Source organism: Clarias gariepinus, chromosome 16, assembly GCF_024256425.1.
Source record: "Clarias gariepinus isolate MV-2021 ecotype Netherlands chromosome 16, CGAR_prim_01v2, whole genome shotgun sequence".
Classification (NCBI taxonomy): Eukaryota; Metazoa; Chordata; class Actinopteri; order Siluriformes; family Clariidae; genus Clarias; species Clarias gariepinus.
Genome location: NC_071115.1, coordinates 10954530 through 11098708, shown reverse-complemented (window position 1 = coordinate 11098708; position 144179 = coordinate 10954530). Strand labels below are relative to the sequence as shown.

The 144179-nt window shown below is 38.1% G+C and overlaps 4 protein-coding genes across 7 annotated transcripts; all 4 read right to left on the bottom strand.

Moving 5' to 3' along the window:
• Positions 1-25631: 25631 nt before the first annotated feature.
• On the bottom strand, positions 25632-73250 carry mrc2 (mannose receptor, C type 2). The gene is made up of 29 exons (XM_053514653.1): positions 73045-73250; positions 56696-57124; positions 48272-48445; positions 46831-46995; positions 46510-46623; positions 46150-46293; positions 45541-45732; positions 45300-45454; positions 41667-41771; positions 40377-40492; positions 39474-39622; positions 38086-38303; positions 37614-37756; positions 37407-37494; positions 37135-37264; positions 36996-37028; positions 34934-35097; positions 34627-34795; positions 34339-34481; positions 33915-34029; positions 33305-33465; positions 31613-31721; positions 31211-31449; positions 30941-31106; positions 29952-30101; positions 28761-28880; positions 28351-28530; positions 27083-27106; positions 25632-26923 (listed from the first exon to the last, which is right to left on the bottom strand). Exons 1-29 carry the CDS (start codon positions 73151-73153, stop codon positions 26703-26705), a joined length of 4425 nt encoding a protein of 1474 aa, XP_053370628.1. The 5' UTR covers positions 73154-73250; the 3' UTR covers positions 25632-26702.
• A 5914-nt stretch (positions 73251-79164) lies between these two features.
• On the bottom strand, positions 79165-96471 carry tlk2 (tousled-like kinase 2). Of its 4 annotated transcripts, none has more exons than XM_053514691.1 (21): positions 95813-96471; positions 94691-94773; positions 93097-93168; positions 91947-92013; positions 91678-91721; positions 90685-90783; positions 90329-90433; positions 90117-90209; positions 88885-88995; positions 88661-88797; positions 86752-86904; positions 86575-86641; positions 86337-86434; positions 85680-85761; positions 84589-84680; positions 83706-83795; positions 83256-83425; positions 81408-81543; positions 81146-81257; positions 80749-80856; positions 79165-80601 (listed from the first exon to the last, which is right to left on the bottom strand). In XM_053514691.1, the coding sequence occupies exons 2-21, from the start codon at positions 94769-94771 to the stop codon at positions 80428-80430; spliced, it is 2091 nt and encodes a 696-aa protein (XP_053370666.1). In that variant the 5' UTR covers positions 94772-94773; positions 95813-96471; the 3' UTR covers positions 79165-80427. The 4 variants fall into 4 exon arrangements, with proteins under 4 accessions (XP_053370666.1, XP_053370667.1, XP_053370668.1 ...); XM_053514692.1 differs by having other exon boundaries at positions 95903-96471; XM_053514693.1 differs by lacking the exon at positions 95813-96471 and adding an exon at positions 95405-95756.
• Positions 96472-99725: 3254 nt separating this feature from the next.
• On the bottom strand, positions 99726-114753 carry mettl2a (methyltransferase 2A, methylcytidine). The gene is made up of 9 exons (XM_053514026.1): positions 114630-114753; positions 108604-108692; positions 108257-108519; positions 108088-108137; positions 107641-107701; positions 104508-104647; positions 102553-102659; positions 102397-102462; positions 99726-100996 (listed from the first exon to the last, which is right to left on the bottom strand). The coding sequence occupies exons 1-9, from the start codon at positions 114740-114742 to the stop codon at positions 100821-100823; spliced, it is 1065 nt and encodes a 354-aa protein (XP_053370001.1). The 5' UTR covers positions 114743-114753; the 3' UTR covers positions 99726-100820.
• A 6803-nt stretch (positions 114754-121556) lies between these two features.
• On the bottom strand, positions 121557-140039 carry itgb3a (integrin beta 3a). The gene is made up of 15 exons (XM_053515150.1): positions 139761-140039; positions 139105-139190; positions 137347-137551; positions 136650-136902; positions 136185-136356; positions 134727-134888; positions 134419-134514; positions 134157-134246; positions 133550-133684; positions 131553-131982; positions 126276-126498; positions 126052-126155; positions 125504-125623; positions 123989-124155; positions 121557-122307 (listed from the first exon to the last, which is right to left on the bottom strand). The coding sequence occupies exons 1-15, from the start codon at positions 139825-139827 to the stop codon at positions 122239-122241; spliced, it is 2379 nt and encodes a 792-aa protein (XP_053371125.1). The 5' UTR covers positions 139828-140039; the 3' UTR covers positions 121557-122238.
• Positions 140040-144179: the final 4140 nt, after the last annotated feature.

Sequence of the window (144179 nt, the reverse complement as noted above, 5' to 3'; positions counted from 1 at the left end):
TTCTTTAAAACCCATTGTATATGACCTGACACATGCTAGTGGATCATCATTCCACTGCCAGCATTGAAAGTTGGCAAAAAATCTCCATAAGTAACGATAGGAATAACATTTATATCATTAAATTTTTTTTAAATAAACTTTTGCTGTACCAAAACAAAGCATAAATACTTAATAATTTATTATTTATATTACAGTTATATTAAATCAAATAAAAAGTCTGTGTATTAAATTTGATACTGTGGTGCTTTATTCTTGAAAGTCCATGGCACATTTTTTGTGATGTAATCTGCAGTATATTATGCATACCACAATACAAGCATAAACTATTTTGGTTATTGTATTTAATCTAATTATTAACTGAAATGCCATCTTAAAATAGATTTTTAATATTTTTACAATAACAGTTCCCCTGAAATTGTAATTGTTATGCTATATTGAACAATTTATGTGTGTATTTTGAGATAATGAGAGTGTATTTTCACATAATGGTTCCCAGATCAGCCATTGTTAAAGCATATTTGATACTGTGGCAAAAACACAAACTGCCTGAAATGTTCTATATGTTCAAAATGTTATGGGCAAAGTTTGTTTTTGCATCTAAAATGAACATTGTTGTGATGAAAAAAAGTTGCCAAAAACGCCAAATGTATCAAAAGGGATACAAAAAATCTCATACAAGATGATATTTTGGATTTTGTTAAAGGGGCTAATACACATCAGTTCCAAAAAAAAATAAATTTTTGGATATTTTTTAAGACCTGAGGATATCCTAAATAGGTCTTCAACGAAATAGCTTCTAGTCCTGAAAGAAGGATGACTGTGAGAGTTGAGACCCAGGCGAAAAGGAAAAATCTTATCATCTGTACTGTATGTGGCTGGAGTGTCGGAAAACCTAAAAAGGATTTTTTGTTAAGCATAACATACTAGTTCAAACCCACCAACACACTAAGATGAGATTTGTCCTTCCCAAAGACCACACACCAAAACAAAAGAGGAGTAATGTAATATATGTGGTCCAATGCAGTGAAGAGTTTTCAGAGGCCTACATTGTGGAGACAAAACAACCTCTTCATAAAAGGATGCATCAACAAGCCTGGATCAACAGTATACCTTCATCTGAAGAACAACGTGAAGAACACGTTGGAGAATCAAAATGTAAAAATTTTGAACAGATATTATTAGATGGTTCAAGAGAGATGGCGAAAAAAGCCATTTATGTGCAGATAAAACATCCTTCTCTCAACAGAGGTGGACATTTTTGACACAACCTGTCTAATATTTTCCTGCTGCCCAAGGAAGATTCAGATTCACAGGTGCACCAAGAAAGCCACACTTAAGGACTCCACTTACTCTCTCTGGTCCTTACACCTTAATGACTCTCCCTAATCTCTCTCCATTGTCTTCCTAACAGCTCTCTAACAACCCTCCCTTCTATTCTCACCTTCTCCATTGTTCACACAATAAGCCTTTTCAGATAGGAGATGATCCTTTGATCTTGGAGGACTCAAATATGAGGAACTTACCAACGTACCTTAGACTGAAGAAGCTACTTGGATGAGTAGCTAAACGCATCTACCCGAACAAGACTGTCCAGTTGACATAACTCAGAGAACCGCACCTGGATGACTGAGAATCTTCACAGACAAGCATTTGGAATGTCATGTGAGTAATATCCCTGCTGCACCCTTAAAATATGCTGTAGTAAGGCAAGACATTACAGATATTTTTACAAATAGTGTTTGTATAGGATTTAAAAAAAAATCTAATTAAATCTGTGTAAATTTGCATACTTCAACATAAAATCAACATGTTCCATTTGGATGATGATGATGGAACTAAAATTTGTTGTTGAAATCATTTTCATTATTATTTAATGAAGGGAAAAAGCATCCAACTGTCAAGAACTAACCTGGAGTGACCAGAAGACGTAGCTTTAGCGGTTAGCCCTTTGTTGCGTGAATGGTAAACCCAAACGCGGACGAACACGAGTGAGCAGGATAATCACGCTATTTGATCTAAGGACTCTCACGAATGGGGAGCAAGGGAAAGACACAATCTAACCCGCGTCCTATAAATACACACTCGATCAGGATTTTAAACCAAGAAGGTGAGTACTCACGGTTTGAAGAAATCCGACGTAGCATCGGCGACTCAATGACTGAGCGAGGTGCTATGGTTTGTTTACCTCTTTTATACTTCCTGGTTCGCGACCGCTTAACTTCCGGGTCCTAGTGCTGGTCGCGTTCCGAGTGTGCATGACAGTACCCCCCTGTCCAGGACCGGCTCCGGACGGTCCTGCGGTGGAGGATACCCTGTGACGGTAGTCCCGGATGAGCTCGGGGTCGAGGATGAAGCGTGCTGGAACCCAAGACCGCTCCTCGGGGCCGTAGCCTTCCCAATCGACCAAGTATTGGGTGCCTCTGCCCCGAGGCCGCGAATCAAGGATCCGTCGCACGGTGTAGGCGGGACCGCCGTCAATGATTCGGGGAGGAGGAGCAGGGCGGGTGGGTGGAACCATGGGTGAAGTGGTGAAGGGTTTCAGTTGTGAAATATGGAATACTGGATGGATCCGGAGCGCCGCAGGCAGCTGGAGCCGGTAGGTGACAGGGTTGATCTGTAGATTGATGCGGTATGGGCCGATGAACCTTGGTGAAAGTTTCCGGGATTCTGTGTGGAGATGGAGGTTCTTGGTTGAGAGCCAGACCTTGTCACCTACTTTGAACAACTGTCCCGGAGGGTGCCGACGGCGATGTTGGGTGATGTAGCTGGCGTTGGTCTGTTGGATGGCACGGTTGGCTTGCCTCCATAGCCGTCGACACCTACGGACCAACTGTTGGGCCGAGGGTACGTCAACCTCCGGTTCCTGATGGGTGAACATCGGAGGTTGGAAACCATAGCATACCTCAAATGGGCTCAAGTTGGTGGCAGAGGAGACGTGAAGGTTGTGAGACAGCTCAGCCCATGTGAGGTAGCGGGCCCAGGAGCGCTGGTGGTCGGACACGAAGCATCTCAGGTAGCGCTCCAGTTGTTGGTTGGTCCGTTCCGTCTGACCATTAGTCTGGGGGTGGTATCCGGAGGACAGACTAGTGGTGGAGTTGATCGGACGGCAGAAGGCCTTCCAGAACCGGGCGGTGAACTGGGGCCCTCTGTCCGAGACGATGTCTTTGGGGAACCCATGCAGACGGACTACGTGTTCCAATATCAGCTCTGCGGTGACCTTAGCTGATGGGAGTCCGGTGAGGGCCACCAGGTGAGCTGCCTTGGAGAACCGGTCGACGATCGTGAGGATGGTGTTTTTCCCTTCGGAAACCGGCAGGCCTGTGATGAAATCCAAAGCGATGTGCGTCCAGGGTCGTCGAGGAACGGGAAGAGGTTGGAGCTCTCCGGGGGTTGGTCGGTTGGTATCCTTAGCCCTGGCGCACACCGGGCACGCCCGAACGAACTCCTCGATGTCCTTCTTCATGGAGGGCCACCAGAACGCCCGTTTCACGAACTGTAAGGTTCTTCGATTTCCCGGGTGTCCGGCCACGGGCGATGAGTGACCCCACTGGAGGACCTCAGCTCTTAGTGGTTGGGGCACGAAGAGTCGTCCAGGCGGTGCCCCTGCCGGCCCGGCCTCCGCAGCTTGAGCCTGGCGAACCCTTGTCTCGAGATCCCACTGGAGAGGTGCCACGATGCGTGAAGTGGGTAGGACAGGCACGGGGTCCGCCCGGGGGGGCGTCTTCCTCCTGTTGTCGCGATAGGGCGTCCGCCTTGGTGTTCTTCGATCCCGGGCGGTATGATAGATGGAAGTCGAACTGTTCGAAGAATAGTGCCCACCATGCCTGTCGGGGATTGAGTTGCTTGAGGTTTCGGATGGTTCCGTGGCGAAGAGCGTTGGTGATGTACTCTTCCATCGCCTGCGTCTCGGTCGCTGACAGGGAGTAGAGGTGGCCGCGGGGGGGAACTGAACCCGGCTGGAGCTCTATGGCCAGATCGTAGGGACGATGAGGTGGAAGGTGGGTGGCTCTCCTTTTACAAAAGACTCCAGCCAGGTCACGATAGGCAGGTGGAATGGCGTTGATGTCGACATCGGGGGCCTCGGACTCCGTGGAACACGTCCCAGCCGGGGCCTGTAGGCAAAGTTCAGTGCAGGTCGGTCCCCACTGGAGGATTCGGTTCTGGTTCCAGGAGATGAGGGGGTCATGCTGCAGCAGCCACGGGTATCCGAGGATGATGGGAGGAGATGAGATGGAGGTGAGGTGAAATTGAAGCTGTTCCTGATGTTGGTCGATTATGAATGTGATTGGTTGGGTCTGGTGGGTGATGGGACTGGATGAGAGGGGCCGACCGTCGACTGAAGTGATGTGAACCGGCTGGGATAACGCCTCGATCTTCATCCCCAATTCTTTGGCGTAAGTTGAGTCAATGAAGTTACCAGCGGCACCGGAGTCGATGAACGCGGTACTTCGGACTCGTTTGTGGCCAAATTGGAGAGTTACCTGGACCGTGAGACGTGAGATGGTGGCGTTGATCGTGGTGGAGAGGTGGAGAGGGCTGAGCGTTTCCCGGACGAATTAGACAGATCGCCCGGTGATGTGCCGCTGACCCACAATAGGCGCACAACCCCTCTCTGTACCGTCGTTCGCGTTCCGCCACGGTCAGGGAGGCGCGTCCTAGTTGCATGGGTTCCCCGGCTCCGGTGTCAACCACGGCAGGAGGTGGAGATCCGACAGATCCGGTAGTGGGGGTGGTGAGAGCAGTAGGTGGTCGTGGCGTGGTGTAGGAGAAGGTGGGTGCAGGCGGCAGGGTCCTAGGGGCTGGCTTCGGGCGAGAGAGGATGCGTTGGTCGATGCGGAGGGAGAGCTGGATCATCCCCTCCAGGGTAGCAGGAAGCTCCCGCCCGGCGAGCTCGTCTTTGATACGTGGAGCCAGTCCCTCGTAGAAGGATGTCCGGAGCGCGGCGTCTCCCCAGTCGGTCTGCACGGCGAGGGTCCGAAACTCAGCAGCGTACCGGCTCACGGACGATCCTCCCTGCCGCAGATGGTAGAGCTTGGTGTCGGTCTCCACCTCGCCCGCTGGGTGTTCAAATGTGAGTCTGAGTTGGCGGGTGAACTCATTATATGAGTGCGCGGTGTCTGAATCCGCCCGGAGAACTGCCGTGGCCCACTCAGCTGCCTGCCCGGATAGCAACGAGACCAGAAGCACGATGCGTAGCCGATCGGTGGAGTACCTGGCGGCATTAAACTCAAACACCAGATCAAGCGATGTTAAAAACACATTACACTTTCCGTCCGTGCCATCCCATTTATCAGGAAGTGCCAGAAATACATCCGAAGGAGGGGGGGGCGGCGCCGCGGCCGCCGCGACGGGAGAACGGCTAGCCGCGCTATCCACAGCCGCCCGGAGATCCGCGTTCTCCTGCCGGAGCTCCGCGACCTCGCGGCGCAAGGCCGCGACGTCTTGGAGGTCCCGGCGCAGATTAGCGATCTCCCCAGTTAGCGTGTTGATAAGCTTGGCGTGCTGATCTACCACGTCGCAGAGGTGCGCGTAGTCCGCTGGGTTCACCGCAGAAGGCTCAGTCATTCTGTCAAGAACTAACCTGGAGTGACCAGAAGACGTAGCTTTAGCGGTTAGCCCTTTGTTGCGTGAATGGTAAACCCAAACGCGGACGAACACGAGTGAGCAGGATAATCACGCTATTTGATCTAAGGACTCTCACGAATGGGGAGCAAGGGAAAGACACAATCTAACCCGCGTCCTATAAATACACACTCGATCAGGATTTTAAACCAAGAAGGTGAGTACTCACGGTTTGAAGAAATCCGACGTAGCATCGGCGACTCAATGACTGAGCGAGGTGCTATGGTTTGTTTACCTCTTTTATACTTCCTGGTTCGCGACCGCTTAACTTCCGGGTCCTAGTGCTGGTCGCGTTCCGAGTGTGCATGACACCAACCCCACCATAATAAAATATATTTTTATCTTGTATGTAATAGTATACAGTATATAGTACATACATAGTAATTTTATTTTATTTTTTTACTAAATCAATGGTCGACCTTTACTATACAATCTTCCAATTCCACTGGATCCTTCATCCAGTGGAATTCAGATATTTTTTGACATGCAGTATGACGTTTTGGCCCGACAGCTTTGGTGTACACTGCCTGGCCAAAAATAATAATAATAAAAATCACACCTTTTAAGATTTTACTGAACTGCCATTAGTTTTGATTATAGCACATGATGTGATAACTAATTAATGTATGAAAAAAACCCACTCGACAATTTAAGTCCTGGAATACGCATGTGTCATCAGGGAAGAAAATAAAAAAAACTGGCCTGGCAACCTGGTCCTTCAGTACATTCAAGTTGTGAGCTGACTTTTCTTCATTTTATTGCCACATAATGTTGCTGAGTCTAGACCTGACCAATGGAAGTAACCCCAGATCATAACACTACCCCCAGAGGCTTGTACAGTAGGCACTGTGCATGACGGGGCATCACTTTATGCACTTCCCTTTTCACCCTTGACACACACATCACTCTGAAATAAGGTCAATCTGGACTCATCGGATCACATGACAATCTCCAATCTAAAGTCCATTCTTTATGCCCAATGCTCCTCTAACAAGTGGTTTTCTAATGGTCACACAGTTGTTTAGGCCCAGTCTTGTTACATTGTGAATGTGATAATGCTCTTAATTTCACTCCCTCTCTCTCTCTCTCTCTGCCTTTTTAAATAATGCAACTTCAAGCATTTAACCTCCATTTATGATTTTTATTTACCATGTTTCTCCCACAAAGTTGATAATTCAGCACTATATATATATTAATTAAACAGGTTTTAACAATGTGTTGCATAGATCTTAACCAGATTTTAATGAATCAATAATAAATTCGGCAATTCTTAATATATCAAGAAACGTATTCAGTTTTTAAATAAGATAAAAATGTATATTAAAAAGGTATAACTGGACATTTACTAGTGGCACTCTTTACAGCAAATATTCAGTCTTAATAAATATATTACAGTCCGTTATCTCTTGAAAAAATTGTTTCTGCACATGTGGCATGGTTTTGTGAAGGCAGGGGGTAGATGAGGTTGGCAGCATCAGCCATGAACCAGCAGAGCATCACAGCTCACACTGAGAGTAAGAGGATTACTCTGTGTGTACAGTATTTGTGTCTCCATCCTGTGCCCTGAGCATACACATGAACACACATGCACGCACGCACACACACACACACACACACACACACCTTATACCTCCTTTTTTTTTTGTCTGACAGTTGAACTCAAGGAGCCCATAAACCACACACTGACAAAGCAACATCCGCTCAGACACAAACACACACACCTTCCTTACCCACCTACCTGGAAAGACCGTGTGACTTGTCTGGCACACACATTGCACCTGCCGACAGGTCGCTAATAAAAACAACAAAAAGTGTGTGTCACTGCATTGTCCACAAACACCATGGTCACTATTGTGTCCATTGATTTTGCGCTTTTTCTCGTCTGCACGCAGCACACGTACAGTGAGTGTTCATCTGAGGAAAAGTCTGTGACGCATGGGTCGAATCCAAACTTGCCCTTTATTCTGTGTTTCAAATTAGAGAGTAGAGAAGGACTGTTTGTGCTTCTTAATATATCTGTTGAAGCGTTTGATTTCAGAACAAGTACGTCAATGGAGAAGTGTGTGTTCTCTGGGTTTAAACCTCTCATATGTGTACTGCTTTCTTCTTCGTGGAAAATTAGAAATTGTTGTTGCCAAGGAAACTTTCAAGCAGTAGGTAAGTGCATGTGTGTGCGCATGTGTGTGTGTGTGCTCTGAAGTCACAGAGTTCAAAAAAAAAAAAAAAAAAATGACGAAAAGTGATCAAAATGTTTCCTGACTTTAGGTATATAAGCTGCTTTTTCACCCTAATCAGGATAAGCTGAAACACTGCATATGGAAGTGGGAAAAGCGTTTCTCAGCTGAGTATGCCCCTCTCCAGCTCATCACTTCGGGAGATTACACCAGAGCAGGGTTGTGCCCCGATCCGTATCGTTTGTCACACAGTGCACTCTTTTGGACAGCAGTACTAACTAAATGTTGTGCGTCTTGTCTGGCGCCTAGGACAAAGGTCACGAGGAGGTCAGCATACTGAGCAAGCTTTTTATACTAAAGCCGACTGTCTTTATTTTATTTCTTTATTTATTTTATGTCCATAGTAGTTCTGGATCTAAGATTCAGACTGTAAAGATTGTAATAATTTAGCATGGGAACTAGAAAATAAACAGCTAAATTGAGTCTCTCCATGATTACGCTAAATTAACATGCTGCATAACTACTGTAGACACGGATAAATGTAAGTTCAAGCAGTGAACAGAGGTGTTAGACACTGTGTTACTATTGCATACTCTGTTTTGTCTTAAGCAATTCCATGTTTAATGCCTAGCTCCCCAAAAAAGAAATTTGTTTTGTTTAATACAACTAAATATGGTGGTTACGGCAATGATCCGTGATCCGACGATCTGGGAGCCAAATTCAAACACTTTTGTTACCATCACTTCATGGGGGTAAGGCGAGTCACCAATGATTTGCTTTCATGCCTCATGGCACAGGGTTAAAGTCAGCGCTGCTGCTATTAAATCTATGAAAGATAATGTCTATACAAGACCACAACTAGCCGAGTCCAAAGTCAAGTCCAAATGAAAGAAATGCTGAAAACAAATCATAGTCGAGGCCAAACCTTAATTTTAAAAAGTTGGCTTCATTTGTGCGCTGCACTAATGACTATGCCATGTTGCCAGGGGAAGCTCTGTCATTATGCACTACTTATTAGATGTTCACAGGTTCAAACCTCAGCAACACCAAGCTGCCACTGGTGGGCTGTTGTTACCCATTAACTGCTCAGATTGTATGATGAGATAAATGTAAGTCATTCTGCATAAGGGGGGCTGCCAAATGCCAGAAATGTAAACGCAACATGATCTAAAAAAGGATTAACTTGTTTTGCAGGCAAAAAACTAAGACAAAACACACACACTCCTATAAATCCATGACTCAAGTGTAAATGCCAGGACAATACAAGTCAATAATACAGAAAACATTCATACTGGACTCGGATCGTACAGAACGACTCTCCAGGGTGCAGCTCTAACTATGGCATGCTTCGTATTTATTGCAGTAAAACAGTGCAACAATAATGGGTTAGACTGAAGGTCTAAGGGCAGCGGTCAAACTCCCTAAAGTAAACCAAGTGCATGGAATTGAACATTTCTATTAAGCTTCATCTTACTAAGTTAGTGTTAGAATGTTTTTTAATCATTTGCATGCTACTGCAATCGGTTTGACACAAAAATAATGTGGTACTATACGTAAGTTCTTGTGAAGATTTTATACTTCCATAATTAAGCGTATCGATTTCATATCTATGACTATAATGCATTATCACAAATGATTTCCTCTGAAAGGATGTGTTACGCAGATTTAATGGAACACCACTGTATATTAAATCATTGGATGAAACTCGGTTTCGAACTTCTGCCCTTAGACCTCTATTATGTAACCAGTAAGGAACAAGGTTTTCAATTCTTTCCTCAGTGAAAAAGAAAAGTGTCAAAATTCCTTTTCATGATTATTGCACCCAGACAACAAAAGCTGTACAGGTTTAAAAAAAATAAAAATAAATACCAGGGCGTAGCTTTTAAACATGTGAACTGTAACTGCAGTGACTTCTAAGGGGGAAAAAAACATGCACTTGCTGTTTCTGAGTCTCCTCTCAGAGCAGGCCACGTTCAGCATCTGTAGTTAACAAGTGTAGCACTCACACTCCAGCTAGTGTTGAAAGCAATCATCGGTTCATTTTCAGTCTGCAGTGTGATAAGAGGCAGCACTGTGAAGCACAGTAGCATCTGTTACTAGGGCTGACACATAAAAAACACACATACGCAAATGTTTGGCTGCTGTACATTAGAGTACACGACCAGGTGCTGTGTGAGCGGGTGTCTGGCAGCACATCCCGCTTCTTGTCCCTGTCCGTCACAGCTATTAGCCAATCAGCTGTCACGCGCCTGGTGATTGACACAGCAGGAGTGCAGACACTGTCTCGGATCAGCCAAAAACCTGCTGCTTTACAGTATGCCTTTCTGCCCTTTGAAAACAAACAGAAATGCTCGGTGACAATATGAACTCTCCGATATATTTGTCTGGATTTTGCTCTCCTTGTCTGTTAATGAAAGCGAACTCACTCTCCCTTTCTCACTCTCTCTCACAGCTGCCAGTCAGCCAGCAAATCTCAGAAGGCAACAAGGCACCAGGGAAATCAGTCAAAATTCACACCTATATTAAACACACATGCTTCTTGCCGCACAAATGCATGCACACACACACACACACATGGTAGGGTTGGCTCTAAATTTCCAGGGATGAGCTGAGGCAGATACACTAATGTCTTTTGTACAGTATGTGACTGGTCTGGATTTTAAAATGGCAACTGCAACATTGCAACGGTGGACAGCAGCTGTCTGGACAACACACACACACACGTAGGCACACAGACACCCCTACCCTTCTGCCTTTCCAGCACAATCAGAGTGCTGTATCTCCTTAAATGTCCTTAAATGATCCCCAGTAATGATCCAATAATGTCGTAATGTACAAAGCCGTAAGCAGTTTTAATCGAGTTTGCATTGTGATGTTCTGGGTTTATCCGTGTTGCTTTAAAGCAGGAGATTTAATAGCATGTAACAAGTGCAACCACTACGATTCACCCTCTGGCATGAGCAAACAAATCAACATCTTAACTTGAATCTTATTCACACCAAAAAGCTTTGATCTGTACCCAATGTGACCTCGTGCCGTCTACCCAGTTGGAAGATACGGTGCAGAAGTTAGCTGAACATCCTGTTGTCTGTCCGTCTTCTGTTCTTTGCAGACAGGTATGTTTTATGCTGTTGTAATACATTCACTTTAAGATTTGACATGTTATGTGTTTTATGATGCTTTTTCAGGACTGTGTATTTCAACAATAATGTTGTAAAAATCCAAATAACTTTACAGATCTTCATGTAAAGGGTTTAAACAATGTTTTCCATGCATGTTCAATTAACCATAATCAATTAATTAACATGCACCTGTGGAATGGTCGTTAAGACCTTAACAGCTTACAGAAAGTAGGCATTTAAGGTCACAGTTCTAAAAACGCAGGACACTAAAGAGACTTGTCTACCCACTGTGAAAAACACCCAAAGAAAGATGCCCAGGGTCCCTGCTCATCTGCGTGAACGTGCATTAGGCATGCTGCAGGGAGGCATGAGGACTGCTGATGTGGCTGGGGCAATAAATTGCCATGTCCGCACTGTGAGACGCCTAAGACGGCGCTACAGGGAGACAGGAAGGACAGCTGATCATCCTCGCAGTGGAAGACCATGTGTAACAACACCTGTACAGGATCGGTACATCCGAATATCACACCTGCGTGACAGGTACAGGATGGCCACAACAACTGCCCGAGTCACACCAGGAACACACAATCCCTCCATCAGTGCTCAGACTGTCCGCAATAGGCAGTCCATGAGGAGGAGATGCACTGCAGTACTTCAAGCAGCTGGTGGCCACACCAGATACTGACTGGTACTTTATGTCTTATGGTGTTGACTCTTTTAGTGTTCATACAAATATTTACACATTACTAAAAGTAAAAACAGTTGAAAGTAAGAGGATGTTTCTTTTTTTGCTGAGTATATAATCAAAATGTGAGGATAGACATACTGTTAAACATACAGTACAGGCCTTTTCTTTAAAAAAAATCTGTATATATTTTTCTTTTGTAGATTTAATATTGGTATTTTAGTGGAAATAATTGAAGAAAAACCCCAACAACAAATACAGTATGTATTCTTGTCTCATGAATCCTTGTCTATGTAATCACATGAAAAATTGGTTTAACTTTCTGTTAGACTTTTTTAAATTTTTTATTCTGTTTCTTATTCGATGTTTAGTGCATAATAATGTGTTTAATATAGTGGCCATAATTAGATCATTTGTTCTTTCTTGTAAAACGCCAACATAAAAAAAACAGGCAAAAAGCTGCTTTTCAAAATTTTGCTATGTAGAGATAAATTTAGATTCATAATGAACAAGCCAGAGGCGACGTGATCAAAGAAAGATTCCTGAAAGAACACAAGGAAGATATATCGAAGGAACTAGCTTCATAAAGGAATCCATGCACTGCTGGGGATTATAAATCTCTACTTTGTAGATCCATAACTGTACACTATGAAGTCAAACAGTATGTTGAAAAAGATTTCCAGTGCAAGCATCATAGTCTTTCTGGAGTAAGATTGACTAAAGAAAGGTTGAAGTTTTTCAAAGTATAAATCTTCAAAGTATCTTTTTGGAGAAAATCCCACATTTAAAATGTATGTATGTATAAAAAACGTATTTTGTGCAAAGGGCAAGTGGGTAAGACTTCTTGATTGGCAATAAAAAAAGCAATTGTAAATGCAATTTTGGATTAAAAATACCACTATGATTTTAAATCTTACCTCCTGTTACACTGCTCTATGAAAGTCATGGCAGGCATGTTGATTTCTGATCACAAAAACAGAAACTGGATAAAAGAGGGGAAAATTGGCTTGTGTCCAGTGTAATTCTGGTCGTATTCTGTGTCACGCAGCTATCGTTCGATTCTCGTGCCCCAACCCAACATCCGCAGACACCAAGCACTTACAGTAGTTTATAACATTTTGGGGTTGTGAGCTTTTAACTACTAAAGGACACTGGCAAAGATAGCCGTCATGCATCCCATAAGACATAAACATGTATAGTTTGAATTGCTCAAGGTGTCTAAATGATAAAATATTATAAGTTCCAAATCTAATGCATGCCTTTTCCTTTTTAAATGATTTTGTCTTTGTGCATTTACTGACCTGGTTATCCAGGGCAAGTGCCGTCTTCATTAGTGACTCAAATGACCCGATGGATCATGGGATATGTAGTCTCCAGTAAGATACATATATTTACATATACATTTTACATATTTACTGTACATATATTTCATCCATCCATCTAAAAACCTTTGTAGTCCAACTATAAACCATGGAGTCCAATGGTGTTTACCGTTGTAATTATTCTCGTTGTACGACACTCAAAGGACCTATTTTGGTTGTACTGTAGATAACCATTCCCACACTACAGGCAATTTGGAAGCACTAGTTAGACCAAGCATGGGAGAACATGTTTATATATTATTTACTTTTTCAAGGTTCAGTTATGTATTATCTTAATACTGTTTCCCTTAGTGTGTATTTTAAACTAACACTTTCTCCATAGCAAATAAATTATTTCTTAAAATGATACCTTTTGTAGGACAAGGTGCAGTGATGCAGTGTTTTAGGATTTGAATTTTTGCTATGCTCTCTGTGACTCTGCTCCATATTACATAGAGTTTAATCAGCTTTTTTTCCTCCTAGAGAGCAAACATTGTTACAGCTCCTAATTCTGTCTTTCACAACAAAATAATCCCTTTTACATCGTGTCCTCCACTGCAGTTCTTATGTTCTCTCTCTCTCTCTCTCTCTCTCTCTCTCTGTAAAATGCTCAGTAAGAAAAGGCTGCCTTGTCAGGCAATTTATGACAACAATGGAGCATCCATCATCACACGCAAACTCACACTTGTAGCAAGATGGTCTTATTTACATTTACATTTACATTTAGGCATTTGGCAGACGCTCTTATCCAGAGCGACTTACAAAAAGTGCTTTAATGTTTACAACATTGGATACATACTTACACTGGGTTAACTAGGTTAATAACTAAGTACCATTAGTCCAACACATCTGAGTTTTTTTTTTTTTTTTTTTTTGGGGGGGGGGGGGGGGGGGGTTAGTCCAAATACTGGAGAAACAGATGCGTCTTGAGTCGTCGTTTAAAGATAGTCAAAGTCTCTGATGTACGGACATCTAGAGGAAGTTCATTCCACCACCTAGGTGCCAGAACAGAAAAGAGCCTGGATGAATGCCGCCCTCGATCCCTGAGAGATGGTGGGATGAGGCGAGCAGTGCTGGAGGATCGGAGGGAACGTGGTGCAGTTCGTGGTGTAATTAGCGCAGAGAGGTAAGTGGGTGCTGGGCCATTTTTAGCCTTGTAGGCAAGCATCAGTGTTTTGAATTTGATGCGGGCAGCTACAGGAAGCCAGTGCAGGGAGCGGAGGAGTGGGGTGGTGTGGGAAAACTTGGGAAGGTTAAAAACGAGTCGTGCTGCTGCATTCTGGATCAGTTGCAGAGGACGAATCGTGGACAAAGGCAGGCCTGCCAGGAGCGAGTTGCAGTAGTCCAGTCTTGAAATAACGAGGGACTGAACAAGCACCTGAGTAGCCTGTGAAGAAAGAAATGGGCGAATTCTTCTGATATTGTAAAGAAGAAATCGACAAGAGCGAGTAAGGTTAGCGATGTGTGGGGAAAATGACAGATGATTGTCCACGGTTACCCCAAGATTGCGGGCAGTGGTTGAGGGAGTGATTTGGTTGTTGTCCATGGATATCACAAGGTCTTGACCTGGAGATGAGTCACAAGGGATAAACAACAGTTCAGTTTTACTGAGATTAAGCTTCAGCTGATGAGCAGCCATCCAAAAAGAGATGTCTGCCAGACATGCTGAGATCCGGGTGGAAACCTGAGTGTCAGAGGGAGGAAAGGAGAGAACAAGTTGAGTGTCGTCTGCATAACAGTGGTATGAGAATCCATGCGATAATATGACCTTACCAAGAGACCGGGTATAGAGGGAGAACAGAAGAGGACCAAGTACTGAGCCCTGCGGGACACCAGTAGAGAGTCTACGTGGGGCAGATGTAGATCCCCTCCATGTTACCTCATATGACCTTTCTTTTAGGTAAGAAGCAAACCATTGCCACGCTGTTCCACAAATTCCAAGGCTTGTTAATGCATAAGGTATATGGTATATATATATATATATATATATATATGGTATGTATATATATATATATATATATATATAGATAAGGTTAATGCAAATTTGTTTACGAGTCAGGCCTTGGAAAAATTCTGACGAAATCCTATTTTAAGAATATTTTAATGAGAATTCTGTGGTGAACAACTGGAGTCACCAAACTAAATAGCGTTTATTAAAGTACTTTAAAGCCATGTTTATGATTGCAACTTTCTCAGTTGTGTTAAGCATTTGATACAGTTTTATGATGAGGCACGTAACACCTGCTTAAGTAATAACAGCCAACTAACATAATAAACCACAAGCATAATACAAAACTGTGGCTTTTGATATAATGATCCTACAAACTTAATACACTTCCCAACAACTATTATGCTTGTGGGAAATATACTGTATAATGTTTATGGGATCATTACATTAAAAGCAGAAGATTTGTGTTACATTTGTGTTTAATTATCTTTGTTGGCCATTATTATTTTGGTGGGTGTTAAAAGGTGCTAAGGAGGCTGATGATTTTACTCATGATCTCTAACAGTCTTTGCCAATTTAAAAAGATTTTGTGTGCAACAAAATTCAACACTTTTTTAACTTTAATTTGCTGCCAGTTTAAATCAGTGCAAAATAAAACAATCTAAGCATGAGTTGTGGATAATCACAACTGGAGTAACCAGCCTGGATAGTATTTATTAAAGTGCTCTAAAACCCATGTTCATGATTCCAACTTACTCAGTGGTGTTTATAAAGATCAAGAAGATAAAATATGTACATTTGATACATTTCACCTACTAAACTATTGGCTATAGCGCAAAACTAACCTGTGCAACTTAACACCTCATTTGATAAGATGAGGCGGCACATTTATTAGTCCAACAGGCGAATAAAGACAGCAGGTTGCTGCACTAAAAAAAAGTAGTAGCTAATTTAATGTAATTATTTACTAGCTATTATTACTGGGTAACTAGTTAAATGCATTATACATGATTTACTTGATATGGTGTTCTTACATCATACAATGTTATTATAGTCTGGCTAACATATAACCACAAGGTGACTACATATTTTGGTAATATTTATTTACCATTTGACTTATGCTCATCTGCAAAGTGACTTACACCTGAGAAAAGAAACAAACTATTGGTCAAGCATTAAAGTTCTTGTTCAAAGACCCAACAGTGGCATCTTAGTAATGCCAGAGTTTGAACTCATGACCTTTGGAAGCCATTTATGTTTAAATATAGCCTACATATGAAATAAAAACATTTGTTTTGCAAAGGTCAATAAGGAGCTTTGGGAAAGGCAGAAAGCCTTCATTTTCCATCCTACGTAGAGGCTTATCACACAATGATTTCTCCACATGCTTTGCTTTTCACAACAGTGAGCTAACAAAGGAACATGAATTTGGAAATCTGGTTGCAAACAACAATGTGCAATTTGAGCCAGTCACAAACAGGGAAGGTTTAAAGCCATCTTGTATTTATGAAATCGAGGCCACACAAACCAAACCATATTAATTCAATAATATGTTTTGCTTTAGTTTTTTTTTTTTTTTTTTTTTGCTAAGACACATATCTATAATCCTGATTATCTATAATATTGGTTATCTATAACCAAAATATTGTTTTGTAAAAACAGCAATAAATCCTTTCTTTAAAGGTACAAACACAACAGTGAACAACATTTGCTTTTCAAAGCCAAATGAAATACATTTTTTTTAAAAAGCCAGCTTGATGTCACATGATCAATAAAGCTACCAGCAAAATAGCTTTTTCACTGCAATGCGTGCAGTTAAAGCCAAGAAAAGAACATTTAACTTATATTAAATGCTATTGCCATTTCCCCAGCACTCACTGCGTTTTATGATGAGGCTCGTAACACCTGCTTAAGTAATAACATCCAATAAACATAATAACCCACAATCATAATACAAAACTGCAGCTTTTTATATAATGATTCCACAAACCTAATACACTTTATTACTAATACTATATTTGTGGGAAGTATATAATGTTTATGGTATTATTACATTAAAAAAGCATTTTTAATTTTATTTGTGGTTTATCATCTTTATCAGCCATTATTATTTTGGTGGATGTTAAAAAAGATGTTCTTGTCAGCCACTGATGAGGTAGAGGAGGAGGCCGATGATGCATTGTAAACTAAACATTTGGTATTGTTTTTAACGTTACTCATGATCTCTAACAGTCTTTATCAATTTAAAAAGATCTTGTAGGCAACAAAACACAACATTTTTATCTTGTTCTAATTTGCTGCCAGTTTGAATCACTGCAAAATAAAACAATCTCAGCATGAGTTTGTTATTAATTATTATAGCTATTCCATCCGTCCATCTATCTAGGAACCTCTGTTGTCCAATTAGGGACCGTGGAGGCCAATGGTGACCACTGTATTCATTCCCATTTTTTACGACGTGGTAGGACCTCCGGTCAACATTCACACACCGGGCAATTTGGGAACGCCAATTAGTCTAATCTGCATGCGTCTTTGGACTGTGGGAGGAAACTAGAGAACCCAGAAGAAAACCCACCAAGCACGAGAAGAACATGCACAGTCCAATTATAGCTGTTGATCTGCTATTCATTATTATATAGTTATTTAATTCTTTAAATTAAAACTGAATCAACATATTACTGATTCTAAACTGTAGGATAATTTATGTAATGGTGATGAAACTTTGGGAGGTGGAATGATAGAAACTTAGAAAATAGGTTAATTTTTTTTTTTTAAAGTTAGGTACTTGAATCCAAATTTGCCATGTCACATAACATGAGTGCTCAAGCATATTAGAATTTAATAGATTTTTTAAAGTCCAAACTGACTTTAGTACCCTAAAATTGTTGATGAATAGTAGTCATCTTTTTATAAATTCTTTTATAATTTTAAAACCTTCAAAACCAAATGATACAGAACACTCACTCACAGTCTCACTTTGGACTGTGGGAGGAAACCAGAGTACCCAAGGGAAACCCACAAGCATGGAGAGAACATGCAAACTCCATGCACACAGACTCAAGGAGGGAATTGGACCCGGACCCTGGTGGTGCAAGGCGACAGCGCTAACCACTAAGCCACTGTGCCACCAGACACAGAGCAGATTAATGAAATGTGCCACTAGCGGCCAACAGTGGTAGTACCCTACAGAATAACTGTAATGACCACTAACTGGAATGAGTCATGTTACCTTTTTGCTACACATCTAACTAACTGCTTCAGTATGAGAAAAGTTGGTTAGGAACCCCAAAAATATCCTCCATTTCTCACTTGAAACTATAAACCCTTTCCCCAACAGAGTTGGAGGCCTCAAGCACGACCTGTCTCCCATCTTTCATGCAGCCCTTTTATCCATCCTCAAGAGGATTAAGAACACTACACACGTCCACCAGGGAGGCCAAACATAACGACCTTCCTTATGGGGTCACAGAGGAGTATAAGATGCGTGACCATCACATCTTACCGACTCACCTTCATTCTCACCTTCTCTATTGTACATCAATGAGCCTATTCAGGTGGGAAACTGCTCATGGACAATATATTGGTCCCTACCTAACCTGTCTAAAGAAGAAGACTAAGAAGATACTTGAATGAGTGGCAAAACGTTTCAAACCTACAAAAGAAGTCAGTTGATGTGACTTACCTTCTAGATAACTTTACCCGGATGACTGAGAATCTTCATCAACATCATGATTACCGTTACAACCACAATAGTGGAGCCTCCGGAAAGGACAAAACGATGCTGGATTAACAACATTATCTAACATGTTAATAGTTCTTCACTGTTGATTTTGCCAGCCATAATTTCTGTACAGCATATGTTTTACTTTAGAGCGTGGTGGCATATTTCAGCCAGTTGGTGGGGGTAGGTGAAGAGCAAGGGGTTCCATGCCCAATGTGCCCCATCATAGACTCTTGTGACTAGAAGCAAATATGCACAAAATTAGTTATGTATTACTTTTTGTAACTTGTTTTTCCTCAAAACTGCCAGAATGGATGTATCTTATTTTGCAGTGAAACCTTTTATATATAAGGTTTTAGGATCAATCTCATTCTAAAAAATGTATTTGTTAGAGTATAAAAATTTGCATTTTATTGTCTCATATTTTAAACATTTTTAAAAGTATTCCACAACTACCCTTGGATTTATAGGTCTTGCATTATTTTCTCATTGTAGGGAATCATATCCTATCATCACACGTATACTTCAGATGTGATGGATGAAGATCAGGTTAAGAAACGCTAGCATATTCCTTTAAGACACTTGTCTGCTCTTTTACTCTGTGTGCGTGTCTGTCTTTTTAATTAGCCTCTTAATGAAGCTCCTGGAACACCATCAGCAGCCACTCAACCCTCCAATACACACACTCATACTCGTACACATAACGCCTGCGGAGTGCCACTATAAAACAAACATGATCTAGTCTAATCTCACTGCTGGGTGTTCACAGAATCCGTACGAAACCTGTCGTCAAACATCACACACAGATTATCAAGAAGCACTCCCTGTCTCTGTTCATTTCGCTTCCTATCTGAACTCAGACAGGTCTGACATGGCAGTTTAGAACGAACATGCCCGCAAAGCGCATGGTTGGTTGCAGATGCAGGAGAACACAGCGAAAGCTACAGCAGTACACTGCTGAAACAAGCACTTCTGTTTGATTTGCTTTGAGATTAGGGAATAACATGACACAAATAAAAACATACACACACACACACACACCACTTTAAAGTAGCACTTTAAAGAAATTATTGCATGGTCTGGTCCACATACACATTTCCATCCATAAAGTTATATTTTATGGATTTGACATAATGATGCAGCCATTAGGTCAAGCAGTGGCATTTTATTTCAAACCCCTTGTCCATTCCACTGCATTGTCTAAGTTAAGGGCAGTTATCTCTGTAAGTATATTCTGCCCCCTTGTGGTGAAGGTCTGTGATTGACTCAGTGTTGTGGTCCTTAATATCATCATCCTCAGTGTACTCAGATGAAAGTATTGTTTTTTTTTTTTATTTATTTTTTAGCCAGCATGTGCATTACTCTTGCGCAGAATGTACGTACATGTACACAGTCTGCTGCCTTTGTTTCGCATTTGCTTTAGTAAATTTGGTTTTACTTAAACATACTCAAACATTTTACTTAAAATACATCCTTTACAATTTAGTGATGTTTCTCCTTGAATTAACATAACCTAGAAACATTTTGCCTGTCAATCATGTAGCTCATCAGTTAAGACAGCTTTCGGTTCTGCATTACATAGGCAGCTGAATGTGTTTTTGTAGGGGTGTGGCTTTTTAGGAAACATCAAAGGAACAGCCTATATTTGTTGGCATTTATGCTTCAACCTCAGTGCCAATAAAAAGGTTACATGAGCTGGAGGTTTTTGCTCAAATATTGGTGGAAGTGGTGACTTTTACTCTCATACATGATGGAATAGATGTTATTTATCCTCATGCAGGTGGGAGTGGGTGTTTTTACTTTTATGCATACATGAATGGGTGGTGTTACTCAAGTAAGTGTTTTTACTCTCAGGCATGCAGTAGTGCATGTTTTTTACTCTCATACATGTAAGAATTTGTGTTTTTAATCTCATGCATGCAAGAGTGAATGTTTTTATTCTCATGCATTAGAGACTAGAGCAGGGGTGCCAGTGGTGGTTTAAACAGTTAAGGCTGTACATTATTGGGTTTCTGATTGGAGGAATAGGGGGTTTTAGCCCCAGCTTGGCCAAGTTGCCACTTTTGAGCACTTGAGCAAGGACCTTAACCCGATCTGCCCCTTGTTCCTGTGCTCTGACCCCAGCTTCCTAACTGGAATAGGTGAAGATTTTCAGTTTTTATTTGGGATTAATAAGGTACTCAATTATAATTATTATTTTAGTCTCATGCATGCAAAAGTGTGTGCTTTAATTCTATTGCATGTAATTGTGTGTAGTTTTACTCTCATGCATGCACAAATGGATGTTTTTATTCTCATGCATGCTGGAGTTTGTGTTTTTCTCTTATTCATGCAGGAGTGTGTTTTTACTCTTGTGCATGTTGGATTTATGTTTTTACAGTAACTGATTAACTTAAATATGATTTATCATTGTTAAAAACTATTGTGTACTTAACAAAAAAAGATCACTTAATTCAAATACCATTATTTCAAAATTGAAAAAGCTTTAAAATGACCTCCTTACACTGTTTGTTCACTACTTCTTACTTTGACCAAGAGTGGTTATAATACTTATATAGAGTAGCGCTTAAAATAACACCTGTATGCCAAAGTTTCTTAAGTCTTTCAGTCATCCAGGTCATTTTTATACACATAAAAATGCAAATGAAGTACAAAATGTTCAATTACAAATGACATTATCAGCAATAATATGAGTGGGAAAAAAAAGTATATATTTGGCATGCCTCCTGTTTGCTTTAATGACAGCACATGTTTAAGCTGGATTTTCATAGACTAAAAAGTTGATGATTATTTTTAGATCAAAACCATGGGAGTGTCTCAAGAAACATCTGACTTAAATTTAATTAGAGACCAGAATTCTGCAAAACCACGAAAATGTAAAAGTTTGAACATTTCCTTTTTTTTATTATTATTATTTCTTTTAAACTTTCTATTTATTTTTTATTATAATTGGAAAAACACCAACAACATTGGAGCTGTATCCTGTTGTATATTTAAGTAAACACTTATTATAATTTGATATAAGCCTTTAAGCCTGTGACATCATGAGAATGGTATGATGTCACAGTCTGGAGGTGAGGATTCCTGCTGAGGTAAACACCCAGGTCCTGGTAGCCAGTAATAAGAGGTGTCACAAAGAAGAGACTCTCTTTTGAGCCTTTTTTTCTTTTTTTTTTTACTAAGAGGGCCACTGGTTTGAAAGGAAGCCATCAATGTTAAATTTAGCCTGCCATGAACAGATGAGAGATGTCTGCACCATCACAATTCAACTGGTTACACATCTGTGAATCACAAACATCATGAAAGTCTGGTCAAACATCAGCCCTTAAAATAGGGTTTCAAGTCTCTTTTGCCTGTACGTGAAGTGCTGTACTGGCATTGATGGTGTTTCTTAGCAAGAGTCAAAAAAAGATTACAGTTTTGTTTTGTTTTATATTGAGACGGTTCATATGATCTCTCTAGATAGAAATTCAAATTTAAAAGAAAAACCTAGGGACTCAGTATGAGGAGCTGTACACCACAGAGCAGGAATGTCAACAGAACAGAAAACTGATCACGGGAACATCAATCTGTAGACTGCCGCATAGCCAACATATACTTTATTCGTTTCATATGAAAAATGATTTAAAGCAAGTAGACAACAGATGCATATTGGAAAAAACAGAAAACTGTCAATTCATCTGCTCCTTCTGAGAAATAAAAAGTGAAAAATATAAACGCAACACGATGCTTTCCTAAAATCAAAACCAACACTGGTGATCCACTGATCTCAGCTAATGAGTTCAACCATATCCAGAATCACGTTGCACAAAAGACATTGTTTTGCCTCTGCAAGTCTAAACAGGCCAGTAATTGTGTCAGAACCTCAACTCTTCTGTGCTCATGTTCAATGTCATTTTGTCGTGTGTAACCTTAACAGGACCAATTATAGGAAGTGGTGGCTCAATGCTTACCGTTCTGGGTTACTGCTCAGAAAGCCAGGGTACAAGTAGGTTCAAGCCCCAGCACTGCCGATAACTACTGTTATGAGCCCTAAACCATTATCTTTTCCAGGGGTGTAGTATCATGGCTGACCCTGTCCTCTGATTATACCTACCAAATAAACTGGGGTATGTGGAAAAGAATTTTTATTGTGTTGTGATGTTATGTGTTATGTGTGCTTCTTCTACAACTATGGAGTGGACATGAAGGTATTAACAAACAGTAATGCTACCTGCTTAATTGTGTCACAGTCATTTCTAGCACAATTTCCAATACTAACAATTAAACATTGTCAAATTAATCACAGCACGGCCAGCCATCTCCTAAGTGTACTAAGTGGCTGTTACATGCCCCACAGCCAGCAGGGGGCGTCATCACAGACTGGGAAAAACAAGCCATTATGCAAATAATTATGGTAAAACACTTATTTTAAAGAAAAAAATTGATATGTCAAAAATAAAACATAATGCTGTGATGTGGATTGATGCGAAAGGGAATTATTTTCTTATAAACAGCATGTTCTTATTATAGCACAGCAATTTTCAATGATTACAATTTTTCCCCATTCACTAATGAATGATGCGATGTTTTAATTGTATTTAATGTTTTCGAACGTTTCTAGAAAGTTATTTTCTGTTATTGCTTACATTCTAGCAGCTTTAAAGAGGTGTTCCCTCACCAGCCTTGAAGATACCAACTCCTCTGTCCTGAGGACTTACAGTTAACTACAGTTATAAATCCCTACCACTTTCATAAATGTTTAATAAAGGTCATAATCCATTTATTATTAGCCTCATATTATATTGGCTGTCTGCCTTACACATGGAAGACAAACAATAGAAAAATATTTGTATTTTATTATAAAACAACAGATGATTGTAATGATCTGTGTATGAGACTAGAAATATAATCAATGCTTACTGACCAGGTTCAATTCACAGCTTAGTGCTCAGGATGTGTGGGTTATTTTTGTCTCTATTTTTGGAGGCTTTAGTCAGCTAGTCATTTAGCTAGTCATTTAGCCAGCTTGTCATTTAGCTAGTCATTTAGGCAGCTAGCTTAGAAGCCACTGAATGCCATTTTTTTTTTTTAGCTCTTAAAAAACACTATAGGGGGAAAAAAAATAAATAGGTGACAGGAATTAGCATTTCAAGTTGGATGTTTTGGTCATAACCAGAGTAAGCTAGTCCACTATCTATAAGGTTAAGCTAAGTATACTCACTGTAAGACACTAGCAATGATGATTAGCTAGCCAGCTTGTGTCACTGTGAAAAAGCAGAATTATGTCGTGAAATTTAGTAAAATAAATAAAATACTAACCATTTATAAAATTATAGCACGTTTTCTTACCTTGTTGCATTTCTAACATTATACACTATTTGGACAAAAGTATTTGGCCAAACCTGCAAGAGCACTGTGTCTACAAACAATATGAAGCTGCAGCTTTCACTCTTCTTGGAACACTGTCCACAAGATTTTGGAGTGTTTCTGTGGGAATTCCTGGGAGTATTTATGAGGCCAGGCACTGATTTTGGATGAGAAGGCCTGGCCTGGCAATCTCCGTCCCAGTTTATTCCAAAGGTGCTCGAGGTCAGGGCTCTTCCACACCAAACTAATCAAACCATGTCTTTATAGTCCTTGGTTTGTGCATTCATGTTGGAATAAAAAATGGCCTTTCCCAAATTGCCATGAAGGTGGAAGCATAGCATTGTCCAAGATGTCATTAGATTGCCATTCACAACCCCTATTGAACCATTTTTTTTTTTTTTGTTATAGAATCTGTGTTTTATGAATAGGCTTTGTCTACACATCCCCTGCCTACTGTAAATAGTTTGTTTCCTATAATTGAGAGATAACCCAAAGAGGTGTATTGATCTGTGTTATGCCATGAAGAGATGTTTGTTCTATGTATTGGATTTTATCTCTTTTCAATAAAAACTTTTAAAAATATATTAATAATTGCCCTTCACTGGGGACAAGGGGCGGATTGAAACAATTAACAGATTTAGCCAAATTGTCCATATAGTGTAGGTTCCCTTGCTAAAATTTGCTTTAGCAATTACTGCTTAAATGCTCTAGATTTTACTACTTTAGCTGTTCTTGTAATAGTAAACTGTTGCAAATAACCTTAAAAAAGACACTGCCATTTAGCTGCTGCCATTTTGTTCTTAAACAACCTGTATAGTCAAAAAAAAAAACAATTGCCATAAACCATTGTGACTGAAATCTCAACCAATTATGAAATCATTTACGATCTTGCAGCTCAAATTTTTACAGAAATCACATCTTTCCTGGTTAAAAGTTGATAAAATGCAAAGAATAAGTATCCTGGAAAGGATTATTGCAAAATGCTGTATGAAGTGGGAGGCTATATAAAAAAAAAACAGTGTGCACTGAGACTCGCCTACGTGGCAGTTGCTCTGCTGAGGAAATGGCCTTTTATCAAATTCTGGAAGTGTAGTATGACTCAGGATGACTGCATCGTGACAGAGCCTCCAACAATGAACAAGACCATGCCTGAAGCTGATTTTTTTTTCAATATATTTACGCACACTACTGGCCAGTTATTGTGCTATAAGATACACGATTAACATGCACATAGAGATCAAATGCTCATAAAATATCTATTTCTGTCAAAGAAGAGTTCTTAATGTAATGACACAGACTGCCCGCCAGAGGCACTGCAGAGACGTTTCCACTTGAACTTGCACATACTGTATCTCCTGAGTCCTGTTCACCTAAAGGCTCTTTTGCCCCTTCTTTTCGTTCTTCATGACAACTCCTTCTGTCTCTTTCTCCCTCTCTCTCTCGTTTCTTAGAAGCTAAAATTGGTTCCAGACCTGATCCTCTTGCTGACTCGACATTCCACAGTTGGCCGCAGCACCTTTTCAACCCCACGCCTTTGCCAAAAGCAGTAAGAGAAAACAGAATTAAGGGGAAAAAATGCAACTGCATAGAATCTGAAACCGTTGAATGTTAGGAAGACAAAGTAAAAACAAGAAACAAGAATGCATAAGATAGGGAACAGCTTGACTTTTATGAATCAATATTTCATGAGTGGAAAAAAAAAGGAAAAACTAAAAAAGTCAGCAAGCTAGTAGCTGTAGCTGGTGCCACATTCCTCAGATCATTTTTGTAAACTTTGAAAAGAATGCATTGCTAAACAGCACTTGAAAAAAAGAAAAGATCCCAAATCGAGCCAAGCAGCAGCTAATCTCAGCAGCACAGTTGTGCTTTAACTAGCACCAGCCACGCTGAAAAGACCTTTAAATTACTCTCATTCTTTAAGCCACACAGCTCATTTCTACCCCCAGCGTTCTCTCCGTGTCTCTGCCTCGCCTCTGCATTGTCAAACGCTCCACATGCTATCAATTCCTTTCATCTCTAATCACTATGATTATCGCATCCAGACAGCACCCAGCATTCAGCTGGAAGGATAAAGAGAAACAGAGAAAGCAAAGAGGTGAGAAAAAAAATCGACATGAAAATGGGGGGGGATGAGGGGAACAAATCCACAGGCAGATGATTTGTGGACTCAAAAATTAATTCTCCTTTAAGCTGGAGGCAAATCAAAAAGACGAATAAAGTAAAAAATAAAACCACGTCACAGTTACAGTCTGCAAAAATACTGCTATGGTATAACACTTTGGTGCAGTTTTGTGTGTGTGTGTATATGTGTGAATTTGGAAATCTGAGCTGTCGTATGTCGTTCTTTTTTGCAATACTAAAAACATGATGAACCAGATGTTTACTACGGAACATATACATGAATATAAACTGAATTTTTTCGAAAAGAGTTAACATGAAGAATAAAAAAAACACTATGTGCATATCAGCCACTTTTAGCCGATTTTTAAACTGGTGGATTCAAATTCTGATCTGGTTGGTGTGCAGGTATGACGCAACAGTCGAAATAAGGGTGGAGGTCCACCTTAGTGTTTGATTGACATCTGCTGCGCTCCACACAGCTTTCTAAATGTCACCACAAAAAAAAAAAAAAAATCCAAACAAAACAAAACATGAAGTCAGTTCAATTAGTCCTCGTGTGTGCAGGCCAGTTTTCTGAGTCACTCATTAAGCAGCCTTCATTATTCCCCCTGCTCGTTTAGCTCCATGTCCGACACCAGGATATTTTTCTCGGCCTCCTCAGATGGGGAGAGGTTAGTGCGACTGTAACGTGCGCCCTCATAGGATCCGCCAGAGCCAGAGCTCTTCCTGCGATACAGATAAACTCCGCCCACGATGAGGGCGATCAGGACCAGCACGGCCAGAAGTATTAGAACAAGAGCAGGAAGATGGTCTACATCAGCTACAGAAACAAGGACAAAAAAATAGTATTCTAATTATTATCAGGCACCATGATTTTAAACATTTTTTGCATTGGATAACACTCTTTTGATTAGTGATCAGGATTATAAGGGATGTGGATGAGTAAACAAGCTAAAAAAGCATATAAAAAATGTGTTACCTATTTTGACAGAAGCCTCTGGTCCTATAGGGAAAAAAAGGAAATCAGAATATGAGTAAAATGCTATAACATAGGTGACAAGAGTTCATCTGATTAAGCGTTTAACTCCATCTCTCTACCACAACATCACATTCACGCTACATATTTTAATCCTGCATTAAAATCCACTAGATCTCCAAAGAGTTTAATGCTTCTTTCATTTTCAATTCAATTTCCTCTATTTTTTTTATTTTGCTTATACTCATTTGTGTTTAAACTTTAACACCATTCTTCTTCTTCTTCTTCTTATTCTTATTATTATTATTAAAATTCATGTTTTGGTGTAATAACTAAACCCAATCAAATTGAACCTATTCAAATTGTGTAAATGAAACCTGGTGCGCCATACTATTGTTGTTTCTACCACAACGCTACAGAATTCAGGAATCTGATTGTTCAGAAGGTGCTAATGAATTTTCCATAGCAGCATAGTACTCTTATTGTACTAATTTAAATGACAGGTTTATATTATGATGCAGACATTTTAATACCTTATTGCTTCTCTAACTAATAATAATAATAAGGAAACTTTTTTTGGCATAGGCGTTAGCAGCAGATCCTTTAAGTCATCTAAGTTGACACAATTACTGTGATGGATGTTTTATTCTCCATTGACAATAGGGAATACTGTCACTATGAAGGGTTGTACGTAGTCTGCATGTGCTTAGGTATCGTCCACATGAACACCAGGACCCAAGGTTTCCCAGCAGAACATTATCCAGAGCGGAACACAGTCTGTATAATGCGGGCTTGCTGTTTTCCCCGAGTGCACCCTGGTGTTATCTTTTTCCTAGGAAAGTGACACACATGCACCTGGCCATCCAAGCATGATTCATCAGACTTCTTCCATTGCTCTAGGGTCCAGGTCAGATGCTCCTGTGCCCACTGTTGGTGCTTTTGGCAGGAGTAAACAGACAGCATGGGCACTATGGCTGGTCTGTAGCTCAGCAGCCACATACATAGTAAGCCGTGGTGCACTGTGTTCCATCACCTTTCTATCATTTGCAGCATCATCTTTTTTCTGCAATCTGTGCTACTGGAGCTCTTCTGTGGGATCAGACCAGACCAGTTTCCCCTGTCGATGTTTGTCATTGTTGACAGTTCACTGGTTGTCTTTCTCTGTCTTTCCAAACAGATTGTCTCTCTCTGAGATCATATACCTTACTCTTGTGTATATTTGGCCATGGATCACTGGATTTAAGTGTAGCATGTGTGACATAAAGCCCTACCTCGCAGCCGTTTACAGATGACTCCATGTGTGCGGTTCTTGCAGGATCCAGGTTTCCAGAGTCCTGTATTACTCTGTACCCAGAAGCAGCTGTTAGCCGAGAGCATGCTCAGATTACCATCCTGCTGCTCCCAGTTAGTGTACTCCACCACGGAACTGTCCGGCCACTGTAGGCTGCCTCCTATTTACGCAATTAGACAAAAACAGGAGTTACTAAAATACAGAATGACTGACATAATTAACATACGGAATAACTGACTGGGCTATTAATTTAATCCAAATCTAAAATTTGAACTCAAATAAAATTTTGTTAGAATCAATATTATTTGTTAGTCTTTGGTTTTGGCTTAAGTTATTGCAGGTGGAATGTATCACTATGGATGGATGGATGGATGGACATGTGGAGGTTACCTTTGGGATTGAAGGTCATGCCGAGCCAGGCCCCAAAAGCCTGATCCTGGTAGCTCTGAATTTGCTGCCATACAAAACCATTTTCAGTCTCATCCAGCACTGACAGTAGTTCTGCTCCCACTGAGAGAAAGACGGAAGAAGAAAAAAAAAAAAAGATTACACTATCTACCACCTCGTCTGCTATTTATGTATATATGTCTAGACATATGCACGATGCAACTGTGCATATTATCGTACATGGGCTTTCTTATTTTACAGCTTAATCACTGTTAATGACACATAATGCAGAATAAGTAAATAAGTCAGTTAAGTAATGAAGGAATCAAATACATTTCTTTTGTGGTGGAAACCTTAAAGTCGACCTATTATGCAAAATATGGGTCTCCAGTGTGCGTGTATAAACAAAAACATTCCCTGTTTTTTTTTTTGTAATTTTTCTATTATTCTAAAGTACAAGACTTTAAACAAGGCAATTACATTTTCCCCCTAATGTGAACTCATATGATGGAAACCCTCCCCCAGCTTGTTGCTCAGCTCTGCTGTTCTCTGGCAGGGATGTGGCTCAGCAGGAGCTCATTTACATACACACTGACAAGGCACGTTCAGAGGAGGAGTGAAACAAAGGGAGTCTGGGGTATAAAAAATGCATTATCTGAGTGTGTTTTTTTTCCGCTGGAGCACTGCAAGTACGCTTTGGGGGACCTTTGTTACATTGTTTAGTAAATAGTAAAATATGGAACTAAATGAAATGAAACTGTGTAGAATAAATTAAAGAAATGGAAACATGTTTTACTGTGACATGCTACAAAGTGCGTAAAGATAATTTTTGTTTGTTTGTTTATGTAACAACCTCAGCAGCAACCTCATTTTCCCTCTTGTCTATTCTTCTAATCACTCAGCATACAGCACCACCAGTATATTAATCAGCTTAAGGCCATTAGCTGCACTTGTTCCTCGCATCTTAATTGGGATGGGTTTTGTGATACTGAATGGTTAATTGGTCACTTTGTGGCTTAACAAACAAAAAACATTTTGAACAGAGACTGGACTGAAACTTCGAGCCAAAAAATGTAACTATTCCTTAAGACTACATAAAAAATGCCTAGAAAGTCTGATTCTGTGAAAGCAAATATGAAGAAATGAGGGGTGGCTCAAGACTTTTGCACAGTACTATACAGGTGTGTGCATTACCTTTCTTGCAAGTGCGGTCGGCCTCGTGCTGTAGCCGTAGCTGGTTCAGGTTAAATGCGTAACAGTGGTTTCTGAATGGAATCCAGGACCAATCTCCGACTTTCTGTAGGCAGTGACCTTGATACATCCACCTGTGATCTACTGCTCGCTCTGACAGAGAACGAGGTGCAGCAAACATAAAACATTATACCTTGAATGTTCTAAGTGCTAAACTACCTTTAAAAGGTGTAACCTTAAAGTATGATCATGTCATATATGTTTTCAATATTTAAAAGTTTTTTAGATATAAGGTCACATAATGTTATTGATTGTATGGTCAATGATACAAGATGGTAAAGAATATTATCCTAATATACTACTAATACTTGCATAATACTCCTAAATACAGTAACTTTAGTCATGTGTTTAGGCGTATACAGTGAAACCTTGGATTACGAACATAATTTGTTCCGGAAGCGGGCTCGTATTTCAAAACACTCGTAAACCAAATCAAACTTTCCCATAAGAAATCATTGAAACACAAATTATTTGTTTCACAGCCCCAAAAAATAAATACTTAAAAGTAATTAACACAAAATATAAAGTAAAAATAAAACAAGTTAACCTGCACTTTACCTTTAAAAAAAAAGCAAAAATAAATCCCGACAGATAAGTGTTTCCATTTTGACGCGCAGGCGCTGTGTATGTGGATTACTCAGTTGTGATCACGTGACACGCCGTTAAAATAAAAAGGGCATGCGTGATACATGATAGTCGGTACTCGTAAACCAAGACTTTAAAAATTTATTAAAAGTCTTTGCTCGTCGTGTGGAACACTCGCAAACTGCGTTACTCTAAATCCAAGGTTTCACTGTAGCATGATGCCAGATTGTCATCAATTGGTAATTATGAATTTGATGAAGTAAAAATCTTGGGATTACCATAAATCTAACAGGTATGACCATACTGTTACAATATTATTAATAATTTATTTTCAAAACACAATATACCTGGATTCATATCACAGATAGTCGCATCCAGTTTTGCATTACAGGATGACCTAGTCCATTGGCCACTGGTGGACATGTGACCACACCCAGCCATCAGATTGGGCTCTCCATCACGCCAGTTGCTAAAAGTAACTTCCTCCTCTCCCAACCATTTGTATCCACGGCTCTAGAGATACAAAGTATCATTCGCACTTTTGGCTTGACATTTAAACATTTAGCATGACATTTGCAAACCAAAGAGCACACATACACACACACACACATACTCACCCCATCACTGTGTAGTGCAATCCAGGCAGGCTTGCGGAGGGCATTGAGTAGAAGCGTGAGGTACGCTTGCTGCTGTGGGTCTCGCACCGAGGCCAGACTGCCATTAACGGACTCACACACATGCAGAGCCCCCTCCCAGTTTAGCCGTGCCTGTAAGATGCGGTATTGTTTGCCCTTAAACTCCAGCAGTCCCTCAGTAACAGGAGGAAGAGGGTCCACACCAGGGGCAATACCAGGGTCTGGCATAAAACATTCACATTCTTTACATACTGAAGCCCTCAACATATGTAGACCATTTATCAAGGTTATTAAAACACACACACAGGATGTAGGATCATATCCTACATCTGATGAAAAACAAAACCCAGACAAGCAATCGAGATTGAGATGAGTTAGAGTTACCTTTGTTTTTCATGCAGATGTAGCCGTGTTTCTCTGATTCACACCCTCGAGATGCCCACATTCCTGTGGTTCTATGGGGACTAACGTTTAGCAGCACCACACAATTAGCCTAAAAACCGATAAGGTTATTAAAAGGAAAGAAAAAAACAGTAAGTACTTCATGTGTTGGTCAATTATAATAAAAAATGAAGTTTCAGAAAAAAAATTATCAATAAATTAAAATGCAAAAGAGGTAGATAGGGATTTAGAGTATACAAACTGCTTGGAGTAAGAACTGCTCCAAACAGGATGCTACAGAACTTTCCAGAAATAGTTACAGTGAGAGCAGTCACACGTTTAGCACAGTATTTGGCAAAATGCAAAATAGAAGGAATTACAGAATTATGTAAACAGAACCCCAAACAGTTGATAGAAGTAAGGAAACAGAAATCATGTAAAGATTACACGAGCTTTCTAGTACAGTAACTCAATAGGATATTGTGGGATGCTGTAACTATAATATATAATATAAAATATATCATATATAGTAATAAACAGTGTTGCACATCTGACCCCATATACTGTTAGGAACCTTTCCTATTTCCCTGAATTTGATCACAAACTGCTATGCTCTTCAAATCAGGAAATTCTATGGAGAATCGTCAAGAGGTTAAGAAATCACAGCCATCCAAAAAATTTGAGCATGCTCATAATTTTTTTAACATACCGCCAAACTAAAAGAAATCATTGTGGCACTATGCAATTTATTACCCAGTGGTCAATACAGAATCTTGTGGACTTTGAGGGTAGTTTATGCCTCTTTGTAGAGGATATGAATTCTAGAATCCGAAATATGCAGAATACAAACCACTGTCATGGCTTTATCTCACCATGAGGCAAAAATTGTAATGGTCCTTTTAATGGAATTGCAAGTCAACACCAGCCATATTGGATGATAAAGTTAGCACTAGCCAACTCGTTGGGGGTGGCTAAATTTCAAACTGTCATGTAGTGCACTAAGTAGGGTAGTGGAACATGTGCTTAAATAGACACCATGAAGCAACTGGAGGACCGACCCTAGATTGTTTAAGTGCTTGTTATTTTTTTCTAGTTACGCTTGGATAGAAGAAGAAGGGATCCAAAACATGACAGAACAGCTTTTATATGGTCCACGATTAAAAATAAGGCAATTCTTGACACGTTGTAGGGGGTTTAAAAGAAAACATGGCAGCTCTTTAATTCAATCCATTCCAGAGTTCTTAAGGCAAATTCTCATATTGAGAAACACATTTTGCCATAGGAAATAATGTAAATGCAGATAATTCGTGCCAGACACCCAAAAATATTACCAATATTACCAATTTCAACACTATAGACATATTTTTGCATATAAAAACAATTGAATCTTTATAGCAAATAGTGAGGTGTCACAGGTACTCCATAGTCAAATTGTGAAATTTGGGCGACAGGTTGCGATGGTTCGGAATGAGTATGTACGGTTCAAGTCAAAAGTACATCATAAGAAATTTGTAATGTTTTAAGGCTAACATGTAGCCAGTTCATAGGAGATTAAGGCATAATATGTTACAGGGCCACTAGACCAAGAACAGTCAAGAATTTCAATAAACAGTCTGACTATATGGCAAAGGCCCGTATTGTAAGTTCATATATTTTAGTTAATGGGTACTGTTTTCAAGAAATTCTTTTTCATACCGAATTTTTGTTTTGTCCACTGTTGTTCACTGGCTCCCCAGGACCCCAGTTTGTATAGCTTAGCAAACCAGGCTCCGCCCACTTAAAGTGTCCCTGAGAGTCTGAGGTGAGCCCCAACCACAGATGAAAACTTGAGTTGGGCAGCAGAGTCACCAGGAAAGCTACAGAACAGAGGATTAGAGATTAGGAGGAACATGTCACAAAGTTCACTAGCAATAAAACATTCTCCGTTACAGAAAGATGCTTTCTGGAGAGGAAAGAAGCTTTGAGGAATCCTCAAGGGTGCATTCTAGGTTACATCTGGATTCCATAAATCTCATGCTCATTCAAAAGCAAGTAAAAAAAAGTCTAAGCTAACTCTACACACAAGAAGAAAGCCAGACATCTGATCCTTTAATTTAAGAATGTGATTTTGCATGTGGCACTTCTATTACACTGAAACAGCGAGGTGTTCGATGTATCGTATATCAATGCTTTAGTCAACAGTAACAGCTCAAGCATGGCGTAATGGGGTTTAAAAATAATCTGAATGGTTAGTCAATTGTACTTTGGTTCATAATTGTGATTTGTAATACAATAGATTTGTGTGTGTTTTTGTGGGAGTTGCTACCTTGCTCAATGTGAGAGGGCACTGTGGCCAGTGTTGCCCCTTGAGTTTGGCACATCGCGCGAGCAGCGGACCACGTCACATGTCTTGATTCCTCTTTCCCAAAAACCTGATAACACTATTAGAAATAAATGGAGTTAACTTCTATACACTATATATTTTTCGAATTCTAAATTTTTTTTTGTTTTTTCCCACCCTCCCCCTTATTTAGTAACTAAACTAGGGAGAAAATACTCGCACATCAAGGCTACAACCACCAACAAGAATGGGTGACGGCTAGCACGTGTTTCCTCCGAGCATTTGAAGCCACCAACCGCATCTTTTCGAAATGAGTGCTCATATATATATATATATATATATATATACTAACAATACATAATGTACATGCAAGGAGTGAGGTGTGGTGTGGTGTAATCATTTGTTTTACCTTATGAAGGAATGGACTCCAGCCATTAGGGCAGCCTGCTGGGATGAGGGGAGGAGCCGGAGTGGGAGGAATAGTGCCTGTGACATTTACTCTCTTACACACATAGGGCATATCTAAATGACACTTTTTATCTGCCCAGTCCCCTGAGAGAGACAAAGAACAAGAAAGAGAGAGAGACAGAGAGAAATGGGACGCTTTAACCATCATATATATGAGCACACACACAGACTGAGAGACTTTTGAAAAGAGTTGGAAAGATTGAGGAAATGACGACATGCATAGTCGAACCTTTGGATGCAGACATGTGGACACACTTGCGGTCTCTAGTAAGGGGACGAGGTTGGCCGTATCCCCAAGATGCGTAGTTGAGAACAGAGTGATCAGACCACCGGAATCGCCCATCGCTCTCAAACGTGTGTAGTCCAATCCACCAGAACTCACTCTCAACCCTTGACATCTGGAAAAAACAATGATAAACACATGCAGAAACAGAAAGTTACACCAAAAACACTACTGACCACATTTTTATGTTAACTCTCGACTATCCTTAAAAACATTTCAAATGTTAAAGGATGTTTTGGGCGTGTGAGCATACCTTACGCAGCGTGCTTGCCAGGAACTGTTTCTCACTGGCAGAGTGTATGGAGGCGAGAGAGGCACCGAACCAGGAACAGATCCTCTGGGCCTGGTCCCATGTGGAGCGATGCTCAAACAGCTTGTACTCAGCCTCCTGAAAATCGACCCAGTCGAGGCCAGAATCTACAAAAGAATGCAAAAAAACCACACAAAAACATATTTCACTCATTTTTTTAGTTCTGATTAGTTTGCTTGATTTTAAGTAAGATATAATCGCTTGTATCAACTCATTTACAATTTGCTTTTGAAGAGATTAATCTACTTTAATTCCTTTAGTACACATCCTGTGCCTTATTTTGATCTTTTGCAAACATGTGACTACCATGACATCAGTAGAAAGAAGCCTGGTTAACCGACATTAGGCTACTGTATATTACACTTTTGTGTATTTTAAAAGAGAAATAAGCGAAGTAGGTAAAAAGGACAAAAAAGGGTTACATGGTGCATCAGCATACAAATTTAATCCGTTGCGGAGTTCTTAAGGCAAATTCTGGTATTGAGAAACACATTTTCCCATAGGAAATAATGTAAATGCAGATAATCCGTCCCAGACACCCAAAAATATTACCAATATTACCAATTCCAACACTATAGTCATATTTTTGCATATAAAAACAATTGAAACTTTTGGAAAATACATGTAAATTAAATAAATTATAAAATAAATACACATTAAACATCATTTAACCTTCATTTATGATTCCTCTTGACACCTGCTGCTTTAATAACAAAACTAAAAGTGGCTCCCTTTTCTTCTTGCTACCATCCTTGGGACCCAGGGTGCAACTTAGCTGGCATTCGGCTCGGTATATTTGCTCGTATGCCAAAAACGTTTTGCATGCCGAGGCAAATTTCTGGCAAAATTTCAGTTCTTAAGGGTTACAAGGTCATGAGATGGGGCATTCGTATGCCGAGGAATCACTGTATTAATCAGTAGAAGTTCGGTGTTTGTTAGCAACAGCATTAGCTCTAGCTCATTCAGTGCTTCTGTTGCAGATGAGATGATGCTAGGAACTATGCTGTGGAACTTAAACTAATACTGATATTTCAAGCTTTCTTATAAATAGATAACTAACTGTTCGAGCGTTAACTCCCAAATAGGGTATGTAATGTAAAGTCCACAATGTAGGATATACAATCCCTTGTTCCACATACAAAGTAGTGTCCTTGATGAGGGGTTAGGGAGAGATTTGGAATTCAGCCTTGTGTTAGAAGCTAATTATTCGTGAAATACAAGAGGACCCTACACAAGTATTTTGAAAGAACTTAGAAGCAACTACGAAAATATAAAACGTTTTTTTAAACTGACATGACGCTATCAGATGCGTTTTATTTCTGAAAATGCTCTCAGACTGAGTTTTGGCACTGGCATTCGATAAATAAGTAGTCAATTGTGGACAGACGCCATGGTGGACAGACGCTGTGACATCCCGTGTAAAAGGTCAATAGTGAAGGAGGTATGGGCTCTGTGTCTGTCAGTCCAAATAAAGGAGGTGTGGTTTCTGTTTCTGTCACTTATATGGAAAGAGGTGTGGCTTTGGGATCTATTAGTCTCAGAGAAAAAGGGTGTGGCCTGTTTCTGTCACTTGTACATTAGCCCCCGTGAATAGTTGTGCCCTTGACACCTGGCTCTGTCTGTCAGGCCAGTTGGTAGGCATGGCGCATTATCTTACATTTACATTTAGTCATTTGGCAGACGCTCTTATCCAGAGCGACTTACATTTTTATCTCATTACACATCTGAGCAGTTGAGGGTTAAGGGCCTTGCTCAAGGGCCCAATAGTGGCAACTTGGTGGTTGTGGGGTTTGAACCTGGGATCTTCCGAACCGTAGTCCAATGCCTTAACCACTGAGCTACCCCTGGCCCTATCTTGAACTATTTGCACAGTAACTTCTTCTATTCTATCAAATTTAATAAAAACAAATAGTGTACTGTATTGTCTTGGAAGGATCCCCCCCCCCCCTCGCCCCACATATACACACAAATAACAGAACTATACACAAAACAAATAATTACAGACCTTCAGTATGCTCAGGCTCTACCTCAGCTTTCCCTGAATTAAAAAAAACAACAACAACAAAATAGATTTAATTAGATTGTGGGTGTGTGTATAAAAAGAGAGTGGGAGAGTGCGTTAATGATAATACTAATGGGAATACCTTTTGGTATTTTGCAGATCCAGTCTAGTTCAGAATTACAGTCAGCTTTTACCCAGTTGATATCTGCCACATTAGCAGCTCCACACAGAGCTGAGCTGTACGGACCCCTACCGAAGTTCTGATACGATACCTGACAGATACACATGATATTTCTGGTTGAGTTTCATTTATGAGAATAGCAATGTCCTGCATATATCATATGTGTGTGATATAGCGTGATAAATTTCTAAATGACACATAGAGCCAGAGAGATATCTCCCAGTCCCACTCACAGCCGATCCATCACTCCATGTCCAGCTGTCACTGATTCGCCGTGATATCCCAATCCAGAGCCAGTGCTGCTCATGATCCTCCTCCACCCTGCGCATACACCCAAGCAGAGACATCATTCACCCTCACACACGGACAACTGTAACCGTTTGACAAATCTGTCCAGGCGTAAAATCCATCACTAGACACAGACTTGAACACATACTTACCCAAAGGTCTCATGAAGGATCTGAAACAGAAAGCTCTCTTCATCTGGGCTGCCAAAGCTGACTAGTTCGGCCCCGTGTTTCTGACAAAACAAATGAGCCTGGATCCATGTCAGCTTTTTTTCTAGTTCACCAGTATGAAAGATCTGTATGGGACAGCAGCGAGAATACACACACACACACACACACACACACACAGACAACAGGTTCAAGTGACGAACTAACAAATGCGTGTAACTTTGGATACACACCTACCGTCCACTTTAATAGGAACACCTGCTTGTTTATGCTGTTATCCAATCGACCAATCATGAGGCAGCAGCATAATGCATTACATCATATATATACACTCCAAAAGCTTCACCTTAATGTTTACAGCAAAAACATCAGAATACAGAAAATGGAATATCTGTGACTTTCAATGTGGCATGGGTGTTGATCACAGACAAACCTTGTACCCAAACCTTGTACCCACCTTGTAACAGTGATGCAAAGTGCTGGAGCTCTTCCACTCAGGGGGGCAGGACCCTGTGACAGGGGGTGTGGGCTGTGGTACAGGAGGGCTAGGGGTATATGAAGATCCCTTGTCCTGTCTGCAAATGAACTTGGAGCGTGCGTTTACACAGTCCTTTACCTCCCACAGGCCTGTCGCATGACCCGTTGCCATGGCTACACATCCACCTTTAAGAAGAGCTAAGTAGGGGGAAAAGATGACACAAGCACAATGAGAGATATGAATATATCATCAGTATATTTAGCAAGATCATGACAATCTAATCTGATATCTACGCTATATGTTATATACTTGAGTCATCACATATTAATCTCTGTCTTTGATCTGCTGCATCATGCGTGTGCTATAATGTGCGAAATGACGTTTGAAAACAATTCTTCAAAATTCACTATAATAGAATTGCAACTGCAGTGTTTGGTTGATCAATGGAATAACACATGAAGAACGTTGTTAGAAATGCCGTTCTTTGTTCATCTTATTTTATTCCTTTCATTCGTGAGTGTAGTGCTCCAAAAAGTGCCCAAGTGAAAATATCTTAAATCTAGTCAGATATATCCACATTGTACAATATCTGCAATATTTAAATTAAATATTTAATCAAATCAAATGTACAGTAAGATTTATAACACAATTCTTAGAAACATTTTACTTTGCTAAGATTTTGGGCGGTGGCATGGTGGCTTAGTGTCGCCTTGCACCTCCAGGGTCTGAGTTCAGTTCCTGCCTCGGGAATGAAATCTTCCCGCCTGTACGCATGGAGTTTGCATGTTCTCCCCGTGCTTGTTGGGTTTCCTTCCATAGTCAAAACTGTATGTGTGTATGTATGTGTGTATGCCCTGCGATGGATTGGCACCCCATCCAGGGTATACCCCGCCTCATGCACCTGTGATAGGCTCCAGCCCTCATGCACCTGTGATAGGCTCCATGCATATATAGATGCAATACACTGTATATATAAATTAGGTTGAGACAAATACATGAAAGTATTTCTTTTAATAAGATATTGATCTTGACTGATATGTGAATACTAAAGAATGCAACTATCCCCATGGGAGTTTATTACCTGATCATGAATATAATAAAATATTAAATATAACTGGATAATAAAAGTGAATAAAAACACCACAGGCCAATCTAAATATTATAAAACTTACTGGTAAGTCTGGCTAAACTTGCCTGTCATTTTCTGAAGGCATGAAAAGTGACACAGTGCCAGTGTGACTCATTTGACTGGACAGAAACTGGTTTATGTTTGTTCAGCATACAAACTGGTGTAGAAATGGAAAGATTCTGTCCCTATGAATGTGTGTACCTCCTGCGTCTGTGTGTGTGTGTGTGTGTGTGTGTACCTGGCTGGTCTCTGTTCCAGTTGGAGAAGGTCAGTTGCTCTCCAGTGAGCCAGCGGAAAGGACCAGTGCTGTTCTCGTTGTGCAGCCCCAGCCAGAAATGAACGTCTGAACGTCCGAACACCAAGCTGTTCACAAACGCCTGCTCGAACCTACAGTACAGTCCAACACACACCTTTTATTTAGTGGCCTCTCTACGCTGATAAGCCGTAACATTAAAACCACTGTCAGGTGAATTGAACATTGATTATCACTTATATACCAGTAAACTGGTGACAGGAGTGTAGGTCTAATGTAGCACAAATTTTGGAAAAAAAAGTTATCGCTGGCTGTGAAAGGAAGGTATCAGAACACTCAATGCATCACAGCTTGCTGGATATGTGATTGTTGATCTCCAAATTCTGTAGATCTCAATTCAACTTAGCACACCTTCAGAGGTCACGTTCACTTAGTTAGTAACCTAGTAATCCAGGGTAAGTATCTATCCAATGGCGGAAACTTCAAAGCACTTTTTGTAAGTAGGTCTGGATAAGAGCGTCTATCAAATGCCTAAATGTAAATGTAAATGTCATATGACTCAAGGGGTCAGAGCTGTTTTGGAGGCACAAATGCAACCTTTACAATATTGTGTAGGTGAAATACTTGGGTTTTACTCTTATGGCTGATCGGTGTATACTGTTAGGACACGAAATAGTGAGTTACTTTAGACTTTAGGGATGTAAGTGGGATAAAAGAACCAACACAATTTCTCATTCGGATCAAATATGAACTCGGGTGATCAGTTCGAGAATCTGTCAAACAGATATCGCTGCAAATACAGATAGCATCACTGCATTACTCCTAAACTGTGTGATCAGTGCTTGGTTTATTTTGTTCATGACACCATTGTTGATGTTTAACCTTTACCTGTTGTTGATGACGGCTAATGTGGCATTATAGCTGGCGCACACTCCTTTAGCATTGTTGAAAGTCACAAGATCCTCACTAACCCTGAAGCAGGCAGGACTGTGCCATTTCCATCCCTGTAAAAAAAAAAAAAGAAGTTTTTAAAAATAGAAAGCAGTGTTAAAAATTTAGAGAGGTTGTTTAAAAAGACAAATACCTCCAGCTGCCTGCCATACAGTACATTATGTCAGAGACAGGATGTGCCTTTATAACCCCGAATAATGTACTATAATAATAACTTCTAATGCAGATGATGTCACTAAGGATGATTACAAAAGTAATTTCATTAAATAGGTAGGAACATTTTTAGGCTTAAACCTGCAATGATTAAATGCGAGTCCTGTGTCTCTAGTTGCATTACATTTTTTTAATTATGTGTCTTATCTTTAATGTCATTTACATTTGTCTTGGTTATCCATTTAATTACATTAACTAAAAAAGACAACATACAAGTTTGCACTGTTTATGCATATAACATATACAGTTACATTTACAGCATTGCATTCAGCAAGGTATGATCCTTGACTTAAAGTCATAACACACACCACATAACAGACTGTTACATCATTCTGCCAGAAGTAGTCTCTGTCTTCTGAGAAACTCTTTTGCTTAGAAGTTTGTATTGCACTTCAGCAAAAAAACTGCAGGGTCAACAAGAGGGAACGAAAACACACCGAATGTTCTACCTAATAAAATGAAATCAGTAAACTATTTTATGAGTTTTTGTAACGACGAGATTGAAAATAAGTAGAAAGGAACCGGAGAAAGTAGGAGGGCTGACATGATGGAATAAAAAGGAAAAGACATGAGAGAAATATGAGAGAGGAATGAGGTCAGAGAAAGAAATAGGTTCAGCAGATGTATGAAAATGCTTCCAGCTTTGTGCGTGCTTGTGTGTGTGTGTGTGTGTGTGTGTGTGTGTGTGTGTGTGTGTGTGTGTGTGTAGTTTGTTTGACCTTCTCACCAATGCATGTGGTTGGGTTAGAAGACTGAAAGCACAGTGTGTGTGTGTGTGTGTGTGTGTGTGTGTGTGTGTGTGTGTGTGTGTGTGTTTGTATGCGTGTCTGTGAAAGAGACTGACTACAATATTTACAATACGTCTCTTGCACATTTGTGCTGACTGACTACATCTGGACTTTCAGCAGTATGATGCAGCAGAAGCTCTGAAAAGATTCTTTATTTCAGTGAAAAGAGAGAGAGAGAGAGAGGAGCAACAAAGTCTAAAGAGAATGATACAGAACTCTGGGGTACCTGTTTGCACCCATGGTCTTGGATCGGTCCCTCTGTCTTCTGAGCCATTTTTTTACAGATGGACGGTAACGAAGTATTGCAGGGACTATCGTTCCAGCGGCCTTCCTACACACACATACACACAAAACAAAGGAATGACATATAGAAGAACATTAACTGAATCTACCTCTACGCCGCATAGAATCACCGAGCATCCCCCAACATGCCCGTGGAGCTCGAACTACACTTACAATAAACTGTTGCAGCAAGGTTTGGGCCAAAGTAAAAAAAAATCTGGTGCCCCAAAAGTAACCTTTGACCTTTGAACTACTGAATAAAGCTTCTCATATGTTGTGCAATTTGTTAATCCCACTAATGTAGCTTTCAGTGTGCACTTACAGCCACTGATGCTCTGCTCGGGAGCCTAATTAAACAAGAACCTAAAGCAATTTGTCAATGTTCTTTAACTTGAATGCTAAGTAAAGCCTTTGTAACATTTGTAGTACACTGCTTGGCCCCCAAAAAATTATCTTTTCACAAAACAACTAAGAAGATTGAGTTGAGAATTGTCCAACACATTAACATCAGGATTGGGATTAAACAGCTGTGCCATGAAAAAAACACTCAGAAAAAAGGCGTCGGTTTGCCAGGCAGCATAAATATTGGAAAAAAGTCATGTGATATGATGAGTCCAGATTAACGCTATTTCAGAGTAATGCATATCCATCATGCATAGTGCCCACTGTACAAGCCTTTGAAGGTAGTGTTATGATCTGGGGCTTTTTTCTTTACTTATGGCACAGCCATAATGAAAACAGGGTTCTGGGAGAAAGATGGATCCTTTTTACATATGAATTAGCCCCCATGTTGTGTGTCTTGTTCAACGCTAAAGGCATTCGAACTTTACATGTTAGAGAGTGCAATTTTTTTTTCTACCAGGTTGTGTATAATAGGACAGTGGCCTAATTCCGTCAAACATATTTACATCAAACTTGTTTTCGTATTATCTGTGAATTCTTTAGTGAAATGTTTTATGAGAAAAGACTTTTGTCCTGAATGTCCAATCATTTTAGCATACTGTATATGCACATTTCACAGTCAATTCACATTGACTGCTTTTAATATCTGCCCCTAGACTTCCATTATGAGTGAGTTTCAGGTCAATGGTTTTCTGTTCTGTTCTCAGTACAGGAAAGCATTTTAAAAATCCTGTCTGTGATATCTAACTTCCCATGTGTTACAACTGCGGTAAATAGAGATGAGGTTAAAAGACACTTCTCTAGGCAAGATGGTCATCTCATACCTACAGCATTCTGCATCTCCTTTTCTCTTAATCTAAAATCTTTTTTGTTTTGTTTTTGTAAAGCTTAACTAAGCTAAAGTAAGATGCTCGTTTATCAAGAAGTGATCTGTTCAAGTTTTCCACGCAGATGGAGTCTATTGATAATAAACCACAGCTTGTTGAGATATTCAGCTTATCTGGCCACCTTCTAGTTTTTGGTTACAGAAGTTACCAGTATTTAAACTGGACAATGTTCTATTTTCAGGTTCAGTACTGTTTTTTTGTTTTTTTTGGGACTTTATTGATAATGTTCCAGGTATTGCGAAATAACGGAAAAAACATAAACCAATCTGTTGTGTAAGAATTAGTGAGTTAAAATACCCTTTTGTTCTTACTGCTTATGGATTTGAGCAATAGCAGTTGGGACATGAAACCACAATGTTTTGCTAACCTTGTTAAAAGTTGGCTACAAAAAGTAATACACAATACATCAACAAAATATAATGTATAGTTTCATTAGTTTTGTTGGTCAGACTGAAAGATTTGGCACCTTATTTCTTTCCCTTTTGAAATTTGAAGTACTCAGCATGTACTCTCAAAATTTTGGGGGGATTTTTTTGGAAACCAAACGGCTACCTCAAACTTGCAGTTCCCACGGTTACCACTAGGAACTGGCTTCAAAAGTGAGTTCATCGCAACAGACCCCCATGTTAAAACGACAAATAGAAATAAAGAAGTTTGCAGCCTGGTACCCCCCAAAAAAGGGCTCCAAAGCCAGACTTCCCATTCATGATGTTTGTACAGGGAAGTCAATTTTTATGTACCTCATCAGTCAAAATTACATTAAGCCATGGAAAAATGTGCATTATTAGGGACGTGGCTTTCTTTTTTTTTAGTGAATGAAATTTTCTTGTCATTTCATCTTCATAAGTCACAGTTTAATCAAATGCAAAGTAATGTTAGCATATAACTTAATGTTAGCCACCATAGCATTTTAGCTAAGCTAAAGCTAGCGATCTACAGTAGCTTGTCATAACTAAGGTAAGCAGGTGTGTTTCAACTAGCAGCCAAGCTCTGTTCTTTCTGCCAGTTTGTCCATTTATAGATTACCCATCGTTAAGGTGGAGTCATCTCCTGCCAAGAAGGTGACAACTAGATCTGCAACAGATGAGCTTCAAAAACACTCTTCATAACACCTACGGGTGATGTCACAGAGGGTTTGTCCAGCTCATTGCATACAGTATGTGAGGAAAACCAGCGGTGTTATACTGACATTTAATCATGCCTGGACCTGGAAATGTCCACCCCTACCAAAGGTCACATCCACATCCAAACCTTTCCATACCATTCCTGATCCAGAGAATTAAGACCTATAGTAGCATCAGAACATTATATTCAGGCTTGTTGGAACTGTATTCTGCAGTGCAGTTGAAGTCCAGGAATCTGGTTAGACTAGCAAAAATAGATTGCATGTCCGTATATTAACTACTACTGTATATGACACTGAATATAACATCTGGCTTTGAGGTTCACCTCAGACCGGCTCACTCTGGGCTCAGCTTGGATCTTAGTGCTCATTTTAGCATGGTGATAAACCGTCGTTTGAAACACATAAACTGAAAGTCTCTACCAGACAACATGTAAACCATCCCTTAAAGATTCCAAAATTTATTTATTTATGTTTTAACATGTATTTTTTCTGTTTCTTTTTTGTTCTCACGCTTGCAAATTTAAAACTTGAGTCTTATAAAAACATATACAGCTTAGGATTAGGTCTCTTATGATTACCCTCGCGTGAAATATCAAATAATATTTTTAATTTAATAATTAAGTACAATTAGAGTGCATTTCAAGTTAAAATTTCTATGAATGTCAATTTCAATTTTGCTATAAATGACTTTTTAAACAATCTTGTAAATTCATGATGTCACACATACATTAAATAAATTTTAGAAACCTGGCCCTCTTATTACACAGCTGTTTTTTTTACTATAAATATACTTCAGTGTGATTGTAACTGCTTTCTGTAATGTTTTATTTTATTTAGATTTCATTTTTCACCGCGCATACAGTATATGATAAACTAAGTTCAGCCTTTATTCGTCACATATACATTATTGCACAGTGAAATTCTTTATTTATCGCAGTTTTGTTAGTAGGCTGAGGTCAGAGCACAGGGTCAGCCATTTTTATGGCCCCCTGGGGCAGACAGGGTTAAGGGCCTTGCTTTGGAGCTGAGATACTCACCGGAAGCTCTCAAACTGGAGACCTTCTGGTGAGTATCTCAGAGCCTTAACGCACTGAGCCACCATTTGGCATGTGTTAAATAATTCTTCAATAACAGTGCTTTGTAAAATCTCATTGACACTCACGGGACCCCACATGATGACGCAGTCCTCCTGCGTGTTCAGGAAGTTGTTGGGCTCAAACGGGTGCCAGAATGTAAAGATAACAGGTGTGCGGTCTGTCCACTCGAAATTCATCTGCATGGCGATGTCATGTAGTCCGATCCACAACTCTTCTACATCTGAAAACCCAAGAAAAATAGACTTATACACATAAATAATCAGATCAATCACTGTTTGCATTATTGTTTTGTGCATGTTTCTGCACCTCTTTTCATGTGCATATTAATAAACTCCAGCTCTGGGAGTGTGTGTATGCTGACTAGGTGGGCGTCCATCTTCTGGCAGGATTTCTCAGCGTAATTCCAATCCAGCTTGTCTGAGTTCAGCCTGTAGCAGCCAGCCTGAAAATTCTGCCAGCCGATATCACATTGGTACTGTCCATCATCTATCCATGACTCTAAAAATGAACAAACACTGGTGAGTACAGAGACAGGCACACCTACAGAAGAAAACTTGCCAAAAGCGTTGCGAGTTCGAATCCCATTGATGCCACACGACAACTGCGGTGGGAGTCCAAGAGAACAAAGTTGGTCATGCTTTCAGAGACAGAGAAAGAGACGGCGTATTCTTGCTCCCCTATCAATCACAGCGCCACTGGGCAATCATGGGCAACCATGAGCTCATGCATGTGGAAATGGGTGGGTAGAGCTTTCCTCTAGATGTGTCACTGCTCCCCCTGACACTGTATGAGCAGCAGATGTCCTTTTATCATGTGATGGAGAAAGCTAAGATCTTGATGAATAGAAATTGCGCACAATTCAATTATTGTGCGCATTTGTTTGGGAGTTTCAAAAAATGCGCCTGTAACACTCACCTGTCGTGAAAGGATCAAGGGTGGCATTAGGCCGTTTTTTGCAGATGTAAGGCAGAGCCATGGAGCACTCTCGGTTCTGCCAGCGACCCGAGGTTTCTGTGCGGATCACGCCACAGTTTTGTTCATCTTCGTGGTTTGGTTGTTCTACAACATACACACACAAGCATTATTTGAATCACTTCTGCCTAATCTGGATGATTATCTTCAGATCATGAATAAAACGACAGGGTTTTACAAAGATCTCTTCGAAATCATAGTGAGTCAGCACTGTGTAAATGTAAAATCCCATTGTTCCACTCTAGAGATATGTATGAGCATGTGTTCGATGGGGTGTGGCTTTGGGGGCGGGGTTCCTCTCACCTGTCTCCCAGTTGAGGTATTTGAGAGGAGCCGAATCAGACCACTGCCAGCCTCCGTTGAGGTCCAGATCATTCAGACCCATCCACAGAGTGGAGCTATACCCAGTAAGGAAACCTGTAGGAAAATAACACATACATACAAAAACATAAAATATATTGATATACAGTATTTATTCACAAACAGTGCACAGCGCACCCTTTTTTATCCATAACATCAGAACATAAATGTCTAGCCCTAGTTCCTCCAGTAGAAATAAAAATGTTCCTGAGGTTCCTGAGGCTGAACCGTGACTAAATTATAAATGATCATAACCGCTCTCACCGTTGATGTAGCTCTGCTCCTCCACCTTGGTGATGCTCAGCAGTTCCGCCCCCTGCTGTTGGCAGCTGATGCGGGCTTCCTCCCATGACAGAGTGGCCTGGAAATTAAACTGGTAGCAGTTATCCATCAGTGAGTCTGTGTCCCAGAATGTTTCACAGTCTGCACCTAGAGACAGAGAGACAGACAAAACAGGCATGTCCTTACTGAGCCAGACTACTGAAATGCCAGCTGGTGACAGTCATGACAGGTACATCTGAGTCACTTAAATGAGAGAACAGGCCAGGTGTTAGCCAGGAGGAATTATGTAGAGCTATGTCTGGGTTTGTCTGGGCGCAGGATTTGGTTTTTGCAACCAAGAGTGATGACGTGTAGACGTCTTTCATTTTCCAAATGAATTTTAATGTTAAATGTAAATGAGTGAATGAAATGAATGGATCCTTATATCCATAATAAGGATATTATATCCATTATAAGAATATAACAGATATATAATCCAGACAGATGAATGTACCACAAGAATAGATGATGCCAAGTTTCTAGAGAAATAGGCCATTTTAGACAAATGGCATTTAATTTGATTCTAGTTTGAGATCATTAGTTTGAAAACTGTCAGTTCAACCTGGCCACTTAACCAAAGCCCAACGTCTTCTGTACCAAAGACTTTTCAATGGCAGAAAACTACTGACTCTGGAAATCACCTAAAGCGGAGAGTCTTTCCATAAATGTTGCATAAATATTGCCATAAAGAACATGTTCCTATATAAAATATTATTTTAAATATTTTTTTTCTGATGAGGGAATTTGTAAAAACTGACTGACGTTTCCTGAAGACTTTAAGCACAGTATAGTGATGAGACTCTTCGCTGCAGTAAAGATTTGAACAGTGCAAAAGTTTTTAAAAAAGGCTGTACATCTATGAATGGATAACTTGTGGAAGAGATGCATCTATGCATCTGTTTGAATCATTCATTAAACACCACTTCCACATTACAGGAACTCAGCAGGGAGTTGCCACATCCCCCATACAGTTCTGACCTTGTTGTTTAAATGGTTTGGAGGTGTTCCTGGGAGGCTAGCGTTTCAGACGTAAAGCAGGCAATCTGATCATGGCTCTGGCATACTGAGAAAATGTTCTACTTTAAAATTATCCAAGTACTAGTGAAACTCTGGGATAAGTGTAACAGGGGGTTATATAAAGGAATAGAGGGTGTTTTTACTCTTGTTATGCAGTCAAAAGTCCTGGTTTGACTTGGAAGTTTCTCGTATTATATGTGAGCATTAAAATAAACTTGTGACCTTTCTTTTTGCAGAAGGGAACTAGTGTCTGAGCTGAAAATTACTCAACACCTCAAAACCTATCAGACCGAAAAAATTCAACAGCGCTTTGGCGAAATGTATTATACAGAAAAATGAATACACATCATAAGCAGAGTAAACTCACTCTTAACAGGGCAGAATCCCCAGCGTTCATCTTTGCCGTAGTCATGTGTAGTGGCGCACCACAAATGCCCGTCCTCTCTCCCCACACTGGTGCAGCTGTGGAACCACTGGCCGTCATATAGGAAAGGCAGGTAACACGGCTGCCCATGAGAATTTCCCTGGATGGTGTAGATTTCTGTGAAGAGTGGAGAAATATATAGTCATCTGACAAAAAAAAAACATCCCTGTGTGCGTTAGGGCTACTGAATATTTCATGTTTTTCAGGCTGTAATCTCGTTTCAGTTGCTGAAAAGTCATTTAGGAATGGCCAAATACACATCTTCTGTTGCTGCACCAGGAGCAAGTGAAAATTATTACACACTTTCAGTGTAAACAACTAGGACAGAATAGAGAAATACATTGTGGAAAAAAAATGCTTTTGTTCAAAGTTTAATAAGGACTTATTTTCCAAAGCTGTGTCTCAAATCACAAATATTATATATTATATACTTTATACAGTATATAAAATTTTTTATTTAAAAGTGAAATCTAGATACAGTAAAACCTCGGATTGCGAGTAACGTGGTTTGCTAGTGTTCTGCAAGAAGAGTAAAGATTTTTAATAAATTTTGACTTGAAAAACAAGCATTGTCTTGGTTTATGAGTACTGAGTATCATGTATTATGCATGCGCTTTTTGTTTTAACGCATATATATATATATATATATATATATATATATATATATATATACATATATATAGTGAGTAGTGTATGTATATATACTGTATACACTACTACATATACAGTATATAGCATCATATGTCTCAGAGTGCACCTAGGTCAGGTGACGGGATGATTCATCAGGTGATGGGATGATTGTTTTCTCCTGTGCCGTTTTTTTTTCTGTTGTGTTTAAACTGCTGTTGAGTTAAGCTGTACTGTTTTGTTCTATTCCTCTTGTTGAAATGCTGTTTGATTTGGTTCATAGTTTTGTTTCTGCCATAGTTCTTGTTTTGTTTGGTTATTATTAAATTTTGCTTTTTTTTTTTTTTTTTTTTTTTTTCATTAAACATTTTATAGTCTTACCCTCTGCACTTATGCCTCGCCTGCAACCCCAAAACAACCGTGACAATATATATACAGTATATATACACACAATGGAACCTTAAATTACAAACATAATTAGTTCCGGAAGCGGGCTCGTATTTAAAAAAACTCGTAAGTTTTCCAACGGAAACTTGAATTATTCGTTCCACAGCCCAAAAAAATAAATGCATAAAAGTGTTTCTGTTTATGCGTGCAGGCGCTGTGTGTGTGGTTATATGTGTGTGTGTTTGTGTATGTGTGTGAAGCAAAAGTGAGAGGAGAGGAGGAATCAGCCCCCCCCCTTCTCGACATAGTAAACCCTTTCTCCTTTAGTATTTGAGTTTCTCACACACACAAACACATACACACACATTAACGGAAAAACAGTTTTATCTGAGAAATTAGCAAGGAACATCGCTAATAACTTGCTAACGGAATCACTGCTGTAAAGTAAAAATAAAACTAATTAATCTGCACTCAACCTTAGAAAAGAATCGCGACAGAGCAGTGTTTCTGTGTAGAGCAGAGAGTGTGTGTACAGTATGTGTGTGTGTGTGCGTGTGTGAAAGCGAGAAGAGGAGGGGTGTGTGTGTGTGTGTGTGTGTGTGTGTGTGTGGTTGAAGGCGAAAGGCGGGGTGTGTTTGTAAAAGGCGCACAGTGTCCAATGATGCACATACACACAGATACAAAGTGCAGGCTGATACAAAGAGGGAAAGGGGAAATGGATCTTTAACCTCTTTAACGAGACTTGCTTTTGCTGTACACGCGCGCACACACATGTTTTATAATAAACAGTACATGTGCGCTGTACACACGCATACAAACACAAAATAAAGTATAATGTTTTATGCGCACACATGTGGTCACAGTGTTATAGTAAACAGATGTTGATTAGACCAGTGAAAGACGCGCACTAAGACCCAGCAAAGGAGACAATTAGTAACAATGCACCAGCGCAAAAAAAGAGAAAAAAAACATTGGCTCAGTTGTGATCACGTGACGCTCGGCATAAAAACAAGAAGCGCATGAGTGATACATGATACTTGGTACTCATAAACTAAGACAATGCTCGTTTTTCAAGTCAAAATTTATTAAAAATCTTTGTTTGTCTTGCGGAACACTTGCAAACCGTGTTACTTGCAATCCAAGGTTCCACTGTTAACACAATGACATTACTGAGTAAAAAATAAATTAATGTAAATGAAAAATAATACAAATTATGCAACGGAGAACAAAAAAATATATCCTATAATGAAAAAAAAACACTCTGGAGAACGATGGAGACGGACAAAACAGATGCCAGTGATGCAAATCCAGCTGAAAGCAAAATGCCATCAAATTCTTATGACACAAACCCCGACCACTTTAATTTTAAGCAAAAGAAAGGCTTTTTTATGCAAAAGTGTTCATTTAATTAAAAACAACTAGTTTGAGATTTATATCCCCTTGTCTTTTTGGAACTACACTAGAATCCGCCATCCCTTATATTAAAAAAGTAACTCTGTAACTCTGTAAGTAAATGTTTAATGAGCTACTTTTTACTTTTACTTGAAAAGATTTTTATAATGGTAACTTTATTTGTACTTCAGTAACATTTCACTGAAGTAACAGTACTTTTACTTGAGTACAAATTTTGTTACTCTTTCCACCTCTATAGTAATGTTTAAATGTTTAAAAGTTAGTACCTACTCTTTTAATTCTATGTAAAAAATTATAATCATTATATCGGAGCGAGTGGGCAAAACTAAATACCCCCTTACAGCATCCACGTGATTAAAGAGTGTAAGTTGCAACCACGTGCTAATAACCAATAGATTCCGGTGTGTGTTAACACAATGCCAAAGGGGAAAGACATAAACAATGGTCTTAAAGAACCAATTGTTGCTGCACATCAATCTGGAAAGGATTACAAAGTCATTTCCAAACAAGTTGGAGTTCACCATGCTACAGTGAGAAAGATTATTCACAAGTGGAAAGCATTCAAGACAGTTGCCAAGAGTGGATGTCCCAGCACATTCACCCCAAGGTCAATGCTCGGAGAAATACAAAAGCAAAAAACACAAGAGCTGCATCTCAGTTTGAGGATGTTGAGAATGTTAAATGATAAACTCCATGATTGCACAATTAAAAGAAAACTGTCAAGGAAGCATGACTAAGGTTTGGAAAAGTGCATTTGAACAACGCACAAGACTACTGGATCAATGTCTTGTGGATGGATAAGACCAAAGTGGGGTTGTTTGGCCTTAATGCCCAGCGCCATGTATAGGAAAAACCCAACAGCAATTTTCATTGTAAAGAAGAAATGTTCATTTTAATGTAATTGAAAGATACAGTAATAACTTCGCAGGTATAGTACAGTTCTGAGATGAAGACAATGACAGTTGAACTCTCTACCTCCACTGGCATTCATGCTGATTTTGCTAGTATCTGTTATCAGACCCTCCCCTTTTGTGAAGCTGTGTAAATTAATCAATCAAAAAATTCAATAGATTTTTTGTCTTGCTCAAATGGGGCAGATTTTGATTTAGAATCAATTCACATTTTTTAATAAACATTAAATGGTCTAAAATGATTTGGGGTTTATAAACGGTTGGTGCAACACCGCCAGCTACTGGACTAGAATGTGGGAACATAACATTTTCAACAACATAATTTACATAGGATTCCAATCCTCATTAGATGCTTTTATTAGCTTTTAATACTTCAAAACCTGCAAGAAAAAAATAGCTGCTTCAGATCAATAAAACTGAATCGAATCAGGAGTCCTCCTTTAATTCGTAGATAATAACATTTGGGTCTTTGTTATTATACTGCATCAAACTTGGACAATACATACGCAATCCACTTTTAGGATTTGTGCCTACATTTTTAACAAAAATGTTGATGTTTAGATAAAACCTTAGATTTATTAATCCATTACTGAATCTCGACTACCTGGAAAATTTGTTACAGAGTGAATCTTAAATGAAACATGTTTTTCTCAGTACAGGCAAACCTGCCAGAATTGCTATCTGTGGTAGTCACACATATGCTACAGATGTAGAACATGGATATTAACCTGGAAAAACACTGGTGTATTCCCTTTAAAAACCAGGGTCAGACATAAAAAATTTCACAGTACCTTCAGACACAGACAGAGACACACACATGCCTGCAAAACTGCCCAGTGACTCAGACTGGCGGCATCTCCTTCTCAGGTTTAAAAACACTTCAGTTCATTCCATCCGCCTCACCACGAACCAGATGACAGGATGGAGCTAAGAATTCTTTTTCAGTTTCTTTTTTTTTCTTTTAGTTTCGTGCCAGTTGATGGAAAACCGAGACATTCGAGAAGAACAACGCAATGAAATGGAGCAGCCCTAAAATTTTGTAACGTCTACAATTAAATAACATTGTCATCTCAAGCCATCTCAGCATTGGCTCTCAGGCACTTCTTGTTATTTTTTCCATTTTATATGCTTTACAGCTGTAATTTTGACCAAGTGCTGTGGTGAAAGATGCAATTCTGCAAGACTCACAGCTATGATGAAATTGTACCAATTGAAATGCTAAAAGCTTTAAAAGCACTGATCTACATCTTTTAAAATAACAGAATCTGCTCCACAAGTCCAAATATATACAAAAGGGAATAAACAGAGAACAATGCATTATATCCTGACGACTCGATTTTCTTAAATTCAGAATCTGTTACACTAACTGAAAAACTGATATAATAGATAACATGGGTATAAAAGGTGAAGGACAGGTTACCTTGATCAATTTTCAAAACCTGCATATAAAAAAGTATTTTGTTATTCTTAAAACACTACTGTATATGTAGGTTGTTGGCTGTGCATCAACAAATTTTAGCCTATTTACAAAAGGAGGAAAGTCTTCAAGTGATAAGTCACTTAGTCACAACAGAACATCTGACTAGTGCAGACATTTTAAAGAAGGTTGTATGTCCTTGAATGATGATTCTGGCCGAGGTGGCTCAGTGCCCACTGCAGTCGTTTCTGAGAACATTCAGCCAGTGGAAACGCCTGATCATAAAAAAAAATCGCCTGATAACCTTAACATTAAAGGAGTTCCTGGGAGGCCTGCCTTTCGAACATGAAGCAGCAAGTCCGGATCATGGCATAGAAAAATAAAGGTAGATTTTAACTTTAACCTGAACGCTAGCTAACAATCAATTTTAATGAAAGATATGACAAGCTGTTAATTCATTTTTAGTTACATTTAATGTTGTGTCAGTGAAACAATGTAAAAGATGCACATTTGCTTTATGATGTACTGTATATTCTGCTCAGTATCAACATTAAGTCCAGCATGGATTTCTGACAATTTGGTGTAAAAACTGTATTTCGCCCTGAAATTCAACCTGATTTGCATGATCTGTACAACATATCATTTTCTTTCCATTAACCATTCAACGAAAAAAAAAAAATTAAGATAACTGATTAATTGGACCAGGGATGTTTATTTTTCTCCACTGGCACACACATTGCTGCGGGCAAATAAACATATTTTTAATTGGATCTCGAAACGGAATTAATTTTTAAAATGCATAGTGTCTTTTATTTGACTTCTGGCGTTGAATTAATTAAACATTTTCACTGTGAAAAAGATTATATAGCAAAGTTGAATATTTCATGTAAAAACACTGTTAAAATGAACCATTTATGCAAACACTGAAACATGAGGACATGTAGTTTGTTAGTTTTCACCCTGAAATTTAGGCAACTGTAAGAATTTTAATGACCCACCCAGAAATTCACAATGTTTTTTTCCGAATTGATCTCTTCATCCAGCAGTTTTAAAACCAGACCAGCTGCCACACACCGGGCTACTCTACTGTGTACAAACACAATACGTTCTCAAGGATGTCTGATTCTCTGGTCCGCAGCCAGACTTGCCCTTGGCTACAAATCTGCCAGGATGAAACAGATCCTGATCTAAAGACTCCCAGATGTGCTCCAGACTTCCATCAGGACAGTATTCACATTCTCTCTGCCATCAATCGTCTTCCGGCCTATAATGAATCAATATCTTCACATTCTGCGTTCACGTTGTTTTCATGTGTGTTACATACTACTGCACTCCCTAGCATTGTGCGTGTGGAAATGCTCTTACTTTCACTATTAAAGAGAACTCTTGATGTTTTTTTTTCATGCTGCAACTTCACCAAGATCCTCCAATCACTGTGTTTCAGGATTTAAAAAAAAATTTTTTTGAAAGAAAATAATGTTTCTTCTGCAAAAAAATCATCACTACCCTTTGAGGTTTCAATAATATGTTGGACGGTTTATAGCACACTTCCAGTCAGTTTTATGTTTTCTTTGCTTGATGTCGGCCAATAATTTGTCCTTTATAAAATGGCTTTTCTTCAGCCAGGCAGTGTACATTAGCTAATTTTAGTAATAAAAAATATGGATGTTATTGTGCATTTTGACAAGCTTGGTTACAAATTAGACATTGTAAATCAACATCAAGATACTGAAATCTCACCTGGGTCTAACCAATATGAACTACTTCATTGGTAGGTAACTAGAGGATTATCTATTTGGGTTGACAAGAGAATTGGCAGAATTCCACTTTTGAGCATATTTTTACAATGTGTCCAGTGCCAGAAAACAAACAAGTGAGTCTGGCATTAAATAAGGTAACACAAAGGGAAATGCGATGCTTTAGCCATGCTGTTTTTTCAACGCCAACCTAGTGACAATAATTGTTTTTACTTTTTAACTATAAGTGGGTATTCATGCCCTTGAAATTTTGTTTATATGGCACTGAGCAGAAGTATTTGAGCCCCTCTCATTTTTTTAAATACAAGAGTTCTTATATTTTTAATGCAGTCTTGAATAATTCTCGATGGCATGGTGGTGAAGTGGTTAACACTCTGTTGTCTAGTGATTTGCACCCTGTCCAGGGTGTACCCTGCCTTGTGCCCTAAGCCTCCTGGGATAGGCTCCAGGTCCCCGCAACCCTGAATACAGGATAAAGTGGTATAAAAGATGAGTAAGTGAGTGAATAATTCTCTAGGCGTCCTGAAGGATTTTTTTTTTATCCTATTTTCGGCTCTTATTTACAGTCCAGTCCCTGTACTAGAAATTTCATTTAATATGAAGAAATCAGGGGTGGCTTAAGACTTTTGCACAGTACTCTATATGTACATTTCTGATCTGGGCAAAAGGTAAAATAATGAACTAAAACTTGATGTTAAGTTACGCCTTTATTCGACACAACTACACTACTGCACAGTGAAATTTTTTCTTTGCATACTGTAACAGTAACTCATTGCCTTAGACCTCTGTCTATTGCCTTACCTCTGCCTATTAATGATCTCTGTGGAAGTGCCTGAGAAGTCATTTTAACCTGAAATCGAGCTGCAAAGTATGCTAAAATGTCCGGATTCATAATGTAGTCTTGAAACCATATAATCTTCAATATGTATAATAACCAAGAATTATTAGATGGATGCTGAGTGATTGGAACTGGTGAGAGGGGAAATGAGGTTGCTGCTGAGGTTGTTACATATACAACCATTTTTTCTGTTGTATCTTTAGGCACTTTGCAGACTTTTACAGTAAAACATTTGTTTCTATTTCATTAATGTGATCCACATAATTTAATTTAATATGAAGAAATTAGGAATGGCTCAAGCCTTTTGCAGAGTACTGTATCTGGCTAAAACCCAGGACTTCTCAACACCTTGAAAAACCCACTGCCACAGTAAAACAATAGGGTGGCAACATTATGTTGTGGGGTGCCAAGGACTGGGAAACTGGTCAGGGTTGAGGGAATTATAGATGAAGCAGAATCCAAGGTAATCATAGGAAACTTTCCAGGCTGAAAAAGACTTTCCTTTGGTGCAGTGGTTTACGTTCAACAGCCATAGGTATACTGCCAAAGCTACCTTGGTGTGGCTCAAACCCAAAAATCTAAATCTGTTAGAATGGTTCAATCAAAGTCTACACTTAAATTCAACTGAGAATCTGTGGCAGGATTTGAAAATTGCTGTTTACCAACAGTCTTCATCCAATTTCAAACAGCCTGAGCAATTTTGGCAAGGAAAGTAGGAAACAATATCAGGATCCAGATGTGAAAACACATATTACAGAAGACAAAGGTAGTTTTACCATGTACTGAGCCAGCTTTGTTGTTAAATTAACCTGCATTTCACAATAGATTCAAATGAAAGCACATTTAAATAATAGATATATTTTGTTAATTAAATTGTTTTAAAAAAGGTAAAAAGTTTATGGTTAAGGAGGGCACTGTACTTATTATCCCATAACCCCAGTACAAAATGAAGTCAATTTAATCTAATAGGTCGGTCTGATTGGTACCCAAGCAGGAGCTGAGTACAATATGTCTTACCACGGTATGTTTTGGCGCAGAGGTCCACCTCGCCATCATAAAGTCTCCACCGTGAGCTTCCGGCAGGTGGAGAGGCCCGAGCAGTCGAGACGTTGCGGTCATCTCTTGGTGGGTTCGGATTGGGCAAGTAGGTGCTGAGATCATCCAGGAACTTGCTGCAGCTCCACGACCACCGGACCTGAGCTGGTTCTCGGTCACACCGGTACACGCTGAGCCGAGGCGAGACACTCGAGGCACTCCCGTTTCCAACTCTGACACCCAGGCAGAGGGAGGTGCCTAGGTTGAAGAGGCGATTCCGGGTGACCCACTTCCAGAGCTGAGCATCACCATCACAGGATGTTGTGAGGTACAGCGCGTGGTCTCGTACGGCCAAACAGCCTCGCACCCCCTCGTGGAAAAAGGCAAACGTGTCGGAGTCGGAATTATGTGCTAAAAAGGGAGACAGGAAAATAATGCATTAACTAATGCACTAGAAAATCCATAGAAAAAAATCATTATCTTCAAAAACAAGGGAATCAATAGGCACATTAGTGGACAGTGCCTCTGTACAATCAATACAAACCTAGCAAATCACTCACTCATCGTCTATACAGATCCATCCTGTATACAGGGTCACAGGGGAGACTTAGGGCACAAGGTGGGGTACATCCTGGACAGGGCGACAATCCACCCCAGGGCAAACACACTCACATGCTAATTCATACACTACGGGCAATCTGGAAACGCCAAATCTATATGACTTTGGATTGTTCCCTTGCTTTGTTTACAAAGGACATTTTTCAGTCTGCTTTGATTTGATTTTCAGTATTAATCATAAAATTCTTCCAGATATCGGTCATCATCACTTGCCGTCTGTTTACAAGTGTGATAACATACCTCGGTATCAGATGTTGGTTTCAGAGCACAGTGAGCTTAAACAGACAAACTTTGGCACTCTCTGGTTAAAACCAGTTTCCGTTAGTCCTGGGCTTAACATGTTTTAGTAATTGCCCCCTTATTCACTGCGAGTGTTTTCACATGTCACATTCAAAGCCATGAATTTTAGGTGATCAAATGCCTGTGTGTGTGTGTGTGTGTTTCTTTCATTGCTGTGACCTGATGTGGCCTTTTACAGTGGAGGATTTGTGCTTAGCGTTGATGCAGTACCATTTTCTGATAATGTGTTGGTACATGTTGATACCAAAATGAATAACCTCGGTATAAATCAAGGACATCACATAACAATATTCACTCTGTTTCCCTGGTTTACAGAGTGTCATTGAATAGTGCACAAACTTGTAGTACCAGTCATTCTTTATAATGTTAGTGAGCTGATTTTAAGGTACATTAGATCACAATGGCTCGACTAGGGCTGCAGTCAGGAGTGGGTTTTCTTTTTACTTTAGTAATGTTTTTCCGTACAGCTCACAGTAGCGCATTTGAAATGTTTTCATTGCTTCAGGGTCCCTAATAATTAAGAACAATATACTGGATAAAGTCTAGCAATGAACTCTTCATGTTTCTCCTCTTGATATTTTCACAAAGCACAATTTGCAGTCTGCTTTGATTTGTTTGTCCTTATTAATCATAAAATATGTCGGTTATTTCCTGTTGTGTGCGACCATACACAAAACTTATGTCAGAAAGTGTCGTATGATATGTTGGTTTTCAGAGAACTTTTCATAAGTATGGGTAAAGCACAGTCTAAGCGAAGAATCAGAACAATATAACACAACATTATTGATTATCGACACAACAGAATCAATGCGTCCTTAGAAAGTATAAAATAGAAACCTACAAAGTTTGGAAAACGTGAACCCAACTCAACAAGAAGCCAGGAATCTTAAAAGGGGTGTTCAAGTCAAACCAGGATTTGTGATGAACTATCTTGTGAATAAAGGTGTGAAATCGATTGAAATTTACAGAAAAATCCAAGCAGCGTATGATGATCAGACTCTTAGCCGAAGTAAATCTGAATAGTGCAAACACTTACAAGGAGGCCGTACGTCCATGAATGACTATCATAGCTGAGGCGGCTTGGACCTCACTGCAGCCGTTTTTCAGTGAACATACAATGAGTGGAAAGCCTGATCCTTGAAAATCGTTTTGTCGCCAAGAGACGTATCAGCTTGTGGGAAATGTACACGCAATCATTTATGTACACCACTTGCACATTACAGGAACTGAGCTGGGAGTTTTTGCCACATCCCCCATACAGTCCTGACCTCACTCCAAACTAAGGGTGTCACGATCATCCAAATCCTCGATTCTAAAGTCACGGTTCGATTCGATTCTCGATTTAAAAAAGAAAAATTTGAACGCACAAGCTATGCCATTTTAAGACTTTTATGCAATATAATAATATCTGACCTTTGTTCGCACACTACATTGTCAAACTTAAAATGTTTATTAACAATATAATGTAACAATAACTTATATCTTCAGTCAATTGGAAACTTATACAAAATAACCCGCCATCTAATTTCTCTTTTGTAACTGCAGTTTTCTTCACAGATGACGACATTCAAGTTCACAAAAAATAGCAGTTTCAAGTTCTTGTTAAAGAGGAATATGAAAAGAGAACTGCTAAAAATGGTGCAAAAATACTGTCAAAAATATGAACTATTTACATTTATATGGGCAGATTTTTTTTTTTTATATATATAAAGTTTCATGTTCTTCTTTAAGAAAATGAGAATGTCCACATTCTTTGTGGAGAGGGCTGCTCTTTGAGATGTCACAAGTACCACTTCCCTCAGCACTTCTGCTAAATGTTCCCTTGTGTGAGCTTGATGTATGGGGCGAGTTTGAAGTACTGGATTTTGAATTTCCCAGTCATCATTAATGTAATGCGCTGTGACAGTCATGAAGCTCTGTGTTGCTCTGGAGGTCCAGCAATCTGTAGTCAAGGCTACTAAATGTGCACTGCTAAGACCTTCAATAACTTTCTGAGGTGTCACAAACTGACGTGACATGGGGCGTGGCAGCTTCCACGATTCCATTTTTTGATTCGCTAATCGAGATTGAGCATGAATTTCGATCGATTTCGATTTAAAATCGAAATCGTGACACCCTTACTCCAAACCATTACGGAGCTGCTCGGAGGCCAGCATTACAGACATGAAGCAGGCTGGCTGATCATGGTTCTGGCAAACTGAGAAGACTTTCTACCTCGATGGTATCCAAGCACTAGTGAACTGATGGGCTATGTGTTAGTGTTGCAGAGGATTATACAGAGAACTAAACGTAGTTTTTACTTTCATGACTTGTGTTCTGTTATTCTGCATAATTAAAAGTCCCGGTTTGACTCAACCGCTCCTCGTAGAAATAGTCATTACGTTTGCATATAAATGTCTGTATTTTTTCACCAGCAACTTAAATCTATGAAAAGGCAACTAGTAACAAGCAGTAAGGAAGACAAAGGGAGGAGGAGGCAAGAGCAAAAAAAAAGGGAGGTAGTAGTGGAAATTTGCATATCTTGAGCTGCACTGAGCGCAGAGAAAAAAAATTATGTCGTGAGCCAAACTCAACAGTCTCTCCAACAACTAGTGTGTTTTTTCTCATTCCTCCATCTTGCTTTATTTTACTCATTTTTTTCCTATTTCCTTCTAAGAATGTCACACATTACAGTGTACTGTATATATGTACTGTGTTATATATTTATATGTATTTATATATGTACTGTGTATTTATACTATATATATATATATATATATATATATATATATATATATAAATACATTATACTGATGATTAAAAATCAGTATTATTTTTCTTATAGTATATCTTATAGTATATATATATATATATATATATATATATATATATATATATATATATATAAAAATTATACTGATTTTTAAAATTTAAAGAAGGGCAAAAAAGGGGAAAAAAAACAACCAGAGAAGCAACAAAAACACAGCTGTTATTCCAAACTCAGGCCAAGTGAGGAAAAAAATGTGAATGCCGGCAAAAATAGGAGATGGAGTAAGGGGCACAAACGCAAAACCAAACAGTTACTTACCCCAGACAGCGAGAGAGAGAGAGAGAGAGAGAGAGAGAGAGAGAGAAACTGTTGTATTGTACATAAAAAAATATCTTAAAATACAAAAGATAAGAATAGTAACGGTTGGAATAGATTCTTGAGTTAAATAAACCAACGTCCTGCTTTAACCCAAAGACAGTTCTACAGTAGTCAGTTTTAGGATAACGAATAGAACAGTAGTCAATACCTACAATGAATTATTCAGTACCTACAGTCAAACTAAGAGCATAAGAGTTTGGTGAGTAGCTCTTACATATGAAAAGCTTTTCACAAGCAAACTCTATCCACTGTTGTGAAAACAGTAGGCTATCATTTAGTTTGACCCACATACAACAAAAGCCTTTTATTAAATACTTGTTTCAATTGGTAATTTGGTTTCTCTTGACTATTGTATGGTGCCCAGGAAAAATCAGCAGGAAGAATCCTTCCAGAAGGTTCCACATGATTAAATGTAAACGTCAATAAGTGTAAAACTACGATGTGCCATTGTTTAATAAAGAAAAAGTGGTTAACAGGGGTACTTTTCATAGGAAAATAATAAACTTTATGGTGGTACCAGAAACCAGAAACCTCGCTTCACTCCACATAAAACCACTGGTGATTTTTTTGGTGTATATACACCAAAAAAATCACCAGTGGTTTTATGTGGAGCTCCACCTGCCTAACACTGAGTAGGTCCCACTGTGTTCCGACACCTTTCTACACAACCAACATTAACCTTTTCATCAATTCGATCTACACAAGCAATTTTATTAGATCAGACTACACAGGCCAGCTTATGCCCCCCCATGCGTATCAGTAATCCCTGCCCGCCCATGACCCTGTCCGCCAGTTCACTGGTTTTACTTTCTTGGATCATTTTAGTATGTCCTAACCACTGCAGACCAGGAATATCCTACAAAAGCTGCAGTTCTACAGATGCTCTAACCCAGTTCTCTAGCCATCACAATTTGGTCTTTGTCAAAGTCACTCATATCCTTTAGCTTGTCCATTTTTTCTGCTTCCAAACTTTAGGTAAAAACTTCAGGTTCACTTGCTGCCTTATATATCCCACCCACTTCCAGCCAACACTGTAACAAGATATTGAATATATAGCTACTGTGAAAGAGCCAAATGGTAATTGTTAGGCAACTGGGTCAGAGCAACTCCAAAACTGCAGCTTTTATGGGAAGTTCCCAGGCTGCAGTGGTCAAGACATACCAAAAGTGATCCAAGGAAGGAAAACCAATGAACTGGCAACAGGGTCATGGGTGGCCAAGGCTTATTGATGCACATAGGGGGCAAAGGCCAGCCCGTCTAGTCCAATCGAGGAAAAGGTTAATGCTGGGTCCAATAGAAAAGTGTCAGAACACATAGGTTATTACTGTTTTGGTGGCAAAAGGGGGAACCTACTTGATAGCAAGCAGGTGGCCATAACGTTATGGCTGATCAGTGAATAATGACCTTCTACCCTAATGCACTTATCCCAGTTTCACTCGTGCTTAGAAACCATCAAGGTAGAAAGTTTTCTCAGTATGCTGAAGCCATAATTGAACTAAGTTCCTGTAATGTGCAAGTGTAATTGTGAATTAATTGTGTGTACAGTTCCCACAGACAGTGTCAAGTAAAAAAAGGTGTATATCATTAACATATTCCATATGCGTTATTAATACTATTTATCCTGTTTAGGGTTATTGGGGAGTTGGAGCCTATTTCAGGTCTCGTTTCAGGGGAGAAAATAAAAACTCAGAGACAGTTTAACAATAAAAATGTTATTGTGAGTAATTAAGTCACAATTCCAAAAATATTACAGGTATTATTACTGTTTTATAGCACTACTCATTGTTTCTCACAGACAAAAATAAGCTTACTGGATGTTTAAAAAAAAAAAAAAAATGTCAGTTTTTCCATCTCTTCCATGTATTTTTAAAAAACATTTTAAAAGCTGTTTCTAGAACCGCACCAATTTGGTGATCTTAAAAATGTGTCTCTATTGTCTTGGTTAGCAAGCCAAGTGTAAATTATTGTGTAAAAAAAAATTAGCATTTTTTATATTTTTGCCTCACCACCCACCCGTACCTTCAAACACTTCATCATGATGAGCTACACCCGCAGCTGCTGCTTATGATTATTATAGAAGTGTAAATGCCTAAACACCCACAAAGTGGAAACAGGGACAGAGTGATGAGGACAGCCAAAAAGACAACCCACAGCTTGCTACCAATATCCCCAGTCTTGCTCAGCAAACTGTATATAAATCGTCTAGTCAGGCTGTGGTCTGTTCACCCTAAAGCACACAATAGCCCGAGTGAACCACCATATGACTGATGTGCATAAACACCAAAATGTTGGGTCGCGCTTGTTCGTATGTGGATACTAATCTGATATATTTAGTACACTTCGTGTACCGCTTTGCATTGTTGCATTTGTTGACTTTGAGCAAAAGCCAGTACATGGTCTAACTAGGACAAAGAGCTGGCATAAGCAAGCCCTGGAAAATCATGCACAAGCAAATGAGAAAATATCTACTTTCCCTAAGAAGATCTAGGAAGACTTTCACTCTACAGTCTGTCGATTTGGTTTCACTCCACTTTTTTCCCGAGAACTTAATTTCTTCCACTTGCCATTAAAGTTGTTAAGTTCAACACTTAATTGCGTCACAGTGAATTGAACTTCACATTTAAAAAAAAAATGAAGCCTTGACACTCAGCAGTCTCACGAAGTTCACACGAAGTTTTTCATATTGTAGACTCTCGTCAATTACACACAGATGGATGAAAGGGTGAAAGCCTTCTTTTTGGTGATTTGCTTCAAAACATCCTAATTCTTTCATGCTGAATCAGGGTTGTTCCAACATGGCTCGGATGAAACTGGCATTCCAAAAGAAATGGGAATGATTATATGATTAAATCATGGCGCAAAAATCTACAGATGTTTCTTTGCACTGAGAAGATGATTGCCCCACAACCAGTGTGCATGAAACAACGCCGTGATGTTGCATATGTATACCGAATTAATCATGAACAAGAACTTTTAGAATGTAACATATTGCAGATGAACTTATACCATGAGACTGTTGAAGTATAAATCTGATTGGCTAAATGGTGTTCATTTTCTAGTTCATTTCATTTTATAATGAGTTTTAAATGATGCATTTGTGAAAATACTACATCTGTATATAATATCGATGTAAAGTTAGACTTTTATGATGGTTGCTCCACATAAACTAAGTAAAAATGGATGGTATTGAAGTAGTTATAAAAGGAGACTCCAATGTCAGAGCTTTGGAAGAGTAAAAACTAAAGTTCCATCTTTTTACAATTTGGAACATGGGAAAATCCACAGGATGGAGATGTTTGAAGTTTCTTAGCAACATGGCGTGTTCTTTTGTCTTACTTACTTAAAAGAGTTGAAAAAAAGGAGGGATGGTGTAGCAAATGACTGTTTATAGCTCCCATGACACAAGTTCTAACACTTACAGACATTCCGCAACATTAACCGTCTGAGACCCGACCTCTACTGAAGTTAATGTATTGGAAGCAGAACAAATAGGCAAGCATAAAGATTTAAGCGACTTTAGCATAGGTCATATTGTGATTTTTTAGATAACTAGATCAGAGGAACTCCAAAACAGCAGCCCACGTGGGATGTTTCCAGTCCCGCAGTGGTCACAAAGTGGTTTAGTAGTTGCTAAAATTTGATGACAGAATTGCTGGTTCTCGTAGAAAGGTGTCAGACCACACAGCACATCGATGTTTCGGGGGCAAAAAGTGGGACCTACTTAATATTAGATGGGTGGTGATGTTATGGCCTATCAATTAATATTTGAATAGTCCCATTTTGGGTGCTTTGGGTTACATATATCTTTATATTCCTAATTCAATAAGCTCAATTTTGATATGAAGTTTATTACTGTATCATGGTCGGTTGCTGAGATATGGCAAGTGCTTACGAGATACGGCAAGTTTGTTTAAGACAAACAAAATAAAGGACATAAAAATCCTATTTAAAGGAGGACTCCATGATGTGGTAAGAAAGAGGGAACCCTCAGCTTCATTTGACAGAAAGGATTTTCCTGCTACGCCTAAAATGACTTTAGCAGCAGCGCAGTTTTAGCAAACATGTAATGTTGGATGGTATTCATTAAAGTGCTTTAAAAAATAAAAAAGTGACATACAAACTAATTTTCTCATATTTTTGATTGTATCCACATTTCTTTCTTATTTTAGATCGTCTCTTAGATAAGAGAAAATTTGTAGTGTGTTTGAGAGCACTTTAGCCACGATAAGAAAAAAACTCCAGTTTTAACATTACAAACTGTTTGTGCAATGCACTGAAAATTTATTTATTTGTTTATTTATTAAAAATGTCATTTTTATTTAATAATTACATTTAGATTATTATATATATTTAGAGAAATTCTAATGATTGGATCATTATAATTTGTGAGCTAAAGAGATACTATTGGTCAGTTGATCCCAATTAAAGCTATATAAAAATACCTGGATGCTTAGATGCGTTCTGCTTCTGAACGGCTTAAAGACAGCAGTTGGATGTTTTGGCCACCCAGGGCTTACGCAGACCACATACTTTTAGAAAACGCACAAATTTAATGAGACTGATTAATGGATGCTGAGCTGTTTCAGATTGCTATGAGCACTCTGAAACACAATTATGAAAAAACTATCCAGTTCAAGTGGTTTAACTCAGATTTATAAAACTCTAACATTGGTGATGGAGGTTTTGCACTCACTCCATGGTCAATCAAACCATTTTATAAAATTTCTTTATTCTGTGCATCAATTAGCTGACACAGCATTTACAATCTTTTTTTTTACCATTTCAAAGTATTTCAATTTCAACTACTTCTATAGTTCTTCTTCTTGGTACTACTTTTCTTTGGTGGCATCTTTCCAATTTTTGTGCCTTTTATGCACCTGCCCTTACATGGTGTTTAGGGGCATTGTCTATGGTAATTACATACTAATCCTACACTAATCCTATGCACGTCCAACTTAAGATCAAGTTGGATTCATCATTTAGCTCACCTGGGTAAGAGGATTGGGGTGCTTAAGACATTTGGTGCATCTGTCATGAAAATTACAAGGAACATTTAGGAAAAATGCAAGAGAATGTATAATTATAATTATAATTTTTCAACTTAGAAAGATAAGATGTTTATCAACTGTTTTTGGCAAAAATTTTAATTTATTGGTGTACAGTAGGTGAAATATAAAAACTGTGAAGCTTAATAACTGACTTGATATGACGGTTGACATATAGACACTATGGTATTAATCATAACAAGATTACTATTCAGTAATTCCAGTGGTATTTATAGAAAATGGTGCAATTACAAGAATGAGGAATATATATCTGGATATATCTTTGGAGTTTAAAGCCATAACTCAGGTATTATAAAGACACTCCATGAACCATAAGGCCTCTTGTAACAGTTACAGACTTTACACTTTTTCTGCTACGTTGGCCCCTACAGGTCAGCATGCTGACTGAAAGTTACTGACCCAAGACCCATTGCAGCTGGAGTACATGGCCGTAGGACTTTCCTCTCAGAGAGACTGGTTACACAATACTGTTTTTGACTTCAATGGCGCCTGAGCGTGTGGGCGAAACTACAGCCGGTGTGAAGTCACTGGTGAGGAGAAAGCCTGCCGATCCATCCTAATTTCATTGTAAACAGACGTCAGAAAATACTGACATTTAAGGTCGGGTTCGAAGTGCTACATTTGAACATGAAGTGAAATCTAGCCTGCAGGAGGTGTTCAGATTTAGTACCACAACACCAACAACTGTTAAGTCGGCCAACAGCTTCTTACTTCGTTCTTTAGACATAACACAAGCTCTATCACGGTTCATAGACAGAATGGTATGTTTTAAAAAAGGATGGCTGTTTTGCATTAGAGAAAAAAAATCATTGGTAAAACAATGATGCACTGTTTTGCCCTTTTTTTAAGCCTTAACCTTCAATTCATGCACTTTCCTAAAGTTAAAGCAAAAGAAACCAGCTAAAAGATGCAGAATATACAGGCAAACATTTGTATAATTACATTTTCTGACCAATTTACTCAAATCTTAACCTGCTTTGTTGCGTCTCGTGGGTCCTTGCCCAGTCAGATATCGAGAGTAAAAAGACTGCAAGTGGGACTCACTGTCTTGAACATGCACCTTATCACTTTATACTAGGACATTGCTCAGACAAGCAGCTCAAATCAAACATTTTTGTTCATATCTGATTTGAAGAAGAAAGATTGCATTCATAAAACAGTTTGGACTTGATTCAAGCCACATGTGTCCCTGGTCTCACTGAAATAAGGTTAACAGTAGACTTCTAGACGTGAGATTTATCACATAGTTACGACGGATCAAAAGAGATTTCATTTGAATTGACCCGCCACATTTTATTATAGCTGTATGTTTACGCATTTACAAGTTAGAAAGCATCTATTTTATATGAATACCCATCTTCTATAAATATCTGAGTAATAAAGAACCCTAAAGGGCTAGTCACTGTTTTATTGTAGTGAGGAAAGTAAAGATGACTGTTGCACAATTTCAAAAAGGAAATATGACAATATTATACATGCTATAAATGTTGTGTTCTTACCAGTAATCAATCCACTTTAAGAAGAGAGAAGAAGTCCAGGTATTTAGGTATATATAAGTTTGTCATTTGCCAATAGGTGTTGGGTCATTATAAATCCTCCTTCCGGCCCCCTGAGGTAAACTGAGTCAGTATCTTCTAAAGTTTCTGTGTATGCAGTAAACATTTAACTTTTTCCTTTCTAGGGAAACGAAACTAGAGCTGCGGAATTTGCCCCCCGATTTTTTAGATTGTACTTGCGTTCCTGGTGGAATCTTCACAGTCAGTGAAAAATCAGGAAAAATGTATAGCAACTGACACCTCTGGTAATGTACTTTTATGCACCTCAACTTTGATTTAAGACAGACTTGAAAAAACGAACTATCCCTTTAATACCATATTGCATTTATAGATTTTCCTCAGTTGAATAGTCATGACTGACACTGCACTTGTATGCATTAATCTTGTAAATGAACATTAAAGCTCACCAACAGGATCTAGAAATAGGGAAAATGAACATTTCTACAGACTTTTGTTGGCTTATGCATGAATGGCTTGAAACTGAAAAATGACTTCATGTCTGATGAGCAATAAACACTATAAGCTGCGGCTGTCAAGTTTCTGTAAACATGCATATGAATTTCTTCGAGTGGCATTATAATAATATATGATATAATTTATAATATATAATATATTTGTACGATAATGCTGCAGATATGTAGATAACGCCAGACTGCCTAGATAAAAACATATTGTTAAATAATTAATACCATTGAATATTATAACCACTTTATTAGATTTAAGAGAAATCCTCCTTGAAGGAATCCTGCTAACAACCATTTGCTGCATATGTGTGAAGATCAGCAGCTCAGTGTAGGCGTGTAAACTCTGTCTCCCATTAAACTGTGGGCTTCCCATGTTGGGCTGCAGACCTACCAGCTGAAGGTTTTATGATGACAGATGTGTGGAGTTTGGGGCACAGAGAGCTGAGAAAATGGGAGAGTAAGAAAGAAAAAAAAAGTGCAATGAGGAAGAGAGGGTAGTAAAAAAAAAAAAAGTCACGGTTTTAGATAGATGGACATTTTGTTCTGTAAACACCGAAAGTAACACACAGGAAATTCCGGGTGCTGTTTGTTTCTCCAGTGAATAAAAGCTGGTCGAGGAAGAGTTCTGTCCGTGTAATGCGTGTGCGAGTGAATAGGGCTAATGCGAGCACTGATGTGGGCAGCTTCTGGATGAGAACATGGCCTCAGGTCACCATTTCCATTGACCAAAAGTTCATAACATCCAAATACAACAACAGCTCTTGCTGTCCTCAGACTCCACTTGCTCATAAAGCTTGTAACCAAGACCTGATGCTTGTGCCAATTCATGATATTACACTGAAGTCATTGCTTAATTATTTTTTGGTAGGAAACTGTGTGTCAGATCATGAGTCATCTTATTTCTCACAAAACAGTTTATAATGTTATCCTACATTATAAGAAATTCCTTAAGATATTAATATTAACCCAAGACAAGGTTTTGATATAACATTAACAATTCGCTTTTAAAATATAGGTGATAAAATACATGGAACACCTACTACTGACTACTTGCTCACCTACAGTACCCCCTGACCATGATATTATATAGGAGATAAGGGGCAGAATAATGTGCTGCAATGTACTGTATGCGGCAGAATAACATGGGGGAGGGGGAGTCCATTCAAACCTACCACTCATGCTCATTATTACACATTCTACAATCTTTATCAATTTTTAAAGGTTAAATTTAGATTTATGAGACAAATTATTTAACAAGTGACACTGTATGGCTCTAAATTAAAATCGATTTCTTCCATGTTTTAAAAAGAATCATCTGTTCACACAAACATCTGAAAACATCCAAATCCCTAAATATTATATTTCATATAATGGCTTATTCTCTCATACTCAAACAGGTTCCCCAGTGGTTCTTTGGCTACTTACATTGGCTGGGAGATATGAACCAGGGAGCACATTAGGTTTCTAGACTCTCATTTATGATTTTTCTGTGCATGCAATGTGTGTCTAACATGAGCTCCGACTGACCACAGACGTCCATGAAAGTCCATTATGACCTGACAAACCAATCTATAAATATGTTATTGAATGATTTTAAAGGAGCCCTTGTTAAACATTGAATTCATTGGGAAAAATTTGTCCTTTTTTATTATATTTAGAAAGCGTGCTCAAGTCAAACCAGGTAAATATATTAAAACAGGGCAGATCTTTCACAACGAGTACTCTATATGAGGTAGTATCAAAAAGTTTCGAGACTAGTTTTGTAACACGCTAAAAGATAGCAGCACAGGGAGCACCGGCCTTCATAAGTCAGTGTGCCAAAAGACACGGTCCTGGGTAGAGCAGGTGCTGTGCCATTGGGGTTATTCTGACAATGTGCATTACCATTTCTGCTATTTCATAATGGACAAGAAGTTAAAACAAAGAACAAATGTGAAATCCTGCATGTAACTGGGCAAATCTGCAACTTCACATAAGTAGTTTGAGGAGTTTTAAGTGGCACACACACATCAAGAGTGGAAGAACATTACCAGAAAAAACGACAAGAGATCAAGAAGACCTTCATCGAGCTCAAGCCCTGAAAATGTCGAAACCATTCAGCAACTTGTGCATGATGATTGTCAAAGAACAATCCACAACATTGTTGCCATTGTCTGTGTCATACAGAACAGTCCAGGCGATCCTTACATGTGATTTGAACATGTGTCGTGTTGCTGCCAACTTCGCCCCCAAGCTGCTGTCCCAGGAGGAGAAGGAACACTGCATCAAAGTCTGCCATGAACTCCGTCATTCATGTTGAGGATCATTACCGGTGACGAAACATAGGTGTAAAATCCATCATCTTCATGTTAGAAAAAGGGGAGGCAAGTCTGCAGCTCAACCAAGTACATGCTCGTCGTCTTTTTCGACATTTGTTGCATTGACCATTGAGAATTATTTTCCAGAGGCCAAACCATCAATAGTGAATTCTACTGCCAGAGTTTCAAACTTTTTGAAACCGCCTAGTATAATCACCCGCGACATTAATGCACTTATCCCAGCATATCACTAGTTTTCTTGGATACCACCGGTTTGGATACCATTAAGGTAGAAAGTTTTCTCAGTACGCCGGGGCAATGATAGGACTAACTGTTTCATGTCTAAAATGCTTGCCATCCAGGAACTCCCTTAACGGTCCAAACATGTGGAAATGGATTGGAGCAAAATCAGGATTATTTGGTGGATTTGGCAATAACCTGCAGTAAGTGGTGTTTGTAAATGACTGTCTACACAGTTCCCACAGACAAATGCGTCAACAAGTTATCTTTGGGGGGGGGGAGTCTCTTATAATAAAAGAGGGGGAAAAAAACACTTTGTTTATACCACTCTGATGAATATGTGTATTTTGATTTGTTGGTTAAATTTCTGCAAACCTTTTGAGACGTACAGAGATGAGGAATGTAGTTTGGAATTGCTTTGAATGATCTTGTTGCTGGATGATGATTATGCATGTGTGAATAATATGTATTAGCAAGATAGATAAAGGATTACAGAATAATGATAGGATCAGATCAGTGAATATGTTGGCAAATTAAATGCTCAGATCTACAGTGATCATACAATGGAATGAACTCTGCAAACAAGGCTTTTGCAGATTAATAACTTGTATGCACATGATAAATTGATTTGTGCACAAGATACCATGCTCCCACAAATACAGTTAGTGGCATGCACAAGACAAAAACTTCACAGTGCACAGTGTTATTTTGAGATAACAAGTGCTCACAAAATAATAACATGCTCCAATAAGATAACGTGTGTGCACAAGATAAAAAGAAAATCACAACTTTTGGGACTTTGGGGGCTCTATCATATCATGGTAATGATTTGTATACAAATCTTTCCACAAAATGAAAAGTGTTCCCATGAGATAGCTTGTTGGAACGAGATAATAACTTGTGTGCACAAGAGGAACAACTTGTGTGCATTTAATTATTACCTAAAGGTAATACCTTGTACACACAAGATGATAGGGATGGGAATCAACAGGAAACGGCCGATACGATATTTATTTTATTATTATTACTTTCAGTAATGCATAGCTCTCTTCAGGTCCCACCACAGCATTTCAGTTAGATTGAGGTCTGGACTTTGACTAGGCCATTCCACATCCTCAATTTCTTTATTGTTTTCAGCCATTCTGGCGTAGATTCTCGAAACTGGGTCATGAAACAGGACAATGATCCGCACACTAGTAAATCCACATCAGAATCTACATCAGGTTGTAGGATTAGAGAAGAATGGCAACATTTTACTGCCTCAAATGCAAACATATTTATGGTAAATTTACAAATTGTCAATACTGACTGTAAAACTTATTTAAGAGTTGATGTGGCGATACATCACAGAAAAATCACGATACATTATTGAATCTTTTAATGATAAGTTGTTCCAAAAAGATAATGATTGTATGCACAAGATAAATAATTTGATTCCACAAGGATGAAGACTTGTTTCAGGAAGATTTTATATTTATTATTATTTTAGAATTTTTTTACTCACACCCTTTGGGAAATTTTGGGATTTGTAAATTCTCATGTAAATTTCTCAAAAAACCTCATGAAATGTTCTTTGGATAATTTACAATTCGATAATTTTTCTTAAGATGTCCTCTTGGAATGTTTTTCTAAAAGTATAACATACAGAAGCTTTAAAAGCTCCTTCAGAGCCACCTATTGTGACCATTTGGTCACAACAGGTGATAACAGATATACCAGATGTTATTTAATAACATCTGGTATATCTTTTATCTCCAGGAGATGCTTAAACTCTGAACATAAAGCGATAAGAACCAGGATGGAATCACGATTATCTGAAGTAGGTTATTAACCAGAAAGTATAGGAATAGCAAGTCGAAGCTGTAATTTGAAACACAAAAACACAGCTTATTGAGTGACTGGAAACCATCACAGACCTTCACACAGACGGAAGTTTGAGTCATACTGCTTGCGAGACGTGCAAAAAAAAAAAACTCGCTCTTCGTCTCTGCCGCTTTATCCTGTATACAGTGTTGCGGGGGCATGAAGCCTATCCCAGGAGACTTAGGTCATGAGACTTGGCACACCAATCCATCGCAGGGCAAAAACATACACGTTCACTCACAGACTACAGGCAAATTGGGAACGCAAGTTAGCCTTATCTGCATGTCTTGTGAGTGTGGGAGGAAACCGGAGTACCCGGAGGAAACCCACCAGACACAGGGAGAACAGGCAAACTCCACACACACAGAATCGAACCCGCACCGTGGAGGTGCAAGGCCACAGTTCTAACCAGTCCAGTCCAGGCTAGTTCCAGTTTCAGCCTAAACTAATCCAGGACTACAACGTCCTGCAAGACAAAGCCTACTACACATACCTAGTTATTTTGGCACAGGTCACTTGTTGGAGTCACACTATGAGGTGTCGGATGCAGTTTAAACCCTATAAAGAGAGAAGTCCCCTCCCCCTGTTACCCCCTTCCTGCCACATCTGGTTCCACTCAAACTTTTGGACTTTTAGTGGCATTCCTTAGCATCGGTAAAGCCAGATACAACTTAGCCCTACTGTCTTTAAAGCTTCGATTGTACAACATCCAAGTTTGCAATGCAATGCATTAATATAGTAATAAGGAATAAAGCTATCCAAGCGGGCTTGCTGCTTTCTTTAAAACAACAGTTTCTCACCTGTAAGCACAATCTTCGGTTTCAGGCATAAGAACAATAAATATAAAGTGCATTTGAAAAAGTGGAGCGCATCCCTGCGCGCGCTTCCCGCCGTCTCCTCACCACGCATGCCCGCTGTTCGCGCGGAAAATAAACCAAAAGTCAGAGAAGTTTCCTTGCGCAGAGCCGGAGAAGTGGACCGAGATGTGTGTGAATGCGTGTTAGGTTTGGAGTGCAGTTCGAGCTCGGGCTGAATGAGACTGAACCGCTGTGCCGCTACCAGGGTTGCCAGATTCTCGCCCGATCCCCAAACGAGCAAGGTCCAGGTTACACTGTAAAGCACGCCTCAGTGTAACCGGGATAAATGTCACCCATCTTATCATCTTATAATTAATAACATTTATTCACGTATGCATTCATTCATTAACCGTCAGTAAACACTTTATCGGGCAGATTAAGAGAACTCACACTGATTAAGAAATCATCATGCTCTCTCACTCTCACTCTTTTATTACCTATAATACTATTCCTGTACAGGGGAAGGGAACCTCTTGGAGCCTCTCAGGGGATTTGAGGCACACACACACACACACACACACACACACAACACACGCAATATGGGCAATTTGTTAAATACTCTCACTCATCATTGTCTATACCGGTTTATCCTGTATACAGGGTCACAGGGTTGCCTTATCCCAGGAGACTAAGGGCATGAGGCATGGTACACCCTGGACAAAGTTACAATTCATCACAGAACATACATACATACATACATACATACATACATACATACATACATACATACATACATACACACACGCCGCTCATTTGGAAATTGGGAATGCCAAAAAAAAACACCAAGCGTGTGAAAAACATGCAAACTTGATGCACATAGACCCCAAGGCAGGAACTGAACCTGGACCCTATAGGTGCCCAGCTACAGTGCTAACCACTAAGCCACTGTGCTGTCTTTGGGAAATACCAATTAGTCCAACCTGTCTGTCTTTGGACTGTGGGAGGAAACGGACCAAACACAGGAAGAACATGCAACCTCAGACGAAACGTGGGAATCTGACCCCAGGAGGCGCAAGGCCGAAATGCTATCCACATCACCACTGTGCTACCCTCCCATCCACACACATATACTTATTCAGGACAATTTAGAGGACCCAATGTGTCTACATGCATGATTTTTTGGACAGTGGGAGAAAGCCAAAGAATCTACAGGACACCCACAACTTTCACAACACCACACAACAGAAACCCAAACTCAGGACCGCATTGGAGACCCTAGAGCTGGAAAAGAACTAAAAATTATGAAAAAAGGTTGTCTTTTTACATGTTCTTACTGCCAATTTTACCAATGTGAAATGATCTGGACACCCAACCTGTTATTTATAGTGTTTTCATTTGCTAATAATTATTATTTCAAACCACAATAGCACAGTCAAACCACAGCATGTATGTCTGAGATTCTTAGTCATCCAGGTGAGGTTATCTGGAAGTTGAATCATGTCAACTGTACTTCTTTTTTCAGTAGAAACGTTTCATTACTCATCCAAGTAGCTTTTTCCATCTAAGAAAAGTTGAAATGAAACTGCTTGCCACGTGACGTATACCTCAGAAGAAATTGCATACCAGGAGATTTCAAATGTACAGTGATCATAAATTTTCCACCATCAGAAGGAAAATTCTTTTTCTTTAGGGTTAATGAATTGCTACACAATACTTTTCTTTTTTTACTTAAAGGATCTCAAAAATGTTTTTGAAGTGTATTTACTTACTATTGTTCAAATAAACCACTTTCCAGTGTAGCATCCTTCGCATAAAACTAGTCACCATGTCCATTGATGCACTCCTAAAATGAGGTGTCATGCATCAAGGAAATTGACTTTTCATAAGTGTTAGTTTAAACACCTATAGAAAATTCTAAAAATGTTCACCTATGTTTCACACAGATCTTATGATTAACTCCTCTGACTCCTCTAACCCTAACCTTAACCCTCTGCGTAATCAATAACGACCCAATTAGATGCCCAAAAGGAACCAATTAAAGATAAGTAGGGGTCAGAGCGCAGGGACAGCCATTTTACAGCACCCCTGGAGCAGACAAGGTTAAGGGCCTTACTCAAGGGCCCAACAGCGGTAACCTGGTGGAGCTGGGGCTCGAACCACCGATCCGTACATTTATCCACATTTATCCATTTAAGGTGACTACTGACCCAAACGTCTCATATTCAAAACCAACTACCGCCAAGCTGGGCCCCTGAGGAAGGCCCTAAAACCTAAATTGCTTAGGCATATAAGTCGCTCTGGATAAATGTCGTAAATATAAATGACCGCTAGGGGTGCTACACTGAAAAGTGGTCAATTATAAACCTTTAAACAAAAAGGCAAAAAAGATCAATCTGGCAACAAAGCGCGCTATCAGATAGCCTCCACACACGCGCGCTCACCCGAGCCGAGTGCAGCACGCAAATAGAGAAACAACCTCAACAACCAGGCTGTAGTTTTAAAAACAGAAATAAATTATTTAAACGTTTAAACAAACCTGCTCATTAAATTAAAAGGAGTGGCTCAAAATAATATATGAAGTTCAAGATTGTTTGTCTATGTAAGTTAGGACAAGAGCCCATGTGCGGCACACTGATGACTATTAGGAATCATTTGATTAATTCGATTCGTTTAAGTGAACCGAGTGGCAAAGCTGATGAGGCAAGGCTGCTTAGTGTGTGTGAAGCTCTACTGCATTCCCAGCACAGAGCAGCTGCGCACTGCTTTCTAGCCAACACTGCCCACGTCACCAACACAGATTGAACGTTTCTGAGCCAAAGAACGTTAAAAAAAAAAAAAAATCAGCAGACGCTATTAATAAAGAACCAGCCCAAAATACAATCACCAAAAAAGTGAAATAAATGTGCATTTATAGTTCTGGAAGAATTTCATCAGCACCAAAATCAGGAATGTACTGTACATTAAAACTCAAACCTATGATAGAGTTAGTTATCTACAACTAAACAAACTCCACTAGCCTTAACACTTTTAATCCCAAATGCATTCTGAATCTCCAGATCATATTCTACACTAAATTAAAGGTTTAAAAGTAAACACAGGTCCTTGATTTTGTATGTAGACTTAAAATGCTAGCCTGGATAATTACATGGCCAGAAGCACAGACTACAGACACACACCTGGGAGGGATTTCACTTCCTAAAGAGAATTATACACCCAGCAAAAGGAAACAAATACGATAGTAATGGACTAACTTTAAATTTCAAAGAAAATTAATTAACTACCATACTTAATACATGCAATTTTTAAATGTTTTCCCTGTTTTGTTTGGTTTTTTAGTTAATGTTTACTTAAAAAGAAAATTCGAGAAGATTCCACTGGACATCATGAGACACATAGGAAATGTGCCATCACATTACATCTCTTCTATTCTTACAATTACTCAATTAATACGGGTTGTTTTTATAATCTTTTACAACTTTAACCAAATATATACAGGAAGTTTGAATCATTACATAGAACAGTGCTTCTGAATTAAAAATTTAAGAAGATTTGGTCAAAAACGTTTCTTCAAGCTGTGGTCTGAATTTCATGTTTGTGTTAGGATTCAGATCCCTATATATGCTTTGTCATTGTCCTCTATATAAATAAGCAGTTTAAAATTTTCAGAGCATTTCAATATTATTTATTGTCAATTTTCAGTACCTACGGCAAACAAGTGGACAATTTGAACTTTGAACTAGCCATGTACTGTATATTTCCTTTGTATTGAATCAAAATAACAATCTTAAATGAATCTTTATTGCTCTTTGTTTGTTTTGTTTGGAATTTCTTTCATTAGTGGCACTTCACATCACTGCTACGGTTTTGGAACATATGATACCAACTGGTTTTAAACTTTCCACAGGAAGAATAAACATATATTGATCTGTTCCTTCATCTCTAAAGGTTCAGTTTTTCTAGTGTACTTTCCTCTTCTTGGAGTAAGCCATGTTATGTCACTCTGTCGCTTATATTGGCGATGTTGAGTGACTCAGATAGCCACGCCCACTTCGAGGGAAAAAGCTCTAGATTCCTGGTAATTATTCTCGTTTATCAGAAAAACATCAGGGTCACTTTATTTAATAAAGGCCACTTTATTTAAATGATGCTACTAAATGCTAATGCATGTTAAACTCACCTTAACATGACTTTAAACCATTAAAACCATCATGGTCAAACAGTGTGGCAAGCAAAACTGCTACTATTTTTACTGTTATTATAGACAGGAGTACACGATTGTTATTATGGGTCAAAGTAGGCCACTACGAGCCTGTATTCCATACCATTAAAACATTCAGTGATGGTATGCAGTACCGGAAAGAGTCTGTGTTATGTTTGGTTCTTTCATTACAGCTTGTTAATACGAGTGTTAGCATAAACATGTGTGTAAGTGATGTGCCTCACCATTTTGTTCATGGCTAATGCAAGCTACAAAGGTAACTAGCTTGCCACACAAAGCTGAATTTACAATTTTGTTTCCACAAGGAGGAACAATGGGCTCCACACAAAACTGGACTTAACTAAACCTGTTGAAATTTGCCTGTTTCATGCATCATTTCTTTTTTTCATTTGGTTTGTGGATAGAGATTATACAAAAATGACAAACAAAAAAATAGACATACAATTATTGCTGATTTCAGTCCAAATGCACACACCACTTAAGGTAGTCTAAGTGCTTTTCACTGTGTCAAGACTGCATGCAAAAACTATTTTTATCAAGAGATTATCTTTTGCATACCTGGAAATGAGCAACACAGATTGGCCAGGGCTGTTTTGCATTTCACCACAAGTTTCAACTTGTTTTGGTAAAAATTTAATACGATACTTGTGTACCACATAAAATAATCCAGTAAATTATGTGAGCTCCTTCTCTAAATGAAAAAAAAAAATCATATTTTTATTATTGTCATGATTTGGTTTGAGGATGCAGTGAATCCCAATAAGCACCATGTGCAGTATACACATCCTGTATAACGGTAACAGACATTATGGGACTGTCACTTTTAGCTGCTGAAACGTACACCTCTGTACATCACAACAATGGATCAGTCAAGATGGATCACAATGGATTATCAAAGATATTGCATTTACCGTATAAGAATTTAGTTTATGATTTTTTTTTCTAATGTCCCTCTATTTTTTTTCACAAGCTCAAAAGTAATCATAAATATTAAATTTAATACTTGGCTACAAATCTTCCTTGAACCTATGGTAATCACCAAATACTGTGTTTGCTCCCTCCCAGGCCTTTACTTTGGCTGAAGTTAAAGCTGAAAACCTACACTTTTGCATCTTTGTTTAATTTCAAACCTATTGTTTAATTCAATTTGTTTTATTTATTTAAAGCTTTTAACAATGGTCACTGTTGCGAAGCTGCAAAAATGTGTTCTTGTACAACACTATTAGGGCTGAGAGTCTAGTTTATACAAAAGAAATTTTGCAATATTAAGTTAAAAAATAAATTTCTAGGTTAATGTTTTTTAAAATCTAATCTTCATTTTGCAAAAAATCTAAGTAAGAAAGATATCGATATGTGCATGTTAAAATAGTTTAGCTCAGTATATTTATTTTGACTTATTCCACAACATGGTTAAAATTTCTAATTGGATTGTTCAGATAGTATTTATTGAATTTCTATAAAAGCAGCTCTGACAACTTCTGGCCTCAATTTAAATGATTCCACCAGAGCGGAATCCTCAGGGCAAAAAAACTAAACAAAAAAAACAACAACTTTGTGCTTCCCACTTCCTTGGTTAATACAAGCCACTGTTTTTTTGTCTTATAAATGTCAAGGAAAAAATAAAAACAAACAAAAAAGTGTAGTAAGAGAAGATCTGTATTATGAAAAGAAAAAATGGTTTCCTGAATAAATTAATTCAGGAAATTAAAAGAATCACAATTTGGGAAATGCTGTCACTGAAAGATAATTAGCTTTTAAACAGTAGCAATAACACTCTCAATCAGTTGTAAACCTTTTTTCCCTTCTACACAGAATGAGATCAGGTCACTTCTCCTACCCTCAGTGTTCACTGAACGGTTTGACAAGTATGAATAAATAAATGAATCAAGCTCACACTAGGCAGGTTTTTTTTAACCAACAGTATTTAATGATCATTGCCATTTCTGCCCTGTACCCATTGTTAACCATCCCCCCTCCCTCCAAAAAGTCCTCTTCCCCACACAGTAGACAATCAGGACCAGGAATCAGCTATTTAAACAGAACTAAATAAATATGAGCGTGTGGGTGCGACTGTATGCGCATGTGTATGTATGTGCATGAATGAAATGTTAAAATCATGGGAAAGGAAAAGAAAAAAAATCTCTACCTTAAATCTTGGATCAAAAACAAAAAAAAAGTTAACTTTTCCAATTGTAACAGAAGATAAAACATACTTTGGGCCATCAGTTAGTAATGCTAAACCATCTACAACAATAGATTTTCTAAAAACAATGTGTTTGCAACAAAACCATTTAAAAATAATAAAAAACTAAAAAAACAAAAAAGAAATCTCAAGTTAAACAGCACCGCCTGCTGGCAGAGCTCCACTTTGGTCACAGAGGAGGGGTGGAAGAAAAGTGAGACAGACCAACACAAGTTTCTCCCCCCCCCCCAAAAAAAAAACCCCTAAGACTTCACCATAACAATTCCCAAATGGCAAAAAACTGAACTGCGTTTTTAGCACTGGATATTCGTTTGAACGATGGTGCTGCTGATATAGTTGGTTGAAATATGGGCTATTGACAGTGATGTAAGCTCACTAACAAAATTCCCTAGATGAAGGGTGTACAGCAGGAAGTGGGCACCAGGAAGAAGAAGAAACTCATTTTCAACATCTTACACAGAAGACACTGTAGTAGGAGTGAGGGGGTTCTCCCACATCATTAGCTATTTGCCTTCCAAAGAACAGAGGATAACTTTCCTTATGAATAAGCCTGTGTGTGCATGTGTGAGTGTTTATAACATGTTACGGGGTGCAGGGCACACATCCGTCCATTTAATCTGTCCAAGCACTTCCAAATCTGTCCCCCATTCAATCCATTATTATTTTAAACACGACATGGCCTCAGGAATTTTCTCTCTCTCTCTCTTACATTATGGATATCTTTTTCTTTTTTTAAATCCTCCCCAGACATGATTTGCAATGCTGGGGAGAGGAAGAGGGGTACAGAGGGATGAACACTGCACCAGGATTCCATCCATCCCTCTTTCCCCTTCCTCCTGCTCTCTCTTTCTCTCTCTATACTTAGAGGCAGATCCTCCACCTTGGGCGCTGTAGAGCCGAGTATGGCAAATACAAAGCCCGGCTCGCTCTGCTCCAATCAGACAGGTATGGATGGGCGGGGCTCTCAGTTTGAGGCGCTGCTATTGGATGAGCTGGAGGTTGAGGCGACAGCCGTGCTGGAGTTGCCAGTGGTGGCCACAGATTTGCGAATGTGAGGGAGCAGGAAGGGGTCGCTTGCCAGCTGATGAACATCAATACGATCCTCTTTGCGATACACCAAACACCGACGAATGAAGGCCTGGAAATAAAATCTTGGTTAGTTACATAAAACTGTCTATATTGAGAATTTGAATCATGGATTCTTTATTAGGGATAGAAGTTTTTTTGTCCTTCAAATAATGCACAGCCAAAAAAATAAAAAATAAAAAAAGAGGGAGAGGTGTACCTTAGCCTCAGGTGATACTCCAGGTTTGGGAGGAAACTGTACTTCTGTGGCTTTGAGTATAGTGTTTTCCTGTAGGATATCCTGCTGTGACTGATTATGACCAAACGGCTAAAAAGGAACAAACTGGATTAATGGAGAAAGAAGTTATCCTAAAAAACACAGACTATAATAAAAGACTGAAATAAGCATTTGGGGAAAATGTTACTAAAGCTTTTTTTTGCATGTTGCTTTTGCTCTTTAAAATGTCAATTGTACAATTTAAATAAACATAGGTGAGCCATATTAAGGCAGAGAAAGAAGAGTAAGGGGACTTTTGTCAAAAAGAAAATAAATCCGTTAATTTCCTTCATTTTTTTGAGAAGTGAAAAGATCCAATCAATTGGTAAATGTGCGTTACCTTTTTCCCATAGAGGCACTGGTAGAAGATCACTCCGACTGACCACACATCCACTTTGTTGGAGATCTTGGGTGGCTCTTTCCCTACCACAAAGCATTCTGGAGGCAGGTACCTACAAGACAGAGCGGGAATTAAAAAAAAAAAAAAAAAAAAAGGTTTGCGTTAGCACCAGAAATGTATTACTATACTAATTTATAGAAATCATAATTTATTATACAATGAACAATACATTGTGGTGACCCAAGTAAAGACCCAAACACACCAGTAAGTCCCAGCTCCTTGTGATGTAAGCTCCATGCCGTCTACGCCATAGTTGTCGTCGTCCATGATCTTGGACAAACCGAAGTCTGTAATTTTTATCTCTCCACACGCTGTGCCGTTCACCAGCAGGATGTTACCTAAATGCAAAAACAAGAATCAGGTCAAACAGTTAACGACATAGAAGCACAGTGATTTTTTTATGAGTATAAGTTAGATGAATCAATAAACAGTTGCTTAAGCTATGGTGACACCGGGCTCCATTTTAAGGCAGACTGTTTCCCCATAAAAAAAATTAAAAAAATAAAGTTATTAGTGACGAGTGTTCTGCTGCCATCTACGGGTTGCAGTGCTTGTTAGTAAGACTTGTATCTACATGAATTGTTGAGGTGTAAATCTCTAGTAGAAATGGTGTGTGTTTTTTTTTTTTTTTTTTTTCCCACACTCAATTGTCTTTGTATGATTTAATACATACACACCCGACTCTGTTAGTTCAATTCTACTGATTAGGTATGATTGTTTAATGTTCTTTAAAAATTATCATCCATCTATTCCTACAACCAACTACTTCTAATTAACTCTATCAAAATTATACCCCAAATTATTTACCATTATAACAGAACCAAAAATACGTCAAAAGCCTAGCTAGAAGCATGAATCCAATTGGTCAAATGTTATTTGTTGTATATGGTATAAGGTATATGTTAATTTTCTATAAAAGTAGCTCTGACAACTTTCCGCCAAACAAAAGAATCAGGGTATTGGAAAGCTGTGTGCCAAAATTGCTGGCACATCCTTAAATGGCCTTCAGGACCTGTACAAGGTCAGGTTTATGAGGAAAGCTTGATCAATATTGTCAGAATTGCACCATCCGCTCTGGTGTATATTTAGGTTACTACCATCAGGGCCACATAATCTGCCACAAGGCAGAACAAACTGGTTTTGTTCCTATTGTTCTCAGTACGGTTAATGACAGGTTTCAAATGATTTATTAAAAAAAAAAAAAAACAGTGTGGGGATAGTCCCTTAAACCAGTGACCTCCCAAATTCAATTCTCAGGTTTATATGTTTGTATTTAAACTCCATCTACGATTGATATAATACAAATAAAGTCAGGGCAGTGGTGGCTCAAACAGTTAAGGCTCTGTGTAACTGATCAGAAGATCAGGAGTTCAACCTCCAGCACCGTCAAGCTTCCCTTGTTGAGGTCTTAAGAAAGGCTACTAGCCCTATCTGCTCCAGTTTTCTAACTGGGATAATAAAAAATATACATTTTCACTTTGTTGTAAAGGACATGTGACAAGCAATTACATTTTTATTTTAAAATAAATTCATAAAATTAATAAAATATACTTGAGAAGATCAAAGTCTCTATTATCAGTGCGTTTTATTTGTCGTCTAAGAGAACAACTATTTAAGATAAGTGATAACAGGAACTTTCTTGCTTTTTTGGGCATAACACAACCATAAATCTAACTACACATGGACAAAAAGTATGACATGCCATATGGGCAAAAGGCATAAAAAGCAAGACATTTTAGGATGTGCTTTTATTGCAAAATGACTTTAGGGTGTAAAAAGGAACTCGGTTTCACATCAGGCTGCATCACACCACCCTATCATCACCCACACATTGTGCCAGATGTGTATATATAGTGTTTGTCTGCCTGAACAACGAAAAAGACAGGATGTTCAAAGCAAGGTGCCATGTTTTAAAAGAGAACAGGATATATTCTCTTATGTTCATAGCAATGTTCCCAAACCTCACTGATAATTATTGTAATCTAAACATCAGATTGAAATTGAAATTGCAATTGCAAATGGTACCTCTTAAGTGCCTCTTTTGTCTTACCTGGTTTAAGATCATAATGGATAATTGGTGGGCGGATCTCGTTCAGATATTTCAGGGCGTTGACAACCTGCATGATGATGGACCGGCCCTCTTTCTCAGACATTAGCTTGTGTTGCTTCAGATAGAAATCCAGATCATTGCCTTCACAATACTCAAGAACTGTGCAGAACCTACACACAAATAACACACAAATCTTTTTTTTTTCTCCCAGTATTTCTGATAGCTTTACAGGCAATGCTCATAAGTAATGGACATGTCATTTTACTGGATATTATTTAAATTAGCAACCGGTATGACCATGTGTGGTCAGTTAACGGACCTTGTTAATTGGATCAGTTAATTGGATCTTGAAGCTTTAATTCTCTTTTTAAGGTCACTGGCGGTCGTGTAAGCATTTCACTGCATTTCGTACTGTGTATGACTGTGTATGTGAAAATTTGAATTTCTTACGAGTCAGTGTCCAGAGAGAAGTAGTCGTAGAGTTTGACTATTCTGGGATGATCCAGTTCCTTATGGATGCGATACTCTCGGCAGGCGTGTCTAAAACAAAGCATAGAACAGCAATTATCTCCTATCGTACATAAAAGCCATCACATGACAGACGTTGATGTTCAACCTCTCCTAGCTGTAGTAGTTGAGCAAAAATAAATGTACACAATTTTTCAATAAAATTCCACTTCCATCGTGAAAACTTGTTTTATGCCAGTGCCAAAATATTTTTGCTAATCTACCTTACATGTCAGCAAAGCATACTACATGTATTTATAATTGCTTATGACAACATGATACATCTATAAATAAGTCAAACATGAACGAGATATAAGCTGTAATAATTGCCAGCTTGAAACAAGGGGGCTCATTTTGCTCTTCAGTCTCCTTCTCTAAAAGCTAAACAGCTTAATTAATGCCATCAAGTAAAGCGAGACTGTGATTCCTGCCTCTGTGAACATGGAGTTCCACATGTTATCCATGTGCATGGCGTATCTCCTCCAGGTACTCTAGTTCCCCCTCACACAGTCCAAAAACATGCAGATTAGACAAACTGGCATTCCCAAATTGCCTGAAGTATGTGAATGGGTTTGTTAAGATGTATGTATTTGCCCGCAATTAACTAGCACCCTCTCCAAGGTGTTCTCCACCTCATGCCCCAAGTGTCCTGGGATAGGCTCCAGGCCACCCGCGTTCCCGTATACAGGATTAAGTTGTGTAGACCAAAACTTTACACACATTATGTCTTAGGTGATTGACTTTAGTTTAAGTGTAAAAAAATCATGCAAATAAAAAGCTTCACAGAATGTAAAATTAATAAAAATATATGAAAGAAAAATCCTACTTGTGGTAGTTTTCCTTTTTCTCATCTCTCCAGTTTTTATTGAGTTGATGAATTTTCACTGCTACGTACCGCTGTTCTGTCAAGTCAAAGGCCTGGAGGAGAGGGGAAATAGTAAAAATGAAAAAGATAAGCCACTATGCTCCATATATAATTAACATGAACCAATAACTCACAGCACATTAATGAAGGTACAGTCATTAATTATAATCAATATATATAATATACATATATCCTCTCAGATAAAGATGTGCTCCAGTTTAAGATTTTTTTTTAAATAAACCACCAATGAAGGAAAAGCTTAACATGAAAAGTGTGATCTGCAAAATATCTGTTACAATGAGTATGTGTATGATGGTAATTACTAGTTGGTCTACAATGACAATGTACTTCTGCGTTGACAGCTGTGTCGTGCTTGTAATGTTAATGTATTCCGTAATAGATGCTTATGAGTAATCCTAGTTGATGTATACTCTATATGTGTACTATACTTTGGGTATAGTAATTGTGAATGATGGGATTGATTTTCAAAAAAATACTAGTAAAAGAAACATTGTACTGTGTGGTTAAACTGATTATTAATTGATTATCGATTGGATTACTCAAACCGAGTTCCATCACTACTGCATATGCCATTATAATAAATCTGTTATGTAGTTATACAATGTTTATAAATAAACTTGATTTCTTGGAGTGGTAAACAAATGATGAATAAATTAGATAGTCTATCAGTTTAGTGGAAGTTTTAGTATGCTGACCAGTCTAATGTAAGTGACCAGTTGCACATCATATTTCTATTTCTATTTTTATTTTTAGTTCTATTTTTTCTAGCACATTTCTATTTTTATTTTTAGTTCTATTTTTTCCTAGTTTAATTTAATTTTTTAAATTTAATTTCTATCGTATTCTTTTATTTATATTTATTTCTTATTTGTAAACTTTAATTCTCTTTTAGGGTCAATGGCAGTCGTATAATGCATTTAACTACATTTCGTACTGTGTATGTTTGTGTATGTGACAAATAAAATTTGAATTTGATTTGAATTTGAGAAAGTGGAAACAAATGTCACATATCCACATTGTAGCCGTCCTACCTTGTAGACTTCGCTAAAGCCACCTCGGCCCAGGAGGTGCAGGAGCAGGTAGCGGTCATTCAGTGTGGGGTGATCTTTAAACCTGACAAATGCAAACAAAACAAATACGATTGATGTTTAAGCAGCATCTTCCCCCTAAAACCTGCCACACCTGTGGCAAATGACTGATTAGCAGAGACAAGATTTCTAACATATTCCCTGTACTGAAAAATAAACATAAATCTTGTTTACCAATAAATCACTTCTAACAGATTTTTGAGGCCAGTGGTTGGGCGAGTCAATAAACACTAAAGTAAACTTTTGAATTCTTTAGTCGAGTGCATTTACAAATGAAGATCTGGTTAGTCATTACTAATGCAGTATTTTTTGGATGCAATTGCTCACAGACGATAAAACTTCAGGAAAACTCAAAGTAACTGAAGAGAATTTTTTGCTCAAATATTAAAAGTTTAAATTAAACTGCTTAGCAGCTTTAATGAAGACATTATTGTTCCAGGGTTCCGGCTATAGTTTGCACTTCTATAACTTGTCACATTCTTGAAATCTTTGACAATATTCCACAGCAGCTCAAAGACATCTATTATAAGCATTAAAAAAAGTGGGACATTATTAAACCGAAGACTGAAACATTAAAACAGGAGAGAGGAGGAGACGTACTGGGAGTTATCTTCATTGTGTATTCTCTTAAGCTCGCGGATGTGAAGATTACGCACTCGTTCCAGCCTCTCCAATTCAACTTGGATCTCAGCTTCCTCCTACACAGCACACACAATTTTTGAGTCTCAACAAAGTTCGTCAAAATAAACACACCAAACAGAGAATGCCAAGTCTGTTACAACAGCTTAGAAATTAGAAACTAGAGACAGCAAACATCTGGTTGACTTATGCTCTGTACCTTCTTTAAGTGACCGAGTCTCAATTTGAAAATCTCTTCTTGCTCGTGATATTCTGCTAGTGATAACCTATTGGCACAGAAACGGCACAGAAAATAGAAAAGGTGAAACGTGTGCAAACGAACAACAATGCAGCTGGAGGTTAAATGACGGTCCTCTCTTGCTTACGCCGTACTCACATCTCGTTCTCTGCGCCGTTGCTTTTGTTCTTGCGTTTGTTGGGTTCTAGGTTGGGCGGTGGAGTCTGGGCTGCGCTGGGTGGCTTCTTTTTAGCCAGAAGCTTCCTTTGTCTCTCTATGTCCTCTCTCTGAGAGTTCACCCGCTCTTGCTGCCTACACATAAACAGAGAAACAAAAACTCAGCTAAAAGTTATTTTTAAATAAGCACAAAACTGCAAAACTGGTGTTTAATCCTAAGAAATTTTTCTTTGTAATGATAATAGTGTTTCTCTTTTTTGACCTTTAAAATTTAAGCCACATCCCAAGCCTTAACCAAGGCTACTTTTAGGAGTGTGCAGAAATTTATATGTGCAGAATTCAATAGCAATGGTTAAATGGTCCAAAATGCAACTTTTAAAATTAATGAATGTTTGTGAAATTCAATATGGCTATAGAGTAGCCATATTTTATATCCTATAGAGTAGGAAAATATATATATATATAATTGGTGAAAAACACGACTGAATTCATTTATCGAGTAAGTATACAGCTTATATACAGTATATACCAATCAGCCATAACATTACAGCCCACTCAAAAATTATGCCAAATATTGTGTGGTTTTCCCTTGTGCCAATTAGGCAGCTCTGGCCCTTCAGCCCATGACTCCAAAAGGCATCAGATACCCCTTTTCCACTGCTCTGGTTCCCGTGCCGGTTCCCAATTTTGAAACCAGTGCTGCGCTTTTCCACCGAAAAAAATTGGTGCCGGTGGCCTAAAATAAGCACCGAACCGGCCCTAAACTCTGCTGGTCTAGTCGCAAGAACCCGTGACGTCGTGAGCGGTGGGCGGAGTTACATGGAGCGTTAAAAAAAAAATAATAATAAAAATGCTGAAGACCCAAAGTCCGTTAATGTGGAGCGCAGATGAAACAAAAGCACTTTTAGCAATTTGGACATCCGCCGAGATTCAGCAGAAATTGGAAAGTGCTTTAAGAAAAAAAAAAAGTGTATGAGGAAATAAGAGAAAAACTAATAGTCGCAGGCTTCACACGAACAACCGACCAAATAGTGAATAAGCTAGTTGTCTATGTATCTCTTTCAGAGGTTATAACACGTCGAATAAGCTGCCTTTGGATACTGAAATAAATTTTTATAGTTTGGAGAATAACCAGTAAACTGACTTTGGCCATGTTCGTGTCTGTTTAGTGGGCATGGCCTGTGACGTATTATTATGCAGTTCCCGCTAAGCTCCTGTCTAGTGTAAATGCGGGCCGGTTTTCGGTAGTTCCCAGTCCAGCACCGGCCGAGCACCAGAACCGTCACCTGGCACCAGCGTAGTGGAAATGAGGTATAAGGGTGTGCTGTGATGATTGACAGCAGGTGGTTGTCGGTGAATCCTTTGGGTGCTGTGGGTTACAGGCTGTGGCCTTCGTGAATCAGACCTGTTTTTCCGGAAAATTCCTTACTTGCTTGATCAGCCTGGGACCTGGAAAGTTTGGAGGCCAGGTCAGCGGGCTTGGGCTCTTTGACTGCTGAGTCCTGTGTGGCCAGCATTGTGAGATCAGACCAGACATTAGTTTTTTCTCCCTTGAGCATAAATGATCTTTGGGTGCCCATGATCAGTGTACTTGTACGTAAATGATATTCAATGTTAATGTATAATATTATGACCAATCAGTACCTATAAGCATCTCTAAATACCAAACTGATTTTTTTCTTCTTATACTTTCAAACTATTATGTAACTTATTAACACCTTTTTTGGACATTTTGGAATTCCATAATTACAGATGTAGGTTTTTAGTTGTCTCACTAGAATGCTTTGAAATTGTAGTAATTTGATGATGCACATTTTATATTTGATCAAAAATCTGTTCTTGAGCTCTGAAACAAATAAGGATCACTAATTCACACTGTGTGAGGTCTTACTTGATTAAATTCTGAAAAGCATATCCATCAGTCCATTGCTCTGTGAAGGATGCACCATGTCGCACTGTAGTGAAATGGCCCAAACGGAGACGGTCCTGCATGCTCTTGTCCCTGCACGCCATCTTTTCCTGCTTGGACTGAGCACACACACACACGTGCTTACTTAACACAGACGTCACATTATAATAACTCCAACCACAAACATAGAAGTGAGATGTCCATACCTTCTCAATAAGCAGCTTCTTGCTCATAGTGACACATTTGTTAAGACGTTCCTTACAGCGCTCTAACATTCTCTGCTGCTCATCGATCTGCCTGCGCAGATCACAATTTACCTGCAACACAATCATGTATTGTTGTTTAATGCGTGGGAAAATTTTTAAGCATAAACAAGAAGTGGCTGACTCTACAGATGTATGAAATGATAAACAAACAGGAACAAGGAACAATTAAAGAAACTTGGCTTTGAGAATGTCTGGAAAATGGCTGCGGTTCAAAAACTATAGCCCACATAGCCCAAAGGTAGAGATTAGGTTTGAGCAAAAGACACAGGAACAGAAATGTTACAGAAGGACTTGATTGGTATAAATTCACATTTTAATGAGCCTTAATTATTGGAATTTTTTAGATATTACTTTTTTTGTGAACAAAGTACTGTGCAAAAGTTTTAAACATTTTTTTAATGTCTTTATGTTATATTAAATGATGTAGATTAAATGAAAGAATGGAGGAAAAAAGGCCGGCTGCAAAGTGTCTAAAATGTAAAAAATTGTTGTTTATGTAACCTCAGCAGCAACCTCGTTGTCTCTCGTCTGCTCCAACCGCTCAACATTCAGCATCACCAGTATATTAAGCACCCGCCTGATCATCTACAATCTGCACAAGTTTCACACTGGTGCCTTAAGTTAGATAGTTTTTTAATAACACTTAAATGATTCATAGGTCACTGTGTGATGTAATAAATAAAAACATTCCTCTTAAACTGGTCAGGTACAGGGACTAGACTGAAAATGCCAAAGAACTTGACAAATATGAGAGCCAAAAAGGTTTAACACAAAGCTTGGAAACATATTTCTCAAGATTAAAGTAAAGACTTTTGCACATTATTGAGTGGGTCTACGGTAGTAAGATATTAGTTCATTACAGTTACACGTATATGCATTTTTCCTCTGAAACTCTCACAGCCACAGAGCTAGGAATGACAACAGGTTTCCGATAGACTGTAATTGTGAATATATTATCTGATCAGCCTGCAGAACAGTGTCCATTACTTAAATTCCTTCTTATAAAAATCTTAGCAATGGATGTGTGCAGGTGCATGCAAAACCCTAGAAATATCTGTTTGGGCCAAATGTCTATAAAATGTGAAGGAAAATGTTTAAACAGCATCAATAAAGTCTGAATTTTTTTCAGATTCAAATACTATCCAAATGAATGCTGCTCCTACAGTACTTACCCTGAGCAAATCATCTATGCGTCCCTCTTTTTTCTCCAGGTCTGAACTCTTACTGCTCTCCAATGCAGCTAGCTTTTCCAGGGTCATGTCCGACTGCGGGAAGAGGAAAAACATAATAAAATAAATAGAAAAATTACAAAAGTGCCTCCAAGCACGTTCTAAATTAGTTTATAACAAAGGTCATAAGGTGCAAGTGTGTGAATTCATGGTACCTGTGTTGCCCGGTGCTGCGTGTGTGTGAAAGCTGGTTTGAGGGTACACGATGAGTGGGAGTGGTCTGTATTGGAATTGATAGAGGACGGACTTCCCTGCTGCACCTGTCAATCACAAAAGATAAAACCCGTCATACTCATCTTCAGGTACTAAAATACATGACATCACATACACCATTTTAAAGTACATAAAAACATGGTGTGCCAGTACAGGCCTAATTCTAATTGAATATTTGAGATGGGTTAATGGACACTCTATACAGTCAGAGCAGCAGAGAAAAATGACTGGGTGGCAACTGGAGGGCAGAAGAAAAGAGTAATGAAGAAAGGAGAGAGAGTGAAAGCAGGTGACTCACTGCAGCAGGAGGGTTGGAGAGAGAGTGCTGTGGGGAGGAGCGCACCACAGGAGGAATACCACGCGCCGGACTAGTGCCAGTACCACTACCCCCCGCAAACTAAACACACAGAAAGAGAGGGAATTGTTAGCATAAAGGGTGAATGGTTAGTATAAAATGTGTGGTTAACAGAAAACAGTCTATATCTTAGCGTTATACGTTTTTGATCCGCAACGATCAAACTAAACGACTCCATTAGTATTCACTCGAGAGCCGATGCCATATGTTGCTGTTTACAGGATGCTGTTGTTTTTGGTGGCAGCCATCTTTTCGCTGCTACACAGGAATGCTGGATCATTTACAAATGCAACCTGGGTGCAGTTGTCTTACTGGTCTCATCCTGAGTTACTCTCTAATGTCACATAGCAGTTCTTAGGCTAATGTGCAGTCACTGCCTCTAGCTTACTGTTCAGATTGTCAAAACATATTGCTTTCCCAAGGGTATTTGTCACAGATTGTTTAGCTCTTTTGCTAGAAATATTTAACTTCATGGAGTTCACAAACACCTTTTCTAGCTCGATTTTTACAGAAAAGCAGAAGTCAGCTAGGAATCCATAATAAGCAGACTACAGTATCCCTATTTTACTTGCTTATGATGCTGAATAGAAACCTTAAACTAGAAGAAGATATTTTGGGGTTTAATTAATAGATTTAAAACAGCACCTGAAACCATGAAGACTGTATATTTTCACTTGTTGCAAAAAGAAAATTAAGCCATTGTTTTTTGTATGCCTTTGTATGTTTTTTGTAGGGTTTTAAAAAAACTTTTTTTTTAATATAATTTAGTTTGCACAAATTATGACAGAGCTAACTGCTAAATTAATTAACATAAATCAAGTACATTTTTCAGCAATAAAATTGAGCACGGCATTCAATAAATATTGATAATCCCATTTCTGTTTCAGGGTTGGAAATAAATCATTACATATACACAGTCAAACTCTATGAACTTACCTCAAAATAATCACTTATTTTGTGTCCCCGGCCTCCTGCTTTGGCTGACGGGCAGACAAGGAAATAAAAATAAAAAAAATAAGTAGATGTGAAGCTTTCAGAATTTCAATTCATCAAGACTATGTGAAAAATCTACTGCCAATTCCACAGTCTTTAAAAACTAAGTTGAGTAACGCTCTCCTAATTTAATTAGGGAGGAACCTTGGGAGATCAGGTAAAAGAGAAAGTGAAACAGTCAAAAAAAAGGAAAAAAAAAACAGAACACCTACCTTGACTGTCAAAGGGGTCTCCTTTCCTCTTTCGCGTTCTCTGGTCATTCGGCTTCTTTTCAGGTGTCTGTGTGTGAGAGAGATTGGGAGAGAAAGTGAGCAAAAGAGAGCATGAGAACGAACTGGCAACAAAAGAATTTATGACTTCACTCATTCCACAATTCCTTTTGTTCTAGGCATTTCCTTGAAGATGCTGGGAAGTGTGTTTTCTTACAACTTGTAGACTAGATAACAGGCTCACTAAGACTAAACAAATCAGTACTGTTCTATTGTAACCGTGTACACATGCCATCTACTACAATACCCCATCGTGAAGATCCTTTCCCACACCAAACAGAAAACACTTTCCACAACTAAGGAAAAGTAAGTAATTCTAAAAACATTTTTTTTTTAACAATAGAAAATTAAGCTTCTGATACTTTCCGTATCTGAGTGACTTATGTTGATTACGAAAAGCTTGATGACTAAAGAAATCAATGCATTAGGAATGAATAACCCAATGAACGAGTGTAGAAATTCTCGCAAACTACGCCCTGACTATGGCATCGGGTTATGAATGGACCGTATTTGCATTTCGTTGAGACATGACTGCAACACAATGATTAAAGTGGGGATGCAATGCTACAGACAATTACATGTGTATAACATTTTTTAAAATAATGTAAGGGCAATATGATGGTTGCTTTTCACTATGTAACAGTTTCTACATACTGCTAATTAAAAGCTTTTTGAACAGAGCATTTTACAGATGGATGTTCCCCAGCTTCACCGCATTAATGATCATTTGTTTTACATTACATATTTTTAACATTCACTTATTATAGTTTTAAGTGTATTGTTACACAAACACTAAACAAGTGCTTAGGAATCAGGTGGTTGACAAAAACAAATTAGAAGGAATGCCTTAATATAATCCTGTGATTTGTCTTACAGCCACCACTACAGTCAGAGCTGCTGTTATAGAAATATCAGCACCTTCTGGCCAATCAGCGCTGCGGGAGAAGCTATATTAAGAGACCACAGGACGTAGCAAGAAAAGTATGCGCAAGATCCTGAGCCAACATTAGGAAGCTGAATTTAGGTAGTGATTTATCACTTCTAGCTGCATTCAGCTGAAATACTTGCACAGATTGAATGGTGTGTAACTAACCTCAAGCTCTTTGTCACTCAGAGAGCCCACGCTACACAGACTATGATTGGATGACTCGTTGTGCCCGGAACCCTACAAAAAGAAGAGAAGCACAACGTTAATACACAAGTACAGAGCTTCAAATTTTAAGACATAAGAGCTGCCATGAAATGAACATCCTGTTTACGAGTGCACGGCTCCGCTGCGGCACTAAGATGGCCTTCGGATCAACCAAACGCTGCTATTCATTACCCCCTGACATTTTTCCATCCCACCAGGCCAGAGGACCGCAATGCCAACAGCCTTCAAGGTTGCATAGAGAGATGACGGGATGGGGGTGGAGTGAAGAGGAAGTCTTTTTTTTTTTTTTTAAATTACAACTCATCTCTCTCTCAGGCCATTTCAACCTCAGTGGAAAAAAAGCATGCATTATTCACAATAAGACGGCGCAATCTGCCGACACACCTGACGGGCATCGTGGAAGAGACTCGTGTTTCTAGTGAAATGTTTCCGCTGCCTCTGCACTATGCGTCACAGTTTAATCATCGCTGCGAGATGTGGTTTTGCCACATGCCAAATAATTAGAAAATATGTTACAGTGACTATTCACCTAACAAAACACCTGGTGCCTCTAAATGACTCAATTCAAAACTGAGTCTCACGAATTTATCATATAGACGATGTGAAACAAAACATTCTTATGAACATGTGTATTTTTATAACACTGACGTACGCTGCTGTTACCTACAATAAAGAGTGACTATTTAATAGTTTAAATTTTTTTAGATTTTAAAGTTCGGAGAGGATGTACTTTGCACCTCAGCCAATTAGAAGGCAAACTGAATTTAAGCTCATTCACATACATACATATTAAGCAAGTTTAATTAATTAAAATGAATATACCTGTATATAATTTCAAAAAGAACAAGCTGTCAATGCAATGCTCAGATTTATTAACCTACTGAACAAAATATGTACATTTGACTAAAAATTAAGAAAAACAACCAACTCTGCTAAAACACATAATTATAGGAAAAGTGTGTAACGGTAGACACCATGCTTTTCTGTCTCCCCCCCTCATGTGCCAAAACCTAAGTATCATCCCATACCCGATTCTGAGGTTTTACTTACAAATCAAACAACTGTCAGTAAGCTCTTAAGCACACTTAAAAGACATAATAATTTTGACCTTTGTGTAGGGTGAATAGACAACACAATCATTAAAGACATTTCAGTCCAAGTGTGTCTCAAAGCATTCACGAAATGCTAATTTCACCCTTGTTTTGGTGTTCGCTGCGAAATTAACATAGCTAGGTTTGCTATTAGATACACCTGCGATGTTTTACAAACAGACAAAACATCAAGAGATCAAATCAAGAAGATGCTTATTAAGTGACTGGACATGAGATTAGGACAAGAGATTTAAAAGTTATTGGAGAGAGAGAGAGGAGATATGTAGTTTTTATTAGCATATATTGCTAAAATGTAGCAATATATGCTGATAGAGATGTAGTTTCTATAGCATAAACAGAAAAAGAAAAGCAAATGAGGGTTTTAAAAGAAATTATGGAAAAAGGGGTCTGACAAATCAGAGCGGAGCGCTGTTACGGCAGACCTTGGCGACTCCAACCCCAGTGAATCGAGCCTCGAGCAGCTCCTGCCTCCGAGGATCCAAGCTGTGCAGTTCCTCCATCATGACTGCAAAAAGAGAGAGAGACCAAGAGAGATGGTTTGCATCTCATTACGTAGCCATAGTGATGCTGGGAGGTTTGATACCACAGTAATGTCAGTGTGACATGTTGAGTCATGGGCCACTGATGCATGTATTTTCGAGACCTTTCCTAGACTTGATGAGTCTCACTGATTGCTTTTTTTTTCCCCCACTGAGCCACGGGTATGAAAATGTCCCACAGACCTGCTAAGACTTAAAGCATCGTAAAATCAGGACTCACACAATCCCACAGAACACACACATGCTAAATCTGTGCTGTATGAAACTACTTAAAACAACTGGACCCCCCAAACACTCATCACATCATATTTCAAACTATAACACTGAACTGCAAAGCCAATTTAGCTAAACAGGACCTGAATAACTACTTTAGGTCAACAGAAGGTTCAGGGTGGTGGCCAGAGGAGGGGAAAAAACAAACAAACACAAAAACAAACTAGGCAGTTATACACCGAGCTAACAACCCAAGCATACACAGGCTAATCAATCAAGCCATAAGGCTAGCTCCCGAAATATGCCATCATTAAGGATGCAACTAAGTTAATTCCAGCTCATTTAACCTAAATGTAAAATGCAAAACGCATATTAAAGTCTCACCGAAAGTAATAAAAGCATTTAGCTTATTTTCTCTCCCTTTGTATATATATATTTAATACGTTAAGGGGTTATCTAGCTAAACACCATGCAAGCTAGTTAGCTAAAGCTAGCAGACAAACTATTCCTTGCCTTCGTGTAACGTATTATCTATTTAAAAAAATAAACCGTTGGACGGAAAAGTATTATTTTTTAAATTATATATTTACTAAAACTTATATATTTACCAGACACTTAGCGAAAGTGTTAGCTGAAGCTAACCTTATATGACCCATGGGGTTTGGCACCATCATGAAGACATTGTTTGCACTCTTCTGCTATTAAATCTAGCAGTTAACAAGCTAATTAGATTCTTGTTTAGTTTTGACAGTCAGCGAAGAATTACTAAGCAGCACAGAATCATGGGTTTACCTGAACTGTCGAAGGATTTAATTTATGATGTATATAATTTTTTTTTTGGTGTAATTTGTGACTGTTCTCCCCCTCTTTGTCACCACAGACCTCGTCCTTAGTTAGCCAGACATTCCCGAACAAGGCCTCCAATCCCCGAGTCTCGCTAGCGCTCGTATGCGGCGCAAGACGCGTGGTGTTCGGCTCCGGCTCCGAGCGTCAAGCGGAGGCTGCGGTACCTCCCGACACACGAGGCCTCGATACGGTCAACTATTCCTTTTGGCCTGCTTAAAAGCAGTCTATGAAGTGTTCAGGGCTCTCTACGCTCCTTTCTTCTTACAAAGCAATGGCATGCTGCCTACACAGCGATTTCCACGGTCAAAGCGCATCGAACATGGCTCCGCTCCCAGCGAGTTAAAATCTCAATCCTCTTCTCGGATGTCTGTTTCAGATGCTCTACTGCGGGCCAGCAGCACCGAACCGGGATCATCAGCGCCTCAAATAATCAAAACCGCGACGAAAATCAACTCCTGCGTGCACATCTCCCGAGAACAAACACGACGTGAATGAGAAGTGAAGCTGTTCCCTGAGGATCAGTTAAATCCGGATCGATTCGGTTCGGTTCTCATTTTTCGCAATGTAAACAATAATCGGAAAAATCTCATATTTTCTCGTGAGATTGTGCAAGGTTTTCGGGGCATTCGGCCACGCCCCGTTTTTACATTCCATACGTTCTGAAAAGAAAATAATTTAAGACTCTTTAATTAATAGTCAATTTTTAAATAAGGTTATTTTCCTTGTTATTAAGGTGTTATCACCAAGGATACATGTTTTTTACTTTCAGTATGCGTGTATCACCTGGAAATGTCAATAGTGTACCTTTAAAAATAATATAAGATATATAAATTAAAGAACCTTTAAAGCCACTCGTGCACATTTAAAACTTCCTTTAAATAATTGCTAAAATTAGTTTGTATTCATTTACATAAAAATCCTTACAAAGAAAGTTCTAAGATTACAACAATGACTAAATAGTGACAACACATTTCTAACACACAGAGATTAATTCATTAATAATTACTTCATATCTATAAATAAGACCCGTTCATTTGAAGTGGGGCTTCATGTTACTACTTTTGACTATGACTACATAATACGATACCAGATTAGACACATACGTTGTAGCCTTTGATGCAAAAAAGAATTGTCCATTAATTTTTAAATATATATATATTTTTGCCCTTTTCAAAATCTAATCCATTTAAACATCTACGAATGTCTTGAACTCATCACGACACCAATTCCAGTAGCTAATCAATTCACTGCTTTCGTAAAGCTCAAGTTGTTTCTCTACTGCTAGATAAAGTGATGTCATTAACTCTAACAAAGGCTTTGATGAGATTTAAACAATCCCATGATCTCAGAATGGGAGAAATGGCACATATTTTTCCAAAATTATTCACTTTATCAAGTGATGCTAAACAGCCCATATAGCTGTACGAAAAGCAGACAACAATTAAACACAACAAAGCGTTCAAGTTATATAATTTTTTATTTATCTTGTTGAATTTTGTTTAATTAAAGGGATGACATGTCAAAAACAAAGGGTGAATGGTTGCATTTAATAAATGCTACAAACTAAAGATAAAAGTCACAAAGCACTAGTCAATGCACAAAAGTCAATGCACAAGTTACCTATCCCAGGACACTTAGAGCACGAGGCAGGGTACACCCTGGATGGCGTGCCAATTCATTACAGGGCACACACATATACACACTCACACACCACCGGCAATTTGGGAACGCCAATTGCCTAATCTGCATGTCTTGACTGGGGGAGGAAACCCACCAAGCATGGGGGGAAAATGCAAACTCCACACACACTGGGGCAGGAACTGAACCCGGACCCTGGAACAATCCTGACACAAAATACTAGTAATACTAATAACAGTAATAAATACCCATTACACCTAAAGGCCCAAAATGGGTATAGTTACAAGATGAGCATTCAAATTTACTGGTTCACCATTTACATTACAACGCCATTTAAAAATGTAACTCTTCTTTAATGACGCCTGTGAAGCTTCCGTTTATTATCTTTCTTCCTCTTGTTATCAATAACTGTTGTGGCATCATATATCATTTTGGGTCACGCAGATCATTTTGAGAACAGTGCCTTTCCAGATATGGAGTATTTCTTTACTTTTTAAAATATTTCTGCAATTATCATTGTAATGTAAGATTCATCTTCCAACAGCAAATGGTGCACCTTGAATTTATATAATGATCTCCTTATCTATACTTGTGACAAGACTATTAAGATATTTAAGGTCAATAGTAATGAAGTAATATACAGCAAAATCTTTCAAGGAATGAGGGAGAATTACAAACAGCAGTAGGCACAGTTTTTTCAAAGGTAAAAACACAGACATTTCTGTCGGTGTGGTTTCTTATTTACGGAACCACTAAAACAAGTGCAGATAGAACAAAAAACACTTACAGCCCTCTTTTCTGCTCATCGGACCAGTTTGACCTATTTATCTCTCTCTCTCTCTCTCTCTATATATATATATATATATATATATATATATATATATATATATATAGTAGTGATATCTATCTATCTATATATACTACTCACAATAAGTTAGGGATATTGTGAGATACTTTGTGGATGTCATACATAAGGTGTTTGTTCCACTTCAGACAATTTTGGGATAGCAAGGCAATTGTATTGGGGTGATAGACACGTCTCATTTTGTGTTTTCCATGTAATGGTCTCATTGTGTACACGTGTGCCTTATATTGAGGGCAATCACAAAAGACAACCTTTTTCAATGTGGCATCAATTTCAACATTCTGTGGGTATAAAAAGCTGGTATTGTCAGTATGTCATTCCAAGTTCATCATTTAAACAGCCATGAACACACGACGAACACACAATGAACAAGCAGTGTCACCTGGCCATGGTGCGCCTTCGGGACGGTGGCAGGCAATCAGATGTTGCTTGTAAACTTGGTGTGTCTCAAAGTGTCATCAGCAGACTTGCATCAAGACACAGAACTACTGGCAGAGTTTATGAAAGACCCAGGAGTAGAGCCCCACGAGTGACAGACCGCAACGATGCCCAGTACCTAAGGACCTATGCACTCAGACATCGTTAAGCAACTGCCACATAGCAGCAGGCCCGTTTACGAGATGCGAGGGGTAGTAGGGTTCCAGACAAACCATTCGCATCCGACTGCCAGACGACCGTTGCAGGTGACTATATGACCTGGACAATGCAGCAGTGGTCTACCGTCCTGTTTACAGAAATGATTGTCATCAGCATTGCTGGAGAAGGCAAGGTAAGCGATACGCTGAGGTCAACATGGTCCCCAGGGTTTGCTTTGGTGGAGGAGGTGCAACAGTCTGGGCAGGCATCATCAGCATGAAACAGATTTGGTTATTGTACATGGCTCAGTCACTGCACATTCTTACCTCAGAGACATCATAGAACCCATCATTATCCCCCAATTCCGCAAACACACCCCAATACTGGAGACTCATGGTATCACACTCTAATCAGATAATTAACTCAAAACCTGCAAAGGTTTCCTGAGCCTTTAAAAGGTCTTTCAGTCTAGTTCAGTGGGCTGGCTGTTTACACAGTGCTGTATCCAAGCACATTATTGGAAAGTTAAATGGAAGGAAAAACTGTGGTAGAAAAAGGTGCACAAGCAACAGGGATAACCACAGCCTCGAGAATATATCAGTCTGTGTGTGTTGAGTTTATATATTATTGAATTACTTAAATAAATAACTTTTCAATGATATTCTAATTTATTGATATGCAGCTGTATATATATATATATATATATATATATATATATATATATACTTCAAAAGAAAAACAAGAGACAAAAAATAGAGAGTAGTCAATTTATTGAAAAACAAAACAAAACTTTAAACTCAAACAGGCTGAGGCATATATAAAAAATGTGGCTTTAATGTCATTGTTCTTCAGACAGTAACACTGTTATGATCTCCTGATGGCAAAAGCAAAAAGGCTTTCTGTTTCTGAACGTGGCAGGATTGCTGAGCTGCACAAGCAAGGGCATCATTGCTACCGACGTTAGACGCAGTAAGACATTCATTAAAAACAGTCATTTTAAATTTCTTAAAAGTGGCAGACCCAAAAAAATGTCACCTGCACTGAGCCGGGGGATCTGACGGGCTGTCCGTGAAGACACAGGGCGATCATTGACTCAAATTAAGGCTCTTACTGATGCTGACTGCAGCCCAATAACCATAAGATAGCGTTTACGTGGAAGGGCTTAAAGAACAAAAAACAACTTCGAAAGTCACATCTCCTTCCACACCACAAACTTGGAAATTGCAAGGGAGCACCAAACATAGGACATTAAAATATAGAAGAAATTTTTATTTTCGGACGAGAAAAAAATTTATCTGGATGGTTTTGATGTATCATTTGAGTCCAGTTGTGTTTGATAATACTGATTGGATTGGATTAGGAAAGCCACACACCTGTCTATATAACACCTTACAGCTCACAATGCATGTCAGACCAAATGAGAACCATGAGGTCAAAGGAACAGAATTGTGGCAAGGCAAAGAGTTACAAAAGATTTCTTCTGCACTTAAGGTTTCTAAAAGCACATAATCCTTAAATGGAAGATGTTTGGGACGACCAGAACCCTTCCTAGAGCTAGTAGCTTTGATAGATACTTTATATTCTGAAATTAGACTAAAATAAAATCAAAACAAAAAACTGCTATTTACCAAAAAGATGCCATATTTTATTTTTTACAATATAAACCTTTAAAAGCATTTAAAAGCATATCAAACATGATCATGTTGGGAGTAATAGGATGATACGATTTAAAGTTTTCTTCTACTGCTACTGTCGGTACCAGATGTCTTCCAGTCACAACAGTTTGTCATGTTCAGTTTTAATGGTTCTAATTTTGCAATCATCAGAGATCCAGTCTTCCGCTTAGTGTCCAATCTATTGCTGTAGATTTCCGTACTATTTTGCTTGGTCTGTAGCTGCAGGTTGCAGAGGCTTCATGCTTTTGCGGTATTTACACTGTACCCAGACTCTGTACATGGTCAGCTGTTTCCCCCTGTTTACCTGAAGCCTCCGGTCGACTAAGTTTTGCACCTTCTCTAACCCTGCTCCACAGAACAGATCATGAAGTTCTTCTGTAAGACAAAAGAAGTTCCTCAGACAAAGACATAAAGGTAAGTAGCAAGTGCAAGCTTGAAATGCAGGTAACAATTCAGGTAACGATATCAACTTCCATGTATTATAATAATAATAATAAAAAATTATATCATACACAAGTAATGTAGCAGCAATATTTTGGAAAATATATGCAAATGATTGCAATTTATTGCAGTATCTATTCTAATAATCAGGCCAGCGTAATTTTGCAATAATCTCAGATTAGCAGTGACCATATGAAGAACAAGTTTAAAAATGCCTTGTGCATAAGAGAGGTATAGTTACTGAACACATCATTCACAGCCAACAAGAAAGTGGTTGCATTTCTCTACAGGTCATATTCAGAGTTCAGTTCGGTGCATGTTGAGGATTTAATGAAAACATTAAACACTTGAACTTTTTGTGTGACTTTAACAAGGAACCTCTCTAATGACACTTGCTTTTGCCTCCTTTAAAGGAAAATTTCACGGAAATTTGACATTGCATTGTTGGTAAACAGATTCATCTCCCGCACTGTTACACCCACTTTAACCTTTTTCTTCCTGGGGACCGATGTTGCGGTATATTTACTATAGAACAGTCACTACGCTTGGACACAAAATAAAAAAAATGCGTTAAGCGCAGACACAATCACAATGTTATAGTAAACAGTTTATGGATGTTGCCTATACGAGTGAGGCACGCTCACGGAGACCGAGCATGTGAGGCGATTACCCACAATCCTGCAGCGAGGGAGAAAGAGAGAGATGAACCATTCGCTCGGTTGCGATCACGTAGTTTTTGCTCATCTTGCAGAACATTCGCAGTTTGCATTTATTTACATGACGTTAGCCTATACAAAATAGCATCAAAAACTTACGTACTGTTTAAAATACATTTTTCTAATTGAATACAAATATTTTAACACAAGTTATATTACTGACAGCAACTTGAGTGAAATGTAGAATTTTTTTTATAATTATGTGAATTCAAGAACTTAATATTTGTAACTTCCCATTTTGTCTTAACGACTGTTCTCTCAAGATGGCATGGAATCCACATGTTTGTGCATAACCTTATGATTCATTTAAGATCAAATCCATATGCTTTAATAAGAGATATAGTATATTTTATATAGTATAGTGAAAATCTGACCCTTTCTGCCTAACAATTAACTTGGTCAGTATCACAAACCTGCCTACATTTAAACAGGGACCAAGAAATTAGATTGATGAATAATTTATACTTTTACCTTCTTTGTCTTTATTTTTTTCTTAGGTTCATTTGAAATGCACAACATCACTAACAAACATTGTACAGTACTAGAGATGTGTCTGCTGTGTTATCTTGGCCATGAAACAGCTTAGTAATCTGTGTGTGTGTGTGTGTGGTTGTTTACCTTGAGTAAAAAAATAGACTCGCGTTCCGTCACCTCTGACATAGAAATTTTCAGATAAACATCTTCCTAAAATGTGAAAACACACAACTTAAACCTTAAATGTCCTAACAAACACTCAAACAAAGGTGAATAAGACATGCATTTTAAAATTCTGACCCTTTTTGAAGCGAAGTTGGGCCATGTCGTAGCGACCATAGTCCCGCAGTAACAGAACACCTCCGGGTTTGAGCAAACTGGCCAGCTTACTAATACAGCTTTGCATCCTAAATAAAACAAGGGCGTTAAAGTAATTAATCACTAATTAAAAGGCAACCTTCAAAATCTTAATTTGTTATTTTTAGATTTCTATTTTAATAGTAGTAGTTTGACACCTGACACAAAATTTAACTTTTACCTAAATTAAGGTAACTCTGATTTCGAAGAATAATCTCTGTCAATCATCTATACTGCTTATAGATCCTATGCCGTTAAACTCGGAGCACAAGGTGGGATACAACCCATCGCAGTGCACAAGCACAGACAATTGGATTTAATACCACTACGGCCAATTTGGAAACATCAATCAGCCTACTGTGGGAAGAAACTTTAATACACAGAGAGAATATGAAAACCCCATGTACACAGAGTTCTCACCGGAGGCAAGATTCGAACCACAGTGCTAACCACTAAGTCAATGTGCCGTCTCAGAAAAGAAACTAAACTAAAGAAATCCTAAAAAGTGGTTCTTAAAAAATCAGTTTTGTCAGAAACTTAAGTAGCTTCTTAAGCAGTTTAAGTAAAAAAAAAAATCAAGGAAATGTGTTTAATGTTCATTATAGACAATAATTTGTGAGAAGTCTCACCGGGAGTTGTGATGGAATTTCTTATGAAAGAACGAGTAAATCTGATTGACATTTACAATAGACTTCAAGCACAGTATGGTCAGTGTTTTCTCTATGATAGTACACTACAGGCCATTATTTCCCGATATACAGTGAAATAATCATTTGCGTTTGGGAGTCTGCCAGGTGCCTCTCTCCTTTTCTCCTTCCTGCTTAAATCTGATTCACTTCCGACAGCTGTGGTAAGAAAAACAATTAAACGTGGGAACAGTGTTGTGCATGAGCATGCAAATTTTTTGGGGTGAACAATGAACTGAACGGATCAGCTTGCAAATATAAAGTGTGAACGTGAGCATGGTTAACACGCAGGCTGATAAGCATGAGCGGCAAATACTCAATTTGTATTATTGCTAATACATACATCGGCACATTATATACAATACTTAGAAGATTTTTTAAATTAATTAATATATTTTTTTTTTTTAAGAGAGTGAGGGTTACTTGTTCCTTTTGCACTTAATCGCACCTATTACTGGGCTTTATACCTAACAACTCTGTCTCTCTCCATCACTCCATTTGGGAGAAGAAAAAAAAGAAAGAAAGAAAATAAATAAATAAATAAATAAATAAATATATAAAAAGGCGCACGTTTTTTATGTTGCATCTACTGCATAACATTGTACTGTATACTGTATGATCATTTAGATATTTTTCTTAAAGATAGTCTAACTTCAATTGTAAAGTAATTGGTAGCCATGACAGTAATTGTGTGCAATAAATACATCCAATTAATTCTCTCCTTGTTTCACTTGACCTTTACATATAAATTACCAGCCCAAAGTCTTGTGTTGTGTGAGAAATAAATAACCAAAAAAAAAAAAAAAAAAAAAAACTTTATCACCCTCTTGCCACTGTGCCTGACAAATGTTCTTGGGGAAACACTTTGCTGATGAGACTCTTAGCTGCAGTAAAACATTTGAATGGTACAAATGTTTTAAAGAAGGCTGTACATCCATGATATGATGATTCAGGCCGAGATGTCTTGGAGCCCACCGCAGCGGCTCTCCCAGTATGAAAATTCAGCCAATGGAACGCCTTATCCATGGCGACTTGTCGCCAATTTATTTCAGGAAATAGATGTACGTTTTACTCTTATAGTAGTATTCTCTTATTTGCAAAATCAAAAGTCCTGGTTTGACTTCAACGCTCATATACAGTAAAGGGTACCAATAATCTGGAGTCAGCTACGTGTACATAAAACTAATCTCCCAAATGCATCGACTCGCTCACTTTTCAGGGTGGAGAGCGGAGAGGACGAATATGAGAACGATGACATCGAGACTCTGCTCTGGCATTGGATAAGCAGCCGTGACATCACTCAGGTCTTGAACGAAGGCGTGACATCGGGATGGGTTGTACTCTGCATTAGACTGCAAAGGAAAATAATTGGAAGGTCAATTAATAAATAATATACAATTTAATAAAAAAAATTATTCAAAACTATAACTCACCCACTGCAAATAAATATCGGAAATAATATCAGTAATTTTTTAAATATTATTAACATTATCACATTTAAGTTTTTAATTATTATCACATTGTAACAAGTTTTGATTATGATGTATGAACTGCTAGATCTGTCTGCTGAACTTTTACGTGATTGCCGATAGGTTTTACGACACAGTTGCCGAACAAAAAACATCAGAATTAAGCAATGTGGCTTGTAATGTGAATGTAGCCAATATTCTCTGGTTTATTTACAGGAAAGATGGTTTTGGTGCCCTAAGCCAAAAGCCCTGATCAAAAGCATGATCTATAGAAATCCAGAGAAAGAAAATGTGGTAAGCATTTACAGACCCATGGAGGAAGTATTTCCATAGTATAAGGAATGAGGAAGTACTCAGGAACAGACAGAGAGAAAGAGTCAGAGAGAGAGACATGGAAGCGTTCACACAAAAATTTGCGACCTCTCAACTGAATTTTAAACAAATGTTGAAATGTTATTCTTATGTCATGTAATTGAAGGAAACATGTGAACTTGAATTTTATTTTGCACTAAGGTTCCAATAATGACTACAGCTGTAGCTTAACAAGTAAGGTAACCCAGATCTGTGCTTAAACAATGGTAGAAATATAGCCAAAATAATTATGGAATATGAATTAAATATTTAAGTGTACAGTACACACATCAATACTAAATACTTCGCTGTTTAGGCAGCAGTGTAGTATTCAGTATTGATGTGTTTGGTCCTCGCATGACACCAAACATTTTACCAAGAAAGAAAGTGAGTGATCCAGGCTTCAACATGGCTCCAATTTTCTGATCTGTGTTGAATTTATTTTAATGTTAAGAATTTTTATGTTTTTTTGTTTTTCTTTTTTTACTCTCTGTAGCTCTTGAAACTCAGCCCAGTGCCATGCTAACAAATGAATGTGACGTACACTGCTAAGAAAAAGTGTGTAAACACCTACACGCTGACATATTTTCATGATCTTTTGTTGGCTTTCGTCAATGAAATGTTTGTAAATGGATTACAAAAGATTAAGGAAAAAAAATTAACAACAATTCAGTTTTAAGCATATTTGAGTACAGAATAATGGAGAAATCAAATTTGCATGTTAAAGTTTATTTTCATCAAAAAAACATGCTTTGCAGCAACAACAGCCTGATGAATCTGTAGCATTCTATTAATCAGGGCAGCTTCTGGGGGTTCAGATCTGGCAATTGTACCGGCAAATCCAACATCAAGAGTATCCCAGCAGCTACTTTCTTCACCATATAATCCTTACACAACCACAAACAATGCTTGGGGTAACTGTCATGCTGCAAAATAAGGTTATCCCCAATCAGTATCCATGAAGATTGCCCAATCTCCCACTTCCAAAGCATCACCAGATGTTTCCATCCCCAGATGGATCCAAATGTAAAAAATTGACTCATTTGTCCATAAGACTCGGTTCCAGTCATTTATCGTTCACTGTTGGTGAATCTTACCCCACTACAACATTTGCTCCTGATTTGCCAACCTTTGTAGGGTTTTTTTCTGGACAACACTGGTCATAAGGCCAACTGACCTGAGTCTCCTAAACACATTATCTGTGCACACTGGTTTCTATCTTGTTCTATTCAACATTGCAGCCAATTAAGGAGCAGTGAGGGTTTTTGTTTTCCCAAAGAAGACACTCGCAAATACTTGTTTTCTTGGCAGGATGTGCAATTGAGCCTTCCACTAATTCTTTTTGCAGCATGTGTCTGGAGACTATAGTATAATATATAATTTAAAATATTTATTTCTTTATTTATTTAAAAATATTTAATTCCTTGGCTAAATCTTAAAGAGAACAATCTTTATTTCTTGAGACAAGTATAGACCGGTAAGTTTCTAAGGAAAGCTGTTTTGTTTTGCCGTTACTTCCTATGGAGGAAGAGGCAAAATTATTGTTTTTCCTGGTAATAAACTTAGGTGATATTTTAACACCTTGTATGATCAATTTAAGACTTGAAATTCTGGAAAAGGAGATAATTGCAAAACCTTTATGTTTAACACTGATTAGACAGTAAATGGTATTTGTTTTACGAAACGTGACCTTTGAAGTTTTAGATGCTTAATCCGCTGCTTTACCTACTAATTAATTTGTGTGTTGTTCTCATCTCTGGAAGCTTCGGTCATCAAAACAAATTCCTTTTATGTACAAATGTACTTGGCATTAAAGTTCTTTGTTTGATTCCTGGCCTACAGATATTTACTTGTAAATTAAGTCATAAAATAAACATGTATAACAGAGATTGTACAAAAAAAAAACACATACACACAAAAAAGACCCTTGCACAATAATGTACATCAGATGCCATTGATACAGAGACTGACTTGACCAGTAATAGTTTTCAGGTATCAAACAGGAATCCTAGCCAGATTCAATCAAATTTATATAAAATCTTAATTAATATAAAATATTATTGCTCTTGTGTGCCTTCCTACGTCGTCATCTATGGCTTTGTAAATCTGAGGATGAGATTGGCGTGTGATATTTCGGATTAGACCTACAGCACTGACGAGGATTGGTATAGTCATGTACGATTGGCTTCCATATCCGATTCAATCCTTGTCTGAACACGCTGCATCATTCTCAAGACCACCTTTTCAGTGGAATCGGGCAAGGTTCCCAAGCGCAGAACGATTGTGTTCTCACTGATCAGACTTTGGGGTCAAGTGTTCTTGGAAACATTCTCAGGGCCCTGATGTAAAAACACCCCAAGTTTCTTGTATCCACTGCTCCAGTTGAATTCAGCCTGGTTACATGAGTTTGCCTGGTTGTGTTATCAGAAGGAATTTGGTTCCTAAAAATGTTGGGTTTAGGGGCCAATTGCGAGGGCCATTAAACTAACTAAACTAATTTATATTTTAATGAACGTCTCTCTTACCTTGACGAGGTCAATAGCTGTGCTGGAGAAATCGCAACAGTAGACAAACAGGCCTGGATCACTGGATTTCAAAGAAGAAGAAGAAGAAAAAAATCTAACTTATGTGTTGATAGAATTAGAATAAAAGAGTTATTAAAGAAATACTCTAGTATCAACCTGTTCTCTTTCCATATCGTCTGTTCCACATGCGCGGTTACTACTGACATTTGACTTATTTTTCTACTGAGCAGGGAACAGAATCTAACTAGGGCAGTTGTTTGCCACCTTAACAATTTTTCCTAGATTTCTAGATTTACATTTAAGTAACTGTCATGTATAAAGTTTTTCTTTTTTTCAGTTCAGTTGAAATTGTGGTAACTCACGTATACACTACAGTCATGGTGCCCAGAAAATATCATCACAATCACCAAAACATTTCTGTAATGTGGTCATGTGTTAACATCTTACTTGTTTGTCTTGAGAATTGGGAAGACTGTATTGCCAACTCCACAGCCTACCTACGGTAAAACACATGTAACATGTTGATCATCTCTGACACACCCTAAAATGCATACGTGTGTGGACACATTTTGCAGGTATACACACATACCTATCACACATATATCATCTAACTCACCTCAAGAATGCGGTAAGAGGCTGAGGCTCCAGGAAACTCTGCTGCTTCTTTTTTTACTGATGCAAACGTCTCTTCGCCATTTAGTTCCAACTTTGCTGTAATATGGACGAGATCCTCATCTGTTCCTTCTCCTGAACTCTGGGAACACTGCGGGCCGAGCTCGGGGAACTCGGTGAAGAGCCAGTGGCGGTCCTTGAAGAAGCGGTTCTCGTGGATGGAGTAGAAGTCGTTCCAGTACTCATTAGCTCTATTCTCAAAATCTTCTGTTTAAACAAAGAGAATATGATTTGTAAGAGTTATACAAATCAGCAAATACACACCTACTAGTGGGTGTAAATATTACACACCTTGTTTCTCTGTTGGAAGAGGCTCGCTGTTTTCTTGCACTTTTCTCCGGGCTGCATTTTCCTGCTCTTCGGACCACTGCACATTATCCCTATACATCAGCATAACACAGAAAACACACAGCCCTCATTAACCATCTCTGTTACACCCCTGTACACTGTTAGAACATTTAAAATAAATGACTTATAAACTAAATATACAATAAATGACTATACTGGCTATTGTGGAAATTTTAAGAAACATAATAATTAGGAACGGGAATCACCACGGACCAACCAATACGATAGTATCACGAAACCTAGGTACAGATTTGATTTGTATTACGATTGTATCCATTAGTTCTGTATACATTTGTTTTTAAATGCAAACTTAGCAAATAATTTGCCTATCACACAGGACACTGTGTTGCCGCTAATGTTATATCTATAGAGATATCTATAGCGTTTATAAATGAATGGGAACATTTTACCACCTCAAATACAAACATATATAAATAAAAAATAAAGCAAAATTATTTTGGAGTCACTGTGGTACATGAATATACATGATTTGCGATACATCACTGAAATGATTTCCCCCTTCTTTAATAAAAACTTAGTAGAAAATATACCTAGTTGCCAGGTTATTATGGCCACATTCCATAAAGGCCATAAATAAACTTACGGTAAATGCTGGTATGATTGTATCAGGCAGAACAATAATGTTGGGATTTTAAATCACTGAGTACACCCATGGCATTTTATTTGAAAAACATAATTTACAATTATGTATACAGTTCTCTTTTGCCATAAACACCAGGGTGGTGCACTACAATTCCAAAAGGGATTTTCCAATAACAGCATGTCCCGAGGTGAATGATTATAAGATTGGCTCTTATAATACAGTGAAACCTCGGATTGCGAGTAATGTGGTTTGCAAGTGTTCCGCAAGACGGTAAAAGATTCTTAATACATTTTGACTTGATAAACGAGCAAGTCCTTGTTTATGAGTACACAGTATCATGTATCATGCATGTGCTTCTTGTTTTGACGACGAGCGTCACGTGATCAAAACTGAGCCAGCAGTTTTTCTCTCTTTTGCTGCGGAATTGTGGGTAATCATCTTTCCTGCTGGGTCTTAGTGCGCGTCTCTTCTGGTATAAATCAACATCCATGCACGCGTGTACTATAACAGTGACCACGTGTGTGTTTAAAACATATTTTATTTTGTGTTTGTAAGTGCGTGTGTACAGCACGTGTGTACTGTTTCTTATAACACACGTGTGTGCGCGCGTGTAAAGCAAAAGAAAGTCTAATTAGAAGGTTAAAAATCCCTCAGCCAGTCGTTATGTGTGCGTGCGAAATTAGACACCGTGCCGGCTCACACACACCTGCTCTCTCTCTCTCTCTCGCCTTTAGTGTGTGTGTGTTTGTGTATGTGTGAAGCCTACTCTCTGCTTCACACACATACAAACACACACACACACTCTGCTCTACACAGAAACACTGCTCTGTCGCGACTCTTTTCAAATGTAAAGTGCAGGTTCATTTGTTTGATTATTGTACTTTACAGCAGTAATTCCGTTAGTATGCACTCACATGAGTGTCATTAGCGATGTTCCTTGCTAATTTTTCCGACAAAACAGTCTTTCCGTTAATTTGTGTGTGTGTTTGTGTGAAATTTAAATAAGAGAGGAGAGAGGTTTACCAGCCAAACCTTTTAACTGTTTAAAGCTATGTGTAATGTTGCACTTGCCTGTATACAGTTATATTTGTCTGAAAGATCTGAGAAAGTATCAAATTTAAAACTTTAATTCATTGGAAGGCAACATATTCTCTTTTCTTATTATTTCATACAGATTATAAAGAAAAGTGAAATCAATAAATATTGCCTACAGTCGACTAAAAAGCACAAATGTGCCATTCCTTTACTAGCATCAAAATGCTTTCACACACACCGAAACGTTAAAATGCGACTGTCCTACTATACTCACTCATTATAACGTGCAGCACATGGAACAAAGCTGTGTCAATGAATAACATATCAAAACTCTGCACTGAAACTTCTGCACTGAACTTTTTTTGAATAGAGACACAGACATCAATCACTTTGTATTTGGTGAGCCAATCATGGCCACTCGTTAGGAGGCACCGAGGGCAGGCATTTCTTTATAAATATTTAAATTTCTGCAATATTTAAGAGTTAGTCTATTCCTCTTATCATCCAGAATATGTGCAGCCGTGCTGAATAGTCGCTCAGTCAGCACGCTTGCATGGAGCGGTAATGTAAACACGGGGTGCCTTAGCCAGAACTGGGAACCGCTCTTTATTTCTCTCTGCATTATTATTTTTGTAATAATGGTTTTAGTCTTTTTCTCTCTGCAGAGTAAGCCTTGAGCTTTTTAAGGGCTTCTGCTATAGGTGGCTGAGTGAGGGTTGGTTTATAAGATTTAGTTGCTGCCTTTGCTGATAACTTTCCATACTCAGATTATTCATGCAGCGTTGTTCTGCTTGGGGAGAACCTTTGCATATTGCAAATTTGACACCTTTTAAAGAGACTTGGAAATATGCATGTTGATGTGATTGTCGACTTTTGTATTTTGAGTCATTGCAAAAGTATTGGTTTATGTGATCTGTCAGGTGAGAGTAACCGATCAGTAAAAATGGCAGTGGGCAGATCTTTGGGTTGTAACTGATCACCCTTGGTCTAAACTCAGCGGTAGGATAAGAGCTGACCTTAAGTTAACGTCGCTTTCATGGATGCTCCAGCTATTTCCACACCAATGGTAATTTCCAAACATGATGATTCATTCAGCTGGCTTTCGTTTGATAAGATAAGAACTGCTTGGACCAATCGACTATAAGTATTTTCTTGATTATGAGGGATGATCCTGTCATATCTTTTCAGGTATAACAGAAAAAGATACAAATAAAGTTATTAATGAGAACAAAAATAATTTACATGTAATACTGATAATAATAAAAGAAAGAAACAAAAAATGAGCAAAGCCATTAGTCTTATGAAAAACAATGAAAAACTTTTTTTTTTAGCTTTTAATTTTAAAAGTACTGAACACAGAAAATTTCACCATACCAACAATTAAACGTTTTAGTATCCAACTTAACATCACAGTGTAAGCTGTTCCTATTGAAAAAAAGAGTGTAACTTTTATAGAAGGGAACCATGGGTGAAAGTAGGCTAGTACGGTCCAGTACAGCGTATTGTTAACACTAAAAGATTCAGTGGTGGTCGGCAGTACAGGTGCCTGCCAAACCCAGATTTAAAATCAGTCACATTTAGCAAGAAAACACATCTGATAACAGTATGTCATCTTAAACAACACTTTGGCTGCTTAGTTATTGCATTAGTTATATAATGACTTAGTTATATAGGTCATCCTAAATTTCCTCTGAACGGTGTGTGTTGTTTTTTATCTTTTATTACTGCTCGTTAACATGAGTGCCAGATAACTGGTTCATGACTAACCTCACTGCATTGGTCACAGCTGAAAACTACAAAGCTAACTAGCGTCTAACAGCTACATAACTATCTTTTGTGCTTTCCTCCTACTCTTTCATTTTTTTTCTTCCTAAACTGTGACCTAATAGCTTTGACCATATCTTTCTATATCTTGACAATATTATGAATGATCCATGGCATTTTGCAGTGTAAGTGATTTTACTAGTTGCTTTGCTATATAAAATTAGATGTGTACTTTTTTTTCTTGCTCCCTCCACAGTCAACCTGAGCTGATGTCCACTAGCTCCCTACCTCCCCAACTTGTATTTCTTTCACCTGCCTTGCTCGCATACTGGAATCAGGGCAATAATGAGGTTAACTGATGAGAATCACTATCTCTGTACTCTGTTTTATTAAAGAACATGACAGACAGGCTGAGGGAAAGAAGAGGTTTCCTTTTATCCACTGACTGTTTGCATCTTTTAAAACTCAGCCTGTCTTGGTCGTCAAACCTGTTATATTTATCTCTCATAGATTTCACTTTCATTCTCAAAAATACAAAACGAATAGCATACCCATCAGGTCAATACGGATCAATTCTGTTAGTTACCAATTACTCAACGATTCCGTTTTTTTTACGGGGCGGTTACTAACCCTACTCTATGGCTGTGTTCTGATCCAGTGTACTGAGGGTGCTCCCTCCTCTCTGTGCAAGGAATGTTGGTTGAAGGAACTTTCCTCAACGAAATTCCACTACTTAAAACAGCCTGCAACTTCACTAACACAGACGTCACTTTCTCCGTATTACATATTACCCTGGTCACATAGGCACCTTAGATACCTGTTGCAGCTAATGTGGAAATTTCACACTGCCCCAATTAAATATTGAGTATTTACCGAACAAAAACTGATACCCATATAAAATGTATACCACTGAAATGTTGTATTACTTGTGGATAGATCTTATCTTAAATAAAAAAAATGTATGAAGAATTTATTAATGTCCTGGTTTCCTATTTTTTCTAACCTATATTATAGTAGTATAATAGATTTATTGATTAAATTTAATTCAAAACGGTTGTTACAATAATCTGTCATCCTCAATAATAACGATAATAAAGATATAAATCCCTTTTTGAGCTCCATTTTTTCTCATGCTCCAGCAAGGAGCAATGACTAATGGGAATTTTTTCAGCTCCATTTCTGGCGAAGTGATGAACCATTGCTCACTACACTGCTCACAGTTCCATTTGATCTGAGGAGCTTCGTTCCTTGCGGTTTGGAATCACACTTAATATGGCTGAATACCCTGTGCAGTGTACTCCGTAGGGTCCTTGGATGGTGATTGGAACACAAGCTAACCCCTGATCACAGTTAGTTTGCTGGAGACACAAAGAGAAACAGGAAATTTACAGGACTGCCCACAAGCACCCTTTAACTAAAAATCAAAACTACTTTCACCCCTGATGAAACATTACAATGAACCTGTGATTTGGATTACAGATTGTAAAGGCTGCTGAAAATTAATCAATTTTAAAACCAAACAGAATAATAAATGATAACACAAATGTAGCAGGATTATTCAAAGCATTTCTTTAAAAGTGTGTGTTCACGTTTTACATGTTTGGTTTAATTCATACAAACTCTGATGGTAAAGACACCATATACATGGTCATAATGTTATGACCACCTACTTAATATTAAGTAGCCCACCCCCTTTTGCCACCAAAAAGTAATAACCTGTGTGTTCTGACACCTTTCTAAGGAAACCAACATTAAACTTTTCCTCAATCTACAGTACAATAGCTGTTCTATTGGACCAGACTTCATAGGCCAGCTTTCCCTCCCTATGTGCATCAGTAAGCCTTGGCCAACAGGTTGCCAGGACACTGGTTTTTCCCTTTCTTGGATCACTTTAGATACAGTATGTTCTGACCACTGCAGCATTGTGAAACACCACACCCCACCCCACAAGAGCTGCAATTGTGGAGTCGTTCTGACCCGGTTGGCTAGCCATTACAATCTGGCCCTTCTTACAGTAGCTACAGATACAATATCGCGTGCCAATGGCGGAAGTGGGTGGGATATATTAGGCAGTAAGTAATGGTTTTTTATTTATTTTTATTTTTTTACTTTACCTGAAGTTGATGTGTTGGAAGCAGAAAAATGCACAAACGTAAGGATTTTAGTGACTTTGACAAGGGCCAAATTGTAACGGCTAGGGGACTGGGTCAGAGCAGCGTCCTAAACAGCGCACTACACTAGGGAACTAAACGTTATGGGACGTCAGTACTGCAGTAACCATGGAAACCTGCTTATTTTTCAGTCCAGTAGTGTAGTGCGCATGCGTGGAGAGAGGTACTGTATCTGAACAAGCTTCTGGTAAATAACCGAGTGTGTTCCCAGAACAAATACATCTAATCTACATTTAAAGCCATGAAAATACGGCACCAATCATATTTATCAAGGTTATTAATAATAATAATAATAATAAAAACGTGTGTGTACAGATATTGAGATATTTAAAGCACTTTAAAAGAGTGTAGTGATAAATAGCGTAGCTATTTCTCACACGCAGGCTCGCACATACCAGGCGTTGTGCTGAAACACTTCCCGCGGGTCTGTGAGAAACCGGGTACCGAACTGAGGCCGCTTGAGCCCGTCCGCCGCCTCTGGTGTCGGTCCATTCGCAGAGTCTGTCATGTTCTCATCTGCTGGCTAGGGCACCGGCAATGTTTTCCCACACCCGTATTGCGACTAACCCCGCCTCCTGTGCTTGGGTTGACTTGAAGTTTGAGTGACGTCACACATACCACGCCCCTTTCTGCTAAAGGATGATGAGAGCTAAAGAATGGAATGGATGAGCTACAGCATGGGCTCTCAGCAGCAGCAGCACACACACACACACGCACACACACACACAGATAAAAATGACCACAGAACACACTAATTGATTTATTACCCTTGTTATTGATTTTATTAATTATTATTTGATGGCTTACTGGTTAGCACTGTCGCTTCGCACCTTCAGGGTGCGGGTTCGATTCCCCGCCTCGGGTCTGTGTGCATGGAGCGTGCATGCTCTCCCAGTGCTTAATAGGTTTTCTCTAGGTAATCCTGTTTCCTCCCACAGTCCAAAGACATGTAGATTAAGCTAATGGGCATTCCCAAATTGCCCGCAGTGTGTGAATGAGTGTGTGTGTGTGTGTGTGTGTGTGTGTCCTGCAATGGATAGGCACCCAATCCAGGGTGTACCATGTTTCATGCCCTAAGTCTCCTTGGATAGGCTCCAGGCCGTTTGCAACATTGTATACAGGTTAAAGCAATATACATGAAGAGATAAGTATTTATTGGTATGTTTATGATTGAATTATATTTGCACATGTACCATTTTATTTGCCTAATAATTTATATAAACCTAATGAAAGTTTCTGAAAATGATTTACATTTACATGGTTTATATCTTTTCATTAAGTGATGAACGTTTATTAGTGTTTAAGGAAATTAACATCAAATTAGTGTCATTGACACTATTTATTAAAGCATTAAATTGCAATGATTAAATAATAGCTAAATAAAAACAATTAAAACAAAGATCACCACCATCACATCATTGTTGTTAAAACAACAATAACTATACTACCGGGTACTCCGGGTTTCTCCTACAGTCCAAAGACATGCAAAGTGGAATAATTGGGCTTTCCAAATTTGCAGCAGTTCCTAGTGAGTGTGTAAATGTGTGTGTGTGTGTGTGTGTGTGTGTGCGTGCCCTGTGATGGACTGGTCCCTGTCCAGGGTACCCTCTGCCTTGGGCCCAAAGACTCCTGGGATAGGCTCCATGCCCGCCGTGACTCTGAATAATAATAATAATAATAATAATATTATTATTAATAATAATAAAAATAATAACATTTTTTATTTTTATAGCACTTTTCATGTGGACACATTTGAAATGCTTACATGAAAAGATAAACATAACCTTCACACACACACACACACAAACACACACCTTAGTAAACAGGTAGGTTTTCAAGCCTGATCCAAACTTAAATAATTTGATTGTCCTGTAGTCTTTATTTTTCTAAATTTTCTTTGCATATGTAATGTTTATAATTTTTAATGTTCAATAATTGCACCGTTACTGCAGTGCTACCAGTATCTGTCACAAAATCCTATCCTATAAAAATCATAAATTATAAAATAATAACATATTTTTTATATTTACACATATATTTATTAAACATGTTTACAATAGTGAAACTATTCCTTTTTATATAAAGCGCATCGGTCACAAAGACTTTAAACAGCCACATCTACCGAATCCAGAGAAGGGGCCGCTCCGTGTGAATCATGAGCCAATCACAGCACAGGAGGCAGCACTTATCGGAAAACGGGTAGGAAATGTAAATGCTGCGGCATGCTTCTTTCAGAGGGCGCCGCCATGATGTTTTACATGAACCGGATGTAGTTTTTAATTCCCCTGCCATGTTTTTCCAAAGTTATGTGTTATATCGCCATCTAGCGATAATAATATTAGCTCAACAAAGATGGAATAGTTTCTAGTGTTATTGAAAAAAATATTATTTATTCTTATTTATTATTATCGCTGTTTTACAGCATCAACTATTGAAACCCTAGAATATTATTATTATTATTATTATTATTATTATTGTAATTATGCATGTGCATTAAAAGTATTGAAACGAAAAAGACTGAAAGCTCAAAACTCAGAACTGCTTAGCTAGTAAAAGCTATCCATGTGAATAAATGATCCATGTTACACAGATAACATTGATAAAAATATGTTTAAAGTAATGCTAAGTTTTTTTTTCTGGTTTCCTATCTTTTCGATTTAAGTAGCACAGAACTGTAAAGCCGTATATTCAGTGCATGAAGGTAAAAATGTGAAAAATCAAGTAAAAGTGGCAATTTTTCAAACTACTGGGCACAATAAATACAGATTGAAAATTTTATTGTATATGTATTTTTTTTAATATTAAAACGATTTACCATCTGCACTGAATCGTGTCATTGATGGCAGAAGAAACACAGTGCTTTTTTTCCCTCCCTTGAGATATTCTGCTGCTTTTCATGGCATGAAAAATAAGTCAATAAAAGAACATGAGAAATTGATTGGATTTGGCTCTCTGCCTGACATTTTCATGAATGACTGAATCTGCCAAACTCCAAACTCCATCAGCATCTGAGCTGCTGCTTCCATGGCAACCAAAGTTCCGAAGTAAAGCAGTGAAACTCTAAGACATGATGTAGTATCTATGGCAACGGAAGTTCCAGTGGGTGAAGTGACATGTTCACATGTGCACCATCCTCTGAGGTTTACTCCCCACTTACACAATCCCAACACTAAACTACATTAGCTCTTCTAATTGGGCACATTGACAACTTATCAACTTTTTTTCCCCAGCAGTCATTATTTCCAAACCTAAAAGCCGGACTAATTAACATTAATATGGCTTTAATGTCATGACAGTGAGGTGAGGCCTACCGCCTAATGGAGGCTCTAGTGATGTGCTCACTAGAGGGTCATGTGGTCTGGCATGTCGGTCTGGCTGGATGACAACATGTTCCTGATAAAGGCTGTGCAAATGCCAGACTTCAGTTTCTATAAAAAAATCTTACATCTGCATATTATGATATTAATTGTGAAACTGACTGCATTGTTTTGTTCATATGCCTCAAAGGTCAGCATTATCTCTCATTCAAAACTTAGCTGTGGTTTATTAATTTGATCGGTTGAGCAGCATTTCAATAGCAAGAGTGCCAATATTTTTTATAACTGGACCAGGATTTATGGATTTATAGGAGTTTTACTGCATGTCTCCCTCCACTCATCCTTGTTCACTATATAAAATACGACTTCCTAGTTCAAACTGTTGATCAGTTGGAGTAATGGCATCATCAACCTTTTACTTACAAAATACTTGCTAAACCAACCCACTGGCCATGGCACACCATGTGGTATACAGACATCAGTTCTGTTACAGCAGTTCATCCCGAATTTAATATTTTCCACCCTAACCGAAGAAATTGCCTTCATACTATGTTCACATCGAACTTCTTGTTTTCTCAAGAAGTTTTTCTTCCCTCTTGCTTCACCATAATTTTTAAATGTGTGTAACACATCTGTCTTAAGATGGTCTTTAACTCAACTGATGCAGACAGCTGTTCTCTGATGACTTGTGACTGCAGTCGCTCAATAGATCAGGACTGAAATTCCTCCAATTAAGTAATGGACTCCATACTAACTTAAACACATCTCTCTTTATACTGGCCTTCCAGCCTCCAAACACACAGTATGACTGCAGATCAATCCCTGCTATCTGATATCACCCAAAGGAGGATGGGTTTCCTGTTGAGTCTGGTTCCTCTCAAGGTTTCTTCCTATTGCCGTCTCAGGGTATTTTTTCTTGCCAGCTCATCAGGGACAATCTGATCATTATGGTTTATGCAAATTTCCTCACACTGACTCATTTCCAAAATTTTATTTGATGTAAAGCTGATTTTGCGATAATGACCAAATAAAACTGAACTGAATTAAATCTCTTTTAGTCAATCATTGCTAAAATAAATAAAACTTTTTGACAAGCTTAATACTCGCATCATCCTCTTTCTTTTACTCATCTGAGTACCTGGAGGTGGGTTTAGCATAAGGTTAGCATAGCTTCGTTGGTGTGTGTTTGCAGCAGTAGCGGAGCAAAAATAACCAAAGCATTTCGCCATATTGTGTCCAAAATGTCCTAAAATACCCTAATACAATGAAAAACTGTTTTCTCACTGTGCTCCTTAGCTAGCTGAAAATGTAGACATAATTATTCATGCATAGTAACTGTGACAAGTGACTTTTGGAAAAGCTCATGAATAATTTGTACTAGAGTTAACAAGAGAGGTTAATGTGGCTTTAGCCATAAGAAACTCTAACATTAACCCAAGTCTTCATATGGTATCACATTGTTATTATGACATTCCGTGAACTGTCTCTATCTCTTACATCACTTACATCACTTTTTTTCCATGCTCTCTCTCTCTCTTTTCCTCTCTTGAGCTAACACTTCCTGGTTTATTTCCAGACAGACATCTATACAACTTTCACTTTTTGTTCTCCAAGAAAAGTTAAAATGGTTTATGTTCTTTGATGTAACAAATGGACATGACGCATGGCCAAACATATAAAAACCTTTTTTGCTGACGATAAACAGAGAGAGAGAGAGAGAAAGAGAGGGGGAAAGAGAGAGCTTCTCAGATATCATCACGTTTGCTGTGTGTGGTTTGATTATCTCGCTCCCATCTGAGAAGCATGCCAAAGCCAGACAGAAAGCGTGTCGAAAAGCGACGGACGCTTCAAAAAATTCTTCCACATTTTTTTAAAAACGTAACAATCGCTCAGTTTGTATTTAAAAATTGCAATCATTTTGTTAGAATGCCACCATGGTGTACAAGGGCTGTAGTTAAAGTAATGCAAAAATGGAAATAAAATATTTTTAAATAACTAAAACAGACAACTGATACAGAAGGCTACAGATTTTTTTTCAGAGATAACACCACTACCAAGAGCAACATGCACACATGGATGAAGAAGTTTAAAGAAAGGGGAAACCAACGTTAAAGACAAAGCACACAATGGGAGAGAATCAACTGCGACAAAGAGGATTTTTAAAAAGGATTTAAGGGTTGGGTTCAACGATGGCGCACACACATTGCTTGTGATGGAGATTACGCTGAATAGTACCTTTATATGTAAAGGTATATGTTTATAGTACCTATGTCAGATAACAAAAAATTTGGCTCACTTTTGCATTACTTTCGGTATAGCCTCAGTATTATCATGTATGTTAACAAAGTGGTAGCTATTCTATCCAGCTAGGGCCGACCAAATGGTGTATGCATACCTTGGATAAAGCTGCAATATTTATTGAAAGTGGGTGTTTTGAGTCAGATAATCAGGTAAAAATATAGAATTATATGTATTATGTCATGGTTAGGGGGTTTGCTCAATCCATAAGCACAGATGATAATATCTTGGAAATGAAAGGTTCTATATGACAGCTCCCTGACAAGGGAAAACATTATAATTTGATGTTATTGAGCTGATGTGAGTCACCTAGACAACTTAATAATAGTAATTTACTGTCAGTTCGGTTTCAGAGCTGAGGTTTTGGGTTTGGAATTAGTGGAAAATTTCAGATACATTCAAAGTCATCATGCCCCAACATTAGACATGAATGCTTTGTAATTTTGAAGAATGAGAACACCTTTATCAGCCCTGCTTGATCAGTGGTAACAAGCTAACCAGTTGATGGTAGCCACTTCTGTTCCAAGGTTTTACTCTTTCATCTGGTCTGCAGTAACTCATTTCCTGTGTACAGTTACTGTAAGTTATTTTACTTCTTAAAAATTGAGCAATCCTGACTTCCAAATACTGGCGCTACATTCAAAACTGCATGCTATTGTACTAAATAATATCTCTCCACAATATTAATGTTATACTATATAGACATACTAGTTAGTGTGTACTGCGCACTTCGAGCTCTATCTGAATGTGTGCCCTCACAGTCGTGAGATTTTGTTGAAGCACAATCTATGTTAGGTAATGTTCCCCCACATCTAGCTTGCAATATCAAATATAGCGAAAGTCATATGACCCGAGATTCAAGTAATAGTTTGATGGTTAACTTCCCACACATAGTAAGTAAATAGGATGTTTATAATGTTTGCCAAAATAAAAAGTCAGAACTTTTTGAGATAATCATGGATTTAAAAAAAATCTATAATTATCAAAAAATGTTGGGATATTCACATTTCATGGTGTCTAAGCACTTCGGTGATTCTTCTTCAACTTTTCGAATTCAATATCTCTATTAAGATTTACATTTGTGAATATAGTCAGGCCATACATTTTGGAACAAAGATATTGTACGTTTATTTATTTGCATTATAAAGCGGTGTCCTTTAGTTCATCCTGCTACTTTTATCATCAGTCAGTCATCAATAAACACCAGCAACCTGGATCCACTTATGCTTATGCCATAACACTGGTGGACCATTTTTGACAGATGATGTGGAATGCTTTGGATCATGAGCTGTTAATTTCTTTCTCCATATTTTTCTCCTCCCATCACTCAGGTACAAGTTAATTCAGGTTGCATCAGTTTAAAGAATCTGGCAAAGTTTTCTTGCAAAGTCTAATCTGACCTTTCTGTTCTTGTGAATTACCAGTGGTTTGCATTTTCTTAAGAAGTATTTACTGTATTTACTGTCTCTGGTATGTTGCTAAAATTGCAGTTAATTTCCTCTTTTTAACAATGTTCCAAACTGTTGTATTGGCCATTAACAATTTTTTTTGCAATTTCTAAAAAAGTTTATTTATTTATTTATTTTTCCATCCTAATGATGGCTTTTACTTGAATTGATGCCTCATGTTGAGAGTTCGATTGAACAGCTACCAAATGCAAACACCTCCAGGCCTTTTATCTGACTGTTTAGCCATGGCTATGAGGGAACTGGCCACATCTGGCCATACGACTGCTTGCCAGACATTTTTTCCATTATTTATGAGCCCCCAAAATGGTGTCTTAAATTAAAGCTGAACGTCTTGACTTTGCTCACTACTTGAGTTTCTGTTTAAATTCAATGTGGTCATGTACAAAGGCCAAATGCACAAAAACCTTATCTTTGTTCCACATAAAAAAATCATACAGTTAATCTTCAACAATGCTTACATTTGAAAACAAATTATTTTATTAAAAAAACATCACAAAACAAAACAAAAAACAGAAACAACAAAAAGCAATGAAAATAATTTCCCACAAAACAGACTTTCCCAGTTTATTTTAATATCTCACCTTAATTTCTTTGTTTTTTCATTTAAAATACTATACTATTATTATTATTATTATTATTATAATTATTATTATTATAATTATTAAAATTATTATAATTATTATAATTATTATAATTTTTTTATGCTTTATAATGCTTTTTTTTGTGCATTCAACAAATTCAGCCGGAGAATCGTATCCATAGCACAGTTCTGCTTGGCGGCACACAGTGATAGTGTCCAGTTCCTCATCAAGGCCACAATGCTGACATCATCGATTTGTAGAATGTGTGAATTTATTCACAGAAATGTTACTTGACCATCACTGAGACAAGTAACTGTTGCTGATGAAGGTGTTAGGTCTTTAGGAGTTGCCACGATAGGTCACATTTGTAAAAGTAGTAGTAGCTCCTTTATACAATGGGTTATTGGCCTAAAAGACAAGAGGCAATGTTTCTCAATTAAAACATTTGTAATACATACGGACATTTCTACAAAAATATAACTTGAGCCGGGCCGAAGGGAATTTCCATGCACTAAAAAAGCTGACGGTATTTAACATTATAAAGACTTAAGATGTTAAACCATTAAGATCAGGAAGACATAAAGCAGACTAATTAGCACTATGTAACAGAAATGCTGGACAGATTCTAGAGCCACTGCCTTGTTAACTGTGAACTGGTACAGAGCGTGGCTAACAAAGGTACTACCTGTCAGGCGTGAAAAAGCATGACAGCTAGGAGGAAAACATGAGCACGTGAGAGAGAAGACATGACAGTGTGGGAAAAAAGGAGAAATGACGGCGGTTCGTGATGGAAGCTGTGTCCACACAGTAGAGCACACTACCATGACAATGACTTGGAAAAAAATGAATAATGCTGCGTTTATGTTGTTAATGTTTTTTTTTTTTTTAAACAAACTTGTTAAATTATCCAAATCTATTCTATGTGTTAGTGCCATGGTAACTCCAAGTTGCTGCTAATATATTGAAAGCATTTAAGGAACTTTTAACTTCTTTCTACATAAAAAGTGGGTAGGTTTTCAGAATGGAAAGAAAATTACAGGACTAATTTACATGATGAGATATTTTCTTTGGTGTGTGTTATTATTTTTAAGAAAGAGAAAAGAATCCTTGAAATTGCAGAAGGGGCAAGCAATTAATAGCTGCTATAAAAATCTGAAAGCAATAATAGAAGCAACATCGCATTAAAGTCCCACAACATTAAATGTGACTATAAATGGTTAAAAAGCCTTAACTACTTTTATTAATGACTTTATTCATTAAGAAATCAAAATTTGTAGGTTCATATCACACTCTTTATTTTTATATAACAGCACATCCTGTTGCCTTTAATATATAAGCACACACTGTTCTCTTAAACAGACCTTAAGAGATTATGAATTAATAACCAGAATGTATAATTATTCACAAATAATCATAATCTTAGATGGGGCTAGCTAACTGAATACTGTTTTCATTATGACTCATGTTTCAAATCACAAAGCTCTGACAAAAAACTGTGAGACTGCAAATAAAGACCATTCTTTATATAATGATTGCTAGTCAACATCTGAGAAAAAAAGTTCCCACAAAGGTTCTTTGAATTGTAAAGCGCTTTTAAAAATAAGTTATTTGCAAATCTATGTTCTTGATCCAACTGTTCCTTTGTAAATACCACATTATTAAAATGCTTTGTTCTCTAAGCATGCCTTAAAATAATAAACCACAACTCATTTGCTCCTAATTCAGCTCGGATTTAGTGAAAAATAACAGCCTTTATCATTTAAACCACTATTTTGCAGCCCTAGTAGGAATAAACAGGCTATACAGAACTTAATCAGAATATCCTGCCAAAATAAATTACATCGCACCTTACATAATAGCCGCTGTCATATCCCTGTGCTTAAGGAGACAGCATGAGCAGCTTTAGGTCTTGCAGCAGGAGACGAGACGTGACATGAAGCCACACTTACTCACTGGTATAATGGTAGTTGTTGAGAAACTACCAATTACCCCCATCCAGATACACCAGACAGCCAAATAATGTGGGTTTTATGTCTTTTACTAGTGCATTGTGTGTGTTTGTGTGTGTTTGTTTGTCACTCCAGCTTACCGCTTCCCACTTGGCCTTAGCTCTTTCCTCCTCAAACTTGGCAAATTCCCGGCGGTCATGAATCGTGACCAACAGCTTCCACACCAGCAAAGCAGCCAGGCCCAGCAAGAAAATGGAGCCAATGACGGAAGCCACAACTACCAGAATATCAGGACCTTTGGGGCACTCTAGACATAATAAAACACACAGATAAAGTAGTTAAAGTGAGTCACTTTGGTAATGAATCCACTTGTTGGACCACAAGTCAATGGTCTCGGTCTTGTCAAAAACTCAGATGAAAGTTTATTCAATCTTGTCTTGATCTTGGCCTACAAGATACTTTCCAGTTGTAGTTAATGTCTGTTACAATGCCTACCGCTGCATGTGGAGTTATACACCGATCAGCCGCACTGTCAGCACTGAGTATCAATTATATACAACAGGATCATGAGCAAGGCTCATCTACTGTATGCCCATAGGGACCAAAGGCTAACTTGTCTGGTCTGATACCACAGAAAAGCCAATCCAGCACAACTCGATGAAAAAGGTCAATGCTGGCCAAGACAGAAAAGCATCAGAACAGCTACTGCACCACAACCTGCTGCATATGAGGCCCAGCAGCCAACTGCTAACCTTGTTTCAAAATTCCCCAGATCCCAATCTGATCAAGCACACTTGTGGAGTCATGCCCAGCGAGGCCAGAGCTGGCCTTAATGTTTTGCATTGCATCTCTATAAATTTCAGTAAATTTAAAATTATATAGCACACAAATAATAATACACAGCTGTATTTGGTCTCAGAAAGTTGAATCTATATTTTAATGCATGCATATTAGTACTAATAGATATGAATTCTGCAATTTTGTGCATTTTATTTATGGGCTGTGTGCTTGAATCGAAGTTGAAAATGTTTATGTGCAAAACTGATTCCTGTTATGTTTCTTTGAAAAAAAAAAAGATAAAAATAAGTAGCAAACCACACGCATGCTTCTTATCTGCCACACAAAAGTGTGCTTTACATTGATATAAAATGTATGTACTATGTAATTTGCTTATAATTTTATTAAATTTAAGTTAATTTCATAGTAATTTCTTGTCAGATAAGTGTTAATCTACTATAATCAGTAGATTAACACGTCTGAGCAGCTCGTCTCAGTCTTGACATAGTCAGACTTAGACATGTGTCTCTTGACTCTGTATCCACTGACTATGTTCTTGGTCTTGACTCATGGTCTTGACCTAATGTAGTCATAAAACCAGCAGTAGGTATTGATCTTGTATCTATTAATTTCCAGCCAAAGCTTATTCTGCAATTAACATATTTAGTTTGACTCATTAGTTGTCATTAGTAGCTCACGTCCGACACTAAAGGAAGCTCTTACTGCTTTTAAGGGGCGACTATTGTGTTCATGCAGGGACCCTATGTGTATACTTATTGAAAACATGCTGCCATAAACTGCATGGAGCAAGACTCAGTGTGAAGTACAACCTGTGCCGACTCAAAATCTCTGCACATGTCTGTCTATGCGTCTCTCACCGGGTTCTTTAACGAGGTAGAGGAAGGATTTCCCGCTGATGTCTTCGTAGTACTGGAAGTGATGAATGCAATCGTCCTCGTCTTTGTAACTGCAGTTCACTGAGCTTTTCTCACGGAAGGCTGGAGAGAGTGAGTGTGTGAGAGAGAGAGATGGGCTGATTATGCAGTCTGATTAGTGACCTGTTTGGGGCTGTGTGCAGTGTTTAAAAGATTTGCAGCTATTGATAAAAATATATATATATATGGAAGGTGAACAAGCAAGCATCGGAAAATGACCCTTGGTTATTATAATATATTTTGAGCAGAACATCTACAATTATATATGCTCTTAATTAAGTTACATTTTAAAATAATACACAGGACAGAAATATGGAAAACCCCGAAACTGTATTCAAACATATTCTGTAGTATTTATTATAGCTAAATCATTTCCCTAAAAGTGCTTGTCTTTGTGTCATTTACTATCTTCCCTAAAGTGACTCAGATAGAGAGTAAAACATGATACAGTAAGACATGTTAATTAAATGGAGTGTAATGTGTGTGTATACCTAGCTCATCCACCAATATAATTTCGTCTCTACAGATTGCAGTGTTGCAGTTGTTCTTCTCAAACAGTGGTCCTCTCTTATAGTGCTTACACTCCACGCAGTCCCTTTACACACATACAAATAAGTATCACAGTTATCAGAGTTGTCATTGCTATTATTATATTACACACACACACACACACACACACACACACACACACACACGCACACATATGAGAACTCACTTTTTTAAGGTGCAGGAGTCAGGGCAGGTGGGACATTTCTCACAGGTGGCACCGTACGCTCCAGGCAGGGTGCATGCACACACACCGCACAAACACTCACCACGGCCGCTACACAGCAGCTCAATGCTGGCCATGCAGGTGTCCGTCCTTGTGGAGCAATTACAGCTTTCGCCTGACCAGCCAGGATGACATTGACAGAACCCGCATACACAATCGCCATGACCTGCGCAAATACACATAAACATAACTCTTAAGGTTTAAGGAGTCATCCTAACCACAGGCTTATTTTCAGTCATATTTCATTTGACTGGCATTTGACTACTTATTAAAAAAATATTCTGGCTAGAGTGATTTAAGTAGCTCAAAAGCTAAATACATTCAAGGCATGCATACATTCTTAAGTTATTATTATTATTATTATAACATAAGAATGTATGCATGTTTTGCATGTGTGTATTTAACCCTGTGTACTATTATGGATAATAATAATAATAATAATAATAATAATAACATGAATAATATGAATAATAATATGAATAATAATAATAATATGAATAATAATAATAATATGAATAATATGAATAATAATAATAATATGAATAAAACTATTTGTAAGTAATATGAGATATATCAATAACTGTGTACATTAGAAATAACAATACTTAGATATTATAGATAACAAAAACTTGAGGAAAATTATTGCACCCTTAAATGCCATTAAAATGTAATAATAAAAAAAAATTCAAAATAGATACACTGTCTCCAAAACAAACAAACAAACAAACAAACAAACAAACAAACAAACAAAAAAATCCCAAAAGTGATTCATATTTTCTTATGTTTTAGAATGAATAACTGGTAATAGGAATAAAACTACCAAACGTATTTGCAAACTAAAATATATTGCGAAATAAATAATAAAATAAATAATAAAATAAATATTTAACGTATACATACACATTGTAAAAAAAAAAAAATCCAAAATATGCAATAATCACCTTTAAACAGATATTAAAATGTATCTGCTACTTCCGCTCTGTAAAGCCTCATAACGGCTCTAATCTGAGGTGCTGTTTGCTAATTGGTGATTTCTGAGGCTGGTAACTCTACATGAACGTCTCCTCTGCAGCAGAGGTAAGTTTTGGTCTTGCTTTTCAGGGATGGTCTTCATGAGAGCCAGTTTCACCATGGCGCTTGATGGGTTTTGCATATTCACTAAATGTTCTTGCCAGAACTGTTCCAGAACAGCTGACCTTCACATTTTAAATTTGCAACTGATTGATTTTGTTACATAATTACCTTATGCCTTATGTGTTATTTCATAATTCCTAAATTTCCGGTAATGTCATCGATTGTAGAAAAAAAGTCCAAACTTGTGTCCAAATATTTAACTTCTAGAGTATGTCAAGGGACTCTTATTTTGACTTGTTTTGTTGTGTCTTGTCTCACTTGTCTCTCTGTCTAGTCCTCTGTACTGAAGTACATGTGTTAGTAATCCATGGGTAACTAATAGCGTTATTTAAATGATTTAAGTTCATGTCCTGCACCAACATTTTTTGCATCTGTTTTGTTACCACTGTTTTATGTAGTGTTGCATTTCCATGGCTTGGATCATTCTCGATTTTTGCACTTGTTTTGTTGAGCAGATGGGTCTCCCCTAAATATTTTTTATGGGGCCGTGACAACAACAGAAGGCGATTAGACTTTGCGGGCAGCTGCTTCGCCATCCGGCTGGATGTCTGAACTAATGAAGAAAGCTTGGGAGAGAGAAGTGAGATCCTGCATAGAAGCCCAGAAGGAGACTGGGGGAGGTGAGCGAGCAGCGCAGCCGAGCAGGGCAGGCTCCCAGCTTGCGATACAACACGTGTCTTTCGTCTAACAACCCAGCAGTGGTCAGGGAAATATGGCTTGACTGCGAAGAAATGACTAGTGAATCCAAGCACGGTGGTGTCCAGGGCAAGAATGAACCCCAGTCCAAGTGCCAACAAATGGTAGAAGGGGAAGACAGGGCAGTGTTGGCTCAGGTGGTTAAGGCAATGGTTTGCTGAATGGAAGGTCAGGCATTCAAGCCCCAACAATGCCAATCTGCCACTGTCGAGCCCTTGAACAAGGCCCTTAACTCTTGTCTGCTTCAGGGGTGCTGTAGCCTGGCTGACCCTGAGCTCAGACCCCAGTTTCCTAACTGGGATATATAGAAAAATAATTTTACTCTAGGGTAGAAACTAGCTGATTTTAGCTAGTTAATTAGCCAGGATTGCTGTCTCTGTAGCACGCCTGTAGTATTTATTTTATCAATACTAGACTTTTGAAGCTGGTTTTTAAAGATTCATTTCAAGACAGAATTGAGTTTGGCAAAAAGTGATGGGTGGTGCTCTCTAACCCTAGGTCATATTTGAATCATTTTATTTCGTTCAACAGGTTCATCTCCTTAGGCCATTAAACACGGGTGACTGACTGTCTCGCCAAAGGGACGGTGAGGCTGAGGGGTTATGTGTTATCAGTCAGTTGCAATTTTTAATGTTTCTCTCTTGTGCACACAAGGATTCCTGCTGTTTGTCTTTGATAGGTCATAAAAAACACCCCATACCACAGGAATAATAACAGAAAATCTTTGTGGTTTTAACACTGTGACATTTTCACTTGTTGGTATAACTTGAAACCGGAAACCGGCCAATGCCTCTTCTAGACTATGTTAAAACCGAACTCTCACATCTTGTGCATTTCCTCTGTCTGAACCAGCCCTTTTTGCATTATGTTTTACTCACCCACTAAAACTTTAAACCAGCGGTTCCAAATCCTGGTCCTGGAGGCCCCCCTGCCCTTGCATGTAAGGCTTTTCTCAGCTCCAATCAGCTAATGAATATTCTTAACTAATGAATTGGTGTAAGTGTGAAAGAGCAGGAAAACCATAATAATGTGAAAGGCAGGGGGTCCTCCAAGACTAAGGTAGGGAATCAGGTAGGGGAACAACAAAAAAAAGTTTCAGCTTCTTTAAATAAGGTTCACCATCTCCTTTTAAACCCTGTGATTTGCCCTCTGATTTGTTAAAACAGTCTGCGTTTGCAAAACCTCACCTTTCCTGGAAGGTTAACTTAATCATCAGTTCTGTTTTACTGTGTTGCAATGTCTGTGCCTGTCTCATCCTGTTTGGGCCTGATCCCCTGTGCATAATAAATGCAATGTTGCCATCGATTTGCCAAAAGCTGTAGTCAAAGTACTAGTTTGTGAACCAGGCATTTATCATTAACCATTTCGATTTTCCTGAACTGTTCAGCTTGCCTTCCTGGTCTCATTAAATAACCTTTTAAGGGTGTAAAATGAAATATAGGGTGTTTCCTTTAAAGGATTTCAAAAGATTTCAAACATCCTGCAGGATGCAAACGTTTTTAACAGCCTTTGTCACAACGGAAGTAGAAAGCAAAGTGTGAAACTCTCAAAGTCTGATCTGTTACACAGTGGACATACACACACACACATTGTACATATGAACTGAGTAAGACTCTCTTTTCAATATAATTAATGTTATAGTTATTACCACAATTTAATGTATTAATGTAAAATGTTAAGGAAATGATCTTTGTCATGTTTCAAAGTTTCAATGTGTTATATAAGTTATATAAATATACACTGTCTGGCCAAAAAAAAAAATGCACACTCGCAAAAAAACGCAATAGATGTAATAATCTGGTCATTCACACACAGCTTTTAGTCCTAGTCCTTTGAGGTTTCCTCACATTGTGTGTATAAAAATGCTCTTGCTGTCATTATTAAACATAGAAATGTTTTTTTAATTTATTTATTTTTTACCATGCAACTTCACCAAGTATTTACATGAAATAGCGACTTCTTTTGGACTTCTTTAGTGTACTGTGGCCTTTGGAAATATTTGTACTAGTAAATATATTTTTTGATAAATATACACTGACATTATATTTAAAAAAAAAATAAGATTACTAATGTCTTACTAATATTCTTGGTTTAGTGAGTCAATTTAAATGTATGCCACTTCCCTGATCTATACTAAAGCCGGTAAATGGCTTTGGTTAATAAGTCCCAACAAGTATTGTTTTGTTTTTAAAATACCTAGACAAGGGTTGAGCAATATAGCTCAAATATCATGTCATAGCTTATGCAAATCTGTGAGCATGGTGCACAGCTCTATGGTCTCTGGTTTGAACTTCAGGTAGTGTTTTTTTTTCTCTTGGTTCCTGCAACATCCCAAAAACAGTCCAAGTTGTTGTGCTAAATTGTGCTAAAAAAAAAACCCTAAACAAATCCCAAATAGTTTCTGGTAAACACTTCCCTGCCAGTGCCTAATTGTTTCTCGTTCTTAAATCAGATACAAATCCAGGGTGTATACTGCGCATCACTGATTACATTGCTCCATCTTTATTGCAGAAGTTCATTATGTCCATTGACTCACTGTCAAACCACAGCTAATTATAAGATCTCAATCAGGGGCTGCCAGGTTCCTGAGAGACACTTTTAATCATAATTGGAAAAAAGCATCATATGTCTCGAGAAACAGGCCATTTGTTAAATTATTAGCACTCTTAATGCTGCGATAACATATCATATGGTAAAACATTACTAACTATTACATATCTTGACAAAACCAACAAAAACCACAGGAATCTGGGATGGTTTCCATGAATATGCAAACCAGCCATATTTACAAAATGGTTTAAGGCTTAAAGAAGGAGTAAAACAGTCAGTATTACTGACAATACACTCATCAAAACTCAGAGCAAGAACTGTTCTTGATTATAAATGTTTACTGCGTCATCATATTACCCAACCCTTTAACGGAATATAGATTAAAGGATCTTATGTTCCTACTTATTACTTACTAAACTATTAGTAGAGTTTTTAAAATAAACCCATGATGAAGGCCTTCGAATGAGAAGTGACGCATCTTTAAGATCTTAAAGACCAGACTCTGATCCACTACAAAGTCTTCACATGTGAACATAGTAACAAATGAACCCAAACACATATACAGACAGACATACTGTATGTGTATTAATCTAAGCTCAACGCAAGCAACCACACTGCTTACTCAACAATAAAATGAATCCACTCTGAATACCACAGCATTACACAAGATCTGCCCCACAGCTCAGGTTATGCACAGACATGCCAAAAGGATAGTGGTAAATCACTAATGGGTGGTACAGTGGTGCCTAAATCATAGCTCCACTCATTACCTTATATTATTTCCTTTTATGGTACAGTTTTAAATGACTTTATTATTATATAAGTGTACTTCTTTCTCACCAGAGCAAAGTTGTCCTTTGGAGTGGATGCAGCTGAAGTCGTCACACTCGCAGTATTTGCCCCAAATCTTTCCGAAGTCTTTTGAGTGACAGTTACACTGACCACACACACAATCGCCTCGTCCATTGCAGACAGCTGCACCAGGGGTGTGTTCACAGCTGTCTGTGTCGGTGGGCTTGTAATCAACCTCACTACACTCGCAATGTGGTCCGAGACGTCCCGGGTCACACAGACACACCCCGCACTCCAGCGTGCCATTACCGTTATGACAGGCCGGACTAGCAGGCTGAGCAGAATCTTGACATGAACAGTTGCATGCAAAATCCACCGTCACCTGCAGTGTATCCTTAAAGCCCAGAGGCTTGATGATGAATGTATGACTCTTCTCTTTAGGACAGCCACGAAGAGTTGCCTCTACAGTGAATGATACCTAAAGGAGACAGCCAGAGATACATGTTTTTATTGTGACCATGTGTGAAATGGCTGGGAATAAATAGTTGACTATAGAAAATTAGAATGTCTATCTATCTATCTATCTATCTATCTATCTATCTATCTATCTATCTATCTATCTATCTATCTATCTGTCTGTCTGTCTGTCTGTCTATATATTCTGATCTGTATACGTCTTTCTTGTACTTTTCAGTTTCTTTTAGGTTTGATTTTGCTATTTTTTTTATTGTAGTCAGTGGTTTATGTGGAAAAAAACAGCCTTTTAAAACCATCAATCAATCAATCAATCAATCAATCAATCAATCAATCAATCAATCAACATTTATGTTCACAACACTAAAATTGACAATAAAGTGGCAATAAAAATAAAAAATACGGAAAAACTCAATAAAACGCATAATTATAGATAAATTAATGAAAAATATAAATGAAAAACATAATAATGATAATGATAATAATAATAAATAAAACAAAATGATAAAATTATGAAAAACATAAAATTATAAAATATTAAAAGCCATTCTAAATAAGTGAGTCTTTAGTTTTTCTTTAAATGAAGGAAGGTTCGTAATGTTATGTAACTCAGGTAGAATAGTGTTCTAGAGTTTAGGACCAGCTACTGCAAAGGAGCGATCACCTCATTTGCACTGTGACAGAGAGACCACTAGCAGGCTTTGGTTAGCAGAACGTAAGGCTCTACTTTGTTGATAAAAGCTTACTGTCTCACACAGATAGGAAGGTGCCAGACCATTAATCGCATTAAAAACAAACATCAAAAGTCCGCAACTGTACCGGAAGCCAGAACCAATAATAATAATAATAATAATAATAATAATAATAATAATAATTATAATAATAATTTTGATTATTATTATTATAAAAGGTAGATAGAAAAAAGTGAAGGATTATCTTGGGGCAGAGACTACACCATTACTGCAAGAGTTGTTAAAAGTTGCAGCCCAAAATACAGGATATGAACAGATGAGGTGTCTACAGCTTAACAGACATGTTCGACTTGTATTAACATGTTTGTTAAAGACGAGAACATGAAGCCAGAAGAAAAGAATTCCACAGTCTACGGCTGTTTTCATGCTTGAGTTCTGAACAGACCAGAGCACGTTTACCTGGAGTACAATATGTTTGGTCATGTTTGGTTATAAACTTTTTATTTTATTTTAACTTTTTTTTTTTCTAAACCACATTTTGGTGGAGTCAGGGAAAAAAAAGCTACGATCCCTTGACACTCACACTCTAACCAGATTCAGTTCTTGTTGTGGACTTTCAGGCCAAATTTAACAACTCCCAGTGAGCATAATTGCCTGTGCCTGGGGAGGATAAATGTACTTCCTCATTGATAAATACAGAGCTATCTATGCATGACTATGACTAACATACCATATAAAAATGAGAAATCTGAGCACAATTAATGTTACCCTGAAAGTGTTAATGGCAATAATGGTGGTTCCTCTTCTCAGTGCAACGTTGGTGCAAATCCCATGTAACTAAAGCCTGTATGATTGACTGGATTTTTATGAGTTACTTACTGTGTCTCCGATTTTAAGTCCTGAGCAGGATTTAACGCCGGGCACTACCTGTCCATTGAGGCATGTGGCATTAAACGATAAGTCCAGCTCATCTGGAACACCCAACACCTCCAGTTCTGCCTTTGACCTGATATTCTACAGGAGTAAAAGGGCATAAAGTCACTTTCATATTGTTCATTGTGCTGTCAACTTACTGTATCCTTAACAGTTTTCAACTTAGTGATCCAGATCGGTGATTTTCTAAAACAGCACAGTTCTCACTGTATTTCCATCTATAATTCAAGTCACACATTACAATATAAAGTATGTGCTTGTTGTACCATCTAGTAACAACTGAGTTACAGGGACTTGTACAATATGTAATCTTTAGGTTATAATTAGCTGATTTACATGCATTATTTAACAAAGAAAAACATATGGTTAGTATAGTTATGTTAGAATACTCCATGAGAGTAAATAGAAACATACCACCCAATCATTGACTATTTTTCTATTACTGCAAGCTCCAAAGTGTTTCATTCCTTATATATCAAGCTGCAGAATCAGAGCAAAGACATGGATGTCATGTAACAATTTCAAGTAGGGAAACGAGTAGTGTGTAGCTCACCGCGTACGCATCCAGGATGAGTTCGATGACATTTTTCGAGTCCTTGAACAGTTTCCCAACAGTGGTACCAGGAATCAACTTACTGTAATTCTGAGAGATGGGAAAAAACAGTGAGTGGGTACGGAGGTGCAACAGTGTGCAATGTGACAAGACAGTAGGCAGCAATAGGCGCTTTAATGCTAGAACGTGACTGTGTGTGTGTAAAAATAAGACGAGAAAAAAATGTGTGGGTAAAGTCATGTTTTTTTCTTCAACTACTCACAAGATACAGCGGTATCACATCCTCAGTTACAGCAAAGATAAGGTTGATATTATTCTCAGTCAGTTTGTCAGTGAGCATTCCAATGGAGGGATAGTCCTATAACGAAAATACACATACATTTCACGCCTTTTCAGTTGCCAATCAGTTCACAAATGTATTTATGTATTCCGAAACACTTTTATTTATTTTATTTATTTTGTCCAAGTCTGTATTGAAGAAGCAGTTTCAATACACTTTATTCCAAACTGATTTTTTTCATTCTACAGAAAAAAACAATAACAAACTCAAACACAGTTACTCAGACTGACCAGTATAGTAGTCTTGTCATAGATGTTGTTGTTGTCGGTGTAACATTTTCCATCATTGGGCTGGACAATGCCTGCGATTTTGCCGTCCAATGCTGTGTGGCTTGCAGCATCTGTAGTAAACACCAGCAGGTGGGATGCGTCAGGCCGCCACCCAATTTTATCCTAATAGACAAATAGTAGCATGTAGGTGTGTGTATGTGTGAGGAAGAGAGAGAGAGGGAGAGCGAGCGAGAGAGGGAGATTGTTCAAGGAGTCTGCAATTGGCAGGTATCATTTTCCACACTCACTATGAAAAGTTTGAAAGAAATAGAAAACAGGTATCTTCTTAAACTATAACTATTAAGTTTAGGCTGGTGTAGTGTTTGCTTTTCTGAGACAAGTCTCTTAAGTCTCACAACATATAAATAATAGTATATATATAAAATGTACGGTAAAAATTCCATTGGCATTCAGCAACTGCCCATTATTGTATGTGGTAATTACACATTAGTTAGAGATTCCAAATAAGTTAAAAAAGCTTCATATTAGTTATTTAGATTTTATGTATATATTTATTATTATATGCAACAGAACAATATGTCATTTAAATATTATTATATGCATTGCATTTTAAGTAATAAATGGTCAATTGTCTCTTTTAACTATAAGTAAGTAATAAAACACAAATCAGTATGTTGTTATTAAATTGTATTATATTTTTGCTATTATGTTGTTGTTGTTGTTGTATGTCTTTCGGCTGCTCCCGGCAAGGGGTCGCCACAGCGGATTACCTAGTCCGCACTACAACTTGACACAGGTTTTACACCGGATGCCCTTCCTGACGAAACCCTTCCATTTTATCCGGGCTTGGGACCGGCACTGCATCCAGTGGCTGGGGTTTTGGCACTGGCTGGGAATCGAACCCGGGCCTTTCGCATCATGTGCCATGATGTAAAATATCCTAATATGTATTCTGTCCCTGTTATACCAAGTTGTCAGTGATTGCAATTTTAATTTTTATAAAATACCAACATATACATTTCTTCTGTTTATAGTTACATTCAAATGTTGTAGAATGTCTGTATGACAATTTAGTTCATGCTATTACCTAAATTACAGATATCTCTGCTCAATAACAAGCCTCTTTTTTTTTCTTTTAGAAAATTGAAAGTTCAAATGTCTCTTTTCTAAAGACTTTTATATGGCATTTATCCAACATAACATAGCACTGACATTGGAGACTCTTTCCATAATTGTTAAATAAATATCTCCTAAAGTGTCAGAAACATTTTTAGTTCTTTGATTTTGGGCATCTGATTGTGTAGATTCTTGCTGTATACGTAAGTAAGCTGAATCTGAAAGGATCATTTATAGAAAAAAGTTATATAAGCCTGTGATTTGAATTATAGTAGGAAATACTTTCAGACCTGTTATAAGGAAAAAATAATCAATGTTTTTAATTGAGATTGTATGCATTACCTTGCAGACCACAGTCTGCATGATGGCATCAAATCCTCCTTCTGGCAAGTCTCTATTCCTTGATACTTGCTGTTTTTTCACTTCCTCTGTGAACCGATCCACCTGCTCTGTCAGTGAAAGGATGTTCTTATAACCAAATTGCGGCGAGCAGGTAGTGGGCGTCTTGAAACCCCTACAGTGCAAACAAGGTCATGTACTGTACAGGACATAGACAACAACTCTTATGATAATATTATTATTATTAATAATAATAATAATAATAATAATAATAATAATAATAATAATAATATTAATATTAATATTAATAATATTAATAATATTAATAATAATTATTATTATTATTATTTTCAAGACAAAACTTTATAAAATTTCCATTTATATGACTATGGGTTAAATAATTTCTTGATTAAGGAAACATAATGATTTGCATATATTACATATAAACTTTTTAAAAACACATCTCACCTAAGACATGGGTTGCTTATGGCCTCAGCTGGAAACATGTACATGTATGGGGAGAGTGTTTTATCCACAAATGCCCCAAACCCCATGCGCAGGTTACTGGTGGTACTACCCATAGCTTTAGCCAGCTCACTGCCAAGGGAGCGGAGGTTGCTCAAGTCATCTGCCATAGAATAGGACAAATCCATCAGGTAGTAGAGATCTACAGGGTAATCAGCCACCTGCCGAACGGTCACCTTAAAACGCTTCGAATCATCTGTTGGCAAAAGGGTAAAGGTAGGGAATAATGGATAAACAGTAATTATTAAAATGTTAAGATATAGGATTATCATTTGTCATGATCCAATTTCCCATAATCTAAACATTATTTGACTTGGCTTCAATATTCTCCAAAAATCAATTGATTGCATTTAGTACAGTATTAATGTTTAGATTTGAACCCTATTGTACATAAATAGTAATAAATAAAAAAGTGTAATACTGAGGTTTAGATTAGGAAAGAATAGCAAATAACGTCCTGTAAGGATAGCATCAGTGAGCAGTTATAAGATCATGGTCAATAAGACCCTCTAGCTATGTCACCCTTTTGTTTCATTAACATCTAGAAATATACATATATTTTTAAAGTACAAATAGCAAATATGCTGACTCTGTATATGTGCCTTCTAATACAAATAATTACCTGTGTTCAAAAACATACCTGGCCTTAATGTCAGACGGATACGCTGTGGTTGAATCTGAGTGATGTCACCAGCTGAGCCATGAGCATGGTCACTAACAGGACGGTCCTCTTCCACTACAATGCTACTGACTGGAGATTCAATAAACTGTGGTTTACATCCAGACTCAAGCAAGATGGACTTTTGGTTACAACGGGAAACACTGGAGCTGTTGGAAGCCATGTTCTGACACAAATAACAAATGCGTACACACTTGATATTGATATTCTTAAGTGATCACCATGCAGTGATGACAACTTATGTAAAATAAGTAAAGAAATGTGATGGCAGGTCAAAAAACATGCTGTGAAAACATTTCTTGAAAATTTTTCTGCTAGAAGAATTTTTTTTTAATTATGTGATTTATAAGTGTATAAATTACTTCACTAAGAGATGAATAATGACAACAATATTGGACTTGTCCAAAAGTGGGCCTGCACATCCTCAGCTTCACGGTATAGACTTAGAGCTTTTATTTTTAGATATATTTATTTTGCATTGTCATCATAAAATCATTTCAGATATAAATCTTGTCTACAAAGATGTTTTAAAACCAATACATAGCGTTACATATATATGTGTCAAGTTAATGTCAACACATTTATTATTCTTAATATAATTTTAGTTTGGAAAAGTAAATGTGACGATGTAGCGTTAGCACTGTGGCCCTTCACCTCCAGAAGGGTTTGATTCCTGCCTTGGATCAATACAACATATTCAGTTAGCAATCAATTGATAGCTTAGCAACTTTACATTTTAAAAGTTAAATTAAACAATAATTCCTAAACATTATTATTGATTGTGTTAAACAGGTTTGTACTTTTACTGTACATACTTTGCTCAACTTTGTTTAACTTAGATCAGATCACTCCATATACTCTAGCCCACAGCATTAGCTCTTTATATTGTTGGAATCTTTCATGTTAGCAGGTTAGCTTTAATATGGTCTCAGTGTATAGTTATGGTGACCAGTAATTTGTACGAGAACCAAACTAAACAAGCACTTTTCTTGTTTAAAGATCTGAAAGAATTAAAACACTAAAATGTATTCTATTTCAGGTAAAAGAACCACTTTAATTTGCTCCACAATGTACTTTCAGTACAAAAGTGCAAGTACTTTACAAAAAAAAAAAAAGATTTTTCTAGATAGCTGACTGAGTTATTGACAATTAAAAAAAAAAACAGATTTTAAACACAACTGAAGTTGTTGTTATTAAATAATATGAATGTTCATGTCTAGAGAGATTAATAGCAACAGGATTTGACATTAAACAAATTGCAGCTAGCATTGTTAGCCTGTTTCATTATTTTCATAGCTAGTTAGCTAACTGCTACCATTTCTATCCTGTATAATGCAAGTAAACATGGGCATACTGCAAGCATATACAGAATATTATATGGTTAAAAGATGTACCAAAACATTATAATTATACAGAACCCACTTCTGTAAACATAGACCGCATTCTTTTTGACTTTGAAATTGTTTTTTCCTGTCCTTCTCATGTTGGGTGCAGCTCAGTCATTATATGGTGTGAGTGATAGCAATCAGTGATAGAATCAATGCACTTTAATGTGTGATTGTCATCTGAAAGGTAGTCTTGAACTAAAATGTAGTAAATAAAATGAATATAAGGTTTTTCATAAAAATGTAGTGAACTTAGTTTTGTTAATAAACATTTTTGTGTAATATTTTCTTTTACTTTCACAAGTGTGTATTGTAAGTTTGTGAAAACACTAACTTTCTGAGAACACCAAGTGCAAGACGGATGAATGGACAGACATTCTTTGCACGTTCCGACTCCTCTGGAAGTACATATGTTTGAGCCTAGGGATAGAAAAACGCACACATAGGAAAAGTAAATTGTTTTTGTCTTTTTTCCGAGCTCTTTTTCTTTCTCCTTCTTGTCTTAAGGTTACAGCTCTTGCCTCTTTAGCTTGAGGGCATGGTATTACCCTACTCTTACATGTTAAGTCATGCATGAGAAGCCACAGAGAAGCACAGACATGTGTTCATCAGGCCTGATCATTACCAGCAGAAATGCTTGTGCGGTGTCTATGTTCTCAAACACATTTTTCCGTTTCTTTACAATCTACACAAAAGCAATGTGTTGTTATTAGCATCAACACTGGATTATTCTACCTAACATTGACACCATATTACATCTGTGAAGAACAGTTTTGTTCTATTTATGAACAACAAATTAATAGACATAATCTATATAAATATGCACACAATCATATGTAAATATTTTTGTTAATAAAATAATTATGTCTGTAATGAAAAATAATAATGTCTAACATGCAACCTAGCACTATGCCACTTTGACAGAAGACAATAACTTTGCCACACCACTTTAAGCACAAATTTCAAGCAAACAAAATATAAGAAACTTACCCGAAGCTATAGAAAGTGCTGTGAGGACAGTCAATACTGCCCAAATAGGAGGCAGAAACATCCCCATATGAGAGGTCAGAGATGTTGAGCCTGATGCCGTCTTGTTTGCTTCCTCTGTGTGTGAATGTTCGTGTGAATGTCAGTGTAATGAGCAGAAGCTACGTTTTCCTCATTCTTTGACAGGATGGGTGGGTGAACCCACCAATTCTAACTCCCCATGTCCAAAGTTTTTTCTCCAGTTAAGGGGACGGTTTGTAATAGTCATAATGTACAAATGCAAAGCAAACACTAATAAGCCCTCCCTTTCCCTCCAGCAGACCCCACCCTTGTGTTACAACTACATACGCTTCATGAGTTTCCTTTTAGGGAGAAGTAGAAAAGCTGAGTAACTCCATTCCAGATGGAAGTGGAGCTAGACAGGAAATATACAAACAAGGAAGTTGAAATGATAAAACAAGACAGAACTTTTGCATTGTAAACTTAAGGTATCTTTGGAAGCGCAGGCGATCTAAGAAACATTATACATTTTAATAACTGAAACAACTTTAATGATACATTTTAAATAAGAAACATAGCCATTTATTAATACACTTAAAGGATGTTCACCCAGCCTTTTAAACTTCACAGGTATGACACAACATTTTTTTCTGGTTTTGTGAAACATACCTCTAATTATATTAACTTATTGTAGTTAATGACAGATTTTTTCCCCCAGAACAATTACAAGAAAACATATGACAGCTCTTAAAGTTGAAGAGAAATTAACATTTCTAAAAACAAAGAAGTCTAAAAATGCTAATTAGTCTGCAATAAGAGAATGCTTACTGATCTTAATGAGCCGCTGGACTCGGCTAGTTGAAGCCTTGTCTCAACAAGAAAGCTGTCAGTTAAAAAAATGCAAAGGGTTATCTAAAAGGCTAAAAAAGGCTAAACAAAACTATTTAAAAAAACAAGAAGTGGAAACAGAAGTCTACGTTTGGGACAGAACTGTAATGAAATTGGCCAAATAAAATTATATCTTCCCATAGCAAAGCCAGACAAAAGGCAGTGGTGGCTGAAACAGTTAAGGCTCTGCGTAACTAATCACAAAACAAACAAGGGTACAATAAGCTAAAAAGAAGCATTCATGGAGACTGGATGATTGGATGGCAGTGATAGTAAGTGATAAAACACAAATCTGCATTGGCCAAGGAGTCTTGGGCTGTCCTAAAGAAACATAAAAAGATGACAGCCAGAAGAAAACAATCCCTCATTTTCTCCCTCATCAATATAAGTAAAAGAAGTGCTTAGTCTTTACATTGGTCAGAACCTGCTTTGTCAAAGATTATTAATTAAACTTTGCCACTCCTTCGATATCTTTCCAAAACCCTACGTCATAAATAAAAACAAAATGTTGAGTAGAAGGGAAGTTCTACTCAGTTTTGTGCCAGATGACATCACAGCGCCTATCACTTTTTTGGACAAATATAACTCTTTTCCCTCAAGGTAGGCATGGGTAAACGTGGCATTTCACAGAGCCAATCAACTTGTTAGTTTACTGTGTATGCAGAAGACCCAGAAATGATAGTGATGCACCTACAAGCCAACACAATCCTCACCAAACACAAACAAAATCGTAACATAGCACTTACTTCAGAAAAAAGGTACGTACACGATCAAAACTGAACCTTGCGCCATGAATAAAATCAGTGTTGAATTAAAAGACAAGTAATTTTATCTTTAACCTTTTAACTATTTCAATGAGAGGTACTTATACTAGTTTATAGTATGGTAGAAGACCAGGGAAGATGGCCATCATTACCTCAAAAGTATTTTGGACACTTTTTTAATTTCATCAATATAAAATATGTTTTTTATAACTTTAGGCTTTTTTTGCCTCAAAGAATACAGACTGAGCAGGAATACCTGTAATTATTTTTTGATAATTCCATAACCTTTCCTTAATAGTGTGTATTTCCATACTGTATACTTGATTTAAAATTGTCATTGATTTTTTTTTTAGCTTTTTAAAGCTAGGATGTTCCACTATTAAACAAAAATTGTTTTGTATCACATACATGATTTGCTTATTTGCTATGAAGCAAAAGCTGGGTCATCATCTCTAAGTGTGATGATTCCATAATTTTTGCCAGGGGTTGCATTCTGGCGTTGTGCCTAATCACTTTAACGGTCTAATCTATTTTACCTGTATGCATCACCACAGGATGGTGGTGGTGACTCAGTCTGTAATTTAAGTGAATTTTCTGGCCCGCTTAGTAAAATTCGGAACCTGCAACAGAAAAGTAGTCACACAGGAAATGATGATATTAAAAAAAAATAAGGAACAGTATGATAAAAGCCTGAATGTTTCTTCATGAACCCTGATGAAAGCTTTCAATCATATGAACCCATTTCTGTACTGGCCAAGTGCTGTTCTACATTTATTACCCTTGTTGTTGTGATGAACTCATGTGAACCTGGTTGCCAGAACACAGCCACCACTCAGGCTTGATTTGACCACGGGTATGATTTGGTCCAGATGGCCTACTTTTAAGTTTACCTTTAAATACCACTCACCCATTAGATTTGCTTGATTGCATTTGTGTCCAAATTCAAAATGCTATTAAAAACCTTAAAGTTGTTTGCTTAAATAAAAAGAATAGTCCAAAATGTACTTGAAGTTTTCATAGCTTATGTCTGTATGTTCATGAACATAATCATATTTGGCCTGCAATGATCTCCTCCAAATAGGAAATTACAGTATATATCATTCTATTGGATTGATTTGTTTTTGTTTTTTTCAAGCAAGTCAAGTACAGATGAAGCTTAATTCCAGTCAATCCTCTCTGTTGAAATGATATATGGTAAATAAGTAAGTTAGTAAAGTACAAGACCAATACAAGCCTCCAGAACAGCTTCAGTGTATCTTGTAATACAGCCTAGAACATGTTGAACCCCTCCAGGTATTTCTTAAGTTCATATTTGATTATGGTATTGGAGAGCACCATATAATGCATTGCTCCAAAACCTCTTATATGTGTTCCACTGTTTTTTTAATTTGATGACTCAGAATTTCTTTTTCATTCTTGTAATTTTCATTCTCACCAAAGCATTAAGTAAGCCCCCATGACCTGTGGAGGAGAGTGCTTTCATCCTGGAAGAAAGCACTTCCTTCAAGATAGAAACATGTCTTCATTCAGAATAAATTGTGCAATAATTTTAAGTGAACACTCTGTCTAAGGATAAAAGTTAACTGTGCTAACATCTGGTGGTCCTTCTAGCATGCTCTCAAAATTACACAACATTAATTCACTTTAGCCATTATGCAGTATGTTAAGAGAATAATATATTATCTATATCTCTGGAGCTGTGATACCTGATCCTGGTTCTGCTCTCTTCCTGTGGGCTTTCCTGATGTCTCTTGTATGTCTGATTGTTTTAGATGCAATGCTGTAGCTGTTTTCTTTCAGTTTGTGCTTGCAGTGTTTTAACGCTTTGTACCTTTCCAAAGCAGTTGATTGCTAGGACTCACCCTCCTGCTTTAATAAATAATTTCTCATGGACAGTGGAAACATACAGTTTCTAAAAGTCATGAAAAGTAAGCTATTCGCATTCTAGTATTTTTATTAATGCTGTATGATTATACCAAAGACAGTATAAATATAAATGGACAAACTATCTGACATTACACTTTTTCTGAAGAGCGGTTTTGAAGCTCACCTGTGGAGGCTCTGATTGTCAGCCCCTTGGCAGAAGCTGATTACACCCAAATCTTATTTATGCCCATATATGGGCATGTGGACAAACCCGAAACATCACCTGGTTGTCAGTTGGAACCTGCCTAATTTTATTAGTTACCCACAACTACCTAAATATTTAAAGCTCTAAATAAAGTGCTATGGTTGCTCATGTTATATAGTTATGCTAATATTATTTTGCATTTGATTTAACTTGGTCTGATACCTTACATATCATCACATGTCAACTCCTCCGTTTCTTGTGGTGAGTTAACAGACCACAATTCCAGTTAGCTGGTTACATAAGTAATGCAAAACAGCTGCCGGTTTTATGGTTTAATATAATTTTAGCTTAAAAGTTACATAAAAATTCACCCCTATACAGTTGTCATAAATGGAAACTTTCTTGTACAAGGCTATAAACATGTTTATCTCTGTTGGCGTTTTAACATGGGACTCTATAGAGAATGGCTCATTTTTGGAGTCAACTGCCAGAGTAATTTTAAGAAACTGCATGCTTTGGCACCTTCTTGTTGGGTTTATTTTTCAGAACTGGAGGTTGTCCATTGGATTATACCAAATATTCTGTATCCTTTCAATGGGGGTATTGGTAACTCAGTAGTAGGTGTCTCACCTGCCATGCGGTCCGTCTTTGATTTCAAGCCAATAACCAAACTCCAGGCACTGTATAGAGTGCCAATCC

Bases quoted from the DNA above. Each gene is read 5' to 3' on its own strand.
- mrc2 (XM_053514653.1), bottom strand. From the start codon at position 73,153: ATGCGTGGTGAGGAGACGGCGGGAAGCGCGCGCAGGGATGCGCTCCAC. The intron at 48,446-56,695 runs GTAAGACATATT...CACTCTTCACAG, and splicing joins CTGCGCCAAAACATACCGTG to AAATCTACACCATCCAGGGA. The intron at 37,029-37,134 runs GTATTCCCATTA...TTTTTAATTCAG, and splicing joins GATCTGCAAAATACCAAAAG to GGAAAGCTGAGGTAGAGCCT.
- tlk2 (XM_053514691.1), bottom strand. From the start codon at position 94,771: ATGATGGAGGAACTGCACAGCTTGGATCCTCGGAGGCAGGAGCTGCTC. The intron at 88,996-90,116 runs GTAAGTACTGTA...ATTGTGTTGCAG, and splicing joins GCATAGATGATTTGCTCAGG to GTAAATTGTGATCTGCGCAG. The intron at 86,435-86,574 runs GTACAGAGCATA...TGTGCTGTGTAG, and splicing joins GACTCGGTCACTTAAAGAAG to GAGGAAGCTGAGATCCAAGT.
- mettl2a (XM_053514026.1), bottom strand. From the start codon at position 114,742: ATGACAGACTCTGCGAATGGACCGACACCAGAGGCGGCGGACGGGCTC. The intron at 108,693-114,629 runs GTATGTGCGAGC...GCTGATGTATAG, and splicing joins GTGTTTCAGCACAACGCCTG to GGATAATGTGCAGTGGTCCG. The intron at 107,702-108,087 runs GTAAGATGTTAA...TTTGAAATCCAG, and splicing joins CCAATTCTCAAGACAAACAA to TGATCCAGGCCTGTTTGTCT.
- itgb3a (XM_053515150.1), bottom strand. From the start codon at position 139,827: ATGGGGATGTTTCTGCCTCCTATTTGGGCAGTATTGACTGTCCTCACA. The intron at 124,156-125,503 runs GTGAGAGACGCA...TATTATGTCTAG, and splicing joins CTACCTCGTTAAAGAACCCG to AGTGCCCCAAAGGTCCTGAT. The intron at 122,308-123,988 runs GTAAGCTGGAGT...CTTGTCTTTTAG, and splicing joins CTAAGGCCAAGTGGGAAGCG to GCCAATAACCCATTGTATAA.